Source organism: Peromyscus maniculatus, chromosome 1 (assembly GCF_049852395.1).
Source record: "Peromyscus maniculatus bairdii isolate BWxNUB_F1_BW_parent chromosome 1, HU_Pman_BW_mat_3.1, whole genome shotgun sequence".
NCBI classification, from domain to species: Eukaryota; Metazoa; Chordata; class Mammalia; order Rodentia; family Cricetidae; genus Peromyscus; species Peromyscus maniculatus.
The window spans coordinates 4199349-4343527 of NC_134852.1; the positions used below are offsets into that span (position 1 = coordinate 4199349).

A 144179-nucleotide genomic window follows, 5' to 3' on the forward strand; every position below is an offset into this window, starting at 1 on the left:
ACCATCTGTACCCCAACATACCTTGTAGGTGGGACAAATTGTAATAGCTAAACATTGAGCAGAGCATGGGGAATACTGCAAAAGAGGGAGAGGAAGGATTGTAGGACCCAGTGGTGTCAAGGGCACCACAAAAAAAACCACAGAATCAACTAACCTGGGCTCAGAAGGGTTCACAGAGACTGGAAGGACAACCAGAGACCCTACATGAGACTAGCCTAGACTCTCTGCCTGTACGTTACAATTGTGTGACTTGGTCTTCATGTAGGACTCCTAGAGATGTCTCTGACTCTGTTGCCTGCTTTTGGGACCCATTTATCCTGCTGAGTGCTTGATCCAACCTTGGTGGAAGAATGGCTGCTTGCTCTCACTGCAGTTTAATATACCAGGACTCACTGATATCCATGGAATTCCTGCCTGTATCTAAAGAATAACAGTGAAGGAGGATTGGATGTGGTGAGGTTGCAGAATAAAGGAGGGGGACCTAGGAAGGGGGAAGAGAGGGGAAGCTTTGGGTGGAATGTAAAATCAAGAAAATAAATAAATAAAAATATAATAATAAATATAAAAAATGGAAAAGAAACAAATGCACAAAGAAGACCAAGGGAAGCAAATTATGATGAAAAGTCTACAAAAATACCATTCTGTCCATTTTGTGTTATTCAACCACTCCTGTGCGTGGGACTGGTCCTGAAATGTGTCTAATAATATGCTCAGTGAGACTCCATGGGAGAAAACAGATTTTCCATTTCAATGCAAGTATCAATTTCACATAGCTTCTTTTTTAGGGGTGAGAATTCATGTCCACTTGCTCCTCACAATTATGAGACATCATCTGAACCTGTACCATTTGAAACACAACAGGCCTTGAGCATGCTCACACAGTCTGATTGAGCTTATATATGTATCAGTGCCATTGTGTCTGGAAGACACTGAAGACAATGTGCTCCTAAGTTCTTCACTCTCTGCACACACTGTCCAGTTGTGGATTTCTGTGTTAGTTCCCATTGACTACAAGAAGCATCTTCTCTGATGAGAGCTGAGTTATTTACTGATCAATGAGTATAGCAGAATATCATTAGGATTCTTTTTGTTGCTGAGTTTCTTTTTTTTTTTTTTTTTTTTGGTTTTCCAAGACAGGGTTTCTCTTGTGTAGCTTTGCGCCTTTCCTGGATCTCACTTGGTAGCCCAGGCTGGCCTCGAACTCACAGAGATCCGCCTGCCTCTGCCTCCCGAGTGCTGGGATTAAAGGCGTGCGCCACCACCGCCCGGCTTGTTGCTGAGTTTCTTTTTTTTTTATTATTATTATTATTATTTTACAACACCATTCAGTTCAACATAATAGCCACAGAATCCCCTGTTCTCCCCCTCTCGCCCACCCCTCCCCCCAGCCCACCCCCCATTCCCACCTCCATGTTTCTTAAACAGAATATTAGTACTAGATTTTCCCCTATGTCTTTCACTTGTATTCTCTGGGGTTCTGGAATATTTATCCATGTCAGGTCAAGTTCCATTTTATGGAGTGGACTTTAAATTTGGTCAGACATTGATTAGTTAAACCCCTAATATTTATGCCATTATTGTACTTATATATCATACAGGCAGGTCACTTGTAGATCACAAAGTCTGTAGCTGGATTGGTAGTTACAATTCTCCTCTGGTAGAATGCAGAATACCTTCTAGTAACACAAATGCAAGTCAGTAGTGGTGAATACTTTAGGTAAGCACTAACTTGACTTCTCCATGTTCAATGAAATAATAAGTGGTGTCTTCTGCAATAAAGCCTTACCAGAAACTTGTTTAGAATAATCCATAGCCTTGGGAATAGCCAATGATGTTTGGTAGTTTCCATGGATCCCCTTTGGCCAATGACTCAACAAGATATGTAACCCATTCCTGGCACTAGATAAATATTTCGTGCAGAAAATATCTAGCTGGGGCACTGTTCCCCCTTTTATTTGGTGATTCCATTTAGACTTCCTTCACACATGTAAATGCTTTAGGAACCTTCCAAGTAGCAGGTTTCCAGATAGTTTTCAACTAGCCTTGAGTGTGAGTTGTCCTTCTAAACACACCCACATTCACCACTCTTTGCCATTCCCTCCCTATTTAATCTTCTAATTCTGTTTGCCCTGTGTCTCTCCATAACAGTGTGTTACATTTTCTTCTTCATGTTAGATCCTCTCCTCCCCCATCCCTTACTATATACTTAACTACTGTGGTTATTCAGATGGTAGCATGCTTATCAAAGTTTTAAAAGCTAATAGTCACATGTAAAAGAATACCTGTATTTGGGGGGGGGGGGTCTTAGGTACATTCCTCAAGGTGATTTTCACTGGTTCCTATAATTACTTGTGGATTTCAGAAATTCCTTTTTTAAAGTTTATTTATTATTTTATATCCTGACCACAGTTTCCCTCCCTCCTCTCATCCCAGTACTTTCCCCCATCTCACCCCTTCCCCACCCCCATCCACTCCTCCTACTTTTCTATTCAGAAAGGGTCAGGCCTCCAATGCTTACCAACAAATTATGCCATATCAAGTATCAGGAAGACTAAGCACCTTCCCTTGTATTAAGGCAGCCCAGGATAAGGAGTAGGGTCCCAATGCCAACAAAAGTGTCAGAGATAGCCCCTGTTCCCACTGTAAGAAGTCCCAAAAAAGAAGAAGCAACACAACTGTCACACACGTGCAGAACACCTAGGTCACTACCATGCAGGCTCCCTGTTGTTGGTTCCCTCTCTGTGAGCTCCCATGATACCAGGTTAGATGTTTCTGTGGGTTTTCTTGTGATGTCCTTGATTGCTCTGGTTCCTATGCTCCTCTCTCTCTCTCTCTCTCTCTCTCTCTCTCTCTCTCTCTCTCTCTCTCTCTCTCTCTCTCTCTCTCTCTTCTGTAGGATTCCCCAAACTCAGAATAATGTCTGACTGTGGGTCTCTGTCTCTGTTCAGGAATTCCTTTTAAAAATTATTACAACTGAAAAAAACCCTTATAGTTCAAATGTGCTATGATTTCATTATCAATTCTTCAGTGGATGAGGATGCTTACAAATTCCAACAGTTATAAATAGAAGAAGAATGAAAATCATGAACAAGTAGTATCTGTGTAGCAAGATGCAGAATATTTTGAGTATGTGCGCAAGAATAATATCGCTGGATCTTGAAGTAGATAGATTCACAACCTCATGAGGAATTGTCACACTGGTGTCCATAGTGGCTGCACATGTTTTTACCCCCACAAGCAATCGATAATGTTCCCCACTCCTGGAATCCTCACCAGCATGTGCTGTCATATGTATTATCGGTCTTGGCCATTCTGACTGATGGAAGTGGAATTTTCAAAGGAGTATTTATTTGCATTTCTGTGATGGCTCAGAATGATTTCTTTAAGTGTTGTTCAGATGTTTGTGTTTAATCTTCTGAGATCTCACTGATTCTTTACCCCATTTTTAATTTGGCTATTCTTTGCTTGATTTGAGATACTAATCCTTAATGTCCAGATTCCTACAAATATTTATTAAATGGACTGTTTCTTCTACACTGGTTGTTGTTGAAACCTTTGTTAAAGGTCAGGTGATTATACACGTTTAATTGAATTATGAGTTTTCCATTTGCGTACTTGAAATATTTATATATTTTAGAGTTAGCACTTTGATCCTCTGTTACTATTGCCATAGGTTATAAATGGGACACAAGTATTGTGACATCTCCAGCATTGGTTCATTTCTTCACCTTTGCTTGGTCTATCTGGAATCTGATTTTCTTTTTTTTTTTTTTTTTTTTTTTTTTGATTTTCGAGACAGGGTTTCTCTGTGTAGCTTTGTGCCTTTCCTGGAACTCACTTGGTAGCCCAAGCTGGCCTCGAACTCACAGAGATCCGCCTGCCTCTGCCTCCCGAGTGCTGGGATTAAAGGCGTGTGCCACCACTGCCCGGTGGAATCTGATTTTCTATGTGAAATTTTGCATTTTTTCCTATGTTTTTTAGTCATGTTTTCATGGAATTTTGATGGAGATTGCATAGAGTCTTACATTATTTGGGTAATGTAACCAAGTATTAATGTACACATTGATTATGCCAATACATCAACATGTCAGATAGTTTCATCTTCCATTGTCTTCTCTTTCTTTCCACACTTTTACCAATTTTTCACCTTGAAGACCGTTGAGTTCCTTGGTTGCATTTATTCCCAGGCATTTTTTGTGGGGAAGTTATTGTAACTGTGGTTGCTTTCTTGACTTCTTTCTCAGTATCATCATTCCTTGTACACAAAAATGATATTTTGTATCTTGATTTTGTATTCTCCTCTTTTCCTGATGGTATTCATTAGGTCTAAGACACACTCACAGAGTATTGACCACCTCATGTACAAGTTCATACCATCTGCTGGTGACAAAGTGTGACTTTGTTTCTTGATTCATTCTGTTCTTTTTTCTGGGCTTATTGTTTTAGCAGAATATGAGCAAGACTTACTTTTGTGATATATGAATGAGCATCTTCCCTCCTTCGGTGTTTCTAAGGGAAAGTTCTCAGTTATCCTGGACATGGGTTTGTCCTGTGCAGCCTTCTTCCCATTGAGACATTATCCTTCTATAACTCATGTTTCAGGGATAGTGTAAATTGTCAGATGCCTTTTCAGCATCTGTTGAGATGATCATGTATTTCTGCCTTGTCTATTAAAGCTATCTGTGACATTCACTGAGTTTTGGTGTTAAACCATCTTTCCAACACTGGAATGAAGCCACCTGTGGATCTTGCTAATACATACTTGAATTTGGATTGCATGTATTTTCTGGAGAATATTTGGTTTAAGTACATCAGTGATATTTGCAAATAATTGCCTTTTACTTTTTTTCTGTTTTGATGATTCCTTATCTGGTTTTGGTGTGGGGGACATAGTGAGTTTCTAAAATATCATTGTTTGTATTATTCTCCTTTCAATTTCTGAGGGTTGTTTGAATGACATTCTTGTTGCATTTTCTTTAGTTATCTGGTAGGAAAATTAAACCAAGATGTGGCAAACACCTTAAGCAAATCTACTGTAAAGATTGCGATTGAAACAGTAATTTAAAAAAAAATCCATCTTCCAACTAAAAACTCGCAAGACTAGTAACAGTCACTGCTGGATGCAAATAAAGCTTCCAATAACTAACACCAATGCTATTAAGTTATTAAATTATTCTATTCAATAGAAATGGGTGAAGTACTATCTAAATATGTATATGAAGGCAGTGTCAGCCTGATATCCAAATAAGATTTGGATAAAAACAAAAATTAATATAGTCATTTAATAAAACACTCTCGTATCTTTTTGAGACAGGGTCAGTTATGTCTCCCTGGCTATCCTGGAACTCAACATATAGACAATGTTGGTCTTGAATTCACCAGAGACTGCTTATATCTGCCTCCAGAGTCCTGGGATTACAGACAAACTCCATCATGACCAGCTATTTAAAGACACTTAATATAGTACTTTTAAAACAACTCCTTAGATGAAATCATTCACCATGTTCCTAGGCTTCTTTCTAAAGGTACAAGAATGGCTCAGGATACGGAAATCTGTAAATGTAATGTATTGCATAAATGGCTTAAGAAATGAATGAATCACCCCTTTGCCTGCAAACTTCATGATGTCATTGTTTTTCTCTGGTGAGTAGTACTCCATTGTGTATATGTACCACATTTTCTTTATCCATTCTTAACTTGAGGGGCACCTAGGTTGTTTTCAGGTTCTGGCAATTACAAATAGTGCTGCTATGAACATAGTTGAGCATGTGTCCTTGTGGTATGATTGAGCATTCCTTGGGGATATGCCCAAGAGTGGTATAATTGGGTCTTGGGGGAAACTGATTCCCAATTTTCTAAGAAACCACCATATTGATTTACAAAGTGACTGTACACGTTTGCATTCCCACCAACAGTGGAGGAGTGTTCCACTTGCTCCACATCCTCTCCAACATAAGCTGTCTTCAGTGTTTTTTATCTTAGCCATTCTGACAGGAGTAAGATGATATCACAGAGTCATTTTGTTTTTTGCATTTCCCTGATGACTAAAGATGTTTAGCAATTCCTTAAATGTCTTTCAGCCATTTGAGATTCTTCTGTTGAGAAGAATGAATGTAAAATCTCTTCATAAAAAATTAAAAATAAAAAATAAAAATGAAATGAATCACAGTGCCATCTGGCTAGATGCAAAAAGTACTTGGGACAAAACTTCAACCTCCTTTTGTTTCAAAAGCCCAAAATAAGAAAAGAATAAGCCAGGCGGTGGTGGTGCACGCCTTTAATCCCAGCACTCGGGAGGCAGAGGCAGGTGAATCTCTGTGAGTTCAAGGCCAGCCTGGGCTACCAAGTGAGTTCCAGGAAAGGTGCAAAGCTACACAGAGAAACCCTGTCTCGAAAAAAAAACAAAAAAAAAAGAATAAAAGGATACTATACTACACTGGTTAATTTTTGTCCACGAGACTCAAGCACAGACATATCTTGGAATAGAAAGTATTTGCGGGGAAGTTACCTCCATCAGATTGGCTTGTAGACATGTCTTTGAAGGCATTTATTTATTGTTGATTGATATATGAGGACAAAGCTCACTGTGGGCCATGCCATCCCTGAGCAGATAGACCTGGGTTGTATTAAAAATCAATCTGAGCAAGCTGTTCAAAGCAAGCCAGTAGGCAACGTTCCTCCATGGTTCTTGCCTCTGCTCCTGCTGGAGTTTCTGACATGTCTTCCTTCAGTGATGGACTGTCATCAGGAGAGGAAAGTAAGGTAAAAATGTATCCTCTACAAGTTTATTTTGGTCAGGTTTTATAACAGCAACAGAGCAAACTGAAATATATACTGGCACTGTAAAAATATTTGTGACAAGAAGCCAACAATGTAATAAACAGAAAGAAACTCGCTATTTCAGCTAAAACCAAGAAAAACATAAGGGCTTTCATATAGTCCATTTTGGGAGTAAGGATGGGACAGAGTCATAAAAGGTATCTTAGTTAGGGGTTTTATTGATCTGAAGAGACACCATGACCATGCCACCTCTTATGAATAAAAGCATTTAATTGAGGTGTCTTGCTTATACTTTCAGAGGTTCAGTCCATTATCATCAGGATGGGAGATGGCAGCACACAAGCAGATGTGGTGCATGATCTGAGAAGCCTACATGTTGACTCAGAGGCAACAGGAAGTGGACTGAATGTCACACTTAGGAAGTTTGAGAAAAGAGACCTTAAAGACTACCTCCACAGTGACACACTTGTTTCAACAAGGTCATACCTCCTAATAGTGCCATTCCATTTTGGGTCCATTTTTTTTTTCAGTCTACCGCAGGGGTAACTCTGGTTGGCCTAGAACCTACTATGCAAAGCATGCTAGCCTCATACCCACAGTTTGGTCTGCCACTGCCTCCTGAGTGCTAGGATTAAAGTACTTCACCACTATGTCCAGCTTCTCTCTCCAACATTTTATGCTATGCAGTGATTGAAATCTTAGCCAAAGCAAAAGGACAAGAAATGACATACTTGGGATACAAATAGGAAAGCAAGAAGCCGAAGTTTCCTCCCTTGAAGAAGGTATGCTTCCATTGTAAAATATTATTTTGAGAAGTGTTACATTTGTTTATGCTGTGGAACATTTGTTTCAATGATGCGAATGTGTTGCATTCTTTTTTGTTACATTTATTTAACCCTGTGAAGCTGTGTTCCTTTGCCTGTCTAGTTGGTCTAATAAAATGCTTAATGGCCAGTAGCTAGGCAAGAGAAAGGATAGAAAATGCTGTCAGACAGACAGGATAAAAAGGAGGATAAATTTTGGAAGAAAATATTGAGAAGTAAGAAAAGGAAGAGTGGAGGACTTGAGGGGCCAGCCATCCAGCTACAAACCAAGCCACAGTGTCAGGAGTAAAGAAAGAAATACAGAAATAGAGAAAGAAAAAAGGCAGAGGCAAAAGGTAAAGGGGACATTTTAGGTTAAGAAAACTGGCTTAAAAAAAGCCAAGCTAAGGCCAAGTAGTCACAAGTAAGAAAAAGACTCCATGTATTTATTTAGAAACTGGGTGCTGGGGCCCCCAAATAGACAAAAAGTAATAAAGAAACCAACAACAGGCTTCTATATTGGAGATCCTAAACACTCCACAGAAAATATTTACATCAAAATGGAATACAAAATTACCACAAAACTCAGTTGCTTCCCTACATACAAAGAACACATTTACTGAGAAAGAATTTATGAAAACCTCATTCACAATTGCCTCAGAAATATGGTAAAATAAACTTAATAAAAACTTGAAGGACATAAATAATGAAAACTTTAAAATAATGAAGAAACTGAATATATCATTAGTAGACAGGGAAATCTTCCACACATTTATGTATATACATATACATATATATATAGAGAGAGAGATACTGGAATACTCAATATTATGAAAATGATTACTTTAAAAATTAATCAAGAGAACATAAGGGAACAGAATGGTCAAGCTGAAATTGGGATGGAGTGGGAGAGCAATGAAAGAGATACCATGATAAAGGGAGACATCATGGGGATAGATAGAAACTGAGTACTAGGGAAGTTCCCAGGAATCCTCAAGGATACCCCAGCTTAGACTACTAGCAATAGTGGAGAGGGTGCCTGAACTGGCTTACCCCAGTGATCACATCAGTGAATACCCTGTGTGTATTCGTATAGCATTCATCCAGTAACTAATGAAAGCACTTGCAGAGATCCACAGCCAAGCACCAGGCCAAGCTCCAGGATTTCAGTTGAAGAGAGAGAAGAGGGATTCTATGAGCAAGTGGCATCAAGATCATGACAGAGAAACCTACAGAGAAAACCACACCAAATTAGTGAGACCTCATAAACTTTGACCAACAGCTGTGGAGCCTGCATGGGACAGGACTAGGCCCCCTGCATAAGGGAGACAGTTGTGTAGCTTGATCTGATTAAGGGGCCCCCGGCAGTAGAAGCAGGATCCCTTCCTGGTGCATGAGCTGGCTTTTTGGAGCACACTACCTATGGTGGGACACCTTGCACAGCCTTGATGCAGCGGGAGGGCCTTGGACTTGCCTCTACTGAATGTACCAGGCTCTGCTGATTCCCCATGGAGGACACCTTGTTAGAGGAGGGAATGAATAGTGGTTTAGGAGGAGTGAGTATGGTGGGGTGGGAGGTGGAAAGAGAGGGAGATATGTGGTTGGTATGTAAAATTAATTTAAAAATTCCTTAATAAAAAAAACAAATCAAAGAAAAGAGGAATAGAGGTAAATGTAAGTATCAGAGAATAAAACATTTAGACTTAAGACCATCAGACACACACATCATTTACAGTATCAGAGGTGACCCAGTGTGTAGCCTCTCCATCCCAGTTCTTAAACATTGACAGCTACCACAGGCAGCACCTGTCGCTATAGCAAGTGAGAAGGGGAGTAAACAGTCACCACAATAAGTGATATTCTTTTTCAGAATGAAAACACAACATTTGAAATGCCCACATTCCTTTTTGACTTTGAAGATAGTGATAGACCTGGCCTTTGCAATTCCCATAAGTCTGTAACTGTGCATGTGTTCAAGTGAGGGAAGGACAAAGGACACACCCACATACCTCACAGTAGACAGATCTCATACATGCTCCCCATCATAGTTTCAGAGGTGTGGAGTGATCACATGCAGAGTATCTGAAAGCTTAACTAATTGGCTACATGGATACTCTCCCCAGTGACGAGTGGCACAAATATTAGAGACCCTGTATCTGCACTAGGAGTCACACACTGATACATGTGACATTAGCAGACTCAGGAAGATACTTGAATGCACCTTGTGACTACTGAACTCATTGTAGTCGTCTGGAGTTTCTTGTCTTAGGACACCACTGGACACCTCACAATGGCACCTGTGAAAAGGAAGGCTGCCTATGATAGACCAAAGTAAAGAATGCTGTTTTCAACTTGGCTTTCTGCCTTGTAAATGGAGGCTAATTGGAAAAAAATTAAAGTCTCACAGCTTGATAGTGGGAAAACAATGATTATTAAAAATCAAAACGTATTTTGCTTCAGATCTTGGAGATAAGATTGGGAGAAAGGGACAGAAGCTCCCAGCATTGCTCTGCCCATTCACATACCTATTATGCATTATATATCATGACATTTACATGAAAAATGCAAACACACTTACAGCTCATTCAGGGCAAATCTGAGATACTCTTTCAAGTCCACCTGCACTTCACTGCTCTGCAATGCAATAAGGTAAAAGACACAACCTGTCACCACCTCTCCAGGCTTGTCTTCATTCTGCTTCATTCTCCAAAGGCACTTGGGGTGAGTGAGGTTGGACATGAGGAGGGGGATGTTCAGGAGCCAGAAGAAGAAATGCAGAGTGAGCATCAGGTCCTGCCTCCAAATCTCTAAGCTGGTAGTGTGGTCTGTGGGTGCACACCAGTTTATCAAATGGATAACCATGTATACACATCTGCTTTTATGTCTGCTGTCCACTTTAGAGGTCACTTATGTGGCTGAGATGCCTTGTTCTCCAGATGGCTCCACTACCCTGGAGGAATGTCAAGCACTTTCTGACCTAGGGCTGTGCAGTTGATGTCCACAGCAGAGGTTAAAAAAAATGGGTTGGAAAATATATCTGAGGACATCTCACCCTCAGGTCCTATGACATCACCTCATATCCCTAGACATTGAGGCCCATGGGAGAAAGCAATGTTGGGCAGATTGGTGCCAGGCCAGCGTCTTTGTTTGTTTGAACAACTTTAGAAATGATGTCAGTGGAATGTGTCAGAAGATCCACAGCTGAATGTGAAGGTAAAGAATTGAAACAACCCATGACAATCAGAGCTCCTGTGGACACACTATGTGTTCTATTCCCAAGCCTCATGTGTACGGCATCCACTATTCATAGAGCATGAGCAGTATGGCCCGTGCTACATCAGCCACAGAGACCAAATAACCAACTGGTATTCCTGCTCTCCACTGTGTGAAGCTCCAATAATCAGGTCAAATCTAGAAATTCCTTGGCTATTACTGTGTCCAGAAATGCCCAGGCCATCATTCTCCATGAGAAATAAGCTTAATATTTGAGGTATGAAACACGAACTGCTTTTCTGAAGTCAGTTCCTTCTGATGACCTACTCCTTCAAATTTATCCTTCATTATCTATTCATTTCTGCTCATATTAGAACCCAGTAGTCACTCCAAAGCAGCACTGTGCCCAGTAGCTTAGAACCCATGAGTAACTGGGATAAAGCCTGTGTTCAATGTGTAAGCTGTTCTTATCCCATTGTCATGCTCATATATTTTGGCTGCATTCTAGAATATGTATTGCCAGTGGGAGAGCTCATTGATGAGTGTGGGCTGAGGAAACAGCTTTAGATGGTATGGACTACAGAGCAAGCAGCACAAAAAATGTGGGGCAATTACTTTGTGTGGAGGATGGTAGATGTTATTTAGAACTGGAGATGAGGTACACAGGACTGGTGTTCTCTGGATCTTGTGGAATATTTAAAAAACAACATTTAACACATGCATGGCCCCCTGGTTCTATGATGAGCTAGCTGCCTAGGAATGTCTATAGTGTGGATATAGACAGATGTGATGGGAGGAGTCTTTTATATGAAGATGAGAAAATTCATGTTTCAAAACTGAATCTGTACAGACCACAGCACTCAGGACTAATGCTTTCTTTCTACTAATTATTGTTAGTTTTTAAATTACTGCATAACATAATGGGATTTAGTGTGATGTTTTCATATGTGTGTACCAGTGTACTTTACTGGTGATTGCTCCTTTACTTCCCACATTTGCCACTCATTTTATTGTTTATTTTCTTTCTCCGCACAAGTAGCTGCCTTCTTAGTTCATGTCATATGTGTGTATGTGTTCCATATGAGAGAATATGTAGTAAATTTGTACAATAGAGTGTTACTCAGCTGTTTAAAAATAACATCATCAGCTGGGCAATGATGGTGCATGACTTTAATCCCAGCACTCAGAAGGCAGAGGCAGGTGATTCTCTGTGAGTTCAAGGCCACTCTGGTCTACAAAGCAAGTTCTATGACAGCCAGAGATACACAGAGAGACCTTATCTCAAAAAAAATGACATCATGAAATTTGCAGGAACTAGGGGTGGGGGGAAACACCTTGAGTGAGGTAACCCAGGCCCAGTACAATAAATATGGTATGTATTCACTTATGTGTGGGTATCAGCCATTAGATAAATGATAACCAACCTATAATACATAGACTCGGAGAGGTTAGGTATAGAAGAAGGGACTGTGAGGAATACATGAATCTTTCTGTGATGGGGGAGAAATAGATGTTATGGGTGGACTGGGAGTTGGGGGACAGGAATGGGGAATCAAGTGGGGAGAGTGAAGAGAAATGGAGTTGAGGAAGGGAATCTGGGGAGAGACAGCTGGAATTGAGGAGCAGTTGAGGGTTGGTGTAGAAATCTAGTGCACTGAAGAATTCCTAAAATATATGAAGGGGATCCTCATGAGGTCTCCTGATAATGGGGGAGATTGAGTCCCTACTGGCTTGGCTATATCTTGTTACTAAACAATGTAACAAAAATATTTTTTTTAATATTTACTTCACTGGAGGTGTGACATTGAATTTGAAATATCCCAGGTATGCTGAAAGTCATAGAGACCTGCTCAGCTCATTATTCACTCTTTAGTTTAGTTAAAAATTTTGGACTTTCTAACCATTATAGTTTCATCCAGTGGAAACAACAATAATTTTATTTTTTCCCTTCACAATTAAATTTTCTTTTCATTGCCTGATTAAACTAGAGTGTTGTGTAAAAATTAAGATAATGGGAATTCAGGTTCTTTTCCCAATTGTGCCAAGTTGTTTTTGTTGTTAACATTTAATCATTTAGCATGACAATTTTTCTGGTAGGTGTTTTAAGAAAGACTAAGAAATCACAACTGGCCTGGCAATCTCTTGTTATTATATGAGGCTTCCAGTAGAGGGACTGGGTTGCATTCAGATGAGTTGTTGGCCAAGGGGGTCCTCAAACAATTCAGGCCTGTTGTCAAGAAAATAGGTTGCTCTCCGCAAACTGAGGGTTTGTTCCCATTGCTGAGGACAACAGCCACACAACTCATTGAACATGAAGAAATTGGGCTAGTGCCTACATGGAGCCTTCATCCCTACATTCTAGTGTCTTTGGTGTTGGAAGGTACTCTGCAGGCTACCAAAAGAGAAATGTGGACAGCAACCCGGCCATCTATCTTTGACCTACAATCTGTCCTGACTGAAATATGTGCTAGGACAATGGTGGCAACGAACTTATGGAAGTAGCCAACCAATGTCTGATTTGACACAAGAAGGAACACATACCCAACTCTGCTTGGGTAACCAGGAACCAGAGACTAGATAGCCCAGAAACCTAATGCAAAACCAGATACTACAGGTCTTTAAAAAAAACAATAAAATGACACCTGTTCTGCTATACTTATAGATCAATGCCTTATTCAGTAATCTATCATCAGAGAAGCTTCCTATGGGAACAGATGCAGAGACCCACAGCCAGACATGAGAGAGAGAGAGAGAGAGAGAGAGAGAGAGAGAGAGAGAGAGAGAGAGAGAGAAGAAGAAGAAGAAGAAGAAGAAGAAGAAGAAGAAGAAGAAGAAGAAGAAGAAGAAGAAGAAGAAGAAGAGATTGAAACATACAGCTCTAAATGGGATATCTCCACCAAATCTCTCCCTTCAGAACTCAGGGAACCTCATGACAGAGGAGGAAGAAAGAGTGTAAGAGCCAGAAGGAATAGCGGACCCCAGAACAGAAGACCAAGGCCCTCTGAACAAACTAAGCAAGGCTCCTATGAACTCACAGAAACTGAAGCAACAAGCAAAGGTCTTCCATGTCTTCAGGTCTTTCAGCTTAGTATTTTTATGGGACTTCTGCATGTGTGAATGAGTGGGTCTGTGACTTTTGTGCCTGATCTTGGGGCTCTCCTCCTTCTATTGAGTTGCCTTGTTCAGCCTCAATGTGATGGTTTTGCTTCATCATATTATATATTATTTTGTCATGTTTGGTTGTTATCTCTTAGAAGAAGCCTGTTCTTTTCCAATGAGAGACAGAAATGGAATGGATCTGGAAGGGAGGAGTTGAGTAGAGGAACTGAGAGAAGTAGAGGGGAGAGGAAATGTAATCAGGATGTTTTCTATGCGAAAATAAACTATAAAAGAGGAAAAGGAAAGACTGACCAGAGATCATTAACCCAGAACATTATGTTCATTCTTTTCCTTCCTCTCTATAAAGGGATAAGAGCCTACAACCCTCACCATCCCCCTATCTGGACTTGCAAATTAAAAATAATAGACACAGGGAAGGTGGTAGTCATCTAGCTACTGATGAACAACACCAGTTTCATGCAGACCTTTGTTCTTTCGTACCCACTTTTGGAACTTGCTTAAACTTCAGAAGGGATGGTTGTGAAGAGCTATCTTTTAAGAGAGATACAGAAAATCTAGCTCAATGCATGTCCCATGAATGGGCCCCCACATTATCAGAGGCCAGGTAATGGGGGGAATTTCTATTGTGCCAAATGGGATTGTGAAACTGAGGCTTCCTGGAAGCATGATGACAGCTATATACACATAGAAAGGGGGAACCCCTCCTAAACACTGGTAATGGCTATTCATGTTTGTCAACCTGTCTACATTTGGAATCAACTAAAACCCAAAAATGGATGGCATACCTGTGAGGGATTTTCGCTTAATGTGAAGTAGGGAGATTCACTTCTAATCCAGATCTTTGAGGTAGGAAGACATGCCTTTAATCCAGATCTTTTGAGCTGGGAAAAGACATGCCTCTAATCTGGGTGACACCTTCTCTATGAAGCCTATATAAGGAGAATGAAGAAGGAGGTTTTTTGCTCTTTGCCTGCTTGCTATCAGTTGCTAGCAAGTCCGTTCCTTCACAGGCATTAGCGCCTACTTCTTTGGGATTCCACTGCATACTGAAGATCAGCTAAGACATTCAGCCTCAACTACTAGATTCTTGGTCCAGCCACTGTTGCATTAGCTGAACCACAGTCTATAAGTCACGCTAATAAATATATATATATATATATATATATATATATATATATATCCCATATGTATACATATGTGTGTATGTATGTGTGTGTGTATGTGTGTGTGTGTGTGTGTGTGTGTGTGTGTGTGTGTGTGTGTGTGTGTAGAGAAAGAGAGAGAGAGTTCTCTAAGTTCTGTTACTCTACAGAACTCTAACTAATACAACATTGTATGGTAGGGAACTGTAATCCTATAACCATAAGACAGAGAAATTGGAGACAGCATAAGGATGACTGTGTTCCACGTGACACTAGAAGAACTTGGGAAATAAGAATCTTTTATACTTCTGTCTTAGTTAGGGTTTTTATTGCTGTGAAGAGACACCATGACTATGGCAACTTTTATAAAGAAAACATTTAATTGGGGTGGCTCACTTACAGTTTCAGAGGTTCAGTCCATTATATCATCATGATAGGGCACATGGTAGTGTGCTGGAACTGGGAGTGCTACATCTTGTGGGTAACAGGAAGTCAACTGACACGCTGGGTGGTATCCTGAGCATAGGAAACCTCCATGCCCGCCCCCACAGTGACACACTTCCTCCAACAAGGCCATACACACTCCAACAAGCTACACCTCTTAATAGTGCCACTCCCTATGAAATTGTGGGGGCCAATTACATTCAAACTACCATAGCTACCAAAAGAGACCCAGGGAATAAGTTTATCACTCAGAAGAGACCACCTCCCTGAGCCCCAGACTGGTTGGTCCTAACAGGGACCTCCTACTCATCCAAAGGGGAAAGACCCAATCCTAACCATCACTCCCTCCCATGAGATTGGGCCCAATCAGTGCCAAAAGCATTACTGCCCTAGTCACCACTAGCATCGGGGATAGGGATCCTTCTTCTATGTTGTCTATCCTTGACAAGGTACACTGTTTGCTTAATCCCTGTCAGGCAGGAATTGGTCAGGACTGCTGGCTGTGCCTAAACCCTCGACCCCCTTACTATACATGGTAGGTACCAACAAGACCATGCATACACCAGCAAATAAAAACAACTGTAACTGGGAACAGCCTACACTAACACTGGGGGACCTACATAGAGCTGGAACCTGCCTGGTGTCCAGGATTTTTGAGAAGCCTCACTTTACTCTTATGCTTGCTATTCCAGTGAATTCTTCTCAGCAGCAGCAATATTCTGTGGCCCCTGAAACCACTTGGGGACATGCATAAAAGGTTTCATTAAGTGTGCCTCCTCAGAAGCATTCCAAAACACTAAGTCCCTTTGTGGCCTAGTGCATATCCTGCTCCAGGTGTACTTATATAACAGGGAAGAAGGAAGAGTACACTTTGACATGGACCACAGGTAGCAACAGGAAAAATCAAGCTGTACCTATTCTTCTTCTGCTCCTGGTTGGAGCCAGTACTGGGAGGGCAACAGCCACAGGAACATTGGCTTTCATAGTCAGTGATCAAAACTTTAGAGAATTAAGTAAACAAGTGGACCAGAACTTAGGGATATCAGACGATTCCATACCCACACTAGAGAAGCAAGTAGACTTCTTAGCAGAAGTTGTTCTGCAAAAATCAAAGAGGCTTAAATCTTCTCTTGACAAAACAAGGAGGCTTAGGTGTGGCTTTAGGAGAAGCCTGCTTTTTTTATGTCAACCAATCGGGTGTAATTAGGAAAAAATCTTGCCATGGTCAGAGAAAACCTCAAAGAAAGGGAAGAAAGGAGGCATGCATGAAATCAATGGTTTCAGTCTCTGTTCAGCTAGTCCCTATAGCTGACCATGTTACTGTCAGCATTAGCTAGACCATTGGATTCTTACCCTGACCAGGCTAACAGTGGGACCCTGCCTCCTCAACTGCATGGCCAATTACATCAGAGAATAAACTCCAATAAACTACTGGTCCTTGGGACCAACCATGCCCCTCTATCATAGGAAGCGTCCATGACTTGACTCATACACATGAAACCAGTGGGGAATATGATGGGACAAGAGAGTGTAGAGGTTCCTCCATCTCGTATTCTTGCTGAGGCTGTCCCAAGTTTAATTAGAATCTAATCTCCTTGATGGGGAATCCCATGGAAAACTACCAACTCTATTCTAGGAACCAAAGGTCAGGATGGCCTACCTACCTTACCTGGGCTTTTGTTAAAACATCCTGTTAGTGGGGAACTCCTTCCACCTATCTTACCACTTAAATTAGCTGCCTGTTTGTATAGAAGCTTCACTTGTCTACTAACAAGCTCCACCTGTCTCTGCTAACCACTTGTTTTAGCTTCTGTTAAAACTGCCTGCTTGCCGGGCGGTGGTGGCGCACGCCTTTAATCCCAGCACTCGGGAGGCAGAGCCAGGTGGATCTCTGTGAGTTCGAGACCAGCCTGGGCTACCAAGTGAGTTCCAGGAAAGGCGCAAAGCTACACAGAGAAACCCTGTCTCGAAAAACCAAAAAAAAACCTGCCTGCTTAAACTGCTTACTTCTGCAAATCCCCCCCTGCAGCTGCAAAGCAAGATACCAGAATGTGGTTTCTGCCTTTTAAAACCCTGTTTTCTGACCCATAGCACAGACACTAAGACCAACAATTAATAGATGGGACCTCATGAAATTGAAAAGGCAAAGGACAATGTCGATAGGACAAAATGACAACCTATAGAATAGGAAAATATTTTCATCAACTCCACATGAGATAGAGAGCTAATATCCAAAATATATAAAGAACTGAAGAAACTAGATATCAACTAACCAAATAATCAAATGAAAAAAATGAGGTACAAATCTAAACAGGGAATTCTCAATAGAGGAAACCAAAATGGCTGAGAAACACTTAAAGAAATATTCAACATCCTTAGCCACAGGGAATTGCAAATCAAAATTACTTTGAGATTCCATCTTACACCTGTCAGAATGGCTAAGATCAATAAAACAAGTGACAGCTCATGCTGACAAGTATGTGGAGCAAGGGGAACACTCCTCCATTGCTGGTGGGAGTGCAAACTTATACAACCACTATGGAAATCAATATGGCAGTTTTTCAGAAAACTGAGAATCGATCTAACTCATGACCCAGTTATACCATTCTTGAGCATATACCTAAAGGATACTCCATCCTACCACAAAGATACGTACTCAACTGTGTTCATAGCAGCTTTATTCATAATAGCCAGAAACTAGAAACAACTTAGACGTTCCTCAACCAAAGAATGGATTATAAGAATGTGATATATTTATACAACAGAGTATTTTTCAGCTGTTAGAAAAAGACGACATTGTGGAATTTTCAGGTAAATGGATGGAGCTAGAAAAAAAATTCTGTGTGAGGTAACCCAGATCCAGAAATACAAACACGGTATGTACTCACTCATAAGTTGATATTAACTGTTAAGCCAGTGATAATCAGTCCACAGACCCAGGGCCTAAGTAACAAGGAAGACTCTAGGGGGATGCATAGATCTCCCTGGAAAGGGGGAATCAAACAGATTTTGCAGGTGAGCTGGGGGTGACTGGGGATGGGAACAAGAGGGATCAGGCAGGGTATTGGAGGGACAGAATACTGGGAGAGATGACTGGGATTGGAGGACATTTAGGATTTACTGGTGGAATCCTAGTCGAGTAAAAACTCAGGATTCTACGAGGGTGATCCTAGCAAGGACTCCTAGTAATGGAGGATTTGCAGCCTGAACTGCTCATCCTCTGTACCCAGGCAAGGCTTCCAGAGGTAGGACTGGGACACCAGCCCAGCCACAAAACCTTCAACCTATAATCTGTTCCACCTGAAAGATGTACTGGGGCAGTGAAGACACAGAACTTGCGGGAGTGTCCAACCAATGACAGGTCTAATTTGAGGCCAACCTGAGAGGGAGCACATGCCCGGAGGACCAGAAATCAGAGGCTGGATATCCCAGAGACTTATGGGAAAAAAATCAACAAAATGATTCCTAATGGTATCTTATATACTCATAAGTCAGAGCCTAGCCCAATCATCGTCAAAGATGCTAGCTATCACCAGCAGCTGATGGTTGTAGATGCAGAGACTCACAGCGAGATATTAGGTGAGAGGGAGCCCAAATCAAAGCTCTCCAATGGGTCCCTCCCCTTGGAGCTCAGGGAACCCCATGGAAGATGGAGAGGAAGAATTGTAGGAGCCAGAGGGGACGAGAACACCAGGAGATCATGGTCCACAGAGTCAACTAAGTAGGGCTCATCGGGGCTTATGGAGACTTAAGGGACAATCTCAGAGCTTTCATGGGTCTGCGTAGGTCCTCTGTATATAAAACAGTTGCTAGTTTGATGTTTTCATGGGACCCCTAACAGTGGAATGGGGGTATCTCTGACTCTTTTGTCTGCTCTTGGGACCCTTTTCCTCACCTAGCCTTGATATGAGGATTTGTGCCTGTTCTTATTGTAGCTTGTTATGCTGTGTTCTGTAGATATCCCTGGGAGGACTTCCCTTTTCAGAAGATAAACGGAGGAGTAGATCTGGGGGAGAGGGGAGAAGGAGTAAGGGAAAATAGGAGTGGTGGAGGGAGGGGAAACTATGGTCGGGATGTGTTGGGGGAAAAAAGTGTTCCAGATACACGGGGCTACACTAGGGTACTAGAACACTTGAGTGTGATCTATAATACACTGGAATAAAGACTTTCAATTGGCTATACACTGTGTCCAAGTGGTCATTGAAAACGTTTTTGGTTTTTGTTTGTTTGTTTGTTTGTTTGTTTGTTTTTTTCACCCTGATAGGCCTCTCTGCCCATGCAGCAAACTAAATCAGACCAAATTAGGAAAAGGCCCTAATGGGTAAAGCATTTCCAGGTGATCCCCTGGCCCCGCAGAGAGGAGACAGGATGAGAGCCCAGAAAACCACAAGTCTGTTTTCTGGGATGTGCTTATAGTCCCTGTGGGAGTGGTCTTGAGCCTCTCTGAGGGGAGGGGCTATGTTTGGCAGGCTTTGCAGGGGCAGGTTTAGGAAAAAAGATGGGGAGGGGAGTTGAGGTGGATCTTCCACCAGAACATTCCAGACTCTTCGGGTATAGGGGTACCAGGGTGCCAGGGCTTGAGGTGGAGCCCCCCAAACAGTCATCTCTGGTGAGCTCCCTGTAACAATACCGATGACAAACTAGCTTTGGAAGAAGTCAGTGAAACAACTGCCTCAAAATAAAATAAATATTGAAAGGGAAAATATTGGCAGGACCCCCAAGACCAAGTTCTCAGCACAAAGGAGATTTATTTGCCCCAGAGGGACAAAGGACAGGGAATAAGAGACAAAGGCAGGAGACAGAGGATGAGGGAGAAGGGGTAGTTGTCCCACGGGGACGACGGGCTGCCACTGGATAGAGAGGAGACAGACATGGCACATAGGCAAATGGCAATTTATAAGGGTAAAAAGGGAACACACACACACCGTTAGAATGAGGTGTTTAATTTTAATTGGGCATGTTAATTAGGTGAGCCAAAGGGGGCTTCTGATTGCTGAACCTCAATACTTGACAGCAGGACATTAGTAGTCAGCCTCAGGGATAGGAAGTGGCCAAATCAGGGAATGGACCCTGGCTGGCTAGCTCTAGAAATGTAATCTAATGGTTGTTAGCAAGGTGGAGGGAGTGAAGGAGTAAGGCAGCGCCTGCCAGACCCACGCTCACCATGCTGGAGCTGGCCAGAGCCCCTCCTAATATGATACAATATCACGAAATAAAGGAGGCAGTTGAACACCATAACAAAATGCTTCATTCAAGCTTGCCCGACTGCGCATGCCCACAACGTGAACACCATTTCCCAGAGGCATCCGGGCAGTGCGTTGGGCCCGATTTGCATGCTTGGTGGAATGAAGAGCTGGGAGTGTATGTGGTCAAAATACAGTGTACACAAGTATGAAATTCTCAAAGAATAAATTAAAATGTTCCAAAGAATGACGGGCTCTTTCACAGCCAAGTCCTGCACTTCGGACAATATTCCCCAGAGGTCTCTGGGGCAGTGCGTAGTGCAGAGCGTGCAGAGCGTGCAAGTTGCATTCTGGGAGGCACAATTTTTTTTTAAGAGGTTCTACCTGGCAGCCGTCAGGGTTCACCTTAAACCCTGCCTCAGGGTCTGGTGCCGGGAATAGGAGAGGAAAGCGGTCTCTGGATGGAAAATTGTTCAGTCCTCAGATGAAATCTGGACCGGTCTTCCGTGGGGACTCTATGCAAAGGAGAGGCTCTTGAAAGGAAAAAAACAAAGCAAGATGAACTCCTGGAGAGATGGGATACATGAGACTCTAACTCAAGAAAAAAAGAAAATGGACTGGAGCAGCCTGGAGGCATATGAGACACAAACTGAATGATGAGACCCTACCACCTCCCAGGATGGACATCTGTGCCGTGAGTACCCGGATAACTGGTACATTCTCACCTGTGATTGTGTCTCGTTGCTTGACGTGAGCTCTCTCTGTGGGGAAAATGAGGTCAGGCTGTGTGAGCATCTCTGTAGAGTAGTGAGCAACTATAAAGTGTATGCACGTGGACTCTGGTCTGACTGTGCCTCCTTAACTATGAATTATGTCCCGGTGCCATCTCGGCAGGTGTCAGCAGGGGAGTTGGCTTCTGAAGTGAATCCAGGTGAGTGTTAGTTCTGTTTCCTTTTACTTCCCCTTCCAACTACAGGGTACTTGTTCGTGTCTCAGAGGGATGTGACAGCTCCGTAGAAAAATGACAGTGAGTGACAGCCCAGAAAGCTCTTAAAACATGCTGCACCCGGTTTTCTCTATTAACAAGACAAGCAGGAGGCCCTTGTTAATAAGCCAATCTTTTTAATCATGTATTTGTTCTTTTACAATTTAGTAAATATTGATCATATTTGCCCCGTTTTTCTCTTTTCCCCCTCCTTTCTGACAAGTCCTGTCAGCTATTTTCATGTCGTTTTGTTTTGTTTTGTTTTGTTTTGTTTTGTTTTGTTTTGTTTTGTTTTGTTTTGTTTTGTGGGACTTTATTGGGAGGGAAAGCTCATTGCATTTAATTAGGGTTGCCTGCATGGGAGTTATTTACTGAGCAAGGATAATTTAGCAGTGGCTAGGGAATATGACAGGAACTGAGTGATAAAGATCCTGTCTTAATGTATCATTAATTAAAATCCATAGGGGTTGGGGAATTTAGCTCAGTGGTAGAGCACTTGCCTAGCAAGTGCAAGGCCCTGGGTTCGGTCCTCAGCTCCGAGGTAAAAAAAAGAAAGGAAAAAAGAAAATCCATAAGCTGAGGTTATGGCTGTGACGGTAAAAGCACTTGCATGTACCACACATGTGCACATAATGCACACACGAAGCTCACCCACTTACGCAATATTCCATAGTGTTTCTCTATCATTCTCTGTCTGTTCCAGGACACCACATAGCACTCTGTTGTCGCAGCGCTCAGGTCCCTCCTGCCTGAGCTGACTTCGTTTGCAGTGGCCTCCACAGTTTCTGAAGTGAAGTATCTTGTTGGATGCTCCTCTGCAGGAATTTTTCTGCTATTTCTCAAGAATTCACTGGGACTGTAGGGTTGCGGATGGGAGAAGTGACCTATGTTGCCATATTTATCACAGCACTATTTCAAGGTTCTTCTTGACTACTTGATAGCAAGTTGAAGGACAGCCTGGGATACAGGAGACCCTCTCTTCAGAATAAAAGAATTACAGAATGTATCATGTTACTGATCTCAACAATAACGGCTAATTTATATTAATTTATGCAGTGCAGTTTAACTATTCCTTTGTTTGTCTGCTTTTATATTTTTTTTCTTCGACACAGGGTTTCTCTGTGTAGTCTTGGCTGTCCTGGAACTCACTCTGTAGACCAGGCTGGCCTCGAACTGACAGAGATCCTCCAACATCTGCCTTCAGAGTGCTGGGATCAAAGGCTTGTGCCACCACCACCTGACTTAACTATCCCATTTTCAAAAGGCTTAGAAACAACCTGTCTGCATTTGGGATTTTTCAAACTTGGAGCTAGTTGGATAGATTTCCATTTTGACATCTGCATATTTAAAAAAATCTGGAGCATTTGGAGATTTGCATATTTCATTTAGGAATATTCAACATATTTGCTATTTTACTTTATGATTTTGAGACCCATTGTGCATGTGAGTGTGTGATAGACAGAATGCTTCCATCAGGACTTGATTCCACTCCCTACAAAATACAATGAGACATCATACGTAGACAAGCTCCACTTGAGTCCACAGAGAACCTGTGCATTCCCTCCCGAAAAGGTGGGGGTGGGAGTGGTTGACACTGATGTTTTTGTAATTTTTATTCTATCTTTCCCAATAAGGAAATAGTTAAGTAGCCCATGGCTCAGAAAGTCATACCACAGCATAGAGTCTTAATTCTACTAAGATATCAGCCCACCAATTATATGTAGACTTCTTAAAATTACATTTACTTATTTAGTGTGTTTATGTGTGTGAGCCTGACATTGTGGAGGTCAGAGGACAACTTTCAGAAATAAATTCTCTCCTCCTACCACTTGGATCGTGAATATCAAACTTGGACTTGGGGCCATATACCATCACTTGCTGAGCCGTCTCCCCAGGCTTATAATCTGTCATGTCATAATTCATTTTCTCAGTTAATGTAGTGAATGTAGTCTATGCTTTTACATACATAGACTTATTTAGTTACCAGCAATAAGATTTTATATTTAAAGCTATTCTCTGGAAAATCTACACAACAGCAATGGTTGTGTTGATGCCACTGACCTCGGTGTGATATACTATAGTTTTACAAGAAGGCTCCATTGAAATAACTCAAGTAAGGGCATACCATTATCTCTGTTGTATGTCTTACAAGGAAATGTGACTTTTCAATTGTCTTAGTTTAAAAAAAAATCACAAGAGAAAATTATGCTGTGTATATTATTACCTGTACATTTACATATCAAAGTGAAGCACAAATTTCTTGAACTCAAAGCAACTCACTTGCCTGACTTGGTGGTCCATGCCTTCAACACCAGCACTCGGGAGGCAGAGGCAAGTGGGCCTCTGTGAATACAAGGCCAGCCTGGTGTCCAAAAAGGGTTCCAGGACAGGATAGCCAGGACTGTTACACAGAGAAACTGTCTCAAAAAAAAAAAAAAAAAAAAAGAAGGAGAGAGAGGAGAAGACAGGAAAATTAAAGTTAAATAAACCATGGTTTGGGGGAAAGCCTGGTGTTGTGCTCAGTGCAGACTCAGTCACGGAGAGAGCCTTACAACCTAGTCAGACACTCCAAGCTTGGGGTGAAGATGCCCTCCTGTGATCCTGGCAACCAGGAGGCTGAAGCAGGAAGCTTGCCAGTACAAGGGCAACAGGACCTACATAGTGAAACCTTGTCTCAAAAGAATAAAAATAAAATCAGGCTGAGCCTAGTGGTGCACACCTTTAATCCCAGTACTGGGAAGGCAGGGACAGATTTTGTTAAGTTTAAGGCCAGCCTGGTCTACAGAGTGAGTTCCAGGACAGCCAGGGCTACACAGAGAAACCCTGTCTGGAAAAAAAATAAAATCTGTTGGGGCTGGGGTTTAGAGAGATCTCTGTTAAAAGTCTTGCTGCTTTTGCACAGGACATGGGTTCGATTTCCATCACCCACATAAAGGCTCACGGCTGTCCATAACTCCAGTCCCAGACCTCTTCAGACATCAAAGGGCACTGCGGGTGCAGATGTACAAACACACATGGCACCAAAACAGCCACACAAAGTTGATATCACACCAACCCCTATTCATCCAAAAAAGTAAAGACCTGTACACCACCACCACCCACCCCCGGTACAGGACCCAAGCACCTCTTTGTTAGGTTTCAAACCTGGGACCAATGGTTGTGGTGTCTAACACTCTTGGACTTCATTTCCCAGAGGCATCAGCTGTTGCTGTGAAATGCATGCTGGGAGTTAAAACCCCGGTTTCCATGGATACATGCGGGTCTTTCCTAGGAAAGTTAGGGGGCAAACTGCAAACTATTTTCACACGATGTGCCTCTTAGTCACAGTGTTTGCGCATACGCAGGACAGTTTGTGGGTAAGCGGAAACAGTTTTATGGAGTAGTCGCCAACCTTAGAGGTGGATTTATCTGGCGTTGGTACTGTGCGCATGCGTAGTACATGTGTTGCGCATGCGCAGATCTGTCACCACGGCAAGCCTGTGAATAGAGTATCTGAATCGCTTGGAAATTTTTCAAATCGTCCTGTGCACTCTTTTTTTTCCCTCTTCTTCCCTTACAGAAAAATGTGGCCAAGAGAGATGGTTCCATCTAAAGTACTTGCATGCTGTCGCAATGTGGGCGAGGTAGGAGCAATGATGTGAAATCTTTCAGGAATAAGCACTCTGACATTAATGACAGTGAGGAGACCAGATGTCACGGGTGGACTGAAGCCAGAATAGCTCCGGAAAGACTTCGATCTCAGGTTCAGTTTGCATTCTAATTTTATACCTTAAACCTACAAGGTGGGGCTTAAAGGAGACCCCTTCCCTCCCTGACCCCGGATTAGGCACAAACCACATCCAAACACCAGTTTTCACAGAGAGATCCTTCATTAAGCGGGGAGGAAAAGTTAAAAGTGGCTGCTTTCTGACTCGGGCAGAAAAACAGCTGTCAATGACCTTGTAGAAAAAGAAAGAAAGAAGTGTAGGCCTATGTTAGAATGGGCTAGGGTGTGTGGTATATTTTGACAGGGCATGTTAATTAGGTGAGCCAAAGGGGACTTTTGATTGATGGACTTCAATATTTTGATAACTGGACTTTGACAGTCAGCCTCAGGAGGAGGAAGTGGCCAAATAAGGGAATAAGCCTTGCTGGCTAGCTTTAGGAATGTACTCTAACAGTTTTTAGCAAGGCGGAGGGAATTGGGGAGAAAGACAAGGTCTGCCAGAGCTACATGCTCGAGTGGGCTAAGGTCCCTTCAGCCAGTGTAGTTCCCAGTGAGAGACCCTGCTCCAAAAGTCAAGGTGATACTTACCTGGCAGGGGAGATACCATGATCACGAAGGTGATTTTTCCAGGGCAAGCCTCTCCATTGCACTCCAGATGTGCTGACCCCTGCGATATCCTGAAATGCAGGAAACTTGACTGCATAATTTGTGGTAGTGAGGGACTGAATTCACACTCTCCCTTGTATTATTTTTTTTAAAAAAATCAACGTGACCTGGGTGTGGTGCAGAGGCAGGAGTAAATTGAATGCCACGGTGGTCTAGAAAGTGAATTCCAAGCCAGACAGGACTACATGGAGAGACCCTGTCTTAAACAAAATAAAATAAAAAAAATGCATGAGGAATTGGAATTATTCAATTTTAATAAATTTAATAAATTCAATGTTAATCAGATCTTTTGTAACTACTATATCCAACATGTTAGCCACTCTGACAAAGGTAAGAGGGAATCACAAAATGGCTTCAATTTGTATTTCCATGATGGCTAAGGTTAATGAACCCTGTAGATGTAACCAACCGTCTTATTAAATAAGAAACACAGAACCAATGTAAAAGAGAAAGCCAAGAGGTCGGAGCTCAGAGCTAAAATCTCACCCTTCCTCCTGCGGTGGTCCTAGCTCTCTGAAAGAGACCTATTTCCTGTGTGTATGTCTTTAAATAATCTTTCTGTTCTGCCTTCTCATTGGTTGTAAACCCAAACACATGACTGCCTTGTCGCTGCCTGTAAGTACAGCCCTCTAGGTCTTAAAGGCATATGTCTCCAATGCTGGCTGTATCCCTGAACACACAGAGATCTATGGGATTTAAAGGTGTGCGCCACCACCGCCACGCTCTTTCTATGGCTCTAATAGCTCTGACCCCCAGGCACTTTATTTATTAACATACGATTAAAATCACATTTCAGTACAATTAGAATACCACCATAGAACCCTTAAATGTTTATTGGTAATTTGTTTGGAGAGTTCTCTGTTCTGCTCTTTGGCTGGCTTTTTTTTTTTTAAATTGGCTTTTTCTTTTCTTGTTTGGTTTAATTCTTTGTCTATTCTAGGTATCACTCTTCTGTCAGATGGATAGCTGGTAAAAACTTCTCTCCCATTCTTAATGCTGTGTTGCTCATTCTGGGGGGGGGGGGTAGGTGGCCTTGCACACACACCAAATACACCTGTCTGTCTGCACGTCTTGGCTCAGTCTGCAGAGGTAGCTTTGCTGAGATGGGGTGAAAGGATGTTCAAAGGAAGGGTGTTTCACTCCGATTGATATTTCATTAGTAGGGCGTCTGTCCCTCTTCTTTTTCTGTTGCACTGTATAAGCACGGGTTATTATCGGCTGTACCAGAGCTCAGAAGTTTGAAGTGGGTCTCACTGGATTAAGCCAAAACATTAAGGCCGCACCCTTAGAAATTCTGCAAGGTCCTGTCCCTGCCTTGCCCTCGTCTAGAAGCCTTCAGCGTTATGTGGCTCCTGATCTTTCTGTATCTTTCAGGCTAGCAAAGGCGAGTTAGTGGCTTGTCCCCTCACATTGTCTCACTCAAACATTGCTTAATCTAATGTCCATGCTGTTTGTAATTACACTGAGCCCACCAGGATAACTGTATATGATTTGTCTGTCTTTTCTACTGGCAGCCTATTAAGTCAGTCCATCTGTGCCCTTAACTCCTTGCCGTGTTCCCAGGCTCATACACTAGCATATGGACATCTGTTTTTGTTTCATGCTCATTGGTGTTTTGTCAGTATATATGTCTGTGTGAGGGTGTCAGATGCCCTGGAACTAGAGTCACAGACAACTGTAAATCACCATGTGGGTGCTGGGAATCAAACCAGGGTCCTCTGGAAGAGCAATGAGCCATCTCTTCAGCCCCCAGATACAGACGCTTTTTTTTATATTGATTTTGTTCATTATGTGTGTGTATGTATATGCGCACAGGCATGGTGCGCATGTGGAGGTCAGAGGAGAACTTGTAGGAGTCAATTCACTCCTTCCACCGTGTGGGTCTCAGGGATGGAAATCAGGTAGCCAGGCTTGGCAGTAAACACCACTGCCCACGGAGCCATGCAGTCACACCCTAATATGGACATTTTTGAGTCACTCATCCTATCTACCTCAGCCCCATATGTTCAGACTCCCCTTAATGGTAACAGGATCCCAGCTGCCACATAATCTACGCCCCCCCCCTTTGTTAATCTGTTTTTTATTAAAATTCCTGTGAGTTTTAAATTTCTTAATGGGAAAAATGCAAATCTGCAAAAAAGGAAAAAAATGAGGACTTTAAGCAACTCATAAAGATTAGCAGGCAAGGTCAGATAGTACAATGCTATTTCTTTAATCCAGGTTGCTAGGAAAGCCGAAGCAGGAGGATCACAAGTTCAAGTCCTGCCTGAACAACTTAAAAATGACTATATCATTTATATATAAATGATATATAAAACCTCTATATCAAAAAGTTTTTTTAAAAAAGGCTAGGGTGGATACTGAGACTAGCTAGACAAAATTACCCATTATATCAACGTCCAAAGCATTCTTTTATTTCCTATACATATCTAAGCATGCTTGTGTTTCTGGAGTCTTAAGTCCTGCTAATTAATCATAGAAATGAATAAAAAGACTCTAAATCAGTGGTTCTCAACCCATGGGTCACAACCCCTTTGCCAAAACTCTATCTCCAAAGATATTTGCACTATGATTTGTAACAGTAGCAAAATAATTTTATGGTTGGGAGTCACCACAACATGAGGAACTGTATTAAAGGGTCATAGTATTAGGAAGGTTGAGAACCACTGCTCTAAGTCACAGTATATAAAAGGAATACAGGACCAGCAAGATGGTTCGGCTTGTAAAGTAGTTTGCTGCCAAATCTGACAATCCAAATTTGATCCCCTGGACCCACATGGTGGAAGGAAGGAACCAATTCCCAAAAATTCTCTGAGCACCACATACCCTTATACACGTTCACATGCACATAAAATTAATTGCTTTTAAAAAATTTTTAAGTAACTGGGCAGTGGTGGCACATGTCTGTTATCTCAGCACTCAGGAGGAAGAGTCAGGGGGATCTCTGTGAGTTCAAGGCCAGCCTCGTCTACAGAGCAAGTTCCAGGACAGGGGGAAAAAAACTTTCAAGTAAATAAATACGATTTTTTAAAAGGAATCCATGGCAATTATAGGTCACATTAAAGTGAGAGCTTATGAAAACGGCTGTACCCTGCCAGTGAATTCTGTCTTGCTTGGTGTATGGTTTTTGTTTTTTGTTTTAGGTTTGTTTTTGTTTTGTTTTGTTTTTGCAGGAATTGGTTCTTTCCTTCCACCATTGGACCAGGGGATCAAATTTGTGTTGTCAGGCTTGGCAGCAAGCCACTTCACTAGCCAAACATCATGTCTATACCTTATACCATAGGAGACATGCTTCTTCCCCAGAACCTGACGATAATCACTGGCCTGGCACTACGAACGGGGTGGGGAGTGGGGTGGTTTGCACCAAGAAGTTGAGGCAGGAGGATTGTCAGTATGGAGAGTAGAGAGTCCAGGAGATCTGACATCCTCACACAGGCATTCATGCGGGCAAAACACCTTTGCACGTGAAATAAGAAATACATATTTTTTAAGGAAAAAAATGACAGGGCCATGGTGGCCTCCCATTGATCCCAGCACTTGACAGGCAGAGGCAAAGGCAGACGAATCTCTGAGTTTGAGGCCGTCCTGATCTACAGAGCAAGTTCCAGGACAGCCAGGGCTACACAGAGTAACCTGTGACCCAGAGAAAAGGGGGAAGGGAAAAAAAAATCCTCTCGTGAAGACATCAAGCCTTGGACTACATTTCCCAGAGGCACCTGGGTGCAGCAGTTGCGGTGCATGGTAGGCTGGGGATGCTGTTTGAAGCTCCCTTCCTCACTGTACCTACAGGCTTAGACTAAATGGGTTCCAGCAACAAAATTATGGTATATTTGCACCGTATGTGCACAGGCAGGGTGCAGAGATTGCACAAACAGTGTCCGTAGAAGGAAGGCTGGGATTAGAGCGGGGAGGTGTTTACCGACGGTGCACATGCGCAGTCTATAGTTCTGCATCGGCTCGCTTCTCATACGGATTGATTAACTCCTGGGTGTATTTGTACCACTGACATCTATGGGAGTAGCATACATGCAGCTACGTTAAGTACCTTAGCTGCTATGCCTGTAAACTGCTGCAAAACCACAGGTCACATGCATGTTCTGGGGGGTCTCTCTTGAAGAGTCTCTGTCTCCATAAATGTCTACTGTATGCAGAAATATTTGTAATGCATGTAAACCAGCTTCCACGACACTATTCTTGCAATTGAGTTGCAAAAATCTTTCTGGAATAAGTACTCCCACACCAACAAGAGTGGAAGAGATGAAATATAACCCGTGGACTAAAGCCTGGTCAACGTGGTCCACCTGGACAAGCGCCTGAAAGGACCTCGTCTCCGGTTTAACATGCATTATCATATATTCGAGGAGTTGGTTAAAGGTATCCTGAAACAAGGTTGCCCTCCAGACTAATTTTTTAAACAGGATCAAAGAGGCAGAGTGGGGCGAGCGTGGATGCACATCCGCTGAGTCAGGAAGTACTATCAGAAGGCAGAGTTGTCTCCACTCCGAGGTCGTGAGATCAGAGGCCGGTCTAGCTCAGTTCTCACAGTCCACGCCTGGCTCAGGTCCATAGCAGCCTTCGTGTGAATGTGACATATGCATGGCTTGATACTTGCAACTTGACAGACTTTTTGTGTTGTGTCAGCCAAGTTTTTCAAGAACTGCTACGGGCAGGTGTGTCCATACTCTCGGAGGTTCCCTGAGTCCTTTGGGATAGTGACTGCACATATACATGCACAACAAACCCTCAACTGTAAGTACAAGTGGCAGAGTTTTTGGCCCAGAGAGGTCTGTTTCTTGGCAGTCTGGCCAGTGTCATTTTAAAAGTCCTATTCATCCTCTCAACTTCACCTAAACGTTGAAGGTAGTATACCATGTGTGCAAGTTTCAAGTTAATTCTCTGTGAGGGTAGGAAAGGCTTCTACCCAGCCTGGGGGTGATGGGGGAGTACACACCATAACCAGCAAGTTATCAGTCCCTTCCGCTGGGTAGAATGTCAATAAAGTCCACTTTTAATTGTCTAAATGGGTAGGAAGGACCCCTGGTTCTGTCGGCATGTGGGCCTTGGGTCCCTGCTTGGATTGTTTCAAGCACACTGCAGGCAGGCTTTGCTAGCTTGCTGGGTCAGTGTTGGCATCCACCAAATTTCTTTGCAACGATTCTTTTTTTTTTTTTTTTTTTTTTTTTTTTTTTTGGTTTTTCGAGACAGGGTTTCTCACTTTGTATACCAGGCTGGCCTCGAACTCACAGAGATCACCTGGCTCTGCCTCCCAAGTGATGGGATTAAAGGTGTGCGCCACCACCGCCGGGAGCAACGATTCTCGTAGGGCAGTTTTTCCAGGTGGGTTGTTTCATGAGCTTGCCAGACTAGGCTGGAAGAGGTCATCTCAGGAATTGCAATTTTCCTCTCTGTGTTTCTCAGCCTGCCCTCCTGGTTTTCAGCAGCCCCTTCTTCGGTTTCTTTCTCTTCTGGCTTCTGTGAAGGGAGTTCTAGGAGCACAAAGAGTGTAAACATACCTTGGTGGGGGGCTGGAGGGGCAACAGAGGGGACTGCGTGGCTGTGTCTGCACGGAGGGCAGCCTGTTGGCTGTCTAATCTGCTAAGTGGTTTTCCAATCTACCTTGACTCTTTGTGTGAGCCTGGCAGTGCGCCACATCCACGGCTGGGAGCCCAGAGAGCTTTTAGGACCTGTAGCGTTTGGTCTTTGTTTTTAACTTCTTTTTTTTTTTTTTTCAAAGATTTATTTATTTATTATGTACAGTGTTCTGCTTGCCTGTATCCCTTCAGGCCAGAAGAGGGCGCCAGATCTCATTACAGATGGTCATGAGCCACACCATGTGGTTGCTGGGAATTGAACTCAGGACCTCTGAAAGAACAGCCAGTGCTCTTAACCTCTGAGCCATCTCTCCAGCCCCTGTTTTTAACTTCCTTGCCCCCTGAGGTAAACAGCCCTCTTTCTCAATATATTGTTGCTTTGACTCTCTTGATATAAGGGGCTATTCCTCCTGTTCTAGGCTTCAGCTCCCATCCATAAAAGGTTCCATATCTGAACTGGGAAGCAACTCATCCTTTAAGTCTGGCTGTGAGGAAAAAGCCTCTTTGATAATTTCTCTGAAATCATGGAAGGACTCTCCCTCCTCTTCAGGCAAGGGTGTGCCCAGATTTAGGGCCTGGTACCATAGCTGCTGTCTTCTTGGATCAGGAAAGGGCCTGGTATTTCCCTCAATGTCATATCAGAGAGGGCTCTTCCCAAGAACCCAGCAAACCAAAGTCTGGTGAGCATCCCCATGTAGTTGTTGAGTCTGGCAGAGCTGACGGGCCTGCCAAGATTGGTGAGCAGTGTGTCCAGGTGAATGCCACTGGAGGGGCAGGATTAAATAGTCTTTCGACTACCTCGGAGCCATGCGGTGCCAGCAGTTGGAGCTGGTAAGGAGGTGGCATCACAGGCAAAATTTCATCCTCTGGGGAAGCTAATAGGGGCATTTCCTTGGTGACTTCAGGCTCAAAAATCTTTGTAGCCAATATGGTCTGGGGCTGGGAAGACCCCAGTATCTGGTAGCAAAGCCTTAGCAGAGGGTCTCAGGGCAAGGAATAGCATCATGAATCAATACGTGGGGCGTGGTCTGAGTAGCCAGGTGGTCCCATACAGATCTCTGCAACTCTGTTAATCAGAGTCAAATCTAGAGTTCCTTTAGGTGGCCAGCCGACATCAACAGAAGACCAATCAATTTTACAGAGAGTTTTTCATTTGAAGGACTTCACCTTTATTTCATAGTCAGCAGTAAATTCTCTTTTAAAGTTGTTGAGCACCAGATGGCGATGGTGCACAGCTTTAATCCCAGCACTCAGGAGGCAGTCAGGCAGATCTCTGAGTTCAAGGCCAACCTGGTCTACAGAGCAAGTTCCAGGACAGCCAAGACTACATAAAGAAACCCTGTCTTGGGGAGAAAAAAAAAAGTTGTTGAGCATGGTTTGTAGGACTGTGCGGTTCTCACACTGGGACTGTGGAGACCCCATGATGATAAGAGTTTCCTAACCAGGAGCTGGGGAAGTTATATGGGCCTAGCCCTGTGTGGCACATAGGATGGGCTAGTGAGGACCAACTTCTCCCTCAAGCAAGTCTGCCCCTGGCTAGCCCCCTCACAGAAACTTAAGAGGTCTTGCCTAGAGCCACATGTATGTCCCTGTGCTTGGTCACCTCTATTCAGGTGAAATAACCTCAGCTGAACTGCATGCAGGTTGGCATTCAATCAAATCCCATGGCCACAGGACTGTAGGTCCATTACAAGCATTCACACATTCATTCAGAAGTTATATATTCCTATTAAATGCTTAGCACATTTCTCTGGGGACCATTCTACCTTTCCCTTGGAGACCAATGCCATCTCAGTATCCCATCAAGGCTTTGGATACAATATCCTGCAGAGTGACCAAATTCGTGCTGGCTCCTCCTGCCTATCTCCGTAGGGAGCTTTACCTGGACATCCAGCCTAGTCTCATCTTCTTCCACTCCAGTCCTGAGTCTCACAGTCCCCTTGGCAACCAGAAGGGGGCCCAGGAGTCCTGTTGGGGGCTCCAACTTCCCACTACCAGAGACCAGGAAGTGGCTGAGAGGCCAGGGAGTGGCAGCCTCTCCAGACCAACTGGAGACCTAGTGAATGAGATCTCGCTGCATCTTTCAGAAATGTCTTGGGAAATCTTTCTGGAATAAGCACTGCCACACCAACGAGAGTAGAAGAAAGGAGATGTCACTGGCAGACTAAAGCCAGGAGAGCTCCTGAAAGGCTTCCATCCCAGGTCCAGTCTACACTGACATTTTATACTCTAAAACCACAAGGAGGGGCAGGCATGCAAGAGAGATGTTTACAGAAGCACATGAGGCAGTCCCTGGTTGTTGGGGGCATTTCTGTTGTTTCGGCCATTTCTCCAGGTCTTTCTGTTCCTGGTAGCAAGCAGAGTTGTGCTTGGCAAATAGGTGGTATAAGCAGTGCTTTGAGAAAACTGCTAAATAAATAAACCAGTGTCCGATAACTACTGTTTCTACCTTATTCTACTTCAGTTGTACACTCCTCCCAAGGGTCCCAGTGCCCACACATGTAACCATACCACTCAAGGTGGCAGGGCTGCCAGCGACTCTGAGCTTGTGACTGGTGGGCGATGTGTCTGTGTGCAAACACCAGGTACATTGTCTTTTGAATGGTGCGGGTGCTGTATTGTATGTACTTGAGCAAGGCAATGGTACCTGTCAGGACATGGAAATAATAATCCTGTCATTTAATGCCATGGGGTGTTGCTCAGTGAGTAGCATAGCATGTGTTTAGCATGCACCACTGTATCATCCCTAGCACAAAAAAAAGGAAGAGAGGGAAGAGTGACCAAGCTTTATCTCGGAAGAGGTTAATCAAACATACTCTCTAGGAAGGCCATATAAATGACAAAAGAAAAACTCTGATGAGCTTTTCCATCCCCTGTCATCTCAAGACTCTCCTGACAAAGGTTCCTGACATGAGAAGCAGTAGAAGGAACAACGGCCTGTTTGGGCGTCATCTCCCAGATGGACACATTATTGTTTCTGTAATTTTTATCTTCTGCCTCTGGACAGCTGTGTGTTCAAGGTTTGGTTGGCTCTTGTTTTTGTCATTGTTTGGGTTTTTTGTTTGTTTGTTTGTTTGTTTGTTTTAATAATTAGCATGGGACTGTGTGTTCCACGGTGCATGTGTGGAGGTCAGGGGCAACTCAGTAGAGCTGGCTCTTCCACTGTAAGAGACCCATTGGGCGGTGGTGGCGCACGCCTTTAACCCCAGCACTCAGGAGGCAGAGCCAGGTGGATCTCTGTGAGTTCGAGGCCAGCCTGGTCTACAGGGTGAGTTCCAGGAAAGGCACCAAAACTACAGAGAGAAACCCTGTCTCAAAGTCATCTGAGGAAGAAGCCTCAATTAAAAAATGACTCTAAGCCAGCTTTGGTGGTGCACGCCTTTAATCCCAGCACTCTGGGAGGCTAAAGGCAGGCGGGATCTCTGTGAGTTTGAGGCCAGGCTGTTCTACAGAGCTAGTTCCAGGAAAGCCAGGGCTACACAGAGAAACCCTGTCTCAAATAAATGAGTAAGTAAGTAAGTAAATAAAACATGGAAAAGCCCTGTTTGGGGGGAGGGGACACAAGAGGAAGAAGAGGAGGAGGAGGATGCTGATGGTGCCTCCAACCTGGCGGTAGTGGCATAGGCCTTTAATCCCAGCACTCAGGAAGCAGAGACAAGCGAGTCTCTGTGAGTTCCAGGACATCCAGGGGTAGCTACACAAAGAAACCCTGTCTCAAAGAAAGGAAGGGAGGGAGGGAGGGAGCGAGGGAGGGAGGGAGGGAGGGAGGGAGGGAGGGAGGGAGGGAAGGAAGGAAGGAAGGAAGGAAGGAAGGAAGGAAGGAAGGAAGGAAGGAAGGAAGGAAAAAACTTCCCTAAAATAGGACTGTAGACTAACCATGGATGGGGAAGGACCCAGTCCATTGTGGGTGTTGCCATCCCTGGTCTCCTAGGAGAGCAGGCTAAGAAAACCACATTGAGAAAGCCAGTAAATTTTGCACGAATCTTAAATATCTTTTAATTTAAAAAAAAAAACAAACAGAGCCAGATATTGGAGTAAATGCTGAAAGATCAGAGAGACAAAGGAAGAAGCCACTGCCATATCTCGCCTCACAAACTCCACAAATCCTCTTACTCAAAACCTCTGAGTCCTCAGCCAAAAAGGCTTTAGTTCCTGTCTCCTCCAGCCTTATATACCTTTCTCCACCCAGACATATTATTTCCTTCCTAGTGCTGGGATTAAAGGTGTGTGTGCCTCCCAAATACTGGTAGCAAAGGCATGAAATCTCAAGTGCTGGGATTAAAGGTGTGTGACACCACAGCCTGGCTCTGTTTCTCTCCTAGACTGGGTCAATCTCATGTATCCCAGCGTGGCCTTGAACTCACAGAGATCTAAACAGATCTCTGCCTCTGAAGTGCTAGGATTAAAGATGTGTGCCACCACTACCTGGCTTCTATGTTTAATCTAGTGGCTTGCTCTGTCCTCTGATCCTCAGGCAAGCTTTATTTGATACCCAATATATCACCACAAGTAAGCACCACCCCTCCCTAGCCTCTGCATCAGCGCTTGCAAACCTCCTCCAGGTTTCTGCCATTTGTGTTCCTGTCCTAACTTCCTTCTATGATGAGCAGTGATGTGGAAATGTAAGACCAATAAACCCTTTTCTCCCCAAGTTGCTTTGGTCATGGCGTTTTATCATAATAATGATAATCCTAACATGGGTGGGTGTGGTCCTCTAGGTGGCATACCACTGTATGTGCTCGAGTGTACGCATACATCTGTGTGTGTCCGTGTGTGCACGTGCATGTGTGTCTGTGTGTTCGCATGTGTGCGCAGACACGTATGTGTATGTGCGCGCGCGAGTGTATGAGTGCACGCTTGAATCTAAGTATCTTCTCCATTGCACAGTGCTTACCCAGCCAGAACTCCATGCGCATGCGTACTGTCCTGGGTTGAGGTCTCTGGGATTGCTTGGGTTGCCTGTGTAGGTGAATGCCCCCACCCCCTCCCGTGACGCACGCATGTGAGCATTACTTTCCCTTTGCTTGGCACTGATACGGCCAGCTGTTGCCTTGAAACTGCAGGGGCAGGGGGACACACCGAGTCTGTTTATACACTGCAGAAAAGGGCTGCAAGCAGCAAGGGCTGCATGTGCAGCCTCGAACCCTTATGGCAGTTCTATCTTGCTTCTGACGTGGGACACAGACGCAGTCTGTGGCACCACTGCTGAGGTATACCCAGGTAACAAGTGTGAGCCTAACACGACGCATTTGTCGCGACTGCTCCATAAGGAAGACGAGACTGGTGTCAGTGGTTTTGACAGGGACAAGAGTAGCTAGTCCAAGCATGTGCCTTGCGAAACTCTGACACCTGTAGGTCCTCCGCCTTTACCGTCTGAGCGCCGTTGAGCCCTAGGTAAAATGACCAAACAAAGGCGTCAGGACAGTTTCAGAGCTAGCATTGTGCGTAGTCTTCCTTTGTGGGGATGCAAAGATCCCTCATGCTACAGGTAGGAATATTAAAAACAGGTCCTCGAGTATCTGGGAAGTTCAGAGCCAACACAAGGTTTTACCAATAGCCTAAAAGTAGTTGAGCCTCGGGTATGTTTTCTGTTTTAACCTGTTCTCTGCAGAGGCGCTGTTTTCATCGTCGTCCATCCCACCCCGTCTTCAGGACAACCGAAGATGCTGTCTTCAGTAGGAAGGACTTTCAGGCATCTTAAAGGTAAAGGTGAGTTTCTCTTTTGATTAGAGAATTTTGCCTTATAGGTTTTAATTTGTCCTTTGAGGTGTTGATACCCATACTAAGAAGGGGGGAAAAAAGATGGTATTTCTTTATTTTGAAAATAATGCAAGTATCAAAGGAACCAATACGTGAGATCAAAGGTGCTGACATCACAAGACCAGTTGCAAAGAAGTATGCAGTCTTGTGACCCACCCACACTGTATCCATTTGGAGCAGTATTGGGTGACCTGCTTTAGTATATCTGCTTAAACAATAATAATAATATCCATTAAAACGTATTCAAGATGAGAGAGAATTTCAGACCTATTATTGGTTCCTCCTACCTGTTTTTGACCTTTTGAAAATTGGGTCATTATAAGGATAGAATGCATTAACATACTTATAACCCCAAGCATTTATTGGTACATACTATCTTGTCATCACATGAATAATGATAAGCGTGGATACTTATAAATCACGAGCAACATGCATATGAAGGGGAAAGTGATGGGTGCTAAGAAGTTCACAAAGAGAAAACAGCTTTGGATGGTCAAGAGCAATAACCTTTGCAGAGCATGGCAGTACATGGCTATAAGCTCAGCACAATGGAGCCTGGCCTGCAAAGCAAAATTCTGCTTCAAAAAATACAAATAAATCATTTGTGATGTCGCAGATATAATCCCAACACTTACGAGGTAGAGGCAGGAGAATCCGGTGTTCAAAGCCAACCTGGAAGAACTGTCTCTTTAAAAAAAGAAAAAAGGAAAGAAAAGAAAAAATTCAAAACATGTGTGTTTCTAGAGCAGCACATCCTCCTAAAATTTTGTATTAATTCACAAATGACTCCAAAGCTTAGTTTGTGAATGGAACCCAGAGCTGTGGGTCTGTCACAAAAAAAAAAAAAAAAAAAAAAAAAAAAAAAAAAAAAAACCCAGATGCAGCCTCTGAGCTGAATTTTTTACACAGAATGTCTCTGCCCCCTGGCTGTTCATAGAGAGGATGCATTTCTTCATGAATGCAGATATATAAGTGTTTCATGATGAAAACCAGCCTCCTAACATCTGACATTCATATCAATTATTTAGACAGTTTAAAGAACACAAACTTAAGAATCAAGAAGGGAAGCTGAGCCTGCTTGCTATGTATGCCTGCAATCCCAACAGTCTGGGAAGCTAAGGCCAGAGGATTGTCACAAGTCAGGGACGGAGAGCCTGTCAAAGAAAAATAAACAGGGGCAGCGATGGCACACACCTTTAATCCCAGCAGAGGGAGGCAGAGGCAGGAAGATCTCTGAATTTGAGGCCAGCCTGGTCTACAGAGCAAGTTCTGGAACAGACAAGGCTACACAGAGAAAGCCTGTCTTTAGATAGATAGATAGATAGATAGATAGATAGATAGATAGATAGATAGATAGATAGATAGATAGATAGATAGACAGACATTAAATGGGGCTGGAGATGTGGCTCAGTGATGGAGTACTTACCTAGCATGTACAAGGAACAAGATTTGAGCCCCGTAGCAAAGGAAAAAAAATTAATAAGCAGCTGTGTAAAATTCTTGATCTATTATAGTAACAGATATTAATCATTTCATATTGCCGATTGCTTTAGATAGATTACCTTAAATTTGGGACAGCCACATCTCATAATTTTTCTATTCCAGTTTTAGCAGGAAGGAAACCGACACTAGGAGGTTAGTAACTGTCACTCACTCTGACATTCAGCACAGCAGGAGTTCTAGCACATTACATGTTTGATCTCAGTCTCCAGGTCTGTTGTCCCTGTGTGATCCAAGCCCCTCACCCTGCATCATCGGGTTGGTGTTTACAGACTGCTCGGCCTCCGCCTAAGACAAAGCAAAGCATCTCCATCAGGTAAGATGGAGACTGTCTCTTGGGATCTGGCAGCAAAGGCCCAATGTTTGGAGACAAGGCCAGATTCTTTACCGCATCCCAGACTTCTCCCAGACATACTCCAAGCAGGGAACTGTCTTCGAGACAAACCCCTGCCCCCCCCCCAAAAAAAGTAAAATGCCTCCTCTTGATTTTTATCCAGAAGCATCTTAATCTCTCTCTCACTGTGCTTGTGTATAGATTGGGATGTGGCAGTGAAAACTGGAAGTCACTTGAGAAGCCAGTTGCCACTGGTTTAGTTATTCACTTTTTCCTGCAGTTCTCAGACTTCGTGTTTACTGTGGAAGAAGCCCCAAGATGGCCAACAAAGCCTTGAGTTCTGGAACCAAGGCCCGTGTAAGTGTGTGTTTCCTTCCTTCTTAAAATGTACTGGTCAGCAGCCACACTGGTGGAAACCCGTGAACTGTGGACTGACAGCTGTGGAGCCCCCATAGGGCTAGACTAGGCCCTCTGGATATGGCAGACAGTTCTTTAGCTTGAACTGTTGGGAGGGCCCCCAGGCAGGGGGATCGGGATCCGTCCCTGGTGCATGGGCGGACTTTTTGGAGCCCAGTGCCTAGGGTGTGACACCTTGCACAGCCTTGGTGCAGCGGGGAAGGGCTTGGACCTGCCTCAGCTGAGTATGCCAGGCTCTGCTGACTCCCCATGGGAGACCTTGACTTGGAAAATGTGGGGGTGGGGTGGGTGGGGGAAAGCTGGGGGATGAGTAGAGGGAAGGGGGGAAATCTGTGGTTGGTATGTAAAGTGAATAGAAAATTTCTTAATAATGAAAAAATGATAAAAAAAAATGTACTGGTCAGATATGGGGACATTGCTATGAATACCCAGAGCTAAGCAAGCCTTTTCTACTTAGCTACCCCCTGATTTTCCCTATGCCAGTGAATCATGGTCCCATATAAGCTGGTTACTCAATCACTGAATTATTGAGAGTCTCCTGTGTGCTCAGTTTCTTTTTGGTCCAGAGTAATATTATAACAATGAAGGAACAAAATCCCTTGGGCAAAATATTGGCCTCTCTGTGGCCTGAAAAGTTGGACATGCCAGTCCCATTGGACCATAAGAGAAAGCATTGTTCATCTCTACTGACTGGTCTTGTGTTCTGGGTAGGTAAGAAGGAATATGTCCGGTGATCTTCATCTTAGTATATGCTGACATACAAGCTTTGCTAGGTTTCTCAAGTTGACACTGTGTTTAATAGAGTTGTAACCTTGCCATAGAAACCAGGAGATACATTTTGTTGTTGGATGGGCCTGCCAGACCGCCATATGATGCTTAGTCATTTGGTACCAGTGTCCTCTGCATCAGGAACAGGAGAAAGGAAGAACTGACAGTTGTCTCAGTCAGCCAGGTGTATGACTCCAAGAGGTTTAAATCTCATTAGCCTGACTATGTGATAAGATTTTTTGATACTTCTGTTGTTATAAAGGGAGACTGCTCAGTGACTTGAACATTCAGAACACCCAAATATGCAGAGCCTAAAATAAAAAATCTTGAGGCCATCTTGGTCTATATATCAAGTTCCAGGACAGCCAGGACTACATAGAGAGACATACCTCCCACCTCCTAAAAAAAAGAATGTTGTAAAGCCAGACATAATGGCACACGCCTTTAATCCCAGAACTCAGGAGGAAGAAGCAGGTGGATCTCTGAGTTCGAGGCCAGCCTGGTCTACAGAGTGAGTTGCAGGCTAGCCAGAGCTATACAGAGAAACCCTGTCTTGAAAAAACAAAACTAATTAAATAATTTAAATTAACTAATTTAAAAAAATAAAAGATCTTAAAAAGCACATTTTTTTCCTTAAGAACAAAGAGAGAGGGTCTAGAGAAATGACTCAGTGGTTGAGAGCCCTGGCTGCTCTCCTAGAGGACTCAGCTTCAATTCCCAGCACCCACATGGCAGCTCCCAGCCATCTGTAACTCCAGTTCCAGAGGATTCCACAGCCTCTTCGGGCCTCCGTAAGTACCAGGCATATATGTGAGGCACAGACTCATATGCAAAATACCTATCTACATAAAATTAATTTTTTTTTTTTTTTTTTTTTTTTTTTTTTTTTTTTTGGTTTTTCGAGACAGGGTTTCTCTGTGTAGCTTTGCGCCTTTCCTGGAGCTCACTTGGTAGCCCAGGCTGGCCTCGAACTCACATAAAATTAATTTTTAAAAAAGAAGAAGAACAGAGAATATAGCTCACTGATAGAGTGCTGGCCTCCCATGCATGATTCAATCCCCTGAACTCCTGAACTCCAAGAGAAGGTGAGCCAGGGATGTAGCTCGATGAGATGAGATCGAGTGCTTACTTAGCACTTACGGGGCCCTGGGTTTGAGCTCCAGCATGGAGCGGGGAGGGAGACAGCAGCACCCGGGAGAGAGCGAGATCGCTCATCGTAAGATGCTTGCAGACAAGCCTGGTGACCTGAGTTTGATCCCCAGAACCCGTGTTGGAAAAAGTGAGAACCAACTCCCACAAGTCCCCTGAGCATACACAATAACACATGTACATGCACACAGATAAATAAAGAACCTTTAAAGAAAAATCATCTGGATGTAGTGGTGCACCTCTGCAATCTCAGTACTAGGAGGGCGTCTGAGGCAGGAAGATCATGAATTTCTTGTTTTGACTGGGCTACATGACAAGACCCTGTCTCAAAAAGCATAAATATATATATGGCCAGAAATGCCTCAGCAGGTAAAGGCACTTGCCACCAAAGTGCTAGACAAACTAAGTTTGATACTCAGAAACCACAAGAAACAGAAAGAACAACTTCTACAAGTCGTCTTGACCACCACATTGTAGGCATGTGTGTGCCCACATTCACAATTGGAATCACGATGAACTTAATTATTTTTAAGTAATAAAACAAAGATATCATAAGAACCTGCACCCATCGGTAACTGACCAAGCAGGCACTAACAGGTTGTGCTTGTGAACAAAAAGGAAGGTTTTTTCATCTTCTCCCTGGCAGATAGTTATCTGCACAGCCTTGGGCTCTGTAGTAACACAGCAGTGCTCAGCCTGGAACGTGGTGTTCTTGCTGCCATCCATCTTCAGCTAACACAGTGGCAGCCATCACCTCCTTCATCCTGAAGGTCTCTCCTGTCACCTCATCAGGTATATGTGGGTTTCTGTTTTCAGGATTTGGTGACATTCTCTGATGTGGCTATAGACTTCTCTCAGGTGGAGTGGGCCTGTCTGGACTCTGTGCAGAGGGACCTGTACTGGGATGTGATGCTGGAGAACTACAGTAACCTGATCTCCCTAGGTAAGCTGTATACTTCAGGTAACCTAGACTCTGCTCCCCGGAGTATCAGCATTGTCCTGTGATTCTCAGGACCATTTTCCAAGAGACCGTTGCCAGAGAAGGCATTGAACTGATCCGTGTGGAAGTGGACTTCCCAAGCCTTCATCTTCTCATCCAACAGTCATTGGCCCCTTTGGCTGCCCGCCCTTGTGATCATCTCTCTTCCCTCATGATCAAGGGGTAAAGTGGAATTCTGGATGTGTATAACCATCTTCAAGGAAGGTAGCCTTGTCTTTAGATGTTGTGTTTACATCCAAATTGCTGTTCACTTTTGGATTTTGAGGACCCACCTAAAGGGGAAACATCTCAATCGAGAGCTCTGATTTGCTGTTAAGTTAAACACCTTTGTGTTTAACAGAAAGTAAATTAGACACGGAATTTGTGTAAAGCCAAAATGAGGAGATTCCCATTGCTGGAACATTGTACCTGAAGTGAGATGGGAAGTTACAGTCCATGAACCATGTATTTGACGCTGGATGCACATGCCTGCAGTCCCGGCACTCCAGGGGCCAAGGCTGAAAGATTGTGAGTTTGAGGCCAACACATCAGGACCATGTCACAAAATAAAATAATACCAAGAAAGGCTAATGTTAGACCTACTGTATGCCATGCACTCTTTTTTTGTTTGTTTGTTTGTTTGTTTGTTTGTTTTCATTATTTGTTGTTTTTTTGTTTTGTTTTTGTTTTTCCAGATAGGGTTTCTCTGTGTAGCTCTGGCTGTCCTGGAACTCTCTCTGTAGACCAGGCTGGTCTTGAACTCACAGAAATCCGCCTGCCTCTGCCTCCCTGAGTGCTGGGATTAAAGGTGTGCACCACCACCGCCCAGCATGCCATGCACTCTTAAAAGCACAGTGTGTGTATGTGTACAGTTCATTCTCCCAAGCTTGTAAGTCATGACTCTTTCTGTCAGTGTAAGAAATAGTTATACTCAAGTACAAATGACTAGTCACAGGGAAGACAGAAACTGAACTTGCCAGGCATGGTGGCATACTACTGGATATGGTAGTTCACACAAATAATCCCAGCATTGGGAAACTGAAGCAGGAGGATTACCATCAGTCCCTGGGCTACTGAATAAACATACAATTCAAAGTTTATCTCACTCTCCCTCCTCCCCAGAACTGGAATCTGAAGATACACCTCAACTGACATGCCCAAGTCTCAGGGTTCCATCCCCAGAACCAGAAGCGTAATTCTGACAGTAATTCATGCATGCTGGCAGCCATCTTGCTCTGCTTAACTTGAGGGTAAGCAAATGTTTGAGACAGGGTGTTTTCCCAATCATCTGATTTCCTGTTTATTCCTTAAAGCTCTCTCTTTTATGAAGTCTTTATCAATCTCATTTTCAGTTTTCAGTGGCTATAACCTAACAGTTCCTGATTAGAAAAATCTGAGGCAGAGACACCTGTGATCCCGTTGCTTCAGAGACAGGCAAGAAGCTTAAAACTTGGAGTATGGCTAAATATCAAGACCCTATTAAATTTTTTGACCTTATAAATTTTTTCTTCAGGGGGCTGACAAGATGGTTCAGTGGGTAGAGACACTTGTTGCCAAGCCTGACAGTTTTAAGTTCAATCTCAAGTACTTACATGGTTAAGGGACGGGACCAACTGCCCCAGGTTGTCCTCTGACCTCCACTCATGGACTGTAGCACATGTGTGTGTCTCACATACACACACTCAGCCAATCAATATAAAAACCATTGTTTTTCTTTCATCTCTGTATTATAGAGCATTGATCCTTTCTTTGTAGTAAGAGCATTATCTTAAAATATGTGAAAGCAGGGCTGGAGAGATGGCTCAGAGGTTAAGAGCACTGGCTGTTCTTCCAGAGGTCCTGAGTTCAATTCCCAGCAACCACATGGTGGCTCACAACCATCTGTAATGAGATCTGGTGCCCTCTTCTGGTCTGCAGGGATGTGTGCAGGCAGAACACTGTATACATAATAAATAAATAAATAAATAAATAAATAAATAAATAAATAAATAAATAAATAAATAAATAAATAAATCTTTAAAAAAAAAGAAAAGAAAAAAAGAAACATGTGAAAGCTGGGCAGCATGGCATATTCCTTCAACACCGACACTTAAGAGACAGGGACAGATATCAAGACCTCAAGGTCAGCCTTAGCCACATCACAAGTTTAAGGCCAGCTTGGGCAACTTAAGATATTAAAAATAAAAAAATAAAAATAAAAAAACAGTGTTGTAAATCTATGTTTCTTTACAGTGGCTGTACTAGAACTTAATCCTCCTCTTTACCTAATACTTTGTTATCTACTAACCAACCTCCCCTAATCCCTACTCCTTAGCCTACTAGTTTGGGGAACTGGTATTCTACTACCTGCTACTTTTTTCTCTTTTAAGCAGGTTCCCCTGGCCAGCCTGGTACTCACTATGTAGCCCAGGCTAGCCTCAAAGTTGTGATGCCCTCATGTCTTGGTCTTCTAAGTGTCTCAGTTACAGGTGAAGCCACTATACCCAGATTCTACCCTCTACTACAGCAATCAAGGTCCCACTGATTGTTCTGGAACTCACTCTGTAGACCAGGCTGGCCTCAAACTCAGAAAGATCTACCTGCCTCTGCCTCCCAAGTGCTGGGATTAAAGGCGTGCACCACCACTACCACCACCCAGCAGGATGAGCTTTTTTACATTCCCTATTAATACATGAAGTGTTTGTTTTTCTGCTCCTGGCTTATTTCACTTAACATAATGTCCTGCAGGCTTATCCATGCCGCCCCAAGTGTGTATTCTCCCCTGAGCCGCCAGCAGTTCAGTGTTTAGTTTCCTTGGACTTTCTAAGCATGTCATCTCACACCTACAGCATACATTGTATCGTGTTTGCTTTTAAGACATTTCTGCCCTCTTAACAGAGAATCTCTAGAGCAGCAGTCAGCGTCCTTTCCCATTTGGCTTTAGCACGACTGCCCATTGTGTTCTCTCACTAACAAGCTGTGGCCCGAGAACATCAATGCTGCTGGGGAAGCTTTTGAATCGTGGTTAGTTTTAGCTTCTGATTTTCCCTTTCAAAGAAACAAATGAGGGCTGGAGAAATAGCCCAACAGTTCAGAGCACTTGCTCTTCTTACAGAAGACCCTGGTTTGGTTCCCAGCACTCTCATCATGGCTCACAACCATCTGTAACTCCAGTTCTAAGGGATCAATGCCTTCTTCTGACCCCCACTGACAGCAGGCATGAATGTAGTGAACATACAGAAATGCAGTCAAAATATGCATACACGTAAAATAAAATAAACATTTTTTCTTAATGTCATTTTTCTTCCAGATGGGAAATTATCAAAAGGGGCGAACATTTTAGCTATTAGAAGAAGCATTTATGGACTGAGCTCTTGCAAAAGGAATCCAAGTGACAAAAGTATATCTCCTCACCCTGACGGGATTGGTGAAGGTGAGTGTGAGCAACCGCAGGGCTCTGAAGAGGAAAATGTCAATGATGTAACACACAGGACTAGAAAAGCAACCACTGAGAGAGAAACCTGTTAGTTATTTAGCCGCGTTGTGCTCTTACCCTGCAAGGAAGTGTCACGAAACACGACAGAATCCGCTTATAAGAGTTTATTAGAGATAAAGGGATAGAGAGTGCGCAGGCCTGTGGGAGAGACATGTGCATGGAGAAGAAGAAGGAACCGGGAACATGGCGCTCAGTTTTTAAACTGGCTGGGCGTGGCCAGGTCACATTACTACTCCACTCGTGTGCGTAGATCACATGGCCACGTTGCGCGCTTACGTGGCCATGAAACGTCACGGATCCTGGTTACGCGAGACGCCTTGACCTGGAAATGGCTATCTTGACCTGGAACTGGCTAGGCAGAGGTGTCTAGGTCCGCCGGGTATCCTGGTTACGAGAGACATCCTGACCCGGAAATGCCTATCCTGACCTGGAATTGGCTAGGCGGAAGTGTCTGCCGGGTATATGCGACCATGGGGGCGTGTTGTGAACCCTTCAAAAGCACACCTACAACATAAGTGAGACCTCAAAAGGAGAGCTCCTTCTTAGGTCAGGAATGTGGGAAAGCCTTTAGTCGCAGGTATCATCTTAGACAGCATCAGAAAATTCACACTGGCAAGAAGCTCTATGAGTATAAAGACTATAAGAAAGCCTTTCACTGGTGGAATCAGCTTACTCAACACCAGAAAATTCACACTGGAGAGAAGCCTTATGAATGTAACAACTGTGGAAAAGCCTTTCGCTGGAGTTCGAGCCTTGTTGTTCATAGGAGAATTCACACTGGTGAAAAACCATACTTATGTAAAAACTGTGGGGAAACCTTTAGATATGGCTACAAACTCACTCGGCATCAAGGGCTTCATACTGGGGAGAAAGACTGTGAGTGTAAAGAATGTGGGAAGACTTTTAGTCATCTCTATAAATGTATGCAGCACAAGAGAATTCACAGTGGTGATAAGCCCTATGAATGTAAAGACTGTGAGAAGGTCTTTATTTGTAGTTCCAGCCTCATTCAGCATAAGAGAATCCACACAGGTGAGAAACCTTTTGAATGCCAAGAGTGTGGGAAGTCCTTCACTAGAGCCAATTACCTCACTCAGCACCAGAAGATTCACACTGGGGAGAAACCGCATGAGTGTAAGGAATGTAGGAGGGCCTTTCGCTGGGTTTCAAGCCTTATTAAACATGAAAGAATTCATTCAGGTGAGAAGCCCTATAAATGTACAGAATGTGGTAAGGGCTTTAATTATGGCTATCACCTCACCCAACATGAGAGAATTCACACTGGTGAAACACCTTATAAATATAAGGAGTGTGGGAAGACCTTTATATATGGATCAAACCTTCTTAAACTTGAGAGAATTCACACAGGAGAGAAACCCCACAAATGTAAGGGATGTGGGAAGGCCTTTAGTTACGGCTACCAGCTTAAACAGTATGAGAAAACTCACATGGAAAAACTGTGTAAAGAGTGTGGAAAGATTTACAATAATATAAACCATGTCAAAGAACATCAGAAGACTCACACACATTGGAAACATTGACTATAAAGAGCAAACCAAGGCCTCTCGCCTTCATTCATTCTTTCCTTGGTGATTAATTTATCTTAAGAAAGTCTTCGTGGTCACTTGCCTATTTGTAGAATATCAGAAGGCATACTAGAGGTGAATTTGAGAGAGTGTAAAAGTCACTTTTCTTAATGATCATATTCTTTCCATATTGGTGTTTTTACTGAATAAGTTGGTTGAGTAAACCTACAAAAGCCAACCAATACCATTCTACCTTTTATTACATTTCAGGTTCATTCTAGGGGGCAACCCTGCTCATGTGACATTTGTGGCAAAGCCTTTAGTCTTGGCATATACTGTACCAGCTAGCATCACCATTCCACCTCTTTGCTCTCTGTGAGACACTCATAAGCTGCTCCTTACCCCTGATAAATCCATCATACACTGAAGGAGATCAATTGAAAATGCACTTAAGACACTTTACCAGCCAAACACCACAGCTTAACCCAGCCTGTCTCAAATGTGCTCAGATCATGTCCTTTATCTTACACTGGGCAAAAGCGTCTAACACAAAGTCTATTCAGTAATAAAATACTGAGTATCTCCCATAATTTCTTGACTAGTAGCCAGGTATGGTAGCACATGCCTGTAATCTCAAGAGGCTGAGATGGGAAGATTGAAAGTTCAAGGCTAGCCTGAGCAACATACCAGATTCCAGACTAGCCTACATAGCATGACCCTGTCTCAAAAAAAAAATTTTGGAATATTTGTTAAAAGTGAAACTCAGTGGTGTATTGGGTATGTTTTCACATCATTGTGATGTTGAAGAATCTATGGTTATATAGGTATACCTTCACAACATCATTCAAAAATGAGTGGTTGTGTTGAGTACACTTTTACAGAGTTGAAAAATGAGTAGTTATATTGAATACATTTTCATGCCATTGTAGAGTTGAAAAATCAAGTGGTCCTATGGCTTCATTTTTGCACTGTCATAAAGTGGAAAAAGCAGTTATATTTAGCATACTATCATGCCATTGTAAAGCTGAAAAAAACAGTTGCTTATTGGTTGTGCTTTCATAGAATTGACAACATCAGTGATTGTACCAGGCATGCTTTTGCAAAACTGAAAAAATCAGTATTTGCATTGAATATGCTTTCACACCATCGCAAAGTTGAAAAATCAGTAGTTGTGTGGACACACTTTCCCACTATTATGATTTGAAAAGACTAAGGTCTGGATAGCTTTTGTGCCATCATAAAGTTAAAAACTATGAGCTAAAACTCCCATAAATCAAGACTGTGTTTGTAAAATGTCTGTTCTGTACATTCCCTGTACATAAGGATAATCACTGTGGAAATTAAATGGTCCATGTAAACTCCTTGGGACTGTCTCGGGAGACTGTCAACTCCCTAAATATTGCCTCTTACTGTTCTTGTGGTCACCCATTAGTGTTGCTGTCATGAGCCATTCCAGGAAAACCTCCTGTGGGTTCCATGAGAACTTTACAGAGATGGCATAAGGAATGACTCTTGCCATCTTGGATTAAGCAGTGGTTTCTTAGTGCACAGGCCACACTGAATGAGAAAGGTCATTTGCCTTCATCAGAATACAGTCTGTTGATGAAGAAGAGCAAAGGTGAAGAGCAGGATGGGGCAGTACTTCATTTACACCGATTGGCAGACTCACAGAGGCATCAGAAATCCCCAAAGTCAACAGAGACTCAGAGGTGATGCAAGTCAGAGATCATCAGGTGACCAATAAGTAAATGGAAATGTATCCTACCTCATTCCTCAGCAAGGAAACGCAAAGGAAAACCACTATGGGGTGTCAGGAGTCATCAGAATTCCTAACATTAAAATGAGAAAATCTGTCAGCTATCTTTCCATATAAGTAAGTGAGGTATGATGGATGTTACTCTGGTTCAATCATTCTCTACTGTGTGCATATAAAACATCACAGTGTCCTCTACAAATGTAATATACAAAGTAAAAACTGCTGGGCAGTGGTGGTACACACCTTTAATTCCAGCACTTGGGAGCAGAGGCAGGCAGATCTCTGTGAGTTCGAGGCCCACGGCACAAAGCTACACAGAGAAACCCTGTCTTGAAAACCAAAAGGGGGGGGGGAGTTAAAAACTAAATGTAACACAATTATTTATCCATTAAAAATGATAAATAAAATTTTAAAAAGTTAATGTGGACTGGACTTGTGTGGTCAGATGAACTGTGAGTTAATAGAGCCAGTGAACATTCCACAGGGAGCAGGGAGATGAAAGCACTTCTTTGTCTTAGTGAGGGGACCATGACCCACATGACTCCTGGAGTCCTATGGGGTCGTAGGGAGCAGAGATGGGAACTAAGCCTTCTTATGAGAGGTCTAGGGTGAGAGGAGGACTATTTGGGGGGAAAGCCTGGAACTAAGGGGACTGAGTTTAATATGTATGGAACTAAAGTTAGAGCTTCTGGAGCCTGAGAAGGAATGAATAATGTTTTGTTGATGCCCATGGTGGGGGCCTGTCCCTTTCTGAATAGAGACAGAGGAGAAGTGGGGGAGGGAGCAGGGATGGAGGAACAGGGAGACAGGAGGGAGGGGAAACTTCAAATGGGGTGTAAAATAAAATAAATGAAAAAAATTAATTAATGAAAGAAAAATGAAATGGATAGAGCTCAAGGCCAAGTGCCAGTAGGTAAAAATAGATAGGTAGATAGGTAGATAGGTAGGTAGGTAGGTAGGTAGATAGATAGATAGATAGATAGATAGATAGATAGATAGATAGATAGATAGATAGATAGATAGATAAATGAATGAATAAATCAAATAAATAAATAAATAAATAAATAAATAAATAAATAAATAAATAAATAAATAAACAAACAAATAAAAAATAAATCTGGGAATGGTTCAAATGTTCAAAGTTCCCTTGAAGATTCTAGATGCAGTTCCAGGACTTCATTAGGGGACAATGATGTACCTGAGGCCCAAGACTGTCTTATGGAACTTGGTAAAGGACCCAAAATCTAGGGTTGAAGAAAGGGATATGTTTGACTTACATCAGTGTTATATCTCATCTAAGGTTTTTCATTATTGTGTTACATGTGTATTGATGATAGGTTGATAATTTTGATAACCGCTCTCTGGGCGGTGGTGGCACACACCTTTAATCCCAGCACTAGGGAGGCAGAAGCAGGAGACTCTCTGTGAGTTCAAGGACAGCTAAGGCTACAAAAAGAAACCCTGTCTCAAAAACCAAAAAATAATAATTTTGAGTCCTCTAGACATGTTCACAATGCCAGACTCACATTTCAGGAGCAGCCTTCCTCCTGCACTAGGATTCATGCTCAAATATCCCCGTAGATGCTATGCTCCTTATTGCCCACTTCTGAATACATCATGCCAATATCAGAAGGGACCCAGAACTCCCTCCCCCTTACCAAGAGAGGTGGGCATTCCCTTCTCCACCATTGCTTTGTAAACAGGATGGGATAAAAAAAGGAAGAGGAGAATGAAGTGAGAGAAGGAGGGTCAGAGAAATCAGCAATAAGAAAGTGAGGACCGTGGTGCAGAGAACACTGAGAAATGGAAGGCCATGCAGAGAGGCAGTGTGGGTAGAGAATGGAAGACCATGCACAGAGGCAGTGTGGGTAGAGAATGGAAGGCCATGCACAGAGACAGTGTGGGTAGGGTCTAGATGAGAATGTGACACAAGAACACAGCATGGGATGACTGATAGTTGTTCCTCCATGCTTGACTTTTATATGAATTCTAGGGATCAGCCAGGCATAGTGGCCCGTGCCTTTTAATCCCAGTACTTGGGAGGCAGAGGCAGGTGGGTCTCTGTGAGTTTGTGTTCTTCATAGTGAGTTCCAGGACAGCCAGGGCTACATACTGAGACCCTGTCTCGATAGATAGATAGATAGATAGATGGATGGATGGATGGATGGATGGATGGATGGATGGGTGGGTGGGTGGGTGGGTGGATGGACGGACGGACGGACAGATAATTGCTGGGACTCTGAACTTGGGGCCTCGTGCCTGTGTGGCAAGCACTTTACCAACTGAGCCATCTATCCTCTGGACCCCTTTTTGTAACCGGGTCTCACTACCTAGTCTAAGCTGGCCTTGAACTCATGGCATCCTCCTGCCTTAGCCTACCGAGTTCCGAGATGATGGGCACGTGCCACCACAGCCCGCTTTCCGTTGACTCTCATCACGGGAATGCAGCTCAGTGAGAGAGCAGTTATATAGAAGGTACAAGGCTCTGGCTTCAATGCTCATCATGGCGGAAAAAAGTACAAGTTTTGATAAAGCATGTAGTGAATGCTGTGTTTTCATCCAGTCTAACAGTCCCTATATGATACTTTGGTTCTTTATTTACGTATGTGTGTGCCTGAGTGTATTTACAAACACCACATGTTTGCAGCAGCCTGCAAGGGCCAGATGTTGTTGGATCTCCTAGAACTGGGGTTACAGACCACCAAAACACCATGTGGATGCTGGGAATCAAAGCCAGGTATTCTGCAAGAACATCATGTTTAATGGCAGAGCCATCTCTCCAGAACTTACATGTTGTTTTTGTTTTGCTTGTTTGATATGATCTACATCACCATATGGGCTGAGCCGGCCTCAAACTTGTGATCCTTCTACCTAAAATATGTTACAGGTATATGCCACCCTATTTAGCCAGACTCTGGATTTTGTTCTTAAGAATTGTTTGTTTATTTAATGTATATGAGTGCTCTATCTGCATGTACAACTTTATGCCAGAAGAGAGCATTAGATCCTACTACACAGGGTTGTGAGCCACCATGTGGTTGCCGGGAACTGAACTCAGGGTCTCTGGAAGAGCAGCCAGTGCTCTTAACTGATCAGCCATCTCTCCAGCCCCAGACTCTGGATCATAATAGAAATTAAGCATGAAAAGATATATCTAAAGCCAGGCATGGTGGCAAATACCTTTAATACCAGCACTCAGAAGCCGGATCTCTGTGAGTTCGAGGCCAGCCTGGTCTACAGAGGGAGTTCCAGGCCAGCCAGGGCTACACAGAGAAACCCTGTCTTGAAAAAACAAAGTACATCTAGCTGGGTGTGGTGGCATACCCTGTAATCAGCACTCAAGAGATGGCAGGAACTGACCTACTCTGGTGATGGGATGGCCAGACACCCTGATAGTTGTGCCATAAACTGTGGTGATATTTTATTTGTACTGAAATGTTATTTTAATTTTATGTTAATAAATAAAGTTGCCCTGGGGTCAGAGCTATTAGAGCCATAGTAAGAGCGTGGTGGTTAGAAGAGCTAGGTAGATTTCTGTGTGTTCAGGGATACAGCCAGTATTGGAGACATACGCCTTTAAGACCTGGAGGGCGGTACTTACAGGCAGTGATGAGGCAGTCATGTGGTTGGGTTTACAACCAATGAGAAGGCAGAACAGAAAGATTATTTAAACAGGGACACAGGAAGTACCTCCCTCTCTCGGGGAAGCTAGGAGCACTGCAGGAGGTAAGATTTTATCTCTGAGCTCTGACCTCTCGGCTTTTCTCTTTTACCTTGGCTCTGTGTTTCTTATTTTAATAATACGATTGGTTACATCTACATCTGGCGCCCAACGTGACAAGAATCCATTAAAAACTGCTTGGGGCCGGCTCCCTAGCCGGAGCAGCCGGCTCCCTAGCCCCAGCCCAGGTCTGCTTGGGCTCAGGCCGGACTGTGAGCTGCTTGCTTAAAGCCAGTGCTACAAACAGCTCAGGCCTGCCCTGCTAAACAGGGCCCCTGGCAGTAAAGCCAAGCCTTGACTCGGCTCAGAGGGAACAAGTGGCTGGCTTTAAGCTTTAGCCGGCTACCCCTTCGCTTTCACTTTCACTTTCACTTTCACTTTCGCTTTTGCTTTCTCTCTTGCTTTCTCTCTGTCTCTCTGTTTCTCTCTCTCTCTCTCTCTCTCTCTCTCTCTCTCTCTCTCTCTCTCTCTCTCTCTCTGGATTTACACCTAGGACTCTAGGTGGCTGTTTTGAAATTCGCTCGGATTTCTACTGTTCTACGCAGATTTGGTAAGTCATAAAGGAAACTATTTAAAAGACAAATTTTTTCCACATTTAAAAAAATGGGTTTCCTGTGTACATTGAAAAAAATTGGGTTTTGTTTCAAATTTTAGGCAGTCTGACAATGGAACAACTATATGAAAAGATTAGTATTATGGGAATTATGCAGTTAATCACCATGCTTATTCTCATTTTACTATTTAAAAAGATAGTCGATTTAAGTGCCAGGATAACAGCTTTAGAAAAACCTGTTAATTTTAACAGTGAAGTTGGTTCAAGTTTGGATCATAAGGTTACAGAAAGAAAGCCTGTTTTCACACAATCATCCTTAATTTATCCTGTAACCGTACAGCAGATGCCTGATCAAATGGCTACACAAAATATCTGGGCTCCAATTGAACTGATGGATTTTAAAAGGTTTAAGGAGGCAATAGTATCTTATGGCATGCATTCCCCATATGTAAAGCAAATGTTAAACTCTTGGTCAACATATAATAGGATTATACCACAGGACTGGCGGGACCTTGCACAAGCTGTTCTGGAACCCAGCCAGAGAATTCAATTTCTGACTTGGTTTAAGGAGGAAGCTAGAAACGTAGAAACACAATGGAGGGATAAAGGAATACAAGTTTGTCAGGATCAGCTTATTGGAGAAGGCCAATATGCTTCAATACAAACACAATGTTTATATGATGTTCAAACCGTAATTTTATGTCGAATGGCAGCCTTGAATGCATGGGACAGAGTTGATGAACCAGGAAAAAAACATGAGTCATTCACAAAGGTTATGCAAGGCCCTAAAGAATCTTTCACAGATTTTTTAGAAAGACTGGCTTCAGCAGTAAACAGAATGGTCTCAGGATCAGAAGCTAGTAAGACAATAATTGAAGCTTTGGCATTTGAGAATGCGAATGCAGCATGCAAAAGAATAATCAGGCCGTTAAGGGCAAGATCTGCACCTTTGGAAGATTGGATTAGAGAAACAATTAATGTTGAGGTTGATGAGCATGATACGTGGGTAGGAGAAGTAATTTCAAAAGGTTTGAGGAGTGTTAGATGTTTTGGGTGTGGAAAGCAAGGACATTTTAAAAGGGACTGTAAACAGGTCAATCCTAGAAGCAATGTTTCTTCAAGGAACAATGGCAACAGAATGCCCCTTCCTTCTGGAGTATGCAGAAGGTGTGGTAAGGGAAAACACTGGACCAACGAATGTAGATCAACAAAGGACAGACAGGGTAATCCTTTGCCTCAGTTTTCGGGAAACTCCCGGAGGGGCCTCATGCAGGCCCCCATAGCAAAACCAGTTCAAACCTTTCCTGCAGCTGTAGAGGAAATCCCTGCTCTGAGCGATTAAATAACCAAATGACTATTGGAATAAATCAGGCTGGTCAGGATGATGAAAAAGAGAGAATAGAAAATTCAGGAGAAAACATAAAGAAAATTTTTTGGCAAACTTCTATTAATGAACAGAGACCAAAATTAACGATAAAAATAAATGGTGTTTTGTTGTCTGGTCTGGTAGACACAGGTGCGGACATTACCATAATTGCACCAGAATTTTGGCATCCAGCTTGGCCTCTTCAGGAGGTAAACATTCAACTGTTAGGAATTGGGACATTATCTGGAGTGAAACAGAGTGCAAGATGGCTGAAATGTATAGGTCCAGAAGGACAGAGAGGAAAATTAAAACCATATGTCGCTAACATAGCTATGAACCTGTGGGGTCGAGACTTGTTGCAACAATGGAATACTCAGATTAAAATCCCTCCAATCTCAGAAACAAATCATAAACTAGCACATGTTTCTGAGAGAAATATTAAAAGGCATTATTTTGAGTGGTCACCAGCCATCCATATTATACAGGAACAGGGCACAACAACTGATAATCTTCCAAAAATACCAACAGCTCTACCTTTAAAATGGTTAACAGACAAGCCTGTATGGGTTCAGCAATGGCCTTTAACAACAGAGAAACTCCAGGCTTTAGAAGAGCTGGTAGAAGAACAGTTAAATGCTCAGCATATTGAACAGTCAACCAGCCCTTGGAATTCTCCTGTATTTGTTATTAAAAAGAAATCTGGTAAATGGAGAATGGTAACAGACCTTAGAGCAATGAACAAAGTAATTCAGCCGATGGGCTCTCTACAATCTGGAATTCCTTTGCCTACTCTGTTACCAAAAGGATGGCCTCTCATAGTTATTGATTTAAAAGACTGTTTCTTTTCAATACCCTTACAAGAAAAAGACAGAAAGATTTGCTTTCACAGTGCCTACTTATAATAATTCTCAACCGGTTAAAAGATTTCAATGGAGGGTCCTCCCACAGGGAATGTTAAATAGCCCAACTCTGTGCCAATATTTTGTACAACAGCCATTGGAAGTGATACGTAAAAAATTTCCTAAATCTATAATTTATCATTATATGGATGATATTTTACTAGCTGACTCAAATGCAGATACTTTAGAAAGAATGTTTGAAGAAGTAAAGAAAATTTTGCCTTGCTGGGGATTACAAATTGCTCCTAAAAAAATACAAAGAGGAGATTCTATTAATTATTTAGGATATAAAATAGAGCTACAAAAAATTAGACCCCAAAAGGTACAAATTAGGAGAGATAGACTACAGACTCTTAATGACTTTCAAAGATTATTTGGAGATATTTCTCATCTACGAACTATTGTTGGGGTAAAAAATGATGAACTGACTAATTTGTTCAAAACCTTAGAAGGTGACAAGGACTTAAATAGTCCAAGAGAATTATCACCTGAAGCTGAGAAAGAATTGGCCTTGGTAGAAAAGAAAGTACATGAAGGGCACGTGGATCGTATTGATCCAAAGCTGGATTGCATTTTGGTTATTTTACCCTCTAGGCATTCCCCTACTGGAATATTAATGCAGAGGGAAGATATTATATTGGAATGGATATTTTTACCAAATAAACCAAATAAAAAATTAAAAACTTATGGGGAAAAAATCTCTGACTTGATTTGGAAAGGAAAATTGAGACTTCGTCAATTAGCAGGAATAGACCCAGCAGAAATTGTCGTACCTTTAACTAAGGAGGACATTGAAAAATTATGGACAGAAAGTGAACCTTGGCAAAGAGCTTGCAGTAATTTTTTGAGAGAAATTAACAGCAAATATCCCAAAAACAACAGAATTGATTTTATAAAGAGAGCTGATTGGATCTTGCCTCGAATTGTACGGCAAAAACCCATATCTGGAGTTCGTACATTTTATACAGATGCCAACAAACAAGGAAAGGCAGGTTACAAATCAAAAAATTTAAGTAAAGTGGTACAAAGTCCTTATAATTCAGTGCAAAAATCAGAATTGTATGCTATTCTGTTGGTATTAATGGATTTTTCAGAACCTCTCAACATAGTAACTGACTCTCAGTATGCTGAAAGAGTGGTATTACATATTGAGACTGCAGAATTTATCCCTGATGCTTCAGAATTAACTTCACTATTTATTCAATTACAAGATACAATCAGGAAAAGGAGTCATCCTTTATATATAACTCACATCCGATCTCATACTGGTCTGCCAGGCCCTCTAGCACAAGGCAATGATGAGATTGATAAATTATTGATAGGAAATGTGCTGGAGGCCTCAGAATTTCATAAAAAACATCATGTCAATAGTAAAGGCTTAAAAAAGGATTTTCCCATAACCTGGCAACAAGCCAAAGAAATAGTAAAGAAATGTCCTACTTGTTCCTTCTATAATCAAACACCATTACCAGCAGGATGTAACCCAAAGGGTACTCAGAGGAATGAAATCTGACAGATGGACGTGTTTCACTTTGCAGAATTTGGAAAACTAAAATATGTACACCACACTATCGATACTTATTCAGGATTTCAATGGGCAACTGCTTTGAGTTCTGAAAAAGCTGATTCTGTAATCACTCATTTGCTAGAAGTTATGGCCATTATGGGTATACCTGCACAAATCAAAACTGACAATGCTCCATCATATGTCTCTGTTAAAATGAAACAGTTTTTTGCTTATTACAATATAAAGCATATTACAGGTATACCACATAATCCTACAGGTCAAGCAGTTATAGAAAGATCAAACAGAACTCTAAAGGATATGTTAAATAAACAGAAAGGAGTAACAAAAACCCCCAGAAATAGACTGCATAATGCTCTATTAACTTTGAATTTTCTGAATGCCAATGAGAAAGGAACAACAGCTGCAGAGAGACATTGGGTAATAGAAAAAACTACAGAATTAAATCAGCCTATATACTTTAAGGATGTGCTGACCTCAGAATGGAAACCAGGGTATGTATTACGTTGGGGACGAGGTTTTGCTTTTGTTTCTACAGGAGAAGATAAGCTGTGGATACCATCAAAATTGATAAAGGTTCGATTTGAACAAGAAAAACCTCTTAATTAGAGGTGATAGTTCATCAATCAGCATGAACATCCAATTTAAACTAACTTGTACCTGTAACACATGTCTTTTCATTTAATCAGATAATAACTTGCCAAAAAGGAACATCCCCAAAATTAGTCTTGGGGGAAGGTTTTTGTTTTTGTCTTTTAGGAGAATGAAGGTTAAGGAATCTGAAGGACACAAGACAAATGAGACAACTGAAGAAAAGGGACAAATCATCTATCCCAGGAAACAGAGTATATGGGAGTATATGGCATATGGGTATATATTATCTAAAAAATTTTATGTCTTCTTAAATGTTTGTTTCTGCTTTTCTCTAAAGATTTAACACTATTGGTCTTCTAATAGTCCCAGTTCAATTAAAATTTAAAGCTGACTTTGGAGTTGGAGAATGGCTCTCTCCTTCTTTAAACTCAAGCATGTTGTTAAAATGAAAATACAAACTCCCTGTATCATGACAGAATAAAAGAGCCATTTTCTGCTATGGGACAGGACAAAAGCCAAAATTAATTAAGGGACTATTCTATTACTAATCTCAACTCTTTGATTCTATTCTGATTCTTTAAACTTTTCTTAAAGTATAAATTTTATATCAAAATTTACAAGATTAATATATATATATTTTAAACTTTGTTAAGATATGAATGGTCATATAGAGTACTAACTAATTCTAGAAAAAAGGCTTCAGTTAGCTGCATATATATGTCTTTGTGTTCGAGTCTCTTATCAGTTTTCTGCAGGAAATCACGGCCAGGCCTAACATCAACTGAAGTCTCCGGAAAGAAGATGGGGCCCCACAACAACAACAACAACAACAATTCCACGTGGACAATAATAATATCACTAAGCTGACAAATATCATCTACAGATCAGCTTTGAACTACAAGGTGCTCAAAACAGTTTTGAGGTGACTAGCTGAGATGGTCCAGTCTCAAGGACTACTTGAGTGGGGACTTGGGATAGACCCTGAACTTTGGCTTTGTACACGGACTGGATGATAATGAAGGATGTGGTTGCCTTTCCTAGAATTTGACAATTAACCTAAATTTTTCTTTCAGGATAAAGATAACTTCACCCATACCCAGCAGGAAGCAATTTTAAGAATATGACACCCACATTGCCAAAGAAGTGGTGTGGGGCAGGTGGTTTTTTGGTTCTTTTAATGGGTTTTGGGTCTGGGATAATTTTCATTATTTAGGGGGGTAGGTTACAAGTTGTCAAGGGTTAGGAAAAAGGCTAAACAAAGGAGATTAGATTTAAGGTTTTTGTTTAAAAAAAAAAAAAGAAAGAAAGAAAAGAAAAGGACAATTACTAGTTTTAAATACTTTACATTATTACCAACTATTAGGATATAAAGAAATGAAAGTTAGTACTTAGACATTACAATAGAAATTGTAGTCATATTAGATACGTTTTAAAAATTGAGCAGATATGTTTTAGACAGGTCATCTTCAAACCCTTCAGAGATCTAACGAATATGGCATTTAAAATGTTTTAATAACTTAGAAATTTTTCTTTTTTGAGACATGTCAGCTCCTGGCAGTACCAGTCTACTTCAGAGAAAATATGGGCATTGAAGAAACTGCATATGGAGTTAATTTTCATTGTGGCAAGGGTTAGCCACTGGACAACAAAGTATCCTCAAATCAATAGGACAAAATGGACAGACAGAACACGAAACAAAGGACTACTGATTCTTGCCAAAACAAGTGTGGTTGTGGCTTTGTCAAAAGGCATCTTCTGAGGCCAGGACAATGTGGCACCATCCCTGAAGTCACCTTCACGGTCTGGAAGAGGTGCAGTGCCCTTTTCTTTGAGGGCAGCTGAACAGGCAGTGGGCCGATGGCTTCTGTTGTGCAATGGAACAGCGGCTGAGGGCTCACGCCTCTCAATAGTAGACTGGCATTTGATAGAGGGATGTGGAGAAGGGCATGCTTAGATGAAGCCATATATACACAGCCAAGAAGAATGGACAGCTGAATTCAAAAACCATCAACAATTTCCAGAATTTAAAATCCTGAATCATGACATGACACTAGTGGAATTCAGGTGTTTCTGGTACATGGACTGCTCTCACCCAGTGTGAGGTTGAACTGTTGACCTTGTGTGCAACCTACTTCACAAATGAGTCTGTCAGATACCATAAGCCTGTGGGCTGAAGATGATGCCCCAACACTGTGGAGAAACCTCAGGTGACTGTCCAGGCAGCTGGCTGTTTCTGTCAACTCACAAAATTTTTGGAAGTTGCTTTTGTGCACTTCCTGTTTTTATTTTTGTTAGCTAATATTATTTCCTTCTTGGGTCTCTGAGGGAGTTGAGGATTAGTTAGTTATAGTTGAAGATTAATTAGGATAGAAAGTGAATTAGATACATTTTGGACTTACTAAAATGGGATAGATAAGGGAATTATTTTCTCTGATTTGTCAAATACAAATGGACTAGACATCGTTTAGGTATTTGTTACTTGTATATATTGTATATAGTTATTGTACTTTTGTATATAGTTTTTCTTTTGTTAGTTATAACCTTTTGCCTTTTTTCTTTTTATTAAAATAGAAAAGGGGAAATGTGGTGATATTTTATTTGTACTGAAATGTTATTTTAATTTTATGTTAATAAATAAAGTTGCCCTGGGGTCAGAGCTATTAGAGCCATAGTAAGAGCGTGGTGGTTAGAAGAGCTAGGTAGATTTCTGTGTGTTCAGGGATACAGCCAGTATTGGAGACATACGCCTTTAAGACCTGGAGGGCGGTACTTACAGGCAGTGATGAGGCAGTCATGTGGTTGGGTTTACAACCAATGAGAAGGCAGAACAGAAAGATTATTTAAACAGGGACACAGGAAGTACCTCCCTCTCTCGGGGAAGCTAGGAGCACTGCAGGAGGTAAGATTTTATCTCTGAGCTCTGACCTCTCGGCTTTTCTCTTTTACCTTGGCTCTGTGTTTCTTATTTTAATAATACGATTGGTTACATCTACAATAAACCCCATCCAAGGACTGAGGAATCTGGATGCAGACATCCACGGCTGGGCCCCTGGTGGAGCACTGGGAGTCTAATTAGTGAGAAAGAAGAGGGTTTATATGAGCAAGAATTGTTGAAGCCAAGGTTGGATAAAGCACAGGGACAAATAACCAAATGAATGGAAGCACAGGATCTATGAACCAAAGGCTGAGGGGCCCCCAACTGGATCAGGCCCCCTGAATGGGTGAGACAGTCATTTGGCTTGATCTGTTTGGGAGGCAGCTGTGCATTGGTGCCGGGTCCTGGGCTTGTTGCATGAGTTGGCTGTTTGAATCCTGGGACTTATGCAGGGATGCTTGGCTCGGTCTGGGAGGGGGGGACTGGACCTGCCTGGACTGAGTCTACCAGGTTGATCCCGGTCCTCGGGGGAGACCTTGATCTGGAGGAGGTGGGAATGGGGGGTGGGCTGGGGGGAGGGGGAGGGAGGAGAGAGGGGGAGAACAGGGGAATCTGTGGCTATTATGTTGAACTGAATAGTGTTGTAAAATAAAAAAAAAAAAAAAACCAATGACACCACACACAAAAAAGAACTTATGTATCAGTCAGCTATTCATTGCTACATACCAAGACATTAGAAGTCATGTTGTTTACATTTCTAGCTTTATAATTTTAATAAAGGATATTCCATGGGAAAAAGAAAAAAGAAAAAGAAAAACAAACAAAAGAGCACGGTACACACCTGTAATACCAACACTTGGTGGACACAGGATGATGGGGGATGAAAGGATAAAAAAAGAAAGGCGAAGTGGGTACCTAACAGCGGGCTCCGCCACGGTATGCCAGTGAGCAAACACGCTATGTACAGGAGTTAGTGCCACAGGTTCATCGAGGGAGGTGAGGGGGAGAGAAGGAGCAAAAAGGTCTGGGTGGGGACACGAGAGGGGCAGGCAGACAGACAGAGGGACGGGAGAGGAAGAAGCGCAAGAAGAGAGGCAAGAGAGGAGCAAGAGGCAGGAGAGGAATAAAGAGGCCGGGGAGCGAGCTGTGCCGAGCGGGCACTTCCAAAGGGGGCACATGCCACACAGCATGTGTGTGGAAAGGCACCTGGCGACAGGCGATGACGTGACTTAACTGCTTTGGCAGCGGCCGGCTGCTACCTTGGTGGAAACTAAGAAGGAGGTCGAGGTCATTCTCAACTACAATACTGTCTTGAGGGGGAAAAAATACATAGGGGCCAACAGGATGTTTCAGGGGATAAAGTGGTTACCACTAAAGCCTGAAGACCTGAGCTCAATCCGTCAAAGTTGGAAAAGGAGAATGACGCCACAAAGTTGACCTTTGACCTCACACACACACACATTGTAACGGGGCCCCAGACCTTAGCACAGCTGACTCCATGATGGAAGGGCCATTCAAGCCATAAAACTCAGCACGTAGATGGCACCACGTGCCAAAAATGAAAACAAAGACCTAATCCATCAAAGTCCCTAGTCCTGGGAAAGTCTCTAAATGTACTCACCTTGCTCTTTGGCTTCTGTAGTTCTCCTATTGTTACCTGAAGTATGTCAACCCAGAATGTGGTTTTTGTGCTTAAAAGCTCATCCTGATCCAGGCAGTGGTGGCGAATGCCTTTAATCCCAGCAGAGGCGGAGGCAGGTGAATCTTTGGGTTTGAGAGCCAGTGTGGTCTACGGAATGAGTTTTTTTTCCAGGACAGCCAAGGCTACACAGAGAAACCCTGTCTTAAAAAAAAAAAAAAAAAAAAAAAAAAAAAAGAACAAAAACACAACTCACCCTGAGAAAAGCTCATTGCTACAGTAGGATCACCAGTCAGCTAATAAAGACTTTCTATTGGCTTAAACCCATATCTGAGCCATCTTCTCTGGTGAATGCCCCCACCACATTTCTGTAGATCCCACTAAGACCCCAGAGACCAGACCTAAAGACACTGGGGATCTCAAAGCCCCTTGGAGCTCTGAGAAGAGTGTGGTGGTCAGGGGACTCCTAGGGGAATGCTCAACCTGAGATGTTCCAGGTCCCCAGGTCTCCCTTTGATCAATCACTACCTAATGCTTCAGGGGGATCTGACACCTCCACACTAAAAGGAAAGAAGTTAGAGAGTCGCCTGGTCTGTCACCTCAAGAGTTAAGTCTGGTTAAGGAGCCTTCTGTTTGGACACCGGGAGAGGGTGGATGCAGCTGCTGATGCAGAGTCCAGGATCCATGTGAGACACATCACTGGATCCCTCTGTCTGTTCAGGTGTATGAATGTGCGGTGGCCACCCCTAGTGGTCTTTACTCTGTGTGTGTGTGTGTTTCTGTCAGTTTTGTTTTCCTGGACTGACCAGTGGCTTTCTCTGATGTGAGACCCTCCCCCTACCTGGCTTAAGACCTGTCCCCCCTCCTGTTGGGGACCTGAATCCTTCTGGTTCTGCAGCTCATCAGAGAAATGAAAAAGCCTCCTCCTCTCCCACCCCAGGAGCGCAGGCTTGTTTTGTTGTTGGACTCCTGCTCACAGTCGGGGTTGGTCCCTGTGTGGGGGTGGGGAGAGGCCCCGCCTCTCATCCTGGGGCCCCAGCCATCGAGGTGGAACGCACACAGGGAGGGGGGCAAATAGCTCCCCCAAGTGAGCATTCCTTCTGCTCCCTGCCTGCCCTGAACAGGCCCAGAGAAAAGGGAAAAGAGAAAGTTCCTTTCTCTTTCATGATTTCTGTCTCCTTTTAAACAATGATCCATAAAACCCACCATTCTCTTTAAAAAGTAAGGGGGAAAAAAACAAAACAAAACAAAACCAGAAACCTGCCCCTAGGCTAGCCAGGGGGATCTCAGACAGACAACACAGTCTGCACAGAATGGATTTTCCCTTCTGACCAAGGAGAGTTTAAAGAACTTTCACTGGGTCCTTTTTAAAGCAGTAAAGACAGCTACTAAAAAGATTCTCTTTGTCACCTAGTTGGCCCCAGATATTTAAAAAAAAAAAAAAAAAAAGTTTAAAAAAATGTAACGGTATAAGTAGGTCCCCATTTCAGGAGGTAACTTGAAGGATGTTTAGCAGCAGGGAACTGATTGAAACAAGACTTTTCACATAAACTAAAAGCCTCCATCACCTTCTCTGATGATGAGACAGGCATACAGATACCCGACAGAATTTCAGTGTTTCACGTTCTGTCAGAAGAAACCAATCCCCAGGACTGGCCCAACACCAAGCTCCAATAATTGTTCAATTAACCAGTTCAGCTACCTCCATCCAGATTAAACAACACCCAATGGCCCTGGAAACAAAAGGATGATTGCAGTCCATATTGCCTGGCTTGAAGGGACAGGCATCCTGGTGCCTTGCCGGTCACCCTGGAATGCACCTCTCCTGCCTACGAAGTCACCTGGGACCTGATTCTCATGACTCTGAGCCTTCCAGAGAAACAGGTGTGCACTGTCTTAGACCTGAAAGATGTGTTCTTCGGCCTCCCATTGGCAGAGGTGAGTCAACCCATCTTTGCTTTTAAATGGACAGACCCAGTGGGAGGTTACACACCTGGACCAGGTTGCCCCAGGTTTTAGACACTAAATGCAGGCTTCCCACCCTTCTGTCAGAGCATACCTGAGAAAACAGATTATAAAAAGAACCACTGAGGGACTGCTGCAAGAGTTACGTCTGTGACTTGGCTAAGAAAGCCCAACTTTGTAACAGGGCTACCTATCTTGGCCACCAGCTGAGACAGAAGGATCCTGTCTCAGAGGAGGATTGCTGCCATCCTTCAGGTCCCAACTTCAAAGACTAAGAGACAGGTTCAAGAGTTCCTAGGTGCAGGGGGATATTGCTGCCTCTGGATACCAGGGTTTGTGGAAATAACAAGGCCTCTGAAAACCAGCACAGAGTGGAGAACTAGGCCCCTTATCTGAACTGAGACTCTACCTAGACTGGACATCCTAGTGTGGGATGTCCCAGCTTGATGCCAGGTTTGTGCTCAAGTGAATCCGAAACAGAGAGCCCTTACCCAGGAAGGGGTCCAAATGAGAGACCAAACCCTGGTGAACTCAGGGAAAACTGACTTCACCATGATCTGGCCTGCTGGGGGATACACATACTTGCTAGTTTTTACAGATATCTTTTCAGTGTGGACAAAAGTATTCCCCACCCCCAGGACTGAAACTGTTCAAAGAGTACCTAAAAAGCTCCTCCAGGAGTTGATCCCTGATTTGGCCTCCCCGGAGCAATGGGGTCCAACAAATGACCAGGCTTTCATAGCCAAAACCTCTCAATCAATAGCTAAAGCTGTACACATAGATTTGTTTCTAATTTGTGTGTGTGTGTGTGTGTGTGTGTGTGTGTGTGTGTGTGTGTGTGTGTGTGTGTGTGTTTATTAAAGACAGGGTTTCTCTGTGTAGCCTTGGCTACCCTGGAACTCACTCTGTAGACCAGGCTGGCCTCGAACTCACAGAGATCTGCCTGCCTCTGCCTCCTGAGTGCTGGGATTGAAGGTGTGCACCATCATTGTCTGGCAACTTTAGACATAGATTTAAAAACTACATTGTGCATATAGATGTCAGAATTCCGGCCAGTTTTTTAAAAATAAACAAACAAGACATTAAAAGAAACTCTAACAAAACTCTCACTAGAGTCTAGAAAAAGATGGATGGGTCTCCTTCCTTTGCTTTGGCCTGCTGCACCCCATACAGAGAGGGATTTACCCCATGGGATTGTGGTTGGAAGACCTCCCCCACTGCTTCCCAAGCTCAGAGATCAGCAGTTGGCAGAACTCTCTGGCCATTCCTTTCTCAAGTCACTGCTGACACTCCAGTTCTCCGCGCAGGCTATTCACTGGACCTGAGAGATCCAGCCTAGCCTTACTGTAACTGTGTTCAGCTGATATCCCTAGGAGGCCTGCTCACTTCTCAAGGGAAATGGAGGAGTGGATGTAGAGGAGAGAGAAGGGGAAACTGTGGTCCAGATGCAATATATGAGAGAATAATTAATAAGTTTTTAAAAAAAACAATCTGTTTTTTAAAAATTAGGGTTGTAAAACTGACACCTGAAAAACTTCCTTTAAAAGCTACTGGCCTGCTGGGCTGTGGTAGTGCATGCCTTTAATACCAGCACTTGGGAGGTAGAGGCAGGCACATTTGTGAATGGTCTACAAAGTGAGTTCCAGGACAGCCAGAGCTGTTACACAGAGAAAACCCTGCCTTGAAAAACAAATGGACAAAAAAAGCTCTGGACTTTGGAAAACAGGAAAAACCTAGAAAATCAAACTCTGTGCCACAGGAAGGGACCCTGGGTATAGAGTTAATCATTCTGGCCAGAAAATCAGCCAGGATTGCTGATTATGCTTAAATACCCATTTCCTGTACTACACAGGGGTAGGAACCAACCAGACTGTCAGCCGATTGACTGACAAAACTCACTGTGACTGGGGACAGCACAAATTAATGTTAGAGGACTTCCAAGGGGCTGAAACTTGTCTAATATCCAAAACCTTTACCCCAGGCAATTCTCCTAATTCTGATGTCTACTATTCTGCCTTATGGGTAATTCCTCTAGATAGTACCAGTATTACCAAGCCCCTGAGACTACTTGGTGTGAATGTATTAATGGTTTGACTAAATGTGATGCTTTCTGCTATTTTCCAAACTAAGTAGACTGTTTGATCGGGACCTAGAGGTGTTAAAAGTTTCCATTTCTGGATTAAAACAACAGTGAGATTCCCTTGCGGACATGGTCCTGCAAATGGGAGAGGCTTGGACTTCTCATGAAATAAAAATAAAACCATGTATGGCTTTGGGAAAAAATCTCTTTTTTCCATGCTAAATGATCAAGAGTCATTAGAAAAAAAAGCTTGCCATGGTTGGGATAATAATTGGCACCAGGGCTGGAGGGATAGCTCAGCTGTTAAAGGCTAGGCTCACAACCAAAAATAATTGGTACCAGTCTGTGTTCTCTTGGTCCCCCTGTCTACTTCTCTGCTATCAGCCCTGACTGGGCCTTTAATTCTCATTCTCATTGGATTAACAGCAGGGGTTCTACCTTTTTGTTTTGGTTTTGGTTTTTTGGAGACAGGGTTTCTCTGTGTAGCCTTGGCTGTCCTGGAACTGAGTCTGTAGGCCAGGTTGGCCTCTGCTTCTCTAGAGCTGGGATTAAAGGTGTGTGCTACCACCCAGCCACCCCACCCCCACTTGGGGCCCTACATCTTAAACTAGACAGAATGAGTTCATGATTTGACTCATTCACTAAGACCAGTCAGGAATGTAACAGGGCCCCAGACTAGCACAACTATGGGATGGAAGTACCATTCAGGCTGTAAAACAGAACACATAGACAGTACCACCTGCCAAAAAACGAAAACAAAGATCCAATCCTTCAAAATCCATAGTTCTGGGAAAGTCTCTAAATGTGCTAATCTTGCTTTTTGCACTTCTGCTGCTCTGCTTCTAGCTAGCTGTTCTTGTTAACTGCATGAAGTAGGTCAACCCAGTGTAGTCACCAACAAAGACTTCCTATATGCCTGAGCAGTCTTCTCTGGTGAATACCCAACAACATCGTAATTAAAAAAGATCTCAAGTTCAAGGCTGACCTGTGCCATATAAGACTGATCTCATCCAAACAAAAGGGAAACAGATGAACTAATCAGCTTGATTTAGCTTTCTACAATATATAAGTAATATGCTGCTCACAAATATATAATCTTTATTGTCTGTTAAATAACTACAGGGGCTAGGGATGTGGCTCATGGATAGAGCACTTGCCTAGCATACATAAAACCATGGATTCATTTCAGTGCAAAGGAAAAAAGTTAAGGAATTTGCTCACAGATAGTAACTTTAAAGTCCCATCTGCAGCCCACAAATATTCAAACTTTTCCTCAGCCTGAAGACACCTGCAGGACTTGCCTCAGATGCACAAGGTTCTAAGTTCAATGGCCAGTATTGCCTCTCCACTATGCATAGACACCCATGGGGTCTTTCTGCAGTTAAGCTAATTCAACACTGGGAGTATGTTCCTGGAGAGTCTGGGAGCTTGAGGCTCTTGCTGTTGGCTGTTGGTCATCCTTCTCTTCCAAGCTGTGCCAGATCCCATATCCAAAGTAGATAGCAAATCCTGAAACGGAACAGAGACGGTGAGGTGGAAATGGTCACGCATCTACCGGGATGCCCATCAGGGATTCTCCATGTGACCCCAGACAGTTTCAAAGAGAGGCAATAAGAGGAATGTTGAACCCAGTTGACCAGGAATCTCTTCCCCAGAAATCTACTCACTCACCGATCACCATCCAGATTCCAAAGCGAATCCAGGTCCCGACAGTCATTTGCATCATCAGGTAGACATTCACAAAGACACTCAGCACAGGGAGCACGGGCAGTGCTGGAACCTGTGAGCACAGCCTGTGAGCACTTGTGTGCACAGACACCTGAGCCCTCTCCCCCCAGAGCTGAAGATCCAGCCCCTATCTAGGCTCTGTGGTCAGTGCCTACTCATACTGGAGACCCCATGGAATGGATGTACCAGGAGGCACAGGTACTGAGCACAGAAGCACTGGGCTGGCAGTTCTGAGCAAATAAAATGGCTTCTTTTTGTGTTTGGTTGGTTGGTTGGTTTGGTTTATTTTCTCAAGAGAGGATTTCTCTGTGTAGCCCTGGCTATCCTGGAACTTGCTCTGTACACCAGGCTAGCCTCAAATTCAGAGATCTATCTGCCTCTGCCTCCCAAGTGCTGGGATTAAACATATATGCCACCACACCTGAGAGCAGATGTCTTCTTTCATGGACATGGGGTCTCAAATATCACAGGCCGAACTTGAACTCAATGTATGGGTCAGGAGGACCCTGAACTTCTGATCCGCAGCTCCCCTGTGCTGGAATTACTGTTATACACCACCTCTCCTGGTTTTTGCAGTGCTGGGATTAAGCCCGAGGCTTCATGCACTCTAGGCTATTGCTCCACCAGCTGACTACATTCTCATAGCCTTTTTTTCAGTACTGGGGATTGTATCCGGATCCTCGTGCATATTAAGCAAGTGCTCTGCCACTGAGTTACGTCTCCCAGACTTAGGAGTGAAACGCACTCTGGGTTTGGTTAGATTTTTGGTTTAGTTTGTTTGGGTTGGGGAGGGGTGATTTTGTTCTTGTTGGGGGGGGGAGTTGAAGGGGACTGTTTTATTTTTGTTTGGTTGGTTGGGTGGGTGGTTGTTTGAGACAGGACCTCATGCAGCTAAGCCTGGTCAATCTCAAACTCATTTGAACACCTGATCTTCCTCCTTCTGCTTCCCTAGGATTAAAAGTATAAACATGTACCAACATATCTGCATTATTTTTATTTTGAGACAGAATTTCACTAACTTGCCTGAGCTGGCCTAGAAGTTGCTGCAGCCTATGCTGGACCTTAAGGTGTGATCCTCCTGCCTCGGCCTCCTGAGTATCTGGGATCATACATCCATGGTGACATCCGGCTCTGTCCATTGGTGTATTGGGAGGGAGTTGTTTATTGGATTGGTTGTTTCTGAGACAGGCTATCACTATGTTGCTCCTGCTGACCTGACCTGGCTGGCCTCAAAATCAGAGATTCCAGCCAGAAAGTAGTAGTGCACTCCTTTAACCCCAGCACTCAGGGAGGCAGAGGTGGTGATCTCTGTGAGCTAAGACTAGACTACACAGAGAAACCCTGTCTTGGGGCAGAGAAGGGGGAAGTTGGGGGGACCCTCAGCAATTCCCCCTGCTCCTGTCACCTGAGTGCTGGGATTAAAGACAAACAAGGACCACCGTGCCCTGCCTGTCCATTGGTTTTATCAGTTCCCCGCACCTTCCTTCCCTGGTGATGTGAAACATGCTTAGAACGTATATGACCACTCTCTTAGGGTGGCTTCCCTGAGAAAAGGAAGTCACCCACCTTGAAGTGGAGAGGAGCGGTGCTCTGAGGCTGTCTCCAGATGACAATGACCACTCCGACAATGAGAAGCAACAGTGAAACAGCCACAGCTATCAAAGCTGGGTCTCCAGAGAACAGCTGTCCAGGCCATTGGGCCAGGACCAGGCACAGGAACTTCAGAAGAAGGACTGCAAATCAATTGGGGAGGAGAAGCATATCAGGACCCTGGGCCACATCCCACCAAATCTGTCTGTACTGTGTCTCCCTCTCTGCTAATGATGTCCCCCACATGCTGTCTGATTCCAAATGCCCAAGGGGAAAGTCCTGGCACTCACCAAGCAGGGAGGCACATCTGTAGACAATCTGGCCAGATCTCAGAGTTGGGATGGTGTCTGTGGGGATACAGAGGCTCCTTGCAATTCCTGGAGTCCTTGCTGCAGAAACAGGCTCCGTGGATGAAGAAAATTCAAGGGCCAGCTCCATCTCAACAGCTCCACTCTCAGATTTCTCCTTCTTACAAGAGTTTAAGTTCTGGTCTGGCTGGTACCTGAATGAGTGAGACAGCATGAGAACATGACCAGCTGCCCCCGTGCATCCAACAGACAGCCAGGATAAGCATCGGGCTGTCTTCATGGCCCCATAACCCTCAGCCAAAGTGCGAAGGAGTCTCACCTGAGGACCAGAACAGAGAAGGCCACCAAGGAATAGGAGAGCAGGGTTCCTATGGATGTGAGGTCCACCAGGTCACTGAGCTCAACAAGGAAAGCCATAAGTGCTAAAGTGATAAGAATGAAAAAACAGTGTAGAAACGATGAGGAGTGTTAGCTCGTGAACACAGCCAAGCTGATGAAATTGATAAGGCTGGTTGTCTACCTGCGATAATTCCACAAAGGACAGTGGCTAGGACAGGGGTGTGTGTTCGAGGATGAACACGGGCGAGTCTCCGGAACAGGAGCCCATCTTCTGCCATGGAATAGACCACCCGAGGCACGGGGAAAATGGCACCTATGAGGCTATAAAGGGAAAAGGAGACTCTCCATAGTGACAATGGGCAGGCCCTGCTCCTTTAGACATTTCCCCTCCCTCTCTTCGCTCCTTCTCAAGGGCAGGGACAGAAGAGAATCCAGAAGAGAAACCTTTGCTACCAACCTGGATGAAAGGGCACATAATGTTCCCACAGCCACTGCATACTGAGCAGGACCCCATCCAACGTGGATAAACGCCTGGGGCAAGGGACTGTCGGTGTGAATTTGGTAGTAGGGCATCATGAGGGTGAGTGCCGCGGAAACACCAAAGTACATCAGAAAGCAAACAAAGAGTGAGGTCACGATGCCCAGTGGGATGGCGCGCTGGGGGGAGCGGACCTCTTCGCCTGCGGGGACGAAGCAGACCTTGAGTCAGAAACATTTGCAGGCCACCACACAAACCCTCTCCCCATCCCATGCTCCCAAAAGCAGGCTGACCCTCCACCAGCCCTGTGTCCTAGGGTAATCCAAACCATGACCATGCTTTGATCGGACAGAGGGGCTACCACACCTGTGGTCGCAATACAGTCGAAACCAATGAAGGCGAAGAAGCATGTCGCTGCACCACGGAGAATCCCGTTCAGACCAAAAGGCACGAACCCTCCAGAGCCCAGAGGACCCAAGCTGTAGCAAGAGAAGGAAGGAAGAAAACACTGCAGGGCAACAGGGCGCATGCCTAAAATCCCGGAACTCAGGAACTGGACGCGGAAGGATCATGGGTTCACAGCCAACTCTGACCACATACCTCAGGAGTCAGCCTGGGCTACATATACATAGCAAGACCTTGTCTCAAACAAACAAAAACAGTGAGGATCCCGGCCAAGGGATGCCAAGGTGTAACCGAGTTGGTAGAGTGAGTGTTTAGTGTACATGAGGCTCTGGTTTGGTCCCAACACTGCACAGCGCATGTGTAATCCTGGCACTTAGCAAGTGGAAGCAATTACATAGTGAGTTGGATGCCAGGCTGCAGTCCATGATACCTGACTCAAAAAACACTGTAAAGGGGACCAGAGGGATGACTTAGCAGCTTAGAGCACTGGCTGCTCTTCCAGAAGACCTGGGTTCAATTCCTAGCACCTAAACAGTAGTTCACCTCCATGTTTGACTCCAGTTATAATGGATTCAAGGCCCTCTTCTGGCCTCCATGGGCACCAGGCATGCACACGGTGCGTGTACATAGATTTCAGCCATCACTCACACACAAATATGAAACATTGCCAGGCATAGTGGCACACGACTTTAATCCCAGCACTCAGGAGGCAGAGGCCAGTGAATCTCCGTGAGTTCAAAGCCAGCCTGATCTACATAGGGAGATCCAGAATGGCTAGAGCTACATAGTGAGACTCTGTCTTGAAAAAAAACAAAATATAAAATAAACAAGTCTTAAAAATAATTCAAGGGTCACTTGAAACTGGAAAATATTTTCTCTGTAGAAAACAGTAAAAATGATAACATTTCCCAATAAGCCCTTTAAAGCCAAATAATAGCTGAATTATACATATAAATATTGATTAGATTCTGGGATACAGAAGAACCTGCTTTTATGTTCAAGCTATCTGTGTATTATTTTTCCTGCATCTGTACATAAAATGTTTTTACATTCAAAAAAAGGGGACAAATACTATAGAATTGTATTACATGAAATATATAGAATATACAAATTCATAGAGACAGAAAGATTAGACATTATCTCAAAATGAAGAAGAAAGGAATATAGAGCAATGATTTCCTAAGTACAGAATTTCTGTGTTGGTTTTTTGTTGTTGTTGTTGTTTTTGGTTTTTTGAGACAGGGTTTCTCTGTGTAGCTTTGTGCCTTTCCTGGAACTCACTCTATAGACCAGGCTGGCCTTGAACTCACAGAGATCCGCCTGCCTCTGCCTCCCAAGTGCTGGGATTAAAGGCGTGCGCCACCACCGCCCGGCCAGAATTTCTGTTTTATGTGATGGAAAAGCCCCACAAACAGACAGTAATATCAGGACATAATATCAGGAATGTAATAATCAATGCAATTAGTGTAATTAATGAATATCATAAAGAGTTATTGAATAAATACTACAAATGTAATCAATGAATACCACAAATGTAATTAATATGAGTGTAATTAAATAAATAAGTAAGTAAGTAAAATGAGTTATAGGCAATTTCCACTGTACCCTTCTGTTGGCCCACAGTTCTGGGCTGCTATGTGCCTCATTTGGACCCACTAGCCAGACCCCTTACTCCCCACATGGTCCTGGCTTGAGCTAGCCGTGTCCTCGGGGGCCCTGACCTGTCAGTGCCATTGGACCCCAGCGCGGCCAGCTTGTAGTCCTCCTCCGTGAGCTGCCAGTTGTGTAGACTGCCCTTCACGAAGCCGGAGAGGGAGACAAAGCACAGCACCAGGAGATTCACTCCTGTGAACACTCTGGTGGCCAGGGCTGACTCCCGCGCTCCCAGGGCCAGGATTCCTGCAGGAAGACAGACGGGACGAACGGGGAGGAGGCGGTGAAAAGAAATCCTAAGGCGGCTGCCGGGGCACACACCTGGACTACCAGCACGCAAGTGATGGAGTTAAACAGTTTCACCAAACCGGCCACCAAGGAAGGAAGAGCGTGGGTCAAAATCAAAATCTCAGGCGGGAGAGATGGTTCATCGCTTTAGAGTAACAGCTGCTCTTGCAGAGGTACTCATACGTGGCTGACCACCATCCATCACGCCTGCGTCAGGGCATGCAATGCCTCCAGCACCAGCGCCATGCCACCAGGCAGATACTTGGGGCACACACGTACATGCAGGCAAAACGCAGATGCATGAAATAAGTAAATCTTTTTTTTTTCTTTTAATTTGGTCTTCATACAGCAGAAAGGCTTGCGATATGGTTTATCGGGTAAAAAGCCTTGCCGCCGGGCGGTGGTAGCGCACGCTTTAATCCCAGCACTCGGGAGGCAGAGGCAGGTGGATCTCTGTGAGTTCGAGGCCAGCCTGGTCTACAGAGGGAGTTCCAGGTAAGGTGCAAAGCCACACAGAGAAACCCTGTCTCGAAAAACCAAAAAATATAAAAAATAAATAAAATAAAATAAAATAAATAAAAAATAAAAAGCCTTGCCAAGATGGCTGGCAGCCTGAGTTCCGTCTCCAGGCCCTTAAATGGTAGAGGGGGCCATAGTCCATAGTTTGTGCCGTGACCTCCATATGCATGCATACACATAAATAAATGTAATTACAGAAGTAGAGGTTAATTCCATGTTGATGGGTCTCAGTGGAAGATTGAGGCGGAGGAAGGGCGTACCTCATACATCCCGTGGTGGAAAGCTAGGCATGCTGTTACCCAGCCTCCTACCACACACCCACAGCTCCCAGTACAGGGGAAGCCCTTGCCTCCTCACGCTGCCCTCCCGTGCCTTGCGTCTCACAACTTCCGCCAGCCACCATCCTCCCACAGACGCCGACAGCCCCTCTCCAGCCTGTCTCACCAGTGAGGAGCAAAACCAGGCCAAATGCAAAAAAGTCTGGATACTCGGCCAGGAAGCTGGGCACTTGCATGGGGATGGCATGCTGCAGGGCTTGGGAGATGCGGTTCCCTATGAGGCTGTCAAAAGCTGCGCTCCAGGCCCGGGCCACGCTGGCTGCACCTGCAGGAGGAAAAGGAGCCTTCATTTACAAGCAGAAAGTGAACCCTCAGCATACAGAAAGAGAGAGAGAGAGAGAGATCTAATCTCAATCACTGCTGGGGGGTGGGGCGGTGAAAAACAGGAAAGATACATAACCTCAAAAGAGTTTCCTGGGCTAGGCATTTAGCTAGGTGGCAGAGTGCTTGCCTAGCACACACAAGGCCCTGGGTTTGAGCCCCAGCACTGCAAAATGGTGGTCTAGGAAACTTTCAACAACGTAACAGATAAACACTCCAAAATGATGAAGAGCAGGTAAAACTTTATCTGCCTGGTATATGCAAAGAATTCCTAGCCCAGCCTGCAGGCCATTAATCCTAGCACTCAGGAACAAGAACTGGTAGTGTGTTCCCTGACAGCCAGGGCCACACAGAGAAACCCTGTCATCAACACACACACACAAACACACACATACACACACACACACACACACACACACAAACACACACACACACACACACACACACACACACACACACACACACACACAAGAATTCCTGGCAGGCTGAGTGTAGTGACTATGCCTATGATTCCCAACTTTTTGTTTGTTTGTTTGTTTGTGTTTTGTTTTGTTTTGTTTTGAGACAGGGTTCCTCTCTGTAGTTTTTGGTGCCTGTCCTGGATCTTGCTCTGTAGAACAGGCTGGCCTCGAACTCACAGAGATCTGCCTGGCTCTGCCTCCCAAGTGCTGGGATTAAAGGCATGCACCACCACCACTGCCCATGATCCCAACTTTTAGGAGGTAGATGCTGGAGGATCAGGAATTCAAGGTCATCCTCAGTTACACAGGAAGATCAAGGCCAACCTACATGAAATCTTGACAAAAAGAAAAAGCCAGGCATGGAGGTGCACACCTTTAATCCCAGCATTCAGAAGGCAGAGACAGAAAAACTCTGTGAGTTCAAAGTCATCTTAATCTACTTAGTGAGTTCCAGGTCAGCCAAGGCGATATAATGAAGCCCTGTCTCAAAGCAGATGTGGCTGGAGAGGTTGCTGAGAGATGAAGAGTGCATAGCTCTCCATGAGACCTGAGATTGGTTTCCAGTAGCCATATCAAGTGATCTGTAACTCCTGCTCCAGAGGGCCAATGCCTCTGGCCTTTGCAGACATCTGCGCTCCCATGTACATACATATACATAATTAAAAATAAAACAAACCTTAAAAACAGAAAAGGAGAGCCGGGCGGTGGTGGCGCACGCCTTTAATCCCAGCACTCGGGAGGCAGAGGCAGGCGGATCTCTGTGAGTTCGAGGCCAGCCTGGGCTACCAAGTGAGTTCCAGGAAAGGCGCAAAGCTACACAGAGAAACCCTATCTCGAAAAACCAAAAAAAAAAAAAAAAAAAAAAAAAAAAAACAGAAAAGGAAGGAGGGGATGGGGAACCAGGCCAGGCCAAGTGGCTCATGCCTATAATCCCAGCATTTGGTATGTAGAAGCAGGTATATCCGAGATTCAAAGCTGTCTTATGCTCTATGGCAAAGCGAGTCTGGGCTACATGAGACCCTGCATTCATAAAAATAAAGCCAGAACTCCTGTAAGGCCTGGTGGGTCTCACACCTATATGCCTAGTGCTGGGGAGGCAAGGCTAGGAGTATCTCCACAAGTCTGAGGACATCCTGATCTCCATAGTGAGACTGTCTCAAACCAAAGGAAATCTGGAAAAAGAGCCATTCACTCTACAAATCATTTCTTCCAGATTAATCCCTTAAGGAAGCAGCAAAAAGAGAGAATGACATCTAGAGTCCCACACTACCCGAGTCCCACCACCCAAGTGGCAATGCTTATGAATAAGGGTAAGAACCCTCTCCGCCTCATCCCTGGAAGACCCCACACCTACTCACCAATGATGTAGGAGAGGATGAGGTTCCAGCCAGTGATGAAAGCCAGCAGCTGGCCCACTGTGACATAGCTGTAGAGGTATGCCGAACCCGAACACGGCACCCTGGCCCCAAACTCCGCATAACAGAGCCCAGACAGCACAGAAGACAGAGCAGCCACTAAGAAGCAGATAATGATAGATGGTCCGGCTTTCTCTCTGGCTACCTCCCCAGCCAGGACGTACACGCCTGCTCCCAAGGTGCTGCCCACACCCAGGAACACCAGGTCCAAAGTGGTCAGGCATCTGGACAAGGGCGACTCAGACTGTTCATTTGCCGTCAGGGGTCGCCGCCGTACCAACTTCTGGCCAAAGTGATGGACATACTGCCACAACATCCTAGGTGCCTGGTGGAGGGATCCAAACTCTGCTGGGGAAAAAAACGAGATGAGATATCAAGAATGATTACCTGACAGGGTGTGGTAGTCCACGCCTTTATTCCCAGCACTTGGGATGCAGGCAGGCAGATCTCTGTGAGTTCAAGACGACTATGGTCTACATAGTGAGGTCCAGAACACCCTGAGCTACCTAGTGAAACCCTGCCTCAAGAAAAACAAAACTGGCCGGGCGGTGGTGGCACACCCCTTTAATACCAGCACTCAGGAGGCAGGCAGATCTTTGTGAGTTCAAGGCCAGCCTGGTCTTCAGAGCAAGATTCAGGACAGGCACCAAAACTACACAGAGAAACCCTGTCTCGAAAAACCAAAGAAGAAAAAAGAAAAACAAAACTAAACAGAACAAAATAATAACAGTAATAATAATAATAATAAAAATAAAGTCATGTGTCTGCAAACATAAATTAAAATTCCACCAATGCTCTTCAAAAACACCCCACTCTGCTTCCAAGTCAAACCACAAAAATAGCTATAACTTAGCTAGGCAAGGTAGTTCAGGCCTTTAATCCCAGCACTCTGAGAGGCAGAGGCAGGCGGATCTCTGTGAGTTTGAGGCCAGCCAAGTCTATAAAGTGAGTTCCTGAACAGCCAGAGCTGTTACACAGAGAAGTACTGTCTCAAAAAAAAAGAATAATAAAAATAAAAATGATAAATAAAAATAAATAAATAAATAAATAAAAGTAAACGAATGAATGGGTAAATAAATTAGCTGTAACTTCCTGGTAGCTGTGTTTGTACCTGTCACCCAACCCCTTTAAGTGCACTCAATCTTCATCCTGGAGTAAGTTGAAAGGCTGAGGCCCCTCACTGTTCCAATAAAGCAGTCTCAGCCTGCTGAGATCAAATCTGTCTGCCTCTGGCTGTTTTGGAACTCACTCTGTACACCAGGCTGGCCTCAGACTCAGAGTTCCACCTGCCTCTGCCCAACCTAAAAATGAGATCTTTGAAAAGGAATGAATGATTTCGATTGCACCTGGGCTGACAGGTGAACCTTGAAGTTTAGATAAACTGTTCACAAGACAATTTCAGGCAGTGAGGTAGCAAGTGTTGAATTCCAGAATGATGACCCTCACTCAATCTTCATCCTGCCGTAAAGCTGAAAGGCTGAGGCCCCTCACTGTTCCAATAAATCAGACTCAGCCTGGTGAGATCAAATCTGTCTGCCTCTGGCTGTCCTGGAACTCGCTCTGTAGACCAGGCTGGCCTCAAACTCAGAGACCCACCTGCTTCATCCTCCCAAGTGCTGGGATTAAAGGTGTGTGCCACCACTGCCCAGCATGTGGCCAGTTTTAACTGAATAGTTGTGGCCAACTCAGTCCACATCGACCAGTGGCACCAGAGCCAGCCACACAACATCACTGGCTATGATAAACTACTCACCATGCCTAGTTGTACCTCAGTGTCCCAAGGAATCGTTTCCAGGACCCTATGCAGATACCAAAACCCATAAATGCTAGTCTCTCACAGAAAACGGCTCTTTGCACAGAGCCTAGCCTCTTAGATACTTTTATTACAGCTGTTGTTTTTAACAATCCTGGGGAACCAACTCTGAGTCTCATAAATGCAAAATATGTGCTCTACTGCAGTATCATGCCCAGCCTAATTTTTTTCACCCCTCACAGATCTATACCTTGGAAAGATCTCTAGGGGCTAGAGAGATGGCTCAGTGGTTAAGAGCACTGGCTACTCTTCCAGAGGACCCAGGTTCAATTCCCAGCACACACATGGCAGCTCATACCTGTCTGTAACTCCAATGCCAAGGAATCTGACACCGTCACACAGACATACATGCAGGTAAAACATTAATGCCCATAAAATTAATTTAAAAAAATTTGTATATAGACCTAAGCTCAATGGACTGGAATTCAGACCCCCAAATCTTGTGTAAATGCCAGATGAATGTAGGAGCCCACCTTTAATTATGGCCTCCAAAGGAAACAGAGGAACCTCAAAGTAAGTTGCCTAGGAAGACTAGCCACATCAGTCAGTCCTGGGTTTGATTAAGAGACCCTGTCTCAGCTGGGCAGTGGTGGTGCACGCCTTTAATCCCAGCACTCGGGAGGCAGAGGCAGGCAGATCTCTGTGAGTTCGAGGCTAGCCTGATCTACAGAGTAAGTTCCATGACAGCCAGGACTGTTTCACAGAGAAACCCTGTCTCAAAAACTCAAAAAAAAAAAAAAAGAGAGAGAGAGAGAGACCCTGTCTCAGTAAGTAAGATAGAGGAGTGATAGAAGATGATTCTGGACCTCAACCTCCACATGCACACAGCCCATCCATTTTCCTACACACACACACACACACACACACACACACACACACACACACCACACACACACACACACACACACACACACACACACACACACACACACCTCACACACACAAATGGAAAAGGAAAATAACATTCTTTTAGAATGAACCATGTAAAAAACACAGCTCTCACTTCAAACAGGGTAAAAGAGTTTCTTCTGGAGCCAAATATGAGCAACTATGAACAAAGATTTAGGTTACCTCTAGTCCCATGTTCCAATGTAGAAGCAGTTTCATTCAGTTTTATACTAAGGAGTTTGAAGACAAGGTGCTTTTCAAATCCATTGATGGAAATATTAAGTGGGTAGTTTCAGCAAAGAGAAATCTCAGCCACAGGCCTCAGATGTTGTCTGGTGGTTCAGACCTCTGGTTGTTAGAGAATAGGGTTTTGCTAAATTAATGCATTCCAAAGGGTTTTTATCTGCTAAATCATGGAATGTCAGGTCCAACAGAGAGCTATTTAGGAAATAACCACTTAGGGGAATCAAGATAAATAACAGCCCAAGATAAACTCTAAATTAGACTCTGGACCTGCAACATGCCAACCCCTTCACAATCATTAAGGTTCTAATCAATCATCGGTGTAGAATGTTCAGTTTGAAGACGTAGTTTCTTTCCTGAAACTTCTGTTCAGAGAATGAAAGCCAAGAAAGGAACCTCATAGCATCTAAACATATCCAGTCCCAACCTCTGACGACATAAAGTGGACACTAATATGTTTTTTCCCTACTGTACTCACAGCACACGTCACTTCTCTGACCCCCAAAAAAAATGTGTTAAGTAACCAGAATTACTATTGCTGTGATGAAACACCACGACCAAAAAGCCAGTTGGGGAGGAAACAGCTTATTTGGTTTACACACAGCACTGTTCATCATTGAAGAAAGGACAGGAACTCAAGCAGGACAGCAACCTGGAGGCAGAAGCTGATGCAGACATCAGATCCATGGAAGGATGCTGTTTACTGGCTTAATTCCCCATGCCTTACTTAGCCTATTTTCTTATAGAACCCAGGACTACCAGCTCAAGGTTGGTACCACCCACAATGGGCTGGGTCCTCCCCCATCAATACTAATGAGGAAAATGCTCTACAGGCTGGCATACAGCCTGATAGTATGAAGGCATTTCCTTAACTGAGGTTCCCTCCTCTCAGATGACTTTAGCTTGTGTCAAGTTGATGTAAAATTGTCCATCACACCCTGTCACCCCAACATGGCAGATACCAACTAAATGTCCATGCATCAAATCCAGTTCTGACACTATCTGGAGTTAACAGTGAATCCATAAATTCAAGGCTCCAACGCCCCAAACTGGCCCACTTTAGACCTACCTGCAACCCCAAGCCTCAGGAACTTCTGACCTATCAGCTACAAATTGGCCTCCCAAGACTCCCCACTTCCCAAATTTTATTAAAGAGCTAAATTGCCTCACAGAAATCAAGGAAACACTATTCTTACATCAATTATTTCTGGGGTTGCTTTAATTTTTTTTTCCAAGACAGGGTCTCACTTTGTAGCCCTGGCTGTCCTGAAACACACTATGTAGACCAGGCTGGCCTCAAACTCAGATCCTTCTGCCTCTGCCTCCTAAGTGCTGGGATGATAGGTGTGCACCTCTGTGCCTAGCTTGCTTATTTCATTTATTTGATTTGAAAATGAAACAGAATCTCGTGTCTCTCAGATCAGGTTCAAACTCATTAGGTAAAAATGGCTTGAACGTGCGATCCTCCAGCCTCCCCTTGCCCATTGTTGGTAATATGGATAGGTTTAAGATACCTCACCAGGTTTAAGTAGTGCTAGAGATGAAACCCAGGGTTTCCATAGTAACCAAGCACTCTATCGACTGAGCTAAATCCCTACAGCTTCGACCTGTTTACTATAAAGGACATGTTAAGCCTGACATGAAGATTTGCCAGGAGTTTGAGGCTAACCAGGGCTACAGACTGAAACCCTGTTCTGAGAAAACTGAGTAAATTAAAGCAAATAAAAGACATTTAAGCCAGGCAGTGGTGGCACACACCTTTCATCTCAGCACTCAGGAGGCAGAGGCAGGTGGATCTCTGTGAGTTTGAGGCCAGCCTGGTCTGCAAAGTGAGTTCCTGAACAGCCAGAGCTGTTACACAGAGAAGCCCTGTCTCAAAACAAAACAAAACAAAAACTAAATAAAAGTAAATGAATGAATGGATAAATAAATTAGCTGTAACTTCCTGGTAACTGTGTGTGTATCTGTCACCCAACCACTCTAAGTGCACTCAATCTTCACTGTTCCAATAAAGCAGTTTCAGCCTGGTGAGATCAAATCTGTCTGCCTCTGGCTGTCCTGGAACTCACTCTGTACACCAGGCTGGCCTCAGACTCAGAGTTCCACCTGCCTCTGCCCAACCTAAAAATGAGATCTTTGAAAAGGAATGAATGATTTCGATTGCACCTGGGCTGACAGGTGAACCTTGAAGTTTAGATAAACTGTTCACAAGACAGTTTCAGGCAGTGAGGTAGCAAGTGTTGAATTCCAGAATGATGACCCTCACTCAGTCTTCATCCTGCCGTAAGGTTGAAAGGTTGAGGCCCCTCACTGTTCCAATAAAGCAGTCTCAGCCTGGTGAGATCAAATCTGTCTGCCTCTGGCTGTCCTGGAACTTGCTCTGTAGACCAGGCTGGCCTCAAACTCAGAGACCCACCTGCTTCTGCCTCCCAAGTGCTGGGATTAAAGGTGTGTGCCACCACTGCCCAGCATGTGGCCAGTTTTAACTGAAGAGTTGTGGCCAACTCAGTCCACATTACCATTGGCACCAGAGCCAGCCACACAACATCACTGGCTATGATAAACTACTCACCATGCCTAGTTGTACCTCAGTGTCCCAAGGAATCGTTTCCAGGACCCTATGCAGATACCAAAACCCATAAATGATAGTCTCTCACAGAAAACGGCTCTTTGCACAGAGCCTAGCCACTTAGATACTTTTATTACAGCTGTTGTTTTTTACAATCCTGGGGAACCAACTCTGAGTCTCACAAATGCAAAGTACATGCTCTACTGCAGAGTATCATGCCCAGCCTAATTTTTTTCACCCCTCACAGATCTATACCTTGGAAAGATCTCTAGGGGCTGGAGAGATGGCTCAGTGGTTAAGAGCACTGGCTACTCTTCCAGAGGACCCAGGTTCAATTTTCAGCACCCACATGGCAGCTCATACCTGTCTGTAACTCCAATTCCAAGAAATGTGACACCATCACACAGACATACATGCAGGTAAAACATCAATGCCCATAAAATTTATTTAAAAAAAAAATCCCTATATAGACCTAAGATCAATGGACTGGAATTCAAACCCCCAAATCTTGTGTAATGCCAGATGAATGTAGGAGCCCACCTTTAATTCTGGCCTCCAAAGGAAACAGAGTATCCCCAAAGTAAGTTGCCCAGGTAGACTAGCCACATCAGTCAGTTTTGGGTTTGATTAAGAGACCCTGTCTCAGCTGGGCAGTGGTGGTGCACGCCTTTAATCCCAGCACTCGGGAGGCAGAGGCAGGCAGATCTCTGTGAGTTCGAGGCTAGCCTGGACTACAGAGTAAGTTCCAGGACAGCCAGGACTGTTTCACAAAGAAACCCTGTCTCAAAAACTGAAGAGAGAGAGAGAGAGAGAGAGAGAGAGAGAGAGAGAGAGAGAGAGAGAGACCCTGTCTCAGTCTGAAAGAGAGAGAGAGAGAGAGAGAGAGAGAGAGAGAGAGAGAGAGAGAGAGAGAGAGAGAGAGAGAGAGAGAGAGACCCCCTGTCTCAGTAAGTAAGATAGAGGAGTGATAGAAGATGATTCTGGACCTCAACCTCCACATGCACACATCCCATCCATGTTCCTACACACACGAACATACATACACAGGTACACGTACACACACACACACACACACACACACACACACACACACACACCCCTCACACACACAAATGAAAAGGAAAATAACATTCTTTTAGAATGAACCATGTAAAAAACACAGCTCTGACCTCAAAGAGGGTAAAAGAGTTTCTTCTGGAGCCAAATATGAGCAACTATGAACAAAGATTTAGGTTACCTCTAGTCCCATGTTCCAATGTAGAAGCAGTTTCATTCAGTTTTTATACTATGGAGTTTGAAGTCAAGGTGCTTTTCAAATCCATTGATGGAAATATTAAATGGGTAGTTTCAGCAAAGAGAAATCTCAGCCACAGGCCTCAGATGTTGTCTGGTGGTTCAGACCTCTGGTTGTTAGAGAATAGGGTTTTGCTAAATTAATGCATTCCAAAGGGTTTTTATCTACTAAATCATGGAATGTCAGGTCCAACAGAGAGCTATTTAGGAAATGACCACTTAGTGGACTCAAGATAAATAACAGCCCAAGATAAACTCTAAATTAGACTCTGGACCTGCAACATGCCAACCCCTTCACAATCATTAAGGTTCTAATCAATCATCGGTGTAGAATGTTCAGTTTGAAGACGTAGTTTCTTCCCTGAAACTTCTGTTCAGAGAATGAAAGCCAAGAAAGGAACCTCATAGCATCTAAACATATCCAGTCCCAACCTCTGACGACATAAAGTGGACACTAATATGTTTTTTCCCTACTGTACTCACAGCACAAATCACTTCTCTGACCCCCAAAAAAAATGTGTTAAGTAACCAGAATTACTATTGCTGTGATGAAACACCACGACCAAAAAGCCAGTTGGGGAGGAAACAGCTTATTTGGCTTACACACAGCACTGTTCATCATTGAAGAAAGGACAGGAACTCAAGCAGGACAGCAACCTGGAGGCAGAAGCTGATGCAGACATCAGATGCATGGAAGGATGCTGTTTACTGGCTTAATTCCCCATGGCTTACTTAGCCTATTTTCTTATAGAACCCGGGACTACCAGCTCAAGGTTGGTACCACCCACAATGGGCTGGGTCCTCCCCATCAATACTAATGAGGAAAATGCTCTACAGGCTGGCATACAGCCTGATATCATGGAGGCATTTCCTTAATTGAGGTTCCCTCCTCTCAGATGACTTTAGCTTGTGTCAAGTTGGTGTAAAATTGTCCATCACACCCTGTCACCCCAACACGGCAGATACCAACTAAGTGTCCATGCATCAAATCCAGTTCTGACACTATCTGGAGTTAACAGTGAATCCATAAATTCAAGGCTCCAACGCCCCAAACTGGCCCACTTTAGACCTACCTGCAACCCCAAGCCTCAGGAACCTCTGACCTATCAGCTACAAATTGGCCTCCCAAGACTCCCCACTTCCCAAATTTTATTAAAGAGCTAAATTGCCTCACAGAAATCAAGGAAACACTATTCTTACATCAATTATTTCTGGGGTTGCTTTAATTTTTTTTTTTTCGAGACAGGGTCTCACTGTGTAGCCCTGGCTGTCCTGAAACATACTATGTAGACCAGGCTGGCCTCAAACTCAGATCCTCCTTCCTCTGCCTCCTAAGTCCTGGGATGATAGGTGTGCACCTCTGTGTCTATCTTGCTCATTTCATTTATTTGATATGAAAATGAAACAGAATCTCCTGTATCTCAGATCGGGTTCAAACTCATTAGGTAAAAATGGCTTGAACGTGCGATCCTCCTGCCTCCCCTTCCCCATTGTTGGTAATATGGATAGGTTTAAGATACCTCACCAGATTTAAGTAGTGCTAGAGAGGAGACCCAGGGTTTCCATAGTAACCAAGCACTCTATCGACTGAGCTAAATCCCTACAGCTTGGACTGGATTACTATAAAGGACATGTTAAGCCTGGCATAGTGGCTCAGGGCAAAAATCAGAGCTCAGGAGTCTGACATGAAGGTTTGCCAGGAATTTGAGGCTAGCCTGGGCTACAGACTGAAACCCTGTCCTGAGAAAACCGAGCAAGTTAAAGCAAGTAAAAGACATTTAAGCCGGGCAGTGGTGGTGCACACCTTTATTCCCAGCACTCAGGAGACAGAAGCGGAAGGATCTCTCTGAGTTCCAGGCAGCCTGGTCTACAGAGTGAGTTCTAGGACTGCTAGAGCTGTTACACAGAGAAATCTTATCTTGAAAAACCGAGAGAGAGAGAGAGAGAGAGAGAGAGAGAGAGAGAGAGAGAGAGAAAGGCCAGGTTAGTGCTTCAAGCCTGTAATACCAGGACTCAGGAGGCTGAGGTCAAAAAAAAAAAAAAAAAAAAAGAAAAGAAAAGAAAACCTGGGCTACAAAATGAGTTTCCCACCCTCCTGGTGTATGGACTTGAGACCCTGTCTTAATAAAACCAAAAGAAATACAAATAAGTAAGCAAATGGATTCATTTTGCTCGTCTGTTTTGTTTTGTTTTGTTTTTCAAGACAGGATTTCGGTGTAACAGTACTGGCTGTCCTGCAACTTGCTTTGTAGACCACACTGACCTTGAACTTACAGTAATCCTCCTGCCTGTGCCTCCCGAGTGCTGGGATTAAAGGCGCGTGGCACCACCCCCCTGCTGGATTCAAATTTTTCTTAAGGATACAAAAACAGCAGAGGAAGAGTAGGATGCCGCCTGGGAGGGGCGGGGCGGGGGGGGGGGAGTTGGAGGGGGGTGGAGGGAGGGGGTTGGGGAGAGGGGGGAGAGGGGGGAGACATGCAGTTAGGGCTGCCCTTCTCTCAGCCTCTTGATTAAGTCTTTCTTTACCTGCCTCCAAGACTCTGCTTCCAAAAGCCCTTTTAACCCTGCGCTCCTGGGTCCTACCGGGGTAAAACTGACTGCTGAGAAGGTAACCAGAAAGGCTTGTTTGTTTGGATTCCTAAACGCCTCTCCACCAACATTCCTCCCAAACTTGGGGCGGACTTTAATTCTGTAACTCACTTTGGGAAAGACAATTTCTATCTCCAGACTTGGCCCCGGGCGATGAAGTAGAGACAGAAACTGCCAACAAAAGCTTAAAAAAAAAAAAAAAAGCCCAGGGGAGATGGTAGCGCACACCTGGGATGCCAACGTAAGACATAGCCACAATTTGGAGGCCAGGCTGAGCTACCGTGGGTTCTAAACTGGCGCGGCAGCCTGGTTTACAGGGAGAGATCCAGGCCAGCCAGGGCTACATACTGAGACCCAGTTTGGGAAAGAAAACAAAAAACAAAAACAAAAAAAAGGGGGGGGCGGGGCTGGGGAACACCATCTTGGGCCGGTAGGATGGATCAATAGTAAAGGCACTTGCCACCAAGTCTGACCACACACAAGTTCGAATCTCAGTCCTGCGGGTTGTACACCATAGGACTCATGTGTCCACATATATACACCCTTATACACAAAGAAAAGCTTTTTTTCCCTTATCAGACATATTTCCACCCACAACAGCAAAGCTGTGTGAAACACTCTAACAAGAAAGTCCTCACAGACTTACCAGAGCCACTGTGGGAAACCCTGGAGCTCTGGGTCTGCTCCTGAGGCTGAGGTTGGGACCTGTGCCGGTCAGAAACTGAAGGTTCTTTAAGGCAGCAGGTAGGAGTCACAGCATTCAAATAGCTGCTGGAAAGTGCCTGGTAGGTAGGGTGGGGACAGAAAGGGACGGACAGAGATCATCTGTCTTAAAGCAAGAGAAGCTTTTTTCCTAGTTTTTTTTAGACAGGGTCTCACTTTAGAGACCAGGCTGGCTTCGAACTCACAGGAATCCCCTTGCCGATGCTTTCAGAATACTGGGATTAAAAGTGCCTCTACACTTTTAACATTATAATTAAAATAATAATAATACAGAGCTGGGGGATGGTTCAGTGGCGGTTGCTACTCTCCCATGGGACAGAGGCCCTGTTGCCAGCATTCATGCCTGGCCACCTGAAATGGCCTGTCACTCCAATTCCAGGAGATCTGACACCTCAGACTTCTGTGGGCACCTGTACTCATGGGCACATACCCCACCACACACATATTCATATAATTTAAAATAATAAATCTTTAAAAAAAAAAAATAAGAGCCAGGCATGGTGGCACACAACTTTAATCCCAGCACTTAGGATGCAGAGGCAAGGCAGATCTCTGTGACTTCAAGGCCAGCCAGGCCAGCCAGGGCTGTACAGAGAAAGCCTGTCTCAAAAAGCAAAAGAGAAAAATACATGCCTTAAGTCAGCACTCTGGAAGCTGAGGCTGGCAGATTTCTGTGAGTTTGAGACTAGCCTGGCCTATAGGTCCAGGCCAGCCAGGGCTATATAGTAAGACCCTGTCTCTCCTCCTCCTCCTCCCGCTCCTCCTCCTCCTCCTTTCTCTCTCTCTCTCTCTCTCTCTCTCTCTCTCTGGTTTTTTGAGACAGGGTCTCACTGTGTAGCCTCTGCCTTCTGAGTGCTGGGATTAAAGGAATGTGCCACCACAAGTGAGTGAGACCCTGTCCAAAAAAAAAAAAAAATTAGGAAAGAAAGAAAAAAGATGTAAAAATAATAAGAAATAAATAGGCGGGAGAGATGGGGAGAGATGGTTCAGTGGTTAAGAAGCACTTGCCATTCTTCTAGAAGACCTGATGCAATTCCCAGCACCCACATGAGGCATCTCCCAACCACCTGTGACTTCAGCTCTGGGGGATCTGGTACTTCTGACCTCTGAGGGAACCTGTACTTACATGCACACATATACACATAAAGAGAGTTTCAATTTATAAAAATAAATCTTAAATAAGTAGGGGCTGGTGTAGCATGAATCTTCAAAGTTCTTATTAACAAAATCAAACCTGAGCCAGGTATTGGGGTGAATGCTGGAAGATCAGAGAAGCAGAAGAAACCACAGCTACCTCACCTCACCTTGCCAACTCCTCAGCTGATCCTGTTTCCTCAGGCTGGAAGCCTCGGAGTTCTCATCCAGAATGAATCTCAGCTGAACTGTGCCTAAAAACTTAACCAGCCAAATGTTTCTAGTTTCTGGTCTCCACACCTTATATATCTTTGTGCTTTCTGCCATCACTCTCTGGGATTAAAGGCTCACTTCTTGGGATTAAAGGCGAGTGTCACCATGCCTGGCTGTTTCCAATGTGGCCTTGAACTCACAGAGATCCAGAGGGATTTCTACCTCTGGAATGCTAGGATTAAAGGTGTGTGTGCCACCATTTTCTAGCCTTTGTATCTAGTGGCTGTTCTGTCTCTGACCCCAGATAAGTTTATTAAGGTGCACAATATTTTGGGGAACACAATACCACCACAGGCTGGAGAAATGGGTAAGTGGTTAAGAGCACAGGCCGCTCTTCCAGAGGACCCGGGTTCCAGCACCGACATCAGGCAGCTCACAACCATCCATAACTTTTTTTATGTTTTAGGGGGAATGGACACCTTCTTCTGACCTCCTTGGGCACCAAATGCACACGTTGCACAGATATATATTCAGGCAAAACACCCACACTCACAAAATAAAAATAACAAATTTTAAAAAATAAACAGCATAAGGGCAGCAAGATAACTCATCAGGTGATGGTGCCTGTTATTAACCCTGAGGGCCCGAGTTCTATACACAGGCTCCACCTGGTAGAAGTAGAAAACCAACTCCTATAGGCTATCCTTTGGCCAACATATGAATGCCCACATATGCACAAGCACACACACACACACACACACACACACACACACACACACACACACACGCACACATGCATGCATGCAAAATGAATAAAAATGTAACATAAGAAAAATTTTTGAGAGGCTAGAGAGATGGCTCAGAGGTTAAGAGCACTGGCTGCTCTTCCAGAGGTCCTGAGTTCAATTCCCAGCAACCACATGGTGACTCACAACCACAGTAATGAGATCTGATGCCCTCTTCTGGCCTGCAGGCATACATGCAGGCAGAACACTGTCTACATGATAAATAAATAAATCTTTTTAAAAAATTATGTTTGTAAAAATGAAAAAAAAAAACATGAGTTGGGTACACCTGAGAGGGATTTTTGAAAGGCCTTGAAATTAAAGACCTAATTTAATCTAGATCATTTAAGGTGATATCCACCTTCATCTGATTAGTGGCTGTGCACACCATTAATCCCAGCACTCAGGAGGTAGAATCAGTTGGATTTTCGGAGTTTGAGGCCAGCCAGGGCTACAAAATGAGTTCCAGGGCTACACAGATAAATCCTTTCTCAAAAACACCAAAATAAATAAATAAATAGATAGATAGATAAAAATAAAACAAAGTATAAGATCCAACTTTAATCTTGATCATACCTTCTGGTGGCAGTGTACATATATATATTAAAGGACACCGAAGAAGGAAGCTATGGTTTTCCCTGCTTGCCTAGCTCTGACTACCAAGTTCACCACTTTACCAGTGTTAGAGCATGCTTCCTTAGAATTGTGGTGTATACTGAAGACCAGCTGAGATACACAGCCTCATGAATTGAACAACTACTGAGTTCTTCAAATTTCCATTGGTAGCAGCCATTGATGGACTATCTAAACCACAGTTTGTGTGACATTCTAACAAATCCACTTTCTTCCTAAAAATAAATAAATAAATAAATAAATAAATAAATAAATAAATAAATAAATAAATAAATAAAACTTTCCAGGTGGGTGCTGAAAAAAAAATTAATTTTGGCTGGGTATTATGTTAACTGTCTCTGATCACAGTACTCCAGAGGCAGAGGCAAGTGGATAACTGTGAGTCTGAGACAAGCTTGGTCTACATAATGAATTCCCAGCCAGCCAAGGCTACATAGTAAGATCCTGTCTCAAAAAATATTTAAATATGGGGCTGGAGAGATGGCTCAGCAGTTAAGAGCACTGGCTGCTTTTCCAGAGGACCCAGGTTCAATTCTCAGCACCCACATGGTGGCTCACAACCACAGTAATGAGATCTGATGCCCTCTTCTGGCCTGCTAGTATACATGCAGGCAGAACAATGTATACATAATAAATAAATAAATCTAAAAAAAATTAAATACACAACATAATGTTAAATATTTTCACGTTTGGAGGGGGGCAATTAGAGAGATGGCAATTTAAAAAAAGCCTTCTTTCAGAGAACTTGTGTTCTGTTCTCAGGCAATTCACACTGCTTGTTGTCAAGCCTGAAGACCTGAGTTCTATATCCAGGCTCCACAAAGTGGAAAGAGTGAGCCACTCCTACAAGCCAATTCCAGGGCATCTGGCACCTTCTCCTGACCTCTGAGATCACTTGCACATACATGGCATTCATATGCACATGCCAAATATAAACAATGTTGAGGGGGCTGGAGAGATGGCTCAGGGGTTAAGAGCACTGGCTGTTCTTCCAGAGGTCCTGAGTTCAGAACATTTCTGTGAGCTCCAGGCCAGTCTGGTCTACAGAGTGAGATCCAGGACAGGCACCAAAACTACACAGAGAAACCCTGTCTTGAAAAACCAATAATAAAAATAATAATAATAATAATAATAATAATAATAATAATAAAGGATGAGGTATAGCTTAGTGTTAGAACATTGAACTTAGTGTTAGAACATTGTACAGCACCCAGGAAGGTTATTGTATGGTTGGTTGTTTTTAGGCAAGGTCTCACTATGTAGCTGTAGGTGTCCTAAACCTCACTATGTAGACCAGGCTGGCCTTGAACTCACAGAAGATCCACCTGCCTCTGTCTCCTGAGTGCTGGCATTAAAGGCATGTGCCACCATGCCTAGCTGAACTTGAAGGTCTTGATCTTCATTCAGCACCGGAAATAAAAATTTAAGTCTCCCCAATTTTTGTTTCTGCTTGGGTTATTTTTGTTGTTTGTTTGTTTGTTTGGGGATTTTGGTGGTGGTGGTTTTTGTTTGTTAATACTTTTTTTAAAAAATGTTTATTTGCCGGGCAGTGGTGGTGCACGCCTTTAACCCCAGCACTCGGGAGGCAGAGCCAGGCGGATCTCTGTGAGTTTGAGGCCAACCTGGACTACCAAGTGAGTTCCAGGAAAGGCACAAAGCTACACAGAGAAACCCCTGTCTCGAAAAAACCGCATGTATGACTGCAGGCCAGAAGAGGGCACCAGATCTCATTACAGGTGGTTGTGAGCCACCATGTGGTTGGTAGGAATTGAACTCAGGACCTCTGTGAGAGCAGTCAGTGTTCTTAACCACTGAGCCATCTCTCCAAACCCTTGTTAATACTTTAAAAAAAAAAAAAAAAAAAAAAAAAAAAAAAAAAAAAACATTTTTATCTATCCATGGGATAGTGCATGCATGCGGCAGCACATATACAGAAGTTAAAATTTGCAGGAATCTGTCTTCTCCTTCCACTATTTGTGTTCTATATATCACACTAAGTCCTCCAGCTTGGTAGCAAGCCTCTTTACGCCATGAACCATCTCTCCTCAGACCTTGATTTTGTTGGGTTTTGTGAGACAGCATCTCTCTGGGTAGCTCTGGCTGTCCTAGAACTAGCTCTGTAGACCAGGCTGGCCTCGAACTCAGAGATCTGCCTGTCTCTGCCTCCCGAGTGCTGGGACTAACCACACCTTGCTCTGATTGTTTTATTTATTTATTTATTTATTTATTTATTTATTTATTTATTTGCCCACATGGGTGTTTCTCCCATGAGGACAGCTGCGCACCACATTCATGAAGACTGAGTCAGATACTTAAGAACTGGGGTTAACAGATGGCTGTAGGAACCGAACCAGGCACCTCCATCAGAGCAGTCAAAGCTCTGGAGGAGTAAGCCTCTGTCCAGTCCTCCCCCATCTACCTCTTTCTCTCCCTCTCTTCCTTCCTTCCTTTCTTTTCTTTTCTTTTCTTTTCTTTTCTTTCTTTTTTTTTTTTTTTCTTTTTTTGAGCTGAGGATCAAACCCAGGGCCTTGTGCTTGCTAGGCAAGTGCTCTATCACTGAGCTAAATCCCCAACCCTCATTTCTTTCTTAAGACAGGGTTTCCTCCTGTTGTGCCATGTCATGAGACACCCCCCCCCCAATCAAGACCACTACAGAGCCAATATCCCATGCAAGTACAAAGGGGTTTATTAAAACAGGCAAGCCTGGGCTTGGTCCCTGCCCAACACACTGGCAAGCCAGATGAAGGAGGACGGCCCTGAGCTCTGAGTTAAGTGTTTTTTTTTTTTTTTTTAAGGGAAAAACCACAAGCTAGGGGTACAAGCCTTTGCATTTCAGGGTCATACTTCAGTTAACAGGAACATTTAGCCAAGAGAAGAAAGAACTACAGAAGACAAAATACATTTGGAGACTCTCCCAGTACTATGGGAGACTTTGATGGATTAAGTCTTTGTTTTAATTTCAAGGCTATTTCTTGGCCAGCAGCCTATGCCCTGACCATAGTCTTAGCTGGGTGTCTGTGTCTCTGGAACTTGGTTCAGCTCTTATCTGAGTATTGCTAGAAATGAAGTTTTCTTTAAAATGGGGTTTGTCTTGCTCTCTCGCTCCCACAGAGACAGCTGACCTCAGCTCGTGGGAGCTCATGGACTGTAGAGTGACAGCTAGGGATCCTGCACGGGACTGACCTAGGCCCTCTGCATGTGAGTGACAGTTGTGTAGCTTGGTCTGTTTGTGGCCCCTAGCAGTGGGACCAGGATCTGTCCCTGGTGCATGAGCTGGCTTTTTGGAACCTGTTCCCTAGGGTGGGATGCCTCACTTAGCTTTGATGTGATATCGACTCCCATTGGAGGCCTTATCCTTTCTGAGGAGTGGATGGGGGGTGGAGGTATAAAGTAGGTCAGGGGAGGAAACAGGAGGACAGGAGGGAGCAGTAACTGTGGTTGGTACGCAAAATAAAAATAAACAAATAAACAAATAAATAAGCAGGGTTTCCTGCTGGCCTCCAACTCAATATGCAGTTGAAGACAATCTTGAACTCCTGATTATCCTCCCTCCATTTCCCAAGTCCTGGAATTGCAGGTGTGGAGCGCCATGCCTGACTTAAAACTAACCATTTCTGAGCCAGGCAGTGGTGACTCATGCCTTTAATCCCAGTACTCCAGAAACAGGCAGGTGGATATCTGAGTCCAAGCCAGCCAGGTCTGGGGACTGAGAGCTCTGACAGCCAGGGATACACAAACCCTGCTATGAAAAACAACAAAAAGAAACCAATAGTCTCTTTTGCAAAATGAAGCGTCTTTTGTGAGGGATGAGAGGTACATTTTTCAGGCTGGGCAGGAGCCCAGGATATCTGACCTTGACTTTGATTCCCCAGCACCTTCAGGGTGGCAGGAAAGAACCAACTCCCAGGGATGGAGAGAGGGCTCAAAGATTAAGAGCAACTGTTGCTCTTGCAGAGGACCAGGGTTCAAATCCCAGCACCCACATGGGTTCACAATCATGCAAAACTCTGGTTCAAGGGGATCCCATGCTCACTTCTGACTCCTGTGAGTACCAAGCACTGTCACAGCACATACATACATGCATTCACACATGAAATAAAATAGTTAAACCTAAAAAATAAAAAAATAAAGAGAGCTAACTCTTACAAGTTGTCCTCTAAATTCATCATAGATATATAAGTGTCACAGCACATGCCCTAAACACACACACACACACACACACAAATTAAAAAAATAAAATAAAGGAATAAATAAACAAATAAATGTAATCTTTTTTTAAATTTATTTATTTATTGTGTATAGTGTTCTGTCTGCAAGTACCTCTGCAGGCCAGAAGAGGGCACCAGATCACATTACAGATGGCTGTGAGCCACCATGTGGTTGCTGGGAATTGAACTCAGGACCTTTGGAAGAGCAAGCAGTGCTCTTAACCTCTGAGCCATCTCTCCAGCCCAATAAATGTAATCTTTAAAAATCAAATTGGCTGTTAGGATTTCATCAAGGAAAGGCAGTGGCTGGCACAGTCTGAGCAAAGGTCTCTCTTTTTTTTTTTTTTTTTTTTTTTTTTTTGGTTTTTTCGAGACAGGGTTTCTCGGTGTAGCTTTGCGCCTTTCCTGGGACTCACTTGGTAGCCCAGGCTGGCCTTGAACTCACAAAGATCCGCCTGCCTCTGCCTCCCGAGTGCTGGGATTAAAGGCGTGCGCCACCACCGCCCGGCTAGGTCTCTCTTTTTTAAAAATGAGATTTCATATTTCATGTGTGAATGTTTTGCCTGGAGGTACATCTGTGCACCACATGCATACCTGATGCCTATAGAGGTCAGAAGTAGGTTTTGGATCCCCTGACACGAGAGTTACAGAGGGTTGTAAGCGATCATGTGGGTGCTGGGAACTGACCCTGGGTCCTTGAGAAAGCAACAAGTCTCTCAGCGAGGGTCCTTAACTTTAGAGCTAGTACAACTCTCCCTTTTGTCTCTTCAAATTTTACCATTGTTTGTTTGGTTTTGGAGACAGGGTTTCTCTGTGTAACAGCCCCGGCTGCCCTGGAACCCACTCTGTAGACCAGGATGGCCTGGAACTCACAGAGATCAACCTGCCTCTTACTCCCAAGTGCTGGGATTAAAGGCATGCACCACCACCACCACCACCCTCTTATTATACTTTTTAATTTATTTATGTATGTATTCTTTTTAATGTATGAATGCTGTCTGCATGCATGCCTGCATGCCAGCAGAGGGCATCAGATCCCATTATACATGGTGGTGAGCCACCATGTCGTTGCAGGGAATTGAACTCGGAACCTCTGCAAGAGCAGCCAATGTTCTTAAGCACTGAGCCATCTCTCCAGCCCTTATTTTTATTGTTTTTTTGATAGGTTCTCACATACCCAGGTTAGCCAACACACTCTGTTTATGGAGTACTGGTAATCAAACTCAAGGGTTCATGCAGTCTACAGAGCTGATCTATCAGCTGGGCCACATCTCAAGCCTCCTTGTCTATTCTTGGATCTCAGAGAGAAAAAAATGGACATAAGAGCTCCAGCAAAAGCTGGGTGTGCTGGCTTATGCTTATACTGCCAACAGAGTCTCACTGGGTAGCTCTGCTGTCCTGGGAGTGACAGTGTAGAACCCATTTGCCTCAGACTCACAAGGATCTTCTTGTTTCTGCCTCTATCCTAATTTTTATTTAAGACAATTTGTTTCATGAGTATGGATGTTTTGTCTACATGTACTCATGCATCATGTGCATGCCTGCTGCTCTTGGAGTGAAGAAGAGTGAGTCAGTTTCCCAGGGTCTGGAGTTAGGGAAACCTGTGAGCAATAGTGTGGTATTGGCAACCAAACTCTGGTCCTCTGCAAGAGCAACCAGTTCTCTTCACCTCTTATCTACCCCTGTAGGCCTATACTTCCTGATGTTTAAATATGTATGAATGTGTGCCTTTAGTCTGTATGTATACTTGAGATTAGTGCCTGGAGAGGTCAAAAGATGGTGTCAGATCCCCTACTTTCTATCTATCTATCTATCTATCTATCTATCTATCTATCTATCTATCTATCTATCTATCTATGTTTCTCTCTTTCTCTGTCACACACACACACACACACACAATTGCTTTTTCACAGACTACAAACTCGTGTGGGTGTTTGCTGGTTGGGTAGTAATGTGCTGTGTTATCTTTCCCTGGGTTAAATAAACAAGCATCTATTCACTTATTTAGGGTGCCAAAGACAGAGCCAAGAAACAATGCCACACACATTAGGTTTGGTGAACCAGAGAGTTTATTGGGCTGACTTGCAGAGGCATAAATGACTCAAAAACAGTTGTGTGACTGAAAGCTCACCTATATGAGTCACAAAACTCAGAGGGTAAGGCCAGCCTGAACTGCACAGCATGATCCTTCCTGTCCCTCATTACCCCAAAGTGCCTGCTCTGTCTCTCTCTCTCTCTCCCTGTCTCTCTGTCTCTCTGTCTCTCTCTCTCTCTGTCTCTCTGTCTCTGTCTCTCTCTCTCTCTCTCTCTCTCTCTCTCACACACACACACACACACACACACACACACACACATACTCACACACACAGATTTTGAGACAAGATTTCTCTGGGTAGCTCTGGCTATCCTAGAACTCTCTGTGAGGACCAGCCTGGTCTTGAACTGACGAGATCCAAGTGCCTCTGCTTACCATTAACTGGGATTAAAGGTGGGAGGAGCCACCACCCTGTGATTTAGCTTAATCCTGTCTCAACATTTTTTTAAAAAACAAGATTGGTAGTGCACTTTTTTAATCCCAACAATAGACAAACAGAGGCAAATGGATCTCTGTGACAAGGGGGCCACTTTAGTCTATGTTGTGAGTTTCAGGCCACCACATGCTACACAGTAACACCTTATCATAAAACAAAACAAAAAAAAAGCCAGGTTTAGTGGCACACTCCTTTGATCTCAGCACTCCAGAGGCAGGCAAATGTCTGAGCTGGAGGCCAGCCTGGTCAACAGAGCTAGATACAGGACAGCCAGGGCTACACAGAGAAACTTTGTCTTAAAATAACAATAAGAATAATAACTACTATTATCATTATCATTATTACTATAAATAAAATGAAATGGGAATGGGGAAGGATAGAAAGCAGACAGAAATAAAGAGAAAAGAAGCCTCAGTTGATAGCAAGGATGCACAGCATTTTCACGACCTGACTTCCATCAACAGCTGCAGGTGAAGTAGAGGGAGATTCCAGCACTCAGAAGGTGTATGCAGGAGATCAGGAGATCAAATTGTCCTCGAACATCACAGGTTCAAAGTTATCCTCAGCTACACAGAAGTTTGAAGCCTCCATGAGAAACAGGAGACCCTATCCAAAAATAAAAGAAAGATACAAACAGATAGAAAAGAAAACAGAAAACGATTGGAGAGAATATGCTGGCCTGTGAATTAGCTGTAAAGTCAGTGTTTAGGCTACACATTCCCTGGTTTTCATCTTAAGGACAACTACCCGGAAAGCTCACTTTGTTGTCCAGACTTGCCTCAAACTCATATCAATCCTCTGCCTCTGTCCCCCAAACAATGAGATGACAGGCATGCATCACACACCCACTCTAAATCAGAGTGACTCTAGGACAGGAACAAACAGCAACAACAAAAATGGAGTGAAGTGGCCCAGAGACATCAGAATACATCCCTCTGGACTTTGTTCTGGCTCAATGTCCTTCCGGCTTTTAAGTGTTAGCCAAGGATGCCCCTGAACACTATTCCCTTCTGGTGAAGGATGTAGGGAAAAGTCTGTCTCCTCTACAGACAGGGGCTTGGCACTCAAGAGTTGGCTTAGCATCTAAAACAGTGTATTGATCTTGCAGAAGACAACTTTCCAACACCCGGGGGGGGGGGGGCAGCTCCCAACTGCCTTGTTCTCCAGCTGGATGGGGTCTGATGCCCTCTCTGGCATCTGTGGGCACCCAAACACAAGCACAAACATTTTGTTTTTATGAAAATTAAACATAGGGTGCAGCTAGCAGCTTCCCTCCCCTTCCCTCCAGTCAGAACCATGAGTCAAGTGCTGGCCAGGCTTCCATTGGGCTGCACAAGGGAATGGCCTCACCCTGGAGCACAGCCTCTGCCAACAGTTAACTCTCCCACAAATCGTGACATACACCCACCATCCAATCCCACCACTGATACCAATGCTTGTATGGTCTCAAGACCTTATTTTATTCTATTTTGTGCTGGGATGCAAGTTCATCTCAGATGTGTGATTTGTAGACTTGGACAAACTTTCTTTTTAATATGAAGTCTCGTGAAGCTCACACAGGCTGTCCTGGAACTCACTATGTACTGAAGATGACCTTCAACTTCAGCAGGGATTCCAGGTCCTGAAGCTAAGGCAGGGTGAGTCCAAACTGAAGCCCAGTCAGGGAAAGTCAGGGAGATCCTGACTCCAAACAGAAATAAGCACCAAGGGGCTGGGGCTGGGAGAATTACCTACAAGAGGGTCCAGGTCCCATCTCCAGCCCACCACACATACAGAAGCACAAAAACCACAGTTGGTTGTTCTGTATCTTTTTTTTTTTTTTAATTTTTATTTTTTCCCTGTGACAAGGTTTCTCTGTGGACAGCTTTGGAGGCTGTCTTCAAACTAGCTCTGTAGAACAGGCTAGCCTGGAACTCAGAGATCCCCATGACTCTGCCTCCCTAGATCTTAGAATAAGGGAGGGCACCACCACACCCGATTAAGTCTATTTTTTAAAAAAGACTAAGTCGATTAGCAGATGAATACTTGATAACTGAATCAATGAGTTGAATGGATTTTTTGTTTTGTTTTGTTTTTGTTGTTTTTTTTTTGAGACAGTGTTTCTCTGTGTAGTTTTGGTGCCTGTCCTGAATCTTGCTCTGAAGACCAGGCTGGCCTAGAATTCACAGAGATCCGCCTGGCTCTTGCTCCCGAGTGCTGGGATTGAAGGCATGAGCCACCTCCGCCTGGCTGATTGTTTCCTTTTTTTTTTTTTTTTAATTTATTTATTATGTACACAGTGTTCTGCCTGCACATATCCCTGCAAGCCAGAAGAGGGAACTAGATTTCATTACAGATGGTTGTGAGCCAATATGTGGTTCCTGGGAATTGAAGTCAGGACCTCTAGAAGAGCTGCCAGTGCTCTTAACCTCTGAGCCATCTCTCCAGTCCCGATTGTTTCCTTTTTATTCACATCTACTTACTCATTTTGTGTATTTGTGCTCTTGGAAAGGCAGCCATGTGCAGGTCACATGACACCAGGCAGTACTTGCCTTTCCCATGGGGTCCTTAGTGTTGGAGCTCAGGTTGTCAGGACTAGCAGCAAGGGACTTGACCTCATGGGTCATCTCACCAGCAGGGATGTGGTGACTGATTGGAGGGTGGGTTGTCCTGAAAGAGTTAAAACGGACTGATTGTAATAATTAAATGAAGTCTCCTCAGGCCCTTTGTCATGGACTGTTTCTTATCTCAGGCCACTGAACCATCTGAGACATCATTTTAATGGTTTTTGTGGTTTGGTTTGGTTTCTGGAGACCGATTTCTCTGTGTAACAGCCCTGGCTGTCCTGGAACTCCCTTTATAGGCCAGGCTTGGCTCTGCCTCCCCAAGGTCTGGATTAAGGGCTGAGCCACACCCCAGCAGCTGATTGGTTGGAGGTTTTTATCCTTCTTTCCTTCCTGACAGGCTCTCTGCCTCCAACAACTGGACACAGAAGCAATAGCACCCCCATGACCACATGTAAAAACAACTTGGGGATGTAGGCCATAATCCCAGTTTGTTAGGATGCTAGAGCAAGAAGATAAAATCCATGTCTGCCTGGGTTACACTACTAAAGCTACACTCCCTTTAATCCCAACATTGAGAGGCAGATTTCGGTGGAACTCTGTGAGTTTGAGGCAAGTGTGGTCTACCTGGAGAGATCCAGGACAGCCAGACCTACAGAGGGAGACACCGTCATGGGAGTGGGGTGGATAATGAGGGGAGGCTACCGGTAGGTAGGGCAACCATCTCTGCCAATTACTAGTTCTGGGATATGGACAAAGTCAATTAAACTCTTTCTGAACATTTTCATATATATATATATGAACTAAATAAATCAGTATGACCTAGGGCCTAGAGATATGGCTCAAAATTTCAGAGCACTTGCTGCTCTTGGCAGAAGACCAGGGTTCAATTCACAACTGGCAAATATATATGCTCACAACTGCCTGTAACTGAAGTAGGGGATCTGACACCATCTTTGAGCTCTCCAGGTACTAATCTCAAGTATACATACAGACTAGAGGCACACATGCATACATATGTAAACATCAGGAAGTATAGGCCTACAGGGGTAGATAAGAGGTGAAGAGCACTGGTTGCTCTTGCAGAGGACCAGAGTATGGTTGCCAATACCACACTATTGCTCACAGGTTTCCCTAACTCCAGACCCCGGGAAACTGATTCACTCTTCTTCACTCCAAGAGCAGCAGGCATGCACATGATGCATGAGTACATGTAGACAAAACATCCATACTCATGAAACAAAATGTCTTAAATAAAAATTAGGATAGAGGCAGAAACAAGAAGATCCTTGTGAGTCTGATGCAAATGGGTTCTACACAGTGAATCCCAGGACAGCAGAGCTACCTAGTGGGCCTCTGTGTCCAAAAGGAGGAGTTCCTGGAGAGACCTCTCAGCAGTTAAAAGCACTGGATGCTCTTTCAGAAGAACAGAGATTGAGTCCCACAACCCAGGTTGCTCACAAACACCAGTAACTCTAGCTCTGGAGTTTCCATGCCTCTAGTTCCATGTGCACCTGCACTCAATATTGACTTCCGAAGCACACAAATGGACACACACAAACACACACACACACACACACACACACACACACACACAATTGCTTCTTCACAGACTACAAACTTGTGTGGGTGTTTGCTGGTTGGGTAGTAATGTGCTGTGTTACCTTTCCTTGGAGCAACATACACAAGCATCTATTCACTCATGTAGGGTGCCAAAGACAGAGCCAAGACACAGTGCCACACACATTAGGTTGGTGAACCAGAGAGTTTCTTAGGCTGACTTGCAGAGGCATAAATGACTCAAAGAAAGTTGTGTGACTGAAAGCCAACCTATATGAATCACAAAACTCAGAGGGTAAGGCCAGCCTGAACTGCACAGCATGATCCTTCGTGTCCCTAATTACCCAAAGTGCCTGCTCTGTCTCTCTCTCTCTCTCTATGTCTCTCTCTCTCTCTCTCTCTCTCTCTCTCTCTCTCTCTCTCTCTCTCTCTCACACACACACACACACACACACACACACACACACACACACATTCACATACCACTCGCACTCACACACACAGAATTTTTTGAGACAAGATTTCTCTGTGTAGCCTTGGCTATCCTGGAACTGGCTGTGTAGACCAGGCTAGCCTTGAAGTGCAGAGATCCAAGGGAGCCATTTCTAGATTCACAGTATCACAGTCATTCTTTCTATGTTGCCCCCAAATGTTTTCCAGTTTTGCTGGTTTGGCCTTTTTGATTTTTTTGTTTGTTTGTTTTTCACTTCAAGTATCACAGCTTTCATTGAGATTTGAAATGAACTCATAAAACATCTTCTTTCCTTCGGCTTCATACAGCTCTCAAACATTCTCAAAACCCCAAAGATAACACACACCCTGTTAAGATGCACTTAGTGCCCTGTCCTCCTGCCTCCCCAGCTGTCCATCAAGGGATGCCTGCATACAGAAATGTGTCCATCCATACAGTGGACCACTAAAGTTCCATGTCCTAAGTCTTTACAACACTGCCATGTCACAATGGAATAGTATTTGAGCCATGACATCCACAGCTTTAGAAACAGACCAAAGCAAATGGAAACAGTACATGAAGTTCCTGAAAGAATGTGACTGACTAATTTTTTTCGTTTTGTTTTGTTTTGGTTTTTTTTTTGTTTTGTTTTTCAAGACTGGGTTTCTCTGTGTAACTCCCCTGGCTGTCCTGGATGTCACTCTGTAGACTGGACTGCCTTGAACTCACAGAGATCCTCGTGACTCTGCCTCTTAGTGCTGGGATTAAAGGTGTGCACCATCACTCCTAGATTAAATCTATTTCCTCAAAAAGACTAAGTCCATAGGGGATGACATTGGAGCACTGGATGAATAAGTTGGGGGTTGGGTTTTAATTACATTAACTTAATTCTTTTGTGCATTTGTGCTCTTGAAAAGGCAGCAACCTGGAGGTCACAAGACAAGGTGGACAAGCCAGTCCATACCTTCCTCCATTGGGTCCTTAGTGTTGGACCTCAGGTTCTCAGGACTAGCAGCAAGTGACTTGACCTCATGGGTCATCTCACCAGCAGGGATGTGGTGACTGATTGGAGGATGGGGTTTCCTGAAAGAGTTAAAATGGACTGATTGTAATAATTAAATGAAGTCTCCTCAGGCCCTTTGTCATGGACTGTTTCTTATCTCAGGCCACTGAACCATTTGAGACATCATTTTAATTGCTGTTTTGGTTTAGTTTGTTTTCTGGGGACAGATTTCTCTATGTAACAGCCCTGGCTGTCCTGGAACTCACTTTATAAGCCAGGCTTCCCTCTGCCTCCCCAAGGTCTGGATTAAGGGCTGGAGCCACACCCTAGCAGCTGATTGGTTGGAGGTTCTTATCCTTCTTGCCTTCCTGACAGGCTCTCTGCCTCCCACAACTGGACACAGAAGCAACAGCACCTCCATGACCTCAGGTAAAAAAGCTTGGGGATGCAGACCATAATCCCAGCCTCTTAGGTTGCTGGAGCAAGAAGAAAAATTCCATGCCTGCCTGGATTACAGGATTAAAGCTACACTGCATTTATCCCAAAATTGAGACGCATGTGGGTAGATCTCTGTGAGTTTGAGGCCAGTGATGTCTACATGGTGAGATCCAAGACAGCCAGAGCTACAGGAGACCCTGTCTTGGGGATGCAGAGGGTGGAGAGGGGGAGCTACCAATGGGTAGGGCAACCACCTCTGCCCATTACTAGTTCTGGGATTACAGCAAACTCAATTAAACTCTTTCCATAGCTTTCCATATGTATATATTTTTTCAAATATATAGATTTGAAGATGAGCTTAATTTATTTAAATTAGGATGTGCATGGAACTGGAAAGATGGCTCAGCACTTAAAAGCTCTTGCTGCTCTTAGCACAAGACCAGTTTGATTTCCAACTGGTACATAGGGTCTTATTTTTTGTCTTTGGATGCAGATTCATTCAGTTGTGTGCTTTTGTAGACCTGGGCAAACTTTGTTTATAATAGGAAGTCTCATATTGCTCAGGCCTGCCTTGAACTCACTAGGTTACTGTAGTACCTTCCACTTCAATGTGGAGATTCTAGGTCCTGAGGCAAAGGCAGAATGTGGCCAAACTGAAGTCGAGTCTAGGAAAGTTAGGGAGTTCCTGACTACAAATAGAAATCAATGCCAAGGGGATGGACCTAGGGCTGAACAAAGTGCCTAGCAAGAGCCTCAGGTCCAGTCTCCAGCACAGGGCACACACAGAAGCACCAAAACCACAGTCGAGTCTTCTGTATCCTTGAGTGTTACACCACAACCAGATTGGTGGTGTTGTGGTGCTGGTGTTTGGGAATATAGAAGAATTCTCCTGGCTCTGTACTCTGAATACTGGCACTTCTCAAGTAAGCATTTCTGAGAACATGTAGGTAAAATAATAATAAACTGGGGATGTGGCTTACTGGTAAGACCAGTCGACTTCCATGTCAAAAGAGGAAAAGAGGAGTAGACCAGGGGCTGTACTGGCTTTTAATTCCACACACGGAGATAAAGTTCAGCCTCCAGGAGGATTTAGAAGTCAGCTGTTTTGGTTTGGTTTGTGGCATGTTGAGGATGAGGACAAACAAGGACTTTGCCAGTTCTAAGCAGGGAGCCTCACCATCAGCCCTGAAAGGGTTTCACTTACACAATGGTTCCCTAACCCCAGCCACTGCTGGTCACATCCTAACCACAAGAAACAAGAAGATAAATGCAGCTAAAGCCGGGCAGTGGTGGCACACACCTTTAATCCCAGCACTCGGGAGGCAGAGCCAGGCAGATCTCTGTGAGTTCGAGGCCAGCCTGGGCTACCAAGTGAGTTCCAGGAAAAGGCGCCAAGTACACAGAGAAACCCTGTCTCGAAAAACAAAAACAAAAACAAAAAAAAAAAATGCAGCCAAAGACACACAGGAGTCTAATGTGGATTTTTAGGCTGCCTGTGTGTGGTACAGTGGACCTGACATGAGCCTCTTGCTAGGCAGGTCATTTGTCTCCTAGCTCCACACCCAGGCCCCAGGATTTCTTCTGTTTGGAGACACAACTTCCCACCCCACTTTATTCCCCTACTTTTGAAGTATAATTCAAGAACTTAAAATCAACCTTTTTTTTTTTTTATATTGAGACACCATAGATCATGCTAGCCTCAAATTTGCAGCAACCATCCTGCTTCAGAAATCCAAATGATGGAATGAGAGCTTTTAGCGGCCATGCCCAGCTTAACCACTTTAAAAGGAGCCACTTGCCTGGAGAAATGGCTCAGAAGTGAAGACAGCTACTTCCTGTAGCAGAGGACTCGTGTTCAGGTCCCAGCATCCATATGGTAGTTCACACTCATCTGTAACTCCACCTCCAGTGGATTCAACACCTTCTTCTGGTTTCTGGTGCACAAACATGCAGGGAAGTTAAATACCCATGTACATAAAATAAAAATACAATAATTAAAAGCAAAGGGAGTCATTTCTAGATTCATAATGTGACAAAGTTATCCGTTCCGTGTTGTTTCCAAATGTTTCCCAGTTTTGTTGGTTTGAGCTTTTTTGGTATTTTCATTTCAAGTATCACAGGTTTCAGTGATATTTGAATTGAACTCATAAAACATCTTTCCTCAGCTTCATAAGAGGTATGATTACAGCTCCCAAACAATCTTAAAACCCAAGGATAACACACACCCTGTTAAGCACTTAGTGTCCTGTCTTCCTGGTCTCCCCATCTGTCCATCAAGGCATGACTGCATTCAGGAATGTGTGCATCCACACAGTGGACCACTAAAGTTCCATGTCCTAAGTCTTTACATAATTGCCACGTCACAGTGGAATAGTATTTCAGCCATGTCATCCACTGCTTAGAGACAGATCAAAGCAAAAGGAAACAAGACATGAAGTTCATGAAAGCCTGTGAGTGACTACTTTGTGTGTGTGTGTGTGTGTGTGTGTGTGTTTGTTGTTGTTATTTTCCTTTTCTTTTTTTTTAAGATTTATTTATTATGTATATAATGTTCTGTCTGCATATTTTGCCTGAGGCCAGAAGAGGGTACCAGATCTCATTACAGATGGTTGTGAGCCACCATGTGGGTGCTGGGAATTGAACTCAGGACCTTTGGAAGAACAGCCAGTGCTCTTAACCACTGAGCCATCTCTCCAGCCCTGTTGTTGTTTTTCAAGACTGGGTTTCTCTCAAGAGCTGTTGCCTCATGCCATTTGACCAAGCATTTGGGACTCAGCGGCAGGAGGATCTTTGTGACTTAGAGGCCAACCTGGGCTACTGAGAGAGTTCCAAGAAAGGCACAAAGCTACACAGAGAAAAACCTTGTATCGAGGAAAAAAAGAAAAAGAAAAAGAAAAAAGAAGAAAGACTGGGTTTCTCTGTGTAACTCCCCTGGCTGTCCTGGAAGTCACTCTGTAGACAGGACTGCGTTGAACTCACAGGGATCCTCGTGACTCTGCATCCTAGGGCTGGGATTAAAGGTGTGAACCATCACTCCTAGATTAAATCTATTTCCTCAAAAAGACTAAGTAGATAGGGGATGACAAGTGAGCACTGGATGGATGAGATGGGGGGGGGGGTTGGTTTTAATTACATTAACTTACTTCTTTTGTGCATTTGTGCTCTTGAAAAGGCAACAACCTGGTCACATGACAAGGTGGACAAGGCAGTCCTTGCATTCCCCCATGGCGTCCTTAGTGCTGGAGCTCAGGTTGTCAGGACTAGCAGCAAGTGATTTGACCTCATGGGTCATCTCACCAACAGGGATGTGGTGACTGATTGGAGGGTGGGGTGTCCTGAAAGAGTTAAAACGGACTGATTGCAATAATTAAATGAAGTCTCCTGAGGCCCTTTGTCATGGACTGTTTCTTATCTCAGGCCACTGAACCATCTGAGACATCATTTTAATTGCTGTTTTGGTTTGGCTTGATTTCTGGAGACCGATTTCTCTGTGTAACAGCCCTGACTGTCCTAAGACTCACTTTATAAGCCAGGTTTGGCTCTGCTTTCCCAGGGTCTGGATTAAGGGCTAGAGCCACACCCTAGCAGCTGATTGGTTGGAGGTTTTGATCCTTCTTTCCTTACTGACAGGCTCTCTGCCTCCCACAACTGGACACAGAAGCACTAGCACCTCCATGACCACATGTAAAAACAACTTGGGGATGCAGGCCATAATCCCAGTTTCCTGGGATGCTAGAGCAAGAAGATAAAATCCATTCCTGCCTAGGTTACACTACTAAAGCTACACTCCCTTTAATCCAACATTGAGAGGCAGATTTCGGTGGAACTCTGTGAGTTTGAGAACAGTGTGGTCTACCTGGTGAGATCCAGGACAGCCAGACCTACAGAGGGAGACGCTGTCATGGGTGTGGGGTGGATAATGAGGGGGAGCTATGAGTAGGTAGGACATCCATCTCTACCAATTACTAGTTCTGGGATATGGACAAAGTCAATTAAACTCTTTCTGAACATTTTCATATATATATATATATATATATATATATATATATATATATATATATATATATATAAACTAAATAAATCAGTATGACCTAGGGTCTAGAGATATGGCTCAAAATTTCAGAGCACTTGCTGCTCTTAGCAGAAGACCAGGGTTCAATTCAAAACTGGCAAATATATCTGCTCACAACTGCCTGTAACTGAAGTAGGGGATCTGACACCATCTTTTGACCTCTCCAGGTACTAATCTCAAGTATTCATACAGACTAGAGGCACACATTCATACATATTTAAACATCAGGAAGTATAGGCCTACAGGCGTAGATAAGAGGTGAAGAGCACTGGTTGCTCTAGCAGAGGACCAGAGTATGGTTGCCAATACCACACTATTGCTCACAGGTTTCCCTAACTCCAGACCCCGGGAAACTGATTCACTCTTCTTCACTCCAAGAGCAGCAGGCATGCACATGATGCATGAGTACATGTAGACAAAACATCCATACTCATGAAACAAAATGTCTTAAATAAAAATTAGGATAGAGGCAGAAACAAGAAGATCCTTGTGAGTCTGATGCAAATGGGTTCTACACTGTCACTCCCAGGACAGCAGAGCTACCTAGTGAGCCTCTGTGTCCAAAAGGAGGAGTTCCTGGAGAGACAGCTCCCCAGTGAAGAGCGCTGGATGCTCTTCCAGAGGGACAGAGTTTGAGTCCCACAACCCAGGTTGCTCACAAACACCAGTAACTCTAGCTCTGGAGTTCCCATGCCTCTGGTGCCATGTGCACCTGCACTCAAGATTGACTTCTGGAGCATACAAATGGACACACACACACACACACACACACAATTGCTTCTTCACAGACTACAAACTTGTGTGGGTGTTTGCTGGTTGGGTAGTAATGTGCTGTGTTACCTTTCCTTGGAGCAACATACACAAGCATCTATTCACTCATGTAGGGTGCCAAAGACAGAGCCAAGACACAGTGCCACACACATTAGGTTGGTGAACCAGAGAGTTTCTTAGGCTGACTTGCAGAGGCATAAATGACTCAAAGAAAGTTGTGTGACTGAAAGCCAACCTATATGAATCACAAAACTCAGAGGGTAAGGCCAGCCTGAACTGCACAGCATGATCCTTCGTGTCCCTAATTACCCAAAGTGCCTGCTCTGTCTCTCTCTCTCTCTCTCTATGTCTCTCTCTCTCTCTCTCTCTCTCTCTCTCTCTCTCTCTCTCTCTCTCTCTCTCTCTCTCACACACACACACACACACACACACACACACACACACACACACACACACTCACATACCACCCGCACTCACACACACAGAATTTTTTGAGACAAGATTTCTCTGTGTAGCCTTGGCTATCCTGGAACTGGCTGTGTAGAACAGGCTAGCCTTGAAGTGCAGAGATCCAAGGGAGCCATTTCTAGATTCACAGTATCACAGTCATTCTTTCTGTGTTGCCCCCAAATGTTTTCCAGTTTTGCTGGTTTGGCCTTTTTGATTTTTTTGTTTGTTTGTTTTTCACTTCAAGTATCACAGCTTTCATTGAGATTTGAAATGAACTCATAAAACATCTTCTTTCCTTCGGCTTCATAAGAGCTGTGATTACAGCTCTCAAACATTCTCAAAACCCCAAAGATAACACACACCCTGTTAAGATGCACTTAGTGCCCTGTCCTCCTGCCTCCCCAGCTGTCCATCAAGGGATGCCTGCATACAGGGATGTGTCCATCCACACAGTGGACCACTAAAGTTCCATGTCCTAAGTCTTTACAACACTGCCATGTCACAGTGGAATAGTATTTCAGCCACGACATCCACAGCTTTAGAGACAGACCAAATCAAAAGAAAACAGTATATGGAGTTCCTGAAAGAATGTGACTGACTAATTTTTTTCGTTTGTTTTTTGTTTTGTTTTGTTATGTTTTTGTTTTTGTTTTTCAAGACTGGGTTTCTCTGTGTAACTCCCCTGGCTGTCCTGGATGTCACTCTGTAGACTGGACTGCCTTGAACTCACAGAGATCCTCGTGACTCTGCCTCTTAGTGCTGGGATTAAAGGTGTGCACCATCACTCCTAGATTAAATCTATTTCCTCAAAAAGACTAAGTCCATAGGGGATGACATTGGAGCACTGGATGAATAAGTTGGGGGTTGGGTTTTAATTACATTAACTTACTTCTTTTGTGCATTTATGCTCTTGAAAAGGCAGCAACCTGGAGGTCAAAAGACAAGGTGGACAAGCCAGTCCATACCTTCCTCCATTGGGTCCTTAGTGTTGGACCTCAGGTTGTCAGGACTAGCAGCAAGGGACTTGACCTCATGGGTCATCTGACCAGCAGGGATGTGGTGACTGATTGGAGGATGGGGTGTCCTGAAAGAGTTAAAACGGACTGAGTGCAATAATTAAATGAAGTCTCCTGAGGCCCTTTGTCATGGACTATTTCTTATCTCAGGCCACTGAACCATTTGAGACATCATTTTAATTGCTGTTTTGGTTTGTTTTGTTTTCTGGGGACAGATTTCTCTATGTAACAGCCCTGGCTGTCCTGGAACTCACTTTATAAGCCAGGCTTGCCTCTGCCTCCCCAAGGTCTAGATTAAGGGCTGGAGCCACACCCTAGCAGCTGATTGGTTGGAGGTTCTTATCCTTCTTTCCTTACTGACAGGCTCTCTGTCTCCCACAACTGGACACAGAAGCAACAGCACCTCCATGACCTCAGGTAAAAAAGCTTGGGGATGCAGACCATAATCCCAGCCTCTTAGGTTGCTGGAGCAAGAAGAAAAATTCCATGCCTGCCTGGATTACAGGATTAAAGCTACACTGCATTTATCCCAAAATTGAGACGCATGTGGGTAGATCTCTGTGAGTTTGAGGCCAGTGATGTCTACATGGTGAGATCCAAGACAGCCAGAGCTACAGGAGACCCTGTCTTGGGGATGCAGAGGGTGGAGAGGGGGAGCTACCAATGGGTAGGGCAACCACCTCTGCCCATTACTAGTTCTGGGATTACAGCAAACTCAATTAAACTCTTTCCATAGCTTTCCATATGTATATATTTTTTCAAATATATAGATTTGAAGATGAGCTTAATTTATTTAAATTAGGATGTGCATGGAACTGGAAAGATGGCTCAGCACTTAAAAGCTCTTGCTGCTCTTAGCACAAGACCAGTTTGATTTCCAACTGGTACATAGGGTCTTATTTTTTGTCTTTGGATGCAGATTCATTCAGTTGTGTGCTTTTGTAGACCTGGGCAAACTTTGTTTATAATAGGAAGTCTCATATTGCTCAGGCCTGCCTTGAACTCACTAGGTTACTGTAGTACCTTCCACTTCAATGTGGAGATTCTAGGTCCTGAGGCAAAGGCAGAATGTGGCCAAACTGAAGTCGAGTCTAGGAAAGTTAGGGAGTTCCTGACTACAAATAGAAATCAATGCCAAGGGGATGGACCTAGGGCTGAACAAAGTGCCTAGCAAGAGCCTCAGGTCCAGTCTCCAGCACAGGGCACACACAGAAGCACCAAAACCACAGTCGAGTCTTCTGTATCCTTGAGTGTTACACCACAACCAGATTGGTGGTGTTGTGGTGCTGGTGTTTGGGAATATAGAAGAATTCTCCTGGCTCTGTACTCTGAATACTGGCACTTCTCAAGTAAGCATTTCTGAGAACATGTAGGTAAAATAATAATAAACTGGGGATGTGGCTTACTGGTAAGACCAGTCGACTTCCATGTCAAAAGAGGAAAAGAGGAGTAGACCAGGGGCTGTACTGGCTTTTAATTCCACACACGGAGATAAAGTTCAGCCTCCAGGAGGATTTAGAAGTCAGATGTTTTGGTTTGGTTTCTGGCATGTTGAGGATGAGGACAAACAAGGACTTTGCCAGTTCTAAGCAGGGAGCCTCACCATCAGCCCTGAAAGGGTTTCACTTACACAATGGTTCCCTAACCCCAGCCACTGCTGGTCACATCCTAACCACAAGAAACAAGAAGATAAATGCAGCTAAAGCCGGGCAGTGGTGGCACACACCTTTAATCCCAGCACTCGGGAGGCAGAGCCAGGCAGATCTCTGTGAGTTCGAGGCCAGCCTGGGCTACCAAGTGAGTTCCAGGAAAAGGCGCCAAGTACACAGAGAAACCCTGTCTCGAAAAACAAAAACAAAAACAAAAAAAAAATGCAGCCAAAGACACACAGGAGTCTAATGTGGATTTTTAGGCTGCCTGTGTGTGGTACAGTGGACCTGACATGAGCCTCTTGCTAGGCAGGTCATTTGTCTCCTAGCTCCACACCCAGGCCCCAGGATTTCTTCTGTTTGGAGACACAACTTCCCACCCCACTTTATTCCCCTACTTTTGAAGTATAATTCAAGAACTTAAAATCAACCTTTTTTTTTTTTATATTGAGACACCATAGATCATGCTAGCCTCAAATTTGCAGCAACCATCCTGCTTCAGAAATCCAAATGATGGAATGAGAGCTTTTAGCGGCCATGCCCAGCTTAACCACTTTAAAAGGAGCCACTTGCCTGGAGAAATGGCTCAGAAGTGAAGACAGCTACTTCCTGTAGCAGAGGACTCGTGTTCAGGTCCCAGCATCCATATGGTAGTTCACACTCATCTGTAACTCCACCTCCAGTGGATTCAACACCTTCTTCTGGTTTCTGGTGCACAAACATGCAGGGAAGTTAAATACCCATGTACATAAAATAAAAATACAATAATTAAAAGCAAAGGGAGTCATTTCTAGATTCATAATGTGACAAAGTTATCCGTTCCGTGTTGTTTCCAAATGTTTCCCAGTTTTGTTGGTTTGAGCTTTTTTGGTATTTTCATTTCAAGTATCACAGGTTTCAGTGATATTTGAATTGAACTCATAAAACATCTTTCCTCAGCTTCATAAGAGGTATGATTACAGCTCCCAAACAATCTTAAAACCCAAGGATAACACACACCCTGTTAAGCACTTAGTGTCCTGTCTTCCTGGTCTCCCCATCTGTCCATCAAGGCATGACTGCATTCAGGAATGTGTGCATCCACACAGTGGACCACTAAAGTTCCATGTCCTAAGTCTTTACATAATTGCCACGTCACAGTGGAATAGTATTTCAGCCATGTCATCCACTGCTTAGAGACAGATCAAAGCAAAAGGAAACAAGACATGAAGTTCATGAAAGCCTGTGAGTGACTACTTTGTGTGTGTGTGTGTGTGTGTGTGTGTGTGTGTGTTTGTTGTTGTTATTTTCCTTTTCTTTTTTTTTAAGATTTATTTATTATGTATATAATGTTCTGTCTGCATATTTTGCCTGAGGCCAGAAGAGGGTACCAGATCTCATTACAGATGGTTGTGAGCCACCATGTGGGTGCTGGGAATTGAACTCAGGACCTTTGGAAGAACAGCCAGTGCTCTTAACCACTGAGCCATCTCTCCAGCCCTGTTGTTGTTTTTCAAGACTGGGTTTCTCTCAAGAGCTGTTGCCTCATGCCATTTGACCAAGCATTTGGGACTCAGCGGCAGGAGGATCTTTGTGACTTAGAGGCCAACCTGGGCTACTGAGAGAGTTCCAAGAAAGGCACAAAGCTACACAGAGAAAAACCTTGTATCGAGGAAAAAAAGAAAAAGAAAAAGAAAAAAGAAGAAAGACTGGGTTTCTCTGTGTAACTCCCCTGGCTGTCCTGGAAGTCACTCTGTAGACAGGACTGCGTTGAACTCACAGGGATCCTCGTGACTCTGCATCCTAGGGCTGGGATTAAAGGTGTGAACCATCACTCCTAGATTAAATCTATTTCCTCAAAAAGACTAAGTAGATAGGGGATGACAAGTGAGCACTGGATGGATGAGATGGGGGGGGGGGTTGGTTTTAATTACATTAACTTACTTCTTTTGTGCATTTGTGCTCTTGAAAAGGCAACAACCTGGTCACATGACAAGGTGGACAAGGCAGTCCTTGCATTCCCCCATGGCGTCCTTAGTGCTGGAGCTCAGGTTGTCAGGACTAGCAGCAAGTGATTTGACCTCATGGGTCATCTCACCAACAGGGATGTGGTGACTGATTGGAGGGTGGGGTGTCCTGAAAGAGTTAAAACGGACTGATTGCAATAATTAAATGAAGTCTCCTGAGGCCCTTTGTCATGGACTGTTTCTTATCTCAGGCCACTGAACCATCTGAGACATCATTTTAATTGCTGTTTTGGTTTGGCTTGATTTCTGGAGACCGATTTCTCTGTGTAACAGCCCTGACTGTCCTAAGACTCACTTTATAAGCCAGGTTTGGCTCTGCTTTCCCAGGGTCTGGATTAAGGGCTAGAGCCACACCCTAGCAGCTGATTGGTTGGAGGTTTTGATCCTTCTTTCCTTACTGACAGGCTCTCTGCCTCCCACAACTGGACACAGAAGCACTAGCACCTCCATGACCACATGTAAAAACAACTTGGGGATGCAGGCCATAATCCCAGTTTCCTGGGATGCTAGAGCAAGAAGATAAAATCCATTCCTGCCTAGGTTACACTACTAAAGCTACACTCCCTTTAATCCAACATTGAGAGGCAGATTTCGGTGGAACTCTGTGAGTTTGAGAACAGTGTGGTCTACCTGGTGAGATCCAGGACAGCCAGACCTACAGAGGGAGACGCTGTCATGGGTGTGGGGTGGATAATGAGGGGGAGCTATGAGTAGGTAGGACATCCATCTCTACCAATTACTAGTTCTGGGATATGGACAAAGTCAATTAAACTCTTTCTGAACATTTTCATATATATATATATATATATATATATAAACTAAATAAATCAGTATGACCTAGGGTCTAGAGATATGGCTCAAAATTTCAGAGCACTTGCTGCTCTTAGCAGAAGACCAGGGTTCAATTCAAAACTGGCAAATATATCTGCTCACAACTGCCTGTAACTGAAGTAGGGGATCTGACACCATCTTTTGACCTCTCCAGGTACTAATCTCAAGTATTCATACAGACTAGAGGCACACATTCATACATATTTAAACATCAGGAAGTATAGGCCTACAGGCGTAGATAAGAGGTGAAGAGCACTGGTTGCTCTAGCAGAGGACCAGAGTATGGTTGCCAATACCACACTATTGCTCACAGGTTTCCCTAACTCCAGACCCCGGGAAACTGATTCACTCTTCTTCACTCCAAGAGCAGCAGGCATGCACATGATGCATGAGTACATGTAGACAAAACATCCATACTCATGAAACAAAATGTCTTAAATAAAAATTAGGATAGAGGCAGAAACAAGAAGATCCTTGTGAGTCTGATGCAAATGGGTTCTACACTGTCACTCCCAGGACAGCAGAGCTACCTAGTGAGCCTCTGTGTCCAAAAGGAGGAGTTCCTGGAGAGACAGCTCCCCAGTGAAGAGCGCTGGATGCTCTTCCAGAGGGACAGAGTTTGAGTCCCACAACCCAGGTTGCTCACAAACACCAGTAACTCTAGCTCTGGAGTTCCCATGCCTCTGGTGCCATGTGCACCTGCACTCAAGATTGACTTCTGGAGCATACAAATGGACACACACACACACACACACAATTGCTTCTTCACAGACTACAAACTTGTGTGGGTGTTTGCTGGTTGGGTAGTAATGTGCTGTGTTACCTTTCCTTGGAGCAACATACACAAGCATCTATTCACTCATGTAGGGTGCCAAAGACAGAGCCAAGACACAGTGCCACACACATTAGGTTGGTGAACCAGAGAGTTTCTTAGGCTGACTTGCAGAGGCATAAATGACTCAAAGAAAGTTGTGTGACTGAAAGCCAACCTATATGAATCACAAAACTCAGAGGGTAAGGCCAGCCTGAACTGCACAGCATGATCCTTCGTGTCCCTAATTACCCAAAGTGCCTGCTCTGTCTCTCTCTCTCTCTCTATGTCTCTCTCTCTCTCTCTCTCTCTCTCTCTCTCTCTCTCTCTCTCTCTCTCTCTCTCTCACACACACACACACACACACACACACACACACACACACACACACACACACTCACATACCACCCGCACTCACACACACAGAATTTTTTGAGACAAGATTTCTCTGTGTAGCCTTGGCTATCCTGGAACTGGCTGTGTAGAACAGGCTAGCCTTGAAGTGCAGAGATCCAAGGGAGCCATTTCTAGATTCACAGTATCACAGTCATTCTTTCTGTGTTGCCCCCAAATGTTTTCCAGTTTTGCTGGTTTGGCCTTTTTGATTTTTTTGTTTGTTTGTTTTTCACTTCAAGTATCACAGCTTTCATTGAGATTTGAAATGAACTCATAAAACATCTTCTTTCCTTCGGCTTCATAAGAGCTGTGATTACAGCTCTCAAACATTCTCAAAACCCCAAAGATAACACACACCCTGTTAAGATGCACTTAGTGCCCTGTCCTCCTGCCTCCCCAGCTGTCCATCAAGGGATGCCTGCATACAGGGATGTGTCCATCCACACAGTGGACCACTAAAGTTCCATGTCCTAAGTCTTTACAACACTGCCATGTCACAGTGGAATAGTATTTCAGCCACGACATCCACAGCTTTAGAGACAGACCAAATCAAAAGAAAACAGTATATGGAGTTCCTGAAAGAATGTGACTGACTAATTTTTTTCGTTTGTTTTTTGTTTTGTTTTGTTATGTTTTTGTTTTTGTTTTTCAAGACTGGGTTTCTCTGTGTAACTCCCCTGGCTGTCCTGGATGTCACTCTGTAGACTGGACTGCCTTGAACTCACAGAGATCCTCGTGACTCTGCCTCTTAGTGCTGGGATTAAAGGTGTGCACCATCACTCCTAGATTAAATCTATTTCCTCAAAAAGACTAAGTCCATAGGGGATGACATTGGAGCACTGGATGAATAAGTTGGGGGTTGGGTTTTAATTACATTAACTTACTTCTTTTGTGCATTTATGCTCTTGAAAAGGCAGCAACCTGGAGGTCAAAAGACAAGGTGGACAAGCCAGTCCATACCTTCCTCCATTGGGTCCTTAGTGTTGGACCTCAGGTTGTCAGGACTAGCAGCAAGGGACTTGACCTCATGGGTCATCTGACCAGCAGGGATGTGGTGACTGATTGGAGGATGGGGTGTCCTGAAAGAGTTAAAACGGACTGAGTGCAATAATTAAATGAAGTCTCCTGAGGCCCTTTGTCATGGACTATTTCTTATCTCAGGCCACTGAACCATTTGAGACATCATTTTAATTGCTGTTTTGGTTTGTTTTGTTTTCTGGGGACAGATTTCTCTATGTAACAGCCCTGGCTGTCCTGGAACTCACTTTATAAGCCAGGCTTGCCTCTGCCTCCCCAAGGTCTAGATTAAGGGCTGGAGCCACACCCTAGCAGCTGATTGGTTGGAGGTTCTTATCCTTCTTTCCTTACTGACAGGCTCTCTGTCTCCCACAACTGGACACAGAAGCAACAGCACCTCCATGACCTCAGGTAAAAAAGCTTGGGGATGCAGACCATAATCCCAGCCTCTTAGGTTGCTGGAGCAAGAAGAAAAATTCCATGCCTGCCTGGATTACAGGATTAAAGCTACACTGCATTTATCCCAAAATTGAGACGCATGTGGGTAGATCTCTGTGAGTTTGAGGCCAGTGATGTCTACATGGTGAGATCCAAGACAGCCAGAGCTACAGGAGACCCTGTCTTGGGGATGCAGAGGGTGGAGAGGGGGAGCTACCAATGGGTAGGGCAACCACCTCTGCCCATTACTAGTTCTGGGATTACAGCAAACTCAATTAAACTCTTTCCATAGCTTTCCATATGTATATATTTTTTCAAATATATAGATTTGAAGATGAGCTTAATTTATTTAAATTAGGATGTGCATGGAACTGGAAAGATGGCTCAGCACTTAAAAGCTCTTGCTGCTCTTAGCACAAGACCAGTTTGATTTCCAACTGGTACATAGGGTCTTATTTTTTGTCTTTGGATGCAGATTCATTCAGTTGTGTGCTTTTGTAGACCTGGGCAAACTTTGTTTATAATAGGAAGTCTCATATTGCTCAGGCCTGCCTTGAACTCACTAGGTTACTGTAGTACCTTCCACTTCAATGTGGAGATTCTAGGTCCTGAGGCAAAGGCAGAATGTGGCCAAACTGAAGTCGAGTCTAGGAAAGTTAGGGAGTTCCTGACTACAAATAGAAATCAATGCCAAGGGGATGGACCTAGGGCTGAACAAAGTGCCTAGCAAGAGCCTCAGGTCCAGTCTCCAGCACAGGGCACACACAGAAGCACCAAAACCACAGTCGAGTCTTCTGTATCCTTGAGTGTTACACCACAACCAGATTGGTGGTGTTGTGGTGCTGGTGTTTGGGAATATAGAAGAATTCTCCTGGCTCTGTACTCTGAATACTGGCACTTCTCAAGTAAGCATTTCTGAGAACATGTAGGTAAAATAATAATAAACTGGGGATGTGGCTTACTGGTAAGACCAGTCGACTTCCATGTCAAAAGAGGAAAAGAGGAGTAGACCAGGGGCTGTACTGGCTTTTAATTCCACACACGGAGATAAAGTTCAGCCTCCAGGAGGATTTAGAAGTCAGATGTTTTGGTTTGGTTTCTGGCATGTTGAGGATGAGGACAAACAAGGACTTTGCCAGTTCTAAGCAGGGAGCCTCACCATCAGCCCTGAAAGGGTTTCACTTACACAATGGTTCCCTAACCCCAGCCACTGCTGGTCACATCCTAACCACAAGAAACAAGAAGATAAATGCAGCTAAAGCCGGGCAGTGGTGGCACACACCTTTAATCCCAGCACTCGGGAGGCAGAGCCAGGCAGATCTCTGTGAGTTCGAGGCCAGCCTGGGCTACCAAGTGAGTTCCAGGAAAAGGCGCCAAGTACACAGAGAAACCCTGTCTCGAAAAACAAAAACAAAAACAAAAAAAAAAAAATGCAGCCAAAGACACACAGGAGTCTAATGTGGATTTTTAGGCTGCCTGTGTGTGGTACAGTGGACCTGACATGAGCCTCTTGCTAGGCAGGTCATTTGTCTCCTAGCTCCACACCCAGGCCCCAGGATTTCTTCTGTTTGGAGACACAACTTCCCACCCCACTTTATTCCCCTACTTTTGAAGTATAATTCAAGAACTTAAAATCAACCTTTTTGTTTTTTATATTGAGACACCATAGATCATGCTAGCCTCAAATTTGCAGCAACCATCCTGCTTCAGAAATCCAAATGATGGAATGAGAGCTTTTAGCGGCCATGCCCAGCTTAACCACTTTAAAAGGAGCCACTTGCCTGGAGAAATGGCTCAGAAGTGAAGACAGCTACTTCCTGTAGCAGAGGACTCGTGTTCAGGTCCCAGCATCCATATGGTAGTTCACACTCATCTGTAACTCCACCTCCAGTGGATTCAACACCTTCTTCTGGTTTCTGGTGCACAAACATGCAGGGAAGTTAAATACCCATGTACATAAAATAAAAATACAATAATTAAAAGCAAAGGGAGTCATTTCTAGATTCATAATGTGACAAAGTTATCCGTTCCGTGTTGTTTCCAAATGTTTCCCAGTTTTGTTGGTTTGAGCTTTTTTGGTATTTTCATTTCAAGTATCACAGGTTTCAGTGATATTTGAATTGAACTCATAAAACATCTTTCCTCAGCTTCATAAGAGGTATGATTACAGCTCCCAAACAATCTTAAAACCCAAGGATAACACACACCCTGTTAAGCACTTAGTGTCCTGTCTTCCTGGTCTCCCCATCTGTCCATCAAGGCATGACTGCATTCAGGAATGTGTGCATCCACACAGTGGACCACTAAAGTTCCATGTCCTAAGTCTTTACATAATTGCCACGTCACAGTGGAATAGTATTTCAGCCATGTCATCCACTGCTTAGAGACAGATCAAAGCAAAAGGAAACAAGACATGAAGTTCATGAAAGCCTGTGAGTGACTACTTTGTGTGTGTGTGTGTGTGTGTGTGTGTGTTTGTTGTTGTTATTTTCCTTTTCTTTTTTTTTAAGATTTATTTATTATGTATATAATGTTCTGTCTGCATATTTTGCCTGAGGCCAGAAGAGGGTACCAGATCTCATTACAGATGGTTGTGAGCCACCATGTGGGTGCTGGGAATTGAACTCAGGACCTTTGGAAGAACAGCCAGTGCTCTTAACCACTGAGCCATCTCTCCAGCCCTGTTGTTGTTTTTCAAGACTGGGTTTCTCTCAAGAGCTGTTGCCTCATGCCATTTGACCAAGCATTTGGGACTCAGCGGCAGGAGGATCTTTGTGACTTAGAGGCCAACCTGGGCTACTGAGAGAGTTCCAAGAAAGGCACAAAGCTACACAGAGAAAAACCTTGTATCGAGGAAAAAAAGAAAAAGAAAAAGAAAAAAGAAGAAAGACTGGGTTTCTCTGTGTAACTCCCCTGGCTGTCCTGGAAGTCACTCTGTAGACAGGACTGCGTTGAACTCACAGGGATCCTCGTGACTCTGCATCCTAGGGCTGGGATTAAAGGTGTGAACCATCACTCCTAGATTAAATCTATTTCCTCAAAAAGACTAAGTAGATAGGGGATGACAAGTGAGCACTGGATGGATGAGATGGGGGGGGGGGTTGGTTTTAATTACATTAACTTACTTCTTTTGTGCATTTGTGCTCTTGAAAAGGCAACAACCTGGTCACATGACAAGGTGGACAAGGCAGTCCTTGCATTCCCCCATGGCGTCCTTAGTGCTGGAGCTCAGGTTGTCAGGACTAGCAGCAAGTGATTTGACCTCATGGGTCATCTCACCAACAGGGATGTGGTGACTGATTGGAGGGTGGGGTGTCCTGAAAGAGTTAAAACGGACTGATTGCAATAATTAAATGAAGTCTCCTGAGGCCCTTTGTCATGGACTGTTTCTTATCTCAGGCCACTGAACCATCTGAGACATCATTTTAATTGCTGTTTTGGTTTGGCTTGATTTCTGGAGACCGATTTCTCTGTGTAACAGCCCTGACTGTCCTAAGACTCACTTTATAAGCCAGGTTTGGCTCTGCTTTCCCAGGGTCTGGATTAAGGGCTAGAGCCACACCCTAGCAGCTGATTGGTTGGAGGTTTTGATCCTTCTTTCCTTACTGACAGGCTCTCTGCCTCCCACAACTGGACACAGAAGCACTAGCACCTCCATGACCACATGTAAAAACAACTTGGGGATGCAGGCCATAATCCCAGTTTCCTGGGATGCTAGAGCAAGAAGATAAAATCCATTCCTGCCTAGGTTACACTACTAAAGCTACACTCCCTTTAATCCAACATTGAGAGGCAGATTTCGGTGGAACTCTGTGAGTTTGAGAACAGTGTGGTCTACCTGGTGAGATCCAGGACAGCCAGACCTACAGAGGGAGACGCTGTCATGGGTGTGGGGTGGATAATGAGGGGGAGCTATGAGTAGGTAGGACATCCATCTCTACCAATTACTAGTTCTGGGATATGGACAAAGTCAATTAAACTCTTTCTGAACATTTTCATATATATATATATATATATATATAAACTAAATAAATCAGTATGACCTAGGGTCTAGAGATATGGCTCAAAATTTCAGAGCACTTGCTGCTCTTAGCAGAAGACCAGGGTTCAATTCAAAACTGGCAAATATATCTGCTCACAACTGCCTGTAACTGAAGTAGGGGATCTGACACCATCTTTTGACCTCTCCAGGTACTAATCTCAAGTATTCATACAGACTAGAGGCACACATTCATACATATTTAAACATCAGGAAGTATAGGCCTACAGGCGTAGATAAGAGGTGAAGAGCACTGGTTGCTCTAGCAGAGGACCAGAGTATGGTTGCCAATACCACACTATTGCTCACAGGTTTCCCTAACTCCAGACCCCGGGAAACTGATTCACTCTTCTTCACTCCAAGAGCAGCAGGCATGCACATGATGCATGAGTACATGTAGACAAAACATCCATACTCATGAAACAAAATGTCTTAAATAAAAATTAGGATAGAGGCAGAAACAAGAAGATCCTTGTGAGTCTGATGCAAATGGGTTCTACACTGTCACTCCCAGGACAGCAGAGCTACCTAGTGAGCCTCTGTGTCCAAAAGGAGGAGTTCCTGGAGAGACAGCTCCCCAGTGAAGAGCGCTGGATGCTCTTCCAGAGGGACAGAGTTTGAGTCCCACAACCCAGGTTGCTCACAAACACCAGTAACTCTAGCTCTGGAGTTCCCATGCCTCTGGTGCCATGTGCACCTGCACTCAAGATTGACTTCTGGAGCATACAAATGGACACACACACACACACACACAATTGCTTCTTCACAGACTACAAACTTGTGTGGGTGTTTGCTGGTTGGGTAGTAATGTGCTGTGTTACCTTTCCTTGGAGCAACATACACAAGCATCTATTCACTCATGTAGGGTGCCAAAGACAGAGCCAAGACACAGTGCCACACACATTAGGTTGGTGAACCAGAGAGTTTCTTAGGCTGACTTGCAGAGGCATAAATGACTCAAAGAAAGTTGTGTGACTGAAAGCCAACCTATATGAATCACAAAACTCAGAGGGTAAGGCCAGCCTGAACTGCACAGCATGATCCTTCGTGTCCCTAATTACCCAAAGTGCCTGCTCTGTCTCTCTCTCTCTCTCTATGTCTCTCTCTCTCTCTCTCTCTCTCTCTCTCTCTCTCTCTCTCTCTCTCTCACACACACACACACACACACACACACACACACACACACACACACACACTCACATACCACCCGCACTCACACACACAGAATTTTTTGAGACAAGATTTCTCTGTGTAGCCTTGGCTATCCTGGAACTGGCTGTGTAGAACAGGCTAGCCTTGAAGTGCAGAGATCCAAGGGAGCCATTTCTAGATTCACAGTATCACAGTCATTCTTTCTGTGTTGCCCCCAAATGTTTTCCAGTTTTGCTGGTTTGGCCTTTTTGATTTTTTTGTTTGTTTGTTTTTCACTTCAAGTATCACAGCTTTCATTGAGATTTGAAATGAACTCATAAAACATCTTCTTTCCTTCGGCTTCATAAGAGCTGTGATTACAGCTCTCAAACATTCTCAAAACCCCAAAGATAACACACACCCTGTTAAGATGCACTTAGTGCCCTGTCCTCCTGCCTCCCCAGCTGTCCATCAAGGGATGCCTGCATACAGGGATGTGTCCATCCACACAGTGGACCACTAAAGTTCCATGTCCTAAGTCTTTACAACACTGCCATGTCACAGTGGAATAGTATTTCAGCCACGACATCCACAGCTTTAGAGACAGACCAAATCAAAAGAAAACAGTATATGGAGTTCCTGAAAGAATGTGACTGACTAATTTTTTTCGTTTGTTTTTTGTTTTGTTTTGTTATGTTTTTGTTTTTGTTTTTCAAGACTGGGTTTCTCTGTGTAACTCCCCTGGCTGTCCTGGATGTCACTCTGTAGACTGGACTGCCTTGAACTCACAGAGATCCTCGTGACTCTGCCTCTTAGTGCTGGGATTAAAGGTGTGCACCATCACTCCTAGATTAAATCTATTTCCTCAAAAAGACTAAGTCCATAGGGGATGACATTGGAGCACTGGATGAATAAGTTGGGGGTTGGGTTTTAATTACATTAACTTACTTCTTTTGTGCATTTATGCTCTTGAAAAGGCAGCAACCTGGAGGTCAAAAGACAAGGTGGACAAGCCAGTCCATACCTTCCTCCATTGGGTCCTTAGTGTTGGACCTCAGGTTGTCAGGACTAGCAGCAAGGGACTTGACCTCATGGGTCATCTGACCAGCAGGGATGTGGTGACTGATTGGAGGATGGGGTGTCCTGAAAGAGTTAAAACGGACTGAGTGCAATAATTAAATGAAGTCTCCTGAGGCCCTTTGTCATGGACTATTTCTTATCTCAGGCCACTGAACCATTTGAGACATCATTTTAATTGCTGTTTTGGTTTGTTTTGTTTTCTGGGGACAGATTTCTCTATGTAACAGCCCTGGCTGTCCTGGAACTCACTTTATAAGCCAGGCTTGCCTCTGCCTCCCCAAGGTCTAGATTAAGGGCTGGAGCCACACCCTAGCAGCTGATTGGTTGGAGGTTCTTATCCTTCTTTCCTTACTGACAGGCTCTCTGTCTCCCACAACTGGACACAGAAGCAACAGCACCTCCATGACCTCAGGTAAAAAAGCTTGGGGATGCAGACCATAATCCCAGCCTCTTAGGTTGCTGGAGCAAGAAGAAAAATTCCATGCCTGCCTGGATTACAGGATTAAAGCTACACTGCATTTATCCCAAAATTGAGACGCATGTGGGTAGATCTCTGTGAGTTTGAGGCCAGTGATGTCTACATGGTGAGATCCAAGACAGCCAGAGCTACAGGAGACCCTGTCTTGGGGATGCAGAGGGTGGAGAGGGGGAGCTACCAATGGGTAGGGCAACCACCTCTGCCCATTACTAGTTCTGGGATTACAGCAAACTCAATTAAACTCTTTCCATAGCTTTCCATATGTATATATTTTTTCAAATATATAGATTTGAAGATGAGCTTAATTTATTTAAATTAGGATGTGCATGGAACTGGAAAGATGGCTCAGCACTTAAAAGCTCTTGCTGCTCTTAGCACAAGACCAGTTTGATTTCCAACTGGTACATAGGGTCTTATTTTTTGTCTTTGGATGCAGATTCATTCAGTTGTGTGCTTTTGTAGACCTGGGCAAACTTTGTTTATAATAGGAAGTCTCATATTGCTCAGGCCTGCCTTGAACTCACTAGGTTACTGTAGTACCTTCCACTTCAATGTGGAGATTCTAGGTCCTGAGGCAAAGGCAGAATGTGGCCAAACTGAAGTCGAGTCTAGGAAAGTTAGGGAGTTCCTGACTACAAATAGAAATCAATGCCAAGGGGATGGACCTAGGGCTGAACAAAGTGCCTAGCAAGAGCCTCAGGTCCAGTCTCCAGCACAGGGCACACACAGAAGCACCAAAACCACAGTCGAGTCTTCTGTATCCTTGAGTGTTACACCACAACCAGATTGGTGGTGTTGTGGTGCTGGTGTTTGGGAATATAGAAGAATTCTCCTGGCTCTGTACTCTGAATACTGGCACTTCTCAAGTAAGCATTTCTGAGAACATGTAGGTAAAATAATAATAAACTGGGGATGTGGCTTACTGGTAAGACCAGTCGACTTCCATGTCAAAAGAGGAAAAGAGGAGTAGACCAGGGGCTGTACTGGCTTTTAATTCCACACACGGAGATAAAGTTCAGCCTCCAGGAGGATTTAGAAGTCAGATGTTTTGGTTTGGTTTCTGGCATGTTGAGGATGAGGACAAACAAGGACTTTGCCAGTTCTAAGCAGGGAGCCTCACCATCAGCCCTGAAAGGGTTTCACTTACACAATGGTTCCCTAACCCCAGCCACTGCTGGTCACATCCTAACCACAAGAAACAAGAAGATAAATGCAGCTAAAGCCGGGCAGTGGTGGCACACACCTTTAATCCCAGCACTCGGGAGGCAGAGCCAGGCAGATCTCTGTGAGTTCGAGGCCAGCCTGGGCTACCAAGTGAGTTCCAGGAAAAGGCGCCAAGTACACAGAGAAACCCTGTCTCGAAAAACAAAAACAAAAACAAAAAAAAAAATGCAGCCAAAGACACACAGGAGTCTAATGTGGATTTTTAGGCTGCCTGTGTGTGGTACAGTGGACCTGACATGAGCCTCTTGCTAGGCAGGTCATTTGTCTCCTAGCTCCACACCCAGGCCCCAGGATTTCTTCTGTTTGGAGACACAACTTCCCACCCCACTTTATTCCCCTACTTTTGAAGTATAATTCAAGAACTTAAAATCAACCTTTTTTTTTTTTTATATTGAGACACCATAGATCATGCTAGCCTCAAATTTGCAGCAACCATCCTGCTTCAGAAATCCAAATGATGGAATGAGAGCTTTTAGCGGCCATGCCCAGCTTAACCACTTTAAAAGGAGCCACTTGCCTGGAGAAATGGCTCAGAAGTGAAGACAGCTACTTCCTGTAGCAGAGGACTCGTGTTCAGGTCCCAGCATCCATATGGTAGTTCACACTCATCTGTAACTCCACCTCCAGTGGATTCAACACCTTCTTCTGGTTTCTGGTGCACAAACATGCAGGGAAGTTAAATACCCATGTACATAAAATAAAAATACAATAATTAAAAGCAAAGGGAGTCATTTCTAGATTCATAATGTGACAAAGTTATCCGTTCCGTGTTGTTTCCAAATGTTTCCCAGTTTTGTTGGTTTGAGCTTTTTTGGTATTTTCATTTCAAGTATCACAGGTTTCAGTGATATTTGAATTGAACTCATAAAACATCTTTCCTCAGCTTCATAAGAGGTATGATTACAGCTCCCAAACAATCTTAAAACCCAAGGATAACACACACCCTGTTAAGCACTTAGTGTCCTGTCTTCCTGGTCTCCCCATCTGTCCATCAAGGCATGACTGCATTCAGGAATGTGTGCATCCACACAGTGGACCACTAAAGTTCCATGTCCTAAGTCTTTACATAATTGCCACGTCACAGTGGAATAGTATTTCAGCCATGTCATCCACTGCTTAGAGACAGATCAAAGCAAAAGGAAACAAGACATGAAGTTCATGAAAGCCTGTGAGTGACTACTTTGTGTGTGTGTGTGTGTGTGTGTGTGTGTGTTTGTTGTTGTTATTTTCCTTTTCTTTTTTTTTAAGATTTATTTATTATGTATATAATGTTCTGTCTGCATATTTTGCCTGAGGCCAGAAGAGGGTACCAGATCTCATTACAGATGGTTGTGAGCCACCATGTGGGTGCTGGGAATTGAACTCAGGACCTTTGGAAGAACAGCCAGTGCTCTTAACCACTGAGCCATCTCTCCAGCCCTGTTGTTGTTTTTCAAGACTGGGTTTCTCTCAAGAGCTGTTGCCTCATGCCATTTGACCAAGCATTTGGGACTCAGCGGCAGGAGGATCTTTGTGACTTAGAGGCCAACCTGGGCTACTGAGAGAGTTCCAAGAAAGGCACAAAGCTACACAGAGAAAAACCTTGTATCGAGGAAAAAAAGAAAAAGAAAAAGAAAAAAGAAGAAAGACTGGGTTTCTCTGTGTAACTCCCCTGGCTGTCCTGGAAGTCACTCTGTAGACAGGACTGCGTTGAACTCACAGGGATCCTCGTGACTCTGCATCCTAGGGCTGGGATTAAAGGTGTGAACCATCACTCCTAGATTAAATCTATTTCCTCAAAAAGACTAAGTAGATAGGGGATGACAAGTGAGCACTGGATGGATGAGATGGGGGGGGTTGGTTTTAATTACATTAACTTACTTCTTTTGTGCATTTGTGCTCTTGAAAAGGCAACAACCTGGTCACATGACAAGGTGGACAAGGCAGTCCTTGCATTCCCCCATGGCGTCCTTAGTGCTGGAGCTCAGGTTGTCAGGACTAGCAGCAAGTGATTTGACCTCATGGGTCATCTCACCAACAGGGATGTGGTGACTGATTGGAGGGTGGGGTGTCCTGAAAGAGTTAAAACGGACTGATTGCAATAATTAAATGAAGTCTCCTGAGGCCCTTTGTCATGGACTGTTTCTTATCTCAGGCCACTGAACCATCTGAGACATCATTTTAATTGCTGTTTTGGTTTGGCTTGATTTCTGGAGACCGATTTCTCTGTGTAACAGCCCTGACTGTCCTAAGACTCACTTTATAAGCCAGGTTTGGCTCTGCTTTCCCAGGGTCTGGATTAAGGGCTAGAGCCACACCCTAGCAGCTGATTGGTTGGAGGTTTTGATCCTTCTTTCCTTACTGACAGGCTCTCTGCCTCCCACAACTGGACACAGAAGCACTAGCACCTCCATGACCACATGTAAAAACAACTTGGGGATGCAGGCCATAATCCCAGTTTCCTGGGATGCTAGAGCAAGAAGATAAAATCCATTCCTGCCTAGGTTACACTACTAAAGCTACACTCCCTTTAATCCAACATTGAGAGGCAGATTTCGGTGGAACTCTGTGAGTTTGAGAACAGTGTGGTCTACCTGGTGAGATCCAGGACAGCCAGACCTACAGAGGGAGACGCTGTCATGGGTGTGGGGTGGATAATGAGGGGGAGCTATGAGTAGGTAGGACATCCATCTCTACCAATTACTAGTTCTGGGATATGGACAAAGTCAATTAAACTCTTTCTGAACATTTTCATATATATATATATATATATATATATATATATATATATATATATATAACTAAATAAATCAGTATGACCTAGGGTCTAGAGATATGGCTCAAAATTTCAGAGCACTTGCTGCTCTTAGCAGAAGACCAGGGTTCAATTCAAAACTGGCAAATATATCTGCTCACAACTGCCTGTAACTGAAGTAGGGGATCTGACACCATCTTTTGACCTCTCCAGGTACTAATCTCAAGTATTCATACAGACTAGAGGCACACATTCATACATATTTAAACATCAGGAAGTATAGGCCTACAGGCGTAGATAAGAGGTGAAGAGCACTGGTTGCTCTAGCAGAGGACCAGAGTATGGTTGCCAATACCACACTATTGCTCACAGGTTTCCCTAACTCCAGACCCCGGGAAACTGATTCACTCTTCTTCACTCCAAGAGCAGCAGGCATGCACATGATGCATGAGTACATGTAGACAAAACATCCATACTCATGAAACAAAATGTCTTAAATAAAAATTAGGATAGAGGCAGAAACAAGAAGATCCTTGTGAGTCTGATGCAAATGGGTTCTACACTGTCACTCCCAGGACAGCAGAGCTACCTAGTGGGCCTCTGTGTTTAAAAGGAAGAGTTCCTGGAGAGACAGCTCCCCAGTGAAGAGCGCTGGATGCTCTTCCAGAGGGACAGAGTTTGAGTCCCACAACCCAGGTTGCTCACAAACACCAGTAACTCTAGCTCTGGAGTTCCCATGCCTCTGGTGCCATGTGCACCTGCACTCAAGATTGACTTCTGGAGCATACAAATGGACACACACACACACACACACAATTGCTTCTTCACAGACTACAAACTTGTGTGGGTGTTTGCTGGTTGGGTAGTAATGTGCTGTGTTACCTTTCCTTGGAGCAACATACACAAGCATCTATTCACTCATGTAGGGTGCCAAAGACAGAGCCAAGACACAGTGCCACACACATTAGGTTGGTGAACCAGAGAGTTTCTTAGGCTGACTTGCAGAGGCATAAATGACTCAAAGAAAGTTGTGTGACTGAAAGCCAACCTATATGAATCACAAAACTCAGAGGGTAAGGCCAGCCTGAACTGCACAGCATGATCCTTCGTGTCCCTAATTACCCAAAGTGCCTGCTCTGTCTCTCTCTCTCTCTCTATGTCTCTCTCTCTCTCTCTCTCTCTCTCTCTCTCTCTCTCTCTCTCTCTCTCTCTCTCACACACACACACACACACACACACACACACACACACACACACACACACTCACATACCACCCGCACTCACACACACAGAATTTTTTGAGACAAGATTTCTCTGTGTAGCCTTGGCTATCCTGGAACTGGCTGTGTAGAACAGGCTAGCCTTGAAGTGCAGAGATCCAAGGGAGCCATTTCTAGATTCACAGTATCACAGTCATTCTTTCTGTGTTGCCCCCAAATGTTTTCCAGTTTTGCTGGTTTGGCCTTTTTGATTTTTTTGTTTGTTTGTTTTTCACTTCAAGTATCACAGCTTTCATTGAGATTTGAAATGAACTCATAAAACATCTTCTTTCCTTCGGCTTCATAAGAGCTGTGATTACAGCTCTCAAACATTCTCAAAACCCCAAAGATAACACACACCCTGTTAAGATGCACTTAGTGCCCTGTCCTCCTGCCTCCCCAGCTGTCCATCAAGGGATGCCTGCATACAGGGATGTGTCCATCCACACAGTGGACCACTAAAGTTCCATGTCCTAAGTCTTTACAACACTGCCATGTCACAGTGGAATAGTATTTCAGCCACGACATCCACAGCTTTAGAGACAGACCAAATCAAAAGAAAACAGTATATGGAGTTCCTGAAAGAATGTGACTGACTAATTTTTTTCGTTTGTTTTTTGTTTTGTTTTGTTATGTTTTTGTTTTTGTTTTTCAAGACTGGGTTTCTCTGTGTAACTCCCCTGGCTGTCCTGGATGTCACTCTGTAGACTGGACTGCCTTGAACTCACAGAGATCCTCGTGACTCTGCCTCTTAGTGCTGGGATTAAAGGTGTGCACCATCACTCCTAGATTAAATCTATTTCCTCAAAAAGACTAAGTCCATAGGGGATGACATTGGAGCACTGGATGAATAAGTTGGGGGTTGGGTTTTAATTACATTAACTTACTTCTTTTGTGCATTTATGCTCTTGAAAAGGCAGCAACCTGGAGGTCAAAAGACAAGGTGGACAAGCCAGTCCATACCTTCCTCCATTGGGTCCTTAGTGTTGGACCTCAGGTTGTCAGGACTAGCAGCAAGGGACTTGACCTCATGGGTCATCTGACCAGCAGGGATGTGGTGACTGATTGGAGGATGGGGTGTCCTGAAAGAGTTAAAACGGACTGAGTGCAATAATTAAATGAAGTCTCCTGAGGCCCTTTGTCATGGACTATTTCTTATCTCAGGCCACTGAACCATTTGAGACATCATTTTAATTGCTGTTTTGGTTTGTTTTGTTTTCTGGGGACAGATTTCTCTATGTAACAGCCCTGGCTGTCCTGGAACTCACTTTATAAGCCAGGCTTGCCTCTGCCTCCCCAAGGTCTAGATTAAGGGCTGGAGCCACACCCTAGCAGCTGATTGGTTGGAGGTTCTTATCCTTCTTTCCTTACTGACAGGCTCTCTGTCTCCCACAACTGGACACAGAAGCAACAGCACCTCCATGACCTCAGGTAAAAAAGCTTGGGGATGCAGACCATAATCCCAGCCTCTTAGGTTGCTGGAGCAAGAAGAAAAATTCCATGCCTGCCTGGATTACAGGATTAAAGCTACACTGCATTTATCCCAAAATTGAGACGCATGTGGGTAGATCTCTGTGAGTTTGAGGCCAGTGATGTCTACATGGTGAGATCCAAGACAGCCAGAGCTACAGGAGACCCTGTCTTGGGGATGCAGAGGGTGGAGAGGGGGAGCTACCAATGGGTAGGGCAACCACCTCTGCCCATTACTAGTTCTGGGATTACAGCAAACTCAATTAAACTCTTTCCATAGCTTTCCATATGTATATATTTTTTCAAATATATAGATTTGAAGATGAGCTTAATTTATTTAAATTAGGATGTGCATGGAACTGGAAAGATGGCTCAGCACTTAAAAGCTCTTGCTGCTCTTAGCACAAGACCAGTTTGATTTCCAACTGGTACATAGGGTCTTATTTTTTGTCTTTGGATGCAGATTCATTCAGTTGTGTGCTTTTGTAGACCTGGGCAAACTTTGTTTATAATAGGAAGTCTCATATTGCTCAGGCCTGCCTTGAACTCACTAGGTTACTGTAGTACCTTCCACTTCAATGTGGAGATTCTAGGTCCTGAGGCAAAGGCAGAATGTGGCCAAACTGAAGTCGAGTCTAGGAAAGTTAGGGAGTTCCTGACTACAAATAGAAATCAATGCCAAGGGGATGGACCTAGGGCTGAACAAAGTGCCTAGCAAGAGCCTCAGGTCCAGTCTCCAGCACAGGGCACACACAGAAGCACCAAAACCACAGTCGAGTCTTCTGTATCCTTGAGTGTTACACCACAACCAGATTGGTGGTGTTGTGGTGCTGGTGTTTGGGAATATAGAAGAATTCTCCTGGCTCTGTACTCTGAATACTGGCACTTCTCAAGTAAGCATTTCTGAGAACATGTAGGTAAAATAATAATAAACTGGGGATGTGGCTTACTGGTAAGACCAGTCGACTTCCATGTCAAAAGAGGAAAAGAGGAGTAGACCAGGGGCTGTACTGGCTTTTAATTCCACACACGGAGATAAAGTTCAGCCTCCAGGAGGATTTAGAAGTCAGATGTTTTGGTTTGGTTTCTGGCATGTTGAGGATGAGGACAAACAAGGACTTTGCCAGTTCTAAGCAGGGAGCCTCACCATCAGCCCTGAAAGGGTTTCACTTACACAATGGTTCCCTAACCCCAGCCACTGCTGGTCACATCCTAACCACAAGAAACAAGAAGATAAATGCAGCTAAAGCCGGGCAGTGGTGGCACACACCTTTAATCCCAGCACTCGGGAGGCAGAGCCAGGCAGATCTCTGTGAGTTCGAGGCCAGCCTGGGCTACCAAGTGAGTTCCAGGAAAAGGCGCAAAGTACACAGAGAAACCCTGTCTCGAAAAACAAAAACAAAAACAAAAAAAAAAAATGCAGCCAAAGACACACAGGAGTCTAATGTGGATTTTTAGGCTGCCTGTGTGTGGTACAGTGGACCTGACATGAGCCTCTTGCTAGGCAGGTCATTTGTCTCCTAGCTCCACACCCAGGCCCCAGGATTTCTTCTGTTTGGAGACACAACTTCCCACCCCACTTTATTCCCCTACTTTTGAAGTATAATTCAAGAACTTAAAATCAACCTTTTTGTTTTTTATATTGAGACACCATAGATCATGCTAGCCTCAAATTTGCAGCAACCATCCTGCTTCAGAAATCCAAATGATGGAATGAGAGCTTTTAGCGGCCATGCCCAGCTTAACCACTTTAAAAGGAGCCACTTGCCTGGAGAAATGGCTCAGAAGTGAAGACAGCTACTTCCTGTAGCAGAGGACTCGTGTTCAGGTCCCAGCATCCATATGGTAGTTCACACTCATCTGTAACTCCACCTCCAGTGGATTCAACACCTTCTTCTGGTTTCTGGTGCACAAACATGCAGGGAAGTTAAATACCCATGTACATAAAATAAAAATACAATAATTAAAAGCAAAGGGAGTCATTTCTAGATTCATAATGTGACAAAGTTATCCGTTCCGTGTTGTTTCCAAATGTTTCCCAGTTTTGTTGGTTTGAGCTTTTTTGGTATTTTCATTTCAAGTATCACAGGTTTCAGTGATATTTGAATTGAACTCATAAAACATCTTTCCTCAGCTTCATAAGAGGTATGATTACAGCTCCCAAACAATCTTAAAACCCAAGGATAACACACACCCTGTTAAGCACTTAGTGTCCTGTCTTCCTGGTCTCCCCATCTGTCCATCAAGGCATGACTGCATTCAGGAATGTGTGCATCCACACAGTGGACCACTAAAGTTCCATGTCCTAAGTCTTTACATAATTGCCACGTCACAGTGGAATAGTATTTCAGCCATGTCATCCACTGCTTAGAGACAGATCAAAGCAAAAGGAAACAAGACATGAAGTTCATGAAAGCCTGTGAGTGACTACTTTGTGTGTGTGTGTGTGTGTGTGTGTGTGTGTGTTTGTTGTTGTTATTTTCCTTTTCTTTTTTTTTAAGATTTATTTATTATGTATATAATGTTCTGTCTGCATATTTTGCCTGAGGCCAGAAGAGGGTACCAGATCTCATTACAGATGGTTGTGAGCCACCATGTGGGTGCTGGGAATTGAACTCAGGACCTTTGGAAGAACAGCCAGTGCTCTTAACCACTGAGCCATCTCTCCAGCCCTGTTGTTGTTTTTCAAGACTGGGTTTCTCTCAAGAGCTGTTGCCTCATGCCATTTGACCAAGCATTTGGGACTCAGCGGCAGGAGGATCTTTGTGACTTAGAGGCCAACCTGGGCTACTGAGAGAGTTCCAAGAAAGGCACAAAGCTACACAGAGAAAAACCTTGTATCGAGGAAAAAAAGAAAAAGAAAAAGAAAAAAGAAGAAAGACTGGGTTTCTCTGTGTAACTCCCCTGGCTGTCCTGGAAGTCACTCTGTAGACAGGACTGCGTTGAACTCACAGGGATCCTCGTGACTCTGCATCCTAGGGCTGGGATTAAAGGTGTGAACCATCACTCCTAGATTAAATCTATTTCCTCAAAAAGACTAAGTAGATAGGGGATGACAAGTGAGCACTGGATGGATGAGATGGGGGGGGGGGTTGGTTTTAATTACATTAACTTACTTCTTTTGTGCATTTGTGCTCTTGAAAAGGCAACAACCTGGTCACATGACAAGGTGGACAAGGCAGTCCTTGCATTCCCCCATGGCGTCCTTAGTGCTGGAGCTCAGGTTGTCAGGACTAGCAGCAAGTGATTTGACCTCATGGGTCATCTCACCAACAGGGATGTGGTGACTGACTGGAGGGTGGGGTGTCCTGAAAGAGTTAAAACGGACTGATTGCAATAATTAAATGAAGTCTCCTGAGGCCCTTTGTCATGGACTGTTTCTTATCTCAGGCCACTGAACCATCTGAGACATCATTTTAATTGCTGTTTTGGTTTGGCTTGATTTCTGGAGACCGATTTCTCTGTGTAACAGCCCTGACTGTCCTAAGACTCACTTTATAAGCCAGGTTTGGCTCTGCTTTCCCAGGGTCTGGATTAAGGGCTAGAGCCACACCCTAGCAGCTGATTGGTTGGAGGTTTTGATCCTTCTTTCCTTACTGACAGGCTCTCTGCCTCCCACAACTGGACACAGAAGCAATAGCACCTCCATGACCACATGTAAAAACAACTTGGGGATGCAGGCCATAATCCCAGTTTCCTGGGATGCTAGAGCAAGAAGATAAAATCCATTCCTGCCTAGGTTACACTACTAAAGCTACACTCCCTTTAATCCAACATTGAGAGGCAGATTTCGGTGGAACTCTGTGAGTTTGAGAACAGTGTGGTCTACCTGGTGAGATCCAGGACAGCCAGACCTACAGAGGGAGACGCTGTCATGGGTGTGGGGTGGATAATGAGGGGGAGCTATGAGTAGGTAGGACATCCATCTCTACCAATTACTAGTTCTGGGATATGGACAAAGTCAATTAAACTCTTTCTGAACATTTTCATATATATATATATATATATATATATATATATATATATATATATATATATATATATAAAGATATTTTATGAACTAAATAAATCAGTATGTCCTAGGGCCTAGAGATATGGCTCAAAATTTCAAGCACTTGCAGCTCTTGGCAGAAGACCAGGGTTCAATTCAAAACTGGCAAATATATCTGCTCACAACTGCCTGTAACTGAAGTAGGGGATCTGACACCATCTTTTGACTTCTCCTGGTACTAATCTCAAGTATTCATACAGACTAGAGGCACACATTCATACATATTTAAACATCAGGAAGTATAGGCCTACAGGGGTAGATAAGAGGTGAAGAGAACTGGTTGCTCTTACAGAGGACCAGAGTATGGTTGCCAATACCACACTGTTGCTCACAGGTTTCCCTAACTCCAGATCCCGGGGAAACTGATTCACTCTTCTTCACTCCAAGAGCAGCAGGCATGCACATGATGCATGAGTACATGTAGACAAAACATCCATACTCATGAAACAAAATGTCTTAAATAAAAATTAGGATAGAGGCAGAAACAAGAAGATCCTTGTGAGTCTGATGCAATTGGGTTCTACACTGTCACTCCCAGGACAGCAGAGCTACCTAGTGGGCCTCTGTGTTTAAAAGGAAGAGTTCCTGGAGAGACAGCTCAGCAGTTAAGATCACTGGATGCTCTTCCAGAGGACAGAGTTTGAGTCCCACAACCCAGGTTGCTCACAAACACCAGTAACTCTAGCTCTGGAGTTTCCATGCCTCTGGTTCCATGTGCACCTGCACTCAAGATTGACTTCTGGAGCACACAAATGGACACACACACACACACACACACACACACACACACACACAATTGCTTCTTCACAGACTACAAACTGGTGTGGGTGTTTGCTGGTTGGGTAGTAATGTGCTGTGTTACCTATCCTTGGACCATCATACACAAGCATCTATTCACTCATATAGGGTGCCAAAGACAGAGCAAAGAAACAATGCCACACATATTAGGTTTGGTGAACCAGAGAGTTTCTTAGGCTGACTTGCAGAGGCATAAGTGACTCAAAGACAGTTGTGTGACTGAAAGCTCACCTATAAGAGCCATAAAACTCAGAGAGTAAGGCCAGCCTGAACTGCACAGCATGATGCTTCCTGTCTCTAATTACCTAAAGTGCCTGCTCTCTCTCTCTCTCTCTCTCTCTCTCTCTCTCTCTCTCTCTCTCTCTCTCTCTCTCTCTCTCTCTCTCTCACACACACACACACACACACACACACACACACATACAACCCCTCCCACTCACACACACAGAATTTTTTGAGACAAGATTTCTCAGTGTAGCCTTGGCTATCCTGGAACTGGCTGTGTAGACCAGGCTAGCCTTGAAGTGCAGAGATCCAAGGGAGCCATTTCTAGATTCATAGAATCACAGTCATTTTTTCTGTGTTGCCCCCAAATGTTTTCCAGTTTTGCTGGTTTGGCCTTTTTGATTTTTTTGTTTGTTTGTTTTTCACTTCAAGTATCACAGCTTTCATTGAGATTTGAAATGAACTCATAAAACATCTTCTTTCCTTCGGCTTCATAAGAGCTGTGATTACAGCTCTCAAACATTCTCAAAACCTCAAAGATAACAGACACCCTGTTAAGATGCACTTAGTGCCCTGTCCTCCTGCCTCCCCAGCTGTCCATCAAGGGATGCCTGCATACAGGGATGTGTCCATCCACACAGTGGACCACTAAAGTTCCATGTCCTAAGTCTTTACAACACTGCCACGTCACAGTGGAATAGTATTTCAGCCACGACATCCACAGCTTTAGAGACAGACCAAAGCAAAAGAAAACAGTATATGAAGTTCCTGAAAGACTGTGAGTGACTAATTTTTTTCGTTTGTTTTTTGTTTTGTTTTGTTATGTTTTTGTTTTTGTATTTCAAGACTGGGGTCTCTGTGTAACTCCCCTGGCTGTCCTGGATGTCACTCTGTAGACTGGACTGCCTTGAACTCACAGAGATCCTCGTGACTCTGCCTCTTAGTGCTGGGATTAAAGGTGTGCACCATCATTCCTAGATTAAATCTATTTCCTCAAAAAGACTAAGTAGATAGGGGATGACATTGGAGCACTGGATGAATAAGTTGGGGGTTGGGTTTTAATTACATTAACTTAATTCTTTTGTGCATTTGTGCTCTTGAAAAGGCAGCAACCTGGAGGTCACAAGACAAGGTGGACAAGCCAGTCCTTGCCTTCCTCCATGAGGTCCTTAGTGTTGGACCTCAGGTTGTCAGGACTTGCAGCAAGTGACTTGACCTCATGGGTCATCTCACCAACAGGGATGTGGTGACTGATTGGAGGATGGGGTGTCCTGAAAGAGTTAAAACGGACTGATTGTAATAATTACATGAAGTCTCCTCAGGCCCTTTGTCATGGACTGTTTCTTTTCTCAGGCCACTGAACCATTTGAGACATCATTTTAATTGCTGTTTTGGTTTGGTTTGGTTTGGTTTCTGGGGACGGATTTCTCTATGTAACAGCCCTGGCTGTCCTGGAACTCACTCTACAAGCCAGGCTTGCCTCTGCCTCCCCAGGGTCTGGATTAAGGGCGGGAGCCACACCTTGCAGCTGATTGGTTGGAGGTTCTTATCCTTCTTTCCTTACTGACAGGCTCTCTGCCTCCCACAACTGGACACAGAAGCAACAGCACCTCCATGACCTCAGGTAAAAAAGCTTGGGGATGCAGACCATAATCCCAGCCTCTTAGGTTGCTGGAGCAAGAAGAAAAATTCCATGCCTGCCTGGATTACAGGATTAAAGCTACACTGCCTTTATCCCAAAATTGAGACGCAGATGTGGGTGGATCTCTGTGAGTTTGAGGCCAGTGATATCTACATGGTGAGATCCAGGACAGCCAGAGCTACAGGAGACCCTGTCTTAGGGGTTGGGAGGGTGAAGGAGGGGAGCTACCAATGATCGAGCAACCACCTCTGCCCATTACTAGTTGTGGGATTACAGCAAAGTCAAATAAACTCTTTCCATATGTATATATTTTTTCAAATATATATATTTGAAGATGCGCTTAATTTATTTAAATTAGGATATGCATGGAACTGGAAAGATGGCTCAGCACTTAAGAGTTCTTGCTGCTCTTAGCCTAAGACCAGCGTTCAATTTCCAACTGGCACATAGGGTCTCATTTTTTGTCTTTGGATGAAGATTCATTCAATTGTGTGCTTTTGTAGACATGGGCGCAAATTTTGTTTATAACAGGAAGTCTCATATTGCTCAGGCCTACCCGGAACTCACTAGGTTGCTGAAGATGGCCTTCAACTTCAGCCTGGAGATTCTAGGTCCTGAGGCAAAGGCAGAATGTGGCCAAACTGAAGTCCAGTCTAGGAAAGTTAGGGAGTTCCTGACTACAAATAGAAATCAATGCCAAGGGGTTGTACCTGGGGCTGGACAAAGTGCCTAGCAAGAGCCTCAGGTCCAGTCTCTAGCACAGGGCACACACAGAAGAACCACAACCACAGTCGTCTCTTCTGTATCCTTGAGTGTTACACCACAACCAGATTGGTGGTGTTGTGGTGCTGGTGTTTGGGAATATAGAAGAATTCTCCTGGCTCTGTACTCTGAATACTGGCACTTCTCAAGTAAGCATTTCTGAGAACATGTAGGTAAAATAATAATAAACTGGGGATGTGGCTTACTGGTAAGACCAGTCGACTTCCATGTCAAAAGAGGAAAAGAGGAAGAGACCAGGGGCTGTACTGGCTTTTAATTCCACACACGGAGATAAAGTTCAGCCTCTAGGAGGATTTAGAAGTCAGCTGTTTTGGTTTGGTTTCTGGCATGTTGAGGATGAGGACAAATAAGGACTTTGCCAGTTCTAAGCAGGGAGCCTCACCATCAGCCCTGAAAGGGTTTCACTTACACAATGGTTCCCTAACCCCAGCCACTGCTGGTCACATCCTAACCACAAGAAACAAGAAGATAAATGCAGCCAAAGCCAGTCAGTGGTGGCACACGCCTTTAATCCCAGCACTCGAGAGGCAGAGCCAGGCGGATCTCTGTGAGTTCGAGGCCAGCCTGGGCTACCAAGTGAGTTCCAGGAAAAGGCGCAAAGTACACAGAGAAACCCTGTCTCGAAAAACAAAAACAAAAACAAAAAAAAATGCAGCCAAAGACACACAGGAGTCTAATGTGGATTTTTAGGCTGCCTGTGTGTGGTACAGTGGACCTGACATGAGCCTCTTGCTAGGCAGGTCATTTGTCTCCTAGCTCCACACCCAGGCCCCAGGATTTCTTCTGTTTGGAGACACAACTTCCCACCCCACTTTATTCCCCTACTTTTGAAGTATAATTCAAGAACTTAAAATCAACCTTTTTTTTTTTTATATTGAGACACCATAGATCATGCTAGCCTCAAATTTGCAGCAACCATCCTGCTTCAGAAATCCAAATGATGGAATGAGAGCTTTTAGCGGCCATGCCCAGCTTAACCACTTTAAAAGGAGCCACTTGCCTGGAGAAATGGCTCAGAGGTGAAGACAGCTACTTCCTGTAGCAGAGGACTCGTGTTCAGGTCCCAGCATCCATATGGTAGTTCACACTCATCTGTAACTCCACCTCCAGTGGATTCAACACCTTCTTCTGGTTTCTGGTGCACAAACATGCAGGGAAGTTAAATACCCATGTACATAAAATAAAAATACAATAATTAAAAGCAAAGGGAGTCATTTCTAGATTCATAATGTGACAAAGTTATCCGTTCCGTGTTGTTTCCAAATGTTTCCCAGTTTTGTTGGTTTGAGCTTTTTTGGTATTTTCATTTCAAGTATCACAGGTTTCAGTGATATTTGAATTGAACTCATAAAACATCTTTCCTCAGCTTCATAAGAGGTATGATTACAGCTCCCTAACAATCTTAAAACCCAAGGATAACACACACCCTGTTAAGCACTTAGTGTCCTGTCTTCCTGGTCTCCCCATCTGTCCATCAAGGCATGCCTGCATTCGGGAATGTGTCCATCCACACAGTGGACCACTAAAGTTCCATGTCTGTACTCCACTGCCTTATCACAGTGGAATAGTATTTCAGCCATGACATCCACAGCTTAGAGACAGACCAAAGCAAAAGGAAACCGGACATGAAGATCATGACAGCCTGTGAGTGACTCTATTTCATTTATTTATTTATTTATTTATTTATTTATTTATTTATTTATTCATTCATTCATTCATTCATTCATTCATTCATTCATTCATTTGCTTACTTACTTACTTATTTATTTTTGATTTTTCAAGACTGGGCTCCTCTGTGTCGCTGCTCACCACTAATGCAGAAGCTTGTATTGACATAAGCCTTTATTTTTTTTTTTATATGTTTTGGGATCTGGTGCCTCCCTAATGCTGGGATTAAAGGAGTGCTCGACCCACGCCCAGTTTGCTGCCACAGCCACAAGGGCTTAAGTCAAGGTTTCTTATAACCATCTGTAACTCCTATCCCAGTGAAATCCGATGTCTTCTCTGGTCTCTTCTGATCCACATTTCAGTTCCCAGAACCCTCTTCAGGCAATCTAATGTCCTTTTCTCCCTTCCGTGGACTTCTGCACACATATGTCCAAACCCACACTCATACACAAAAATAAAAATACAATAAACATTATGGGCTACTAGAGAGATGGCTTAATGGTTAGGTGCCCTGACTGCTCTTCTAGAGGACCCTGGTCCAGTTTGCAGCACCCACCTTTCAGCTCACAACCATCTGTAATCCCAGTTTCAGGAAGATCTATCACTTCCTTCCTGGCTTTCAGGAGTACTACACATACTGTTCTGCACAGGCGGTCACGGAGGCAAAAGACCCATACACAAAAATCAACCTTTCTTTAAAATGTTCCATTGATGTTGGGGGCTGGTGAGATGGCTCAGAGGTTAAGAGCACTGACTGTTCTTCCAGAGGTCCTGAGTTCAATTCCCAGCAACCACATGGTGACTCACAACCATCTGTACTGGGATCACGTGCCCTCTTCTGGCCTGTAGACATACATTCAGGCAGAACACTGTATACATAATAAATAAATAAATCTTTTTTTTAAAAGTGTTTCATTCTACCCAGCACTTGGGGGGCAGAGGCAGGCAGATCTGTGAGTTAGGCCAGCCTGGGCTACAGAGCAAGTTCAAGGACAGCCACAGCTATTACACAGTCAAACAGTGTCTGGAAAGAACAAAACAAGCGCTACCACCTATACCTGCTGCGTTCTGGGACTTGAACTACGTATGCAGAAGTCAACTACCTCTACAGTGCCATGACACATGAGCCCTCCATCTTATATGTAAGTGTTTTTCCAAAGACAACTTCAGGCTGGATAGACCACTGAGCAACTAAGGACACTGGTTGCTGATGAAAGCCAATGCAGAAATCCATAGCCACGCCTTGGGTGGAGCTCCAGGAGTCAAGTTCAAGAGGTGGAGGAGGGATTATATGGGCAAAGACAGTCAAGATCCTGACAGGGAAAACCATAGTGATAACTGACCCGGGCTGCATGAGATCGACCTAAACCCTCTGCATGTAGGTGATAGTTGTATAGCTTTTATCTGCAGAGCCATCCCAGACACCCCAATACAGCACCAGTGAGACATTCTGGGGATCATAACGATCAGATCTTAGTAAGGAGAAGCCAAAAAGGGAAGAGGTGGGACTGTGGGTGTGGTTGAACGAGGATATATATATTTAAGTCGCACTCATACTTATATGTCCAGCCGACCTTAATGGGAGCAACTAGCATTGAGATGTCACCCTCTTTCATCCTCTCTGAAGGTAAGACAGAGAAAGGAGCACTGCCTAGGTACCAATGGAGTCAGAGTCAGTCCGGGATTCTGATAGACACATCATTGCTCAAGGAGTTCTCCACATAAACATTTGTCAAGTACAGAACCCAACATTGAGGCCTGGTTCTGTCTTTGGACTCCTCCTCTTTGCTTTTTCATTTTATCATCTTTTACTTTTGTTTTTGTTGTTTTTCAAGACAGAGTTTCTCTGTGTAACAGCTCTGGCTGTCCTGGAACTGCCTCTGTAGACTGGCCTCGAATTCAGAGACTCTCCTGCCTTTGGCTCCTGATTAAAGGTATGCCACCACTCGGCATTTCTAGGCAAGGGGATCATATTATGGCAATCAGAATAGGCAGTTAGAATAGGTTCTCTCCTACCATACAGGTCCCGGGATTTGAACTCCGGTAACCAGGGAATTAATCTTCAGTGTTTAATCTTCTAATTATCCTACTTGGATCTTCAGAGATGACCAAATGTTTATTTGTGTTTTTTTTCTTCTTTTACTTCATTGATTAGTTGATTATGCACTCAGATACCTTGGAGTTCTGGTTACTTTGTTAATTTTATTCTTGCTTTTACATATATATATGTAAAAACTTTATATATATATATTATAATTTATAGTTGAACACAGCTGGCATAGAGAAATGTTATAGAGGGTTTGGAAGGATGATACAGTGGTTACAAGCACTAGATGCTTTTCCAGGGGACCTGGTTTTGATTCCCAAAACCAATGTGGAGCCATCTTTGACTCCAATCCCTGGGGATTCTGGCATTTTCTGGCCTCTGTGAGCACTGTACATTTTTTTGCTTAATAACAGCATGAGAGTCACATTTTATTACATATTCCTTTCTCTGTCATGTGGGGGAGGGGTCCACACATGGAGATCAGAGAACAATCTTTGGTGATTATGACCATTTGCATATAAGTCTTCATGTAACATTTACACTTCTTCAAGGTACACTCCTTGGAGTGCGGTCACAGCCGAAACATGTTACTGTAACCCCAGCCCTCTGAAAGGAAGCAGGAGGACATTGCAGATGTTGACCTGCATCTTTTTTTTTTTAAGATTTACTTATTATGTATACAGTGCTCTGTCTGCATGTGTCCCTACAGGCCAGATGTCATTACAAGTGGTTGTGAGCCACCATGTGGTTGCTGGGAATTGAACTCAGAGCAGTCGGTGCTCTTAACCACTGAGCTATCTCTCCAGCCCTTGACCTGCATCTTCAACAGTTCTTTCTATCCTTAATCTCCCTACATACAACCCCTCTAGGGTGAGGAAGTGCTTCAAAGTCTTGAATGTTTTTCTAAGTCCTGAGGAGATCCTTGCACGCCGTAAGTTATATTGCACAAGCTAAATCCCTAGTCATTTTGGGTTCTGTCTTTGAGATTTTTTATTATTATTATTATTATTATTATTATTATTATTATTATTATTATTTGGTTATTTGAGACAATGTTTCTCTGTGTAACGGCCTGGCTGTCTTCTGTAGCCTGGGCTGTCCTCAGACTCACAGAGGTCCAGCTGCCTCTCCCTCTTGAGTGGTGGGATTAAAGGCATGCATCACCATGCCCGGCTATTATTATTTTAAAGTGTATGTGTATGTAGGTATGTGCACATGAGTGCAGATGCCAGAAAAGGCAAACAGTTGGATCCCCCTGGAGGAGCACTTACACAGTGGTTCTCAACCTTCCTAATGCTGTGACAGTTCCTCACATTGTGGTGTCCCTCAACCATAGAACTTATTTTCGTTGATCCTTCATAACTGTAATTTTGCTACTGTTATGAATAGTAATGTAAATATATGATATGCAGGATATCTGATATAGGACCCCTGTGAGAGGATCAATGAACCCTCACAGGGGTCGTAACCCACAAGTTGACAACGGCTGACTTACAGGCAGTTTGCAGATGTCCAAGGTGGTGGATACTGGGAATTGAAACCATGTCCTCTGCAAGAATGGCAGTAGATACACACCCTTCCCTGCTGAGCCATCTCTGGGCTTTTGTGGATTTGTTTATTTGTTTCTGTTTTTTTTTGGGGGGGGTGTTGTTGGTTTTTGTTTTTTACAGACAGAAAATTCTCCTCCTTCCTTGACGTGGTCATTCTATGTAAGCTTGGGTTTGTCTGTTCGTTTGAGACCCTTCTTATAGCAGTTTCTCCCCGTGCAAGGCTCGCCGCCTCTGCTGTTGCCCCCTCCACGTGTGTGGCGGTGTTTTTAATTGTTGGCATTAGAGGAAAGGGTGCAGCTATGGTTGCATATTTCTGCTTAAAACTCCACTGTGCTTCAGTTGCACGGCTGAAATTCTTTTAAAGGCTTTGAGGCTCAGGGGTTAGGGTTAGGGTTAGGGTTAGTATCAAGCTGAACATGGACTCCACACCAACAACTAGCAAAGAAAGGCATAGAGGCGCACCCATGTAATCCAAGCACTTGGTCAGCTGAATCAGAAGGGTTGTCTTGTGTTCTAAGGTCAGCCTGGGCCAGAGGGAAGGATAATCTGTCCTAGAAAGGGAAATTTCTTATCTCAGAGATCATCAGAGACCATTTTTAATGGTATCCAAGGTTTCAGAACAAGAAATGCCTATGGGTAAAGGAGCTTGCTGCCACACCAGTTTTACCAAGGAGCTAAGATCCTAAGATCCCAATTTGGGTTTTGTTGTTGTTGTTGTTTTTGGTTTTTTGTTTGGTTGGTTGTTTGCTTGCTTGCTTGCTTTTTGGTTTTTGGGTTTGGTTTCACTGGGTATCCCTGGCTGTCCTGGAATGTGATCTGTATACCAAACTGGCCTTGAACTCACAGAGATCTGCCCGCCTCTGCCTCTCGAGTGCTGGGATTAAGGGCGTGCATCACCACTACCCAGAAACGATTCCACTTTTAAATTATAGTCAAGCCAAACAATACCACTTACCTGTGATCTCATCACTTGGGAGGCTGACATGTAAAGATCTTGAGCTTCAGACCAGCCAGCCTGAGCTCCATAGAAGGGCCTCTCAACCCCCACTCCACAAAGCAGGAGTCTCACTGTGCAGCACGTAGCTGGCCTCGAACTTGCCATGTAGACCTGAAAGTCAGAGATTCTCCTGTTCCTGTCTTCTGAGAGTACTGGAATTAAAAGTGTGGCTATCTTTTAAGCCCAAGTTATAATAAAAGACTTAGAAGATGATGTAGAAGGAACAGGAGCCAAGGTTAGCCTTGGCTACATAGCAAGTTGGAGGACAGCCTGGGGTGAGACCCTTTCTCAAAAATAAGGGGGATAGGCAGAGGCAAGTGAATCTCTGAAAGTTCGAGGCCAGCCTGGTTTACATAGTGAAACCCTGTCTCAAAAAAATAAAGGACACATTGAGAGTCTGTTTTTTTTTCCAAGTGACATTATCAGTCTTATTTTTTTTTTAGATTTATTTATTTATTATGTATAGTGTTCTGTCTGCATATACACCTGCAGGCCAGAAGAGGGCACCAGATCTCATTGCAGATGGTTGTGAGCCACCATGGGGTTGCTGGTAATTAAACTCAGGACCGCCGGGCGGTGGTGGCACAAACCTTTAATCCCAGCACTCGGGAGGCAGAGTCAGGTGGATCTCTGTGAGTTCGAGGCCAGCCTGGTCCACAGAGCGAGATCCAGGACAGTCACCAAAATTACACAGAGAAACCCTGTCTGGAAAAACAAAAACAACAACAACAACAACCAAAAAAAAAAAAAACCTCAGGACCTCTGGAAGAACAACCAGTGCTCTTAACCTCTGAGCCATCTCTCCAGCCCAGTCTTATTTTTTTTTTTATCTCAAATTAACTTTGACTTGCAAAGATTCCCAAACCAATTTATTCTTATCCTGACAGTTGGCAGCACCAATGTTAACAAAACCAATTAAAATTAGCCAAATATCTAAGATAGACAATGTACAAAAGATATACAAATTAAAACCCTTTAAAAAGCAATGGATACCATAATTTACCCGTGGCTATACCATCTGCATTCTCAAATGATTGCCAAATAAAAGATAAAGATAAAAACTACAGTGTGAACTCCGAGTGACTCCCATTTTAAGCAAAGGTGGTCTTTCATTCTTACACTTTGTTTCTGGAGGGTTGAGAAGAGAAACACCATGATATTTTGAATGCTTGTATTTTCCCCTTATTGACTGTTGGGCATGACTGTGGTGCTCCGAGGTAGGTCTGGCGAAGGGAAGTCCATGAGACAAGGCTTAAGACTTTCCAGGGTATATCCAGCCTTTTGTACCAATGACTCAGGCCAGCTTTGTCCTGTGACTGTATAGAGTGCTAAATGAAAGGCAGCTCCAGCAATAAGTGACGGCAAATTCTTTCGGTATGGGTCAGCATCTATCAAACGTAAGTCTCCCAAAAACATTGCTAAGCTTTCAACTTTGCAGTTTGCAGGCTGCTGGTGCAGGAAGTATTGGGTAAGAAACTGATCTATTGTTGGCGCAGCTAAGTCAAAAGCAAGGACTTTCAGCACTAGGTGCTCCATTCTCAGAACCTGCTTCTTGGAATAGGTACCGTCTGT

At 43.9% G+C, this 144179-nt stretch overlaps 4 protein-coding genes, 1 non-coding gene and 1 pseudogene across 18 annotated transcripts; 3 read left to right on the forward strand and 3 right to left on the reverse strand.

Moving 5' to 3' along the window:
- Positions 1–20230: 20230 nt before the first annotated feature.
- On the reverse strand, positions 20231–25137 carry LOC143272564 (uncharacterized). Of its 8 annotated transcripts, none has more exons than XR_013050224.1 (5): positions 24815–24967; positions 23951–24087; positions 22330–22627; positions 21411–21446; positions 20231–21218 (listed from the first exon to the last, which is right to left on the reverse strand). XR_013050224.1 is itself a non-coding variant. In XM_076568210.1 (5 exons), the coding sequence occupies exons 1-5, from the start codon at positions 25098–25100 to the stop codon at positions 21166–21168; spliced, it is 462 nt and encodes a 153-aa protein (XP_076424325.1). In that variant the 5' UTR covers positions 25101–25132; the 3' UTR covers positions 20231–21165. The 8 variants fall into 8 exon arrangements, 4 of the variants coding, with proteins under 4 accessions (XP_076424325.1, XP_076424314.1, XP_076424332.1 ...); XR_013050221.1 differs by having other exon boundaries at positions 22330–22648; XM_076568210.1 differs by lacking the exon at positions 24815–24967 and adding an exon at positions 25062–25132 and having other exon boundaries at positions 22330–22526.
- Znf761 (zinc finger protein 761) lies at positions 21201–47210 on the forward strand. 2 transcript variants are annotated; one of them, XM_076568250.1, is made up of 8 exons: positions 21201–21379; positions 25230–25412; positions 37245–37342; positions 39099–39209; positions 39508–39584; positions 42378–42504; positions 43663–43790; positions 45830–47210. In XM_076568250.1, the coding sequence occupies exons 5-7, from the start codon at positions 39546–39548 to the stop codon at positions 43734–43736; spliced, it is 240 nt and encodes a 79-aa protein (XP_076424365.1). In that variant the 5' UTR covers positions 21201–21379; positions 25230–25412; positions 37245–37342; positions 39099–39209; positions 39508–39545; the 3' UTR covers positions 43737–43790; positions 45830–47210. The 2 variants fall into 2 exon arrangements, with proteins under 2 accessions (XP_076424365.1, XP_076424354.1); XM_076568239.1 differs by lacking the exon at positions 21201–21379 and having other exon boundaries at positions 25042–25412.
- Positions 25957–26119, forward strand: LOC121826645 (U1 spliceosomal RNA). Its single transcript, XR_006068871.1, has one exon. It is a non-coding gene; the product is annotated as a U1 spliceosomal RNA (small nuclear RNA).
- Znf331 (zinc finger protein 331) lies at positions 45516–49664 on the forward strand. Its single transcript, XM_042264464.2, has 3 exons — positions 45516–45543; positions 45830–45952; positions 46532–49664. Exons 1-3 carry the CDS (start codon positions 45516–45518, stop codon positions 47554–47556), a joined length of 1176 nt encoding a protein of 391 aa, XP_042120398.2. The 3' UTR covers positions 47557–49664.
- Positions 49665–67589: 17925 nt separating this feature from the next.
- Positions 67590–96585, reverse strand: LOC102911376 (cationic amino acid transporter 3-like). 6 transcript variants are annotated; one of them, XM_076568294.1, is made up of 12 exons: positions 96427–96585; positions 76301–76702; positions 74267–74425; positions 73084–73261; positions 71324–71436; positions 70937–71159; positions 70661–70800; positions 70460–70562; positions 70123–70334; positions 69809–69975; positions 68186–68294; positions 67590–68023 (listed from the first exon to the last, which is right to left on the reverse strand). In XM_076568294.1, exons 2-12 carry the CDS (start codon positions 76671–76673, stop codon positions 67896–67898), a joined length of 1905 nt encoding a protein of 634 aa, XP_076424409.1. In that variant the 5' UTR covers positions 76674–76702; positions 96427–96585; the 3' UTR covers positions 67590–67895. The 6 variants fall into 6 exon arrangements, with proteins under 6 accessions (XP_076424409.1, XP_076424422.1, XP_076424396.1 ...); XM_076568307.1 differs by lacking the exon at positions 96427–96585 and adding an exon at positions 86399–86528 and having other exon boundaries at positions 76301–76705; XM_076568281.1 differs by lacking the exon at positions 96427–96585 and adding an exon at positions 86399–86515.
- Positions 96586–132003: 35418 nt separating this feature from the next.
- The window catches only part of LOC143267010 (cyclin-A2 pseudogene), a 12709-nt pseudogene continuing 533 nt past the window's right edge, over positions 132004–144179 (reverse strand).

Bases quoted from the DNA above. Each gene is read 5' to 3' on its own strand.
- LOC143272564 (XM_076568199.1), bottom strand. From the start codon at position 24,856: ATGAAGTCCAAGAGTGTTAGACACCACAACCATTGGTCCCAG. The intron at 24,088-24,814 runs GTTTGAAACCTA...TTTTTGAGACAG, and splicing joins ACCACAACCATTGGTCCCAG to TTTCTCTGTGTAACAGTCCT. The intron at 21,219-21,410 runs GTGAGAATGTAC...TTTCCTTTCAAG, and splicing joins GCAACGAGACACAATCACAG to AGCCTCTCCTTTGCATAGAG.
- Znf761 (XM_076568250.1), top strand. From the start codon at position 39,546: ATGGCCAACAAAGCCTTGAGTTCTGGAACCAAGGCCCGT. The intron at 39,585-42,377 runs GTAAGTGTGTGT...TTCTGTTTTCAG, and splicing joins GTTCTGGAACCAAGGCCCGT to GATTTGGTGACATTCTCTGA. The intron at 42,505-43,662 runs GTAAGCTGTATA...CCTCCTCCCCAG, and splicing joins CAGTAACCTGATCTCCCTAG to AACTGGAATCTGAAGATACA.
- Znf331 (XM_042264464.2), top strand. From the start codon at position 45,516: ATGCTGCTGGGGAAGCTTTTGAATCGTG. The intron at 45,544-45,829 runs GTTAGTTTTAGC...TTTTTCTTCCAG, and splicing joins GGGGAAGCTTTTGAATCGTG to ATGGGAAATTATCAAAAGGG. The intron at 45,953-46,531 runs GTGAGTGTGAGC...CTACAACATAAG, and splicing joins CCCTGACGGGATTGGTGAAG to TGAGACCTCAAAAGGAGAGC.
- LOC102911376 (XM_076568294.1), bottom strand. From the start codon at position 76,673: ATGTTGTGGCAGTATGTCCATCACTTTGGCCAGAAGTTGGTACGGCGG. The intron at 71,437-73,083 runs GTCAGGGCCCCC...CTCTTGCTACAG, and splicing joins GGGTCCAATGGCACTGACAG to CTTGGGTCCTCTGGGCTCTG. The intron at 69,976-70,122 runs GTGAGTGCCAGG...ATTGATTTGCAG, and splicing joins CAGATGTGCCTCCCTGCTTG to TCCTTCTTCTGAAGTTCCTG.